The sequence below is a fragment of the Lichenostomus cassidix genome, chromosome 2 (assembly GCF_008360975.1).
Source record: "Lichenostomus cassidix isolate B80296 chromosome 2, HeHo_3.0, whole genome shotgun sequence".
Classification (NCBI taxonomy): domain Eukaryota; kingdom Metazoa; phylum Chordata; class Aves; order Passeriformes; family Meliphagidae; genus Lichenostomus; species Lichenostomus cassidix.
This window is the reverse complement of record NC_139482.1, coordinates 1,885,025-2,015,862: the sequence shown is the minus strand read 5'-3', so window position 1 is coordinate 2,015,862 and position 130,838 is coordinate 1,885,025. Positions and strand designations below refer to the sequence as shown.

General features: G+C 46.8%; 1 protein-coding gene and 1 long non-coding RNA gene across 2 annotated transcripts; one reads left to right on the top strand and one right to left on the bottom strand.

Annotated features, from left to right (window-relative positions):
* Window positions 1–45,271: 45,271 nt before the first annotated feature.
* On the bottom strand, window positions 45,272–90,770 carry WNT3A (Wnt family member 3A). Its single transcript, XM_085050108.1, has 4 exons — window positions 90,613–90,770; window positions 83,573–83,814; window positions 51,812–52,077; window positions 45,272–49,136 (listed from the first exon to the last, which is right to left on the bottom strand). Exons 2-4 carry the CDS (start codon window positions 83,697–83,699, stop codon window positions 48,657–48,659), a joined length of 873 nt encoding a protein of 290 aa, XP_084906234.1. The 5' UTR covers window positions 83,700–83,814; window positions 90,613–90,770; the 3' UTR covers window positions 45,272–48,656.
* Window positions 90,771–96,620: 5,850 nt separating this feature from the next.
* LOC146440691 (uncharacterized) lies at window positions 96,621–100,404 on the top strand. The gene is made up of 3 exons (XR_014849643.1): window positions 96,621–96,893; window positions 97,321–97,496; window positions 100,281–100,404. It is a non-coding gene; the product is annotated as an uncharacterized LOC146440691 (long non-coding RNA).
* Window positions 100,405–130,838: the final 30,434 nt, after the last annotated feature.

Here is a 130,838-nt window from a genome sequence, read left to right as displayed (position 1 = left end):
CTCTGTGTTTGCATTATAAGCATGCCTAGAGGCCTTGCTGTGCTGGGTCCTACACGTCGACCCAAGGAGAGGCCGTTCTGCCTTGAGTACCTGGCAGCCAAACCCGGCGATGGGCACGGAAAATGGGAATGGAGCAAAAAGCAGGGCTCACCTGGCAGTGGCCAGTGGAATCCTGGCCTGCTGGTGACCAGTTAGAAGTCTAGGACTGTTATGTGTCCCAGTTAGGGAAGCCTGATGCTCTTTAATGGAGCTCTTGTGGCTTGGCATTGCGAATTATGAATGGTCAGCACGGACCTTTGTGAATGGTCAGCAGCAAACCTGACCTTGGCAGTGCTGGAAACACCTCAGGGGAGTGAATGCACGGCTTTCTTAATTAGCTAAATAAGGCCCTGGGAGCTGGGTGTTGAAAGCTCTGCTGTTTAATTGCTCTCTCACATCATATCTGTGAGCCCCACCTGCTTTAGTCATCGTGAGCGAAACGGTGAGGATGGACATTTCCCAGTCACCAGTGGGAATGGGGCAGGGAAAAAAAATGGGAACTCCCCAGGGCTGCACCCACATTTCGAGCCCAACCAAGCTGTGGTGACACGGGGTGTGACTTCATGTTGTTGGTTTGGTCTTTTTTCCCGAATAATTGCTCTTTGCTGGGAAATGGAATGGGAGGTGACTGCTGGAGAAAGGGCAGCGGGCTGAAAGTCACACTGGGAGGATGCCGTGGTGCTCCCAGCCTGGCAGAGGAGGAGGCTGAGGGATGGATGGGGAAGATTCCGGCTGGGATGGGAGTCCAGCAGAGGGCACTTGCTGAATGCATCAGCACCCGGCCCTGGGCCACGGTTTAATTACAGAGCTTGGCATTAGAACCATCTCATCCTCCAGAGTCCACGGTTACTCAGTGTATCGGTTTAATAAACTTGCCTGCCTGCCCTCCGTGACTCAGTTAATAATAATTAAATGATTCTTTAACAATGCTGGGGAGATTTCCAGCTATTTTTCAATATGCGTTAATAATGCTTAATGCTGGTGCACTTCCAAAATTCCTGGGGTCTGGGTTGCTGAAATGTACCCACATTGATGGGTCTGATTCTCTGCTCCCTTGGGCAGTCATTTACTGGCATTTAAAATGCAAAGTAGGTGTAAGTGCTGATATTGGGAGTATTTTCTCTTAATGGTGCTCAGGTTTGTGAAGCTGGTCCAACAGCCCTTGGTGCTGCAGGAGCAGAAGGCTTCAGTAGGCTTTGGAGGGCACTGGGCATGGCTGTGCAGGGTGAGAGGCATGGGATGTTATCCAAAACTCCTCCAAAGGCCTCAACTTGCTGACTCTGTGCAATTAGGCAAGTGTGTCCTGGGAACAAACAGGCTTCTCTCGTGCTGTGTCCTGCCATGAGGGAAAATGTTCAGATGCAGAATTTGCTGCAGCAACTGGACCCATTTACCTCCTCTCCTCTCCTCTCCTCTCCTCTCCTCTCCTCTCCTCTCCTCTCCTCTCCTCTCCTCTCCTCTCCTCTCCTCTCCTCTCCTCTCCTCTCCTCTCCTCTCCTCTCCTCTCCTCTCCTCTCCTCTCCTCTCCTCTCCTCTCCAGAACCTAAGAGCATAAATTTGGAGAACAAACTTCATGGGGATTTGTGTTCATGTGATCTTTGCAAATCCAGCCCCACATGGCCATATTTTTTTGGCAATTACATGCTCTGAGCCATAAGATTCAAGACTAGAAAAATTAAAATCTTAAAATCCTAAAACTGGTGGGTAACAACACAGAGGATCTTTCAGTCTGATCCCTGACATCATACAAGACCAACTCCACCCAGTGATTTCAGGGGCAAATTTTAAACACCAATCCAAAACTTCTTTGAGGAGAAAGGGTGGCCTTGGTTTTACAGGGGTGTGCAGTCATAGAACAAAGGGGAACGGCTTCTAACTGAAAGAGAGAAGGTTTAGATGAGATATTAGGAGGATATTTTTGACTCTGAGGGTGGTGAGGCCCTGGCACAGGGTGACCAGAGAAGCTGTGGCTGTCCCTGGATCCCTGGAAGCGTCCAAGGCCAGGCTGGACAGGACTTGGAGCAACCTGGGATAGTGGAAGGTGTCCCTGCCATGGCAGGGATGGAATGAAGTGATCTTTAAAGTCCCTTCAAACCCAAGCCATTCTATGATTTAACGGATTTATCTCATTAACTAGTAAATTAATTCCACTCCAAGTTGAAGGCTGATGCTTTATTTCTAGCCCCAGCTGATCTGGTGACTCATCTGTTTAATTTTAGATATCTGCCTTAGGAAGGAATTTACAGATCTGTGGAAAGTTTGATGGCAACACACAAAATCTGGCTAAACACCTGAAATTAAATTAGTTATCCATCTGTGCCCACCTATGGGCACCAAGGCTCAATTCCTCAAAGGAAAAGGTGCATCCAACTTTTCCACTCACATGGCAACCAGCAGGTATGAGCTGCACCCCACTGCTTTGGGAAACTCCCTGGCAGTCGAAGCCAGCAGGTTTTAGTCCCCTAAACTGGGGCTAAGCCACCTTTGAAGCCCTTATTTGACTCATTTTTTTAAGTGATGAGCAACAGCACCAAGTCTTAAAGGACTTTAAGGACTTGGAAACATATTCTTTGCAAAGGAGTTGCATCCCACATTACGGTGATTAGTGGTTTTGTGATCTGCTTTTTCAGTAAGGATGACTATCAGTTGGGGCAGAAGTGTCTAAGTTTTGGGGCCAACATTGCCTGGAATTATAAATACTCTGGAATTCATGTTTGTTGAGCTTCCTGCAGGATATTTTGCACCTCTAAAGGTTGTCAGATCCTCAGACAGTTGGAATTCAGGATGAGGTTCAGGTTTCATGAGATAAGTTGTACTGATGGCACCATCCAGATCTTCACTCTCAAAGGAGTCCACGAGGACCAGAAAAAAGCCAGAGGGCTTTATTTCATGCTTGCACTTGGCCAGATGATGCCTGTACAATGGCTTCTCCACCTTCTGTATGAAAAGTCTTTTCTAAATTTGTGAATCCTCTATAAAGGCTGAAGTGCTCTTCAGGTGAAAGAATATTCCCCTCCAGTTGCCTTTCTCCTGGGGTGGAAAATACCCAAGACATCATCAGTGGAACAGGATGAAAAATAAAGGTAGCAAGGCATTGAACAACATCTAACTGCTCTCTTCCATACTTTATATCCTAAGTTATTTGGCTCTGGGATGTCACAAATTTGGCTTTTAATTTTCTGTGCCCCAGGCTCTTCAGTACATTTATTTTTTTGATGCCAAGAAGCTGCCTGGTGGCACAAGCAGAGGGTCACTCCTCCTACTTGCCAACTCTTGAAATATATTTTAATAGTGCTTAGTATAAATTTTATGGCCAAATGCTCAGCTGGTGTGGAATGGCAGCTCCTTACAGAAATCAGTGGAAATGGGCTGAGTTATATCAGCTGAATTGGCTGGATTTTAGGTGAATTATCCTCTGTTTTCTCGAGTCAGGAACAGGCTGAAGCAAGTGAATAATTGATATTTGGTTCACAGTGCAGGGAACAACTTTCACCTTGATGTCAGGTTTTTAATACACCCAAACCTTGCCTTTGCAGTGTTACACACTGAAGGTGATCTAAAGGAATCATCCCTCATTATCAGGCTCATCCCATTATTGAAATAGCTCCAGTGGTTCTTGACAATTACAATGCCTAATTTGCCCTCTGAGCAAAAATGATATTAACACCAATGACGTGCTCAGCCCTTTTTCCACCTGCAAATGTTTTGGGTAATCATTGCAGGTGCTTCTTTATAAAGTGAAGCAACTGCCTTTAAATATTTCAATTATTTTTATTAGATTCCACTGTTTTGCAAACCTCATTGGCTGCTAGCCAGTCCTTAACCTATTCCCCTGTCTTTTAGTGGCTTAAAATTGGAGAGGGTTCACCTTGCCCTTGGACTGGATGTGTTTGTACAAGTGAACTGCCTGTTGATAAAAACAGATGTGCAAACCCCAGGTTTCTTGAGTGTTTGATCCACCTGAGTGCCAAAAAAAGACATTTTCTCCCCAGCTGATAGCCTGATATAAGGGTTACTGTGTAGATGTGATGGTATTCAGTGCAGTGAGCTGAATTTAGGTTTAAAGGTGTGTTTAGAATTTGTTCCTGGGGATGTCCTTGGGCTCTCCTGTTTGCTTGGCACTGACTTCATTGAAAGGTGGGATCAGATGGAGCCAGCAGGACCAATCCCAGCAGAGTTTGTAACTCAGGGTTTGTCACCAAGTCTACACCAAAACTGCCACCATCTCCAGTGAGAACCATGTGTGAATCTTTTTTGGATGATTAGACACCAGAAACTACGTTATGGAGTTTCATAACTCTTCCATTTCCCCCTCCTTCCCTGTTTTCTCAGAGAAAAAAGGGAAAATCATCTGGAATATCTTTAACAGAGTTCTATTTCCACGCCCTTTTCCTCACAGCAGCCACACTTTCCCCTTTACAAGTAAGTCATCCCCCCGTTTGTGAAGCAGAGCTGTTGTGAAGCAGACAACAGAGCAGCCAAGAAAGATCTAAAACTACAGCTCTAATTGCCTGTGAAGGAGGTATTTTCCTGATTTGTAGCTGGAGATGGGGTGGGATGGGTTTGGGGCTGGTTTTATGTTTTATGGCCAATTATCACAGATTGTCATAGCTCCGTTTTCCAAGCCAGACCAAATATCTGCTTTGCTGGACTCTGCCAGCAGCTCCCGTTCCCTTTCCGCCACCCAACCCTCTCCAAATGTCACCAGCAGGATGAGATATGGAGCAAGGAAAGCCCTCAGCCTCCCTGGAAGGCTCCAGCAGCCCATGCCAGACTGTCCCCAGCCCTGGCCCATCTGGCCATCCCGGTGAGGTGACACAGCCATCGCCTCCCCTTGTCGTGCCAACACTTCCCCCCTTCACCCAGCTGCTAATTGCACTTCACAAGGAGGTGCTTGTAACACCTTTCACCACCTTTACCTTCTCGCTGGAAAAATGAGGCACTTTATTGGCCCAGGAACAGACAGCCAGACTTCAAAGGAAATCCTGTTTTGTCTTTGGAGGAGGGGAGACCCTGGTTTGGGTTTGGGAAAGTGGGTGCAGCACGTTGCTTGCAGATCCTGCATGGATCCACCAGCATGTGGAGGGACTTCCATCAGCAGGATTGCTCAGTTGTTCCTGGATTTAGCCAAAAGTGGCTCTAATGAGCCTTCAAAGTTAATGGGGGAAAGGAGGGGTGGTTTAAAATGTGGTTTAAAATCCCAGAATCCCTGCTGAGAGCCAACACGTTTGGGTGCATCCTGCCAGAGGTGCAGGATGTATTTGCTCCCACGTCAGGTTTCTCAGCTATTGGTGTTTGTGCTGGGCAGGTGGAGGGTGGTGCACACAACTGCTGGTTTTTTGGTTCACTGGGTTCCCAAATTGCTCAGAGAACCAATAAATGTCAAAACCGTTTTGCCTCGAGATGAGTGGAATGCTGTGCTTGGCTCCAGAATGGCCCATTTTGTGTTGCTTCTAAGCTTTGGGTGATTTTGATTACTTAACATTCGGGTGGTTTTTTACAGACAAGAAACACCTACTGAAAAAAAGAAATAAAAATCAAGGTTTGACTTTTTGAGATGTTCCCCCACCTCCCCAAGAGCCTTTTGCTGAAATCATTGCAAATTCTCCCACAAAACCAGATGAGATGAACCCAAACTGTGGTGGCTCACTGATAATTTCTCACCCTTCACAGATGGGGGAGAGAAGAAGTGGAGGTTTGAGTGGTCATGATATTGAGGTATTGAGCTCTCTGATTTTGCCTGGTTTCCCAGGGAAGTCTCTGAGTCACCATCCACTGAGGGATTTAAAGGACATGTGGATGTGGCACTTGGGGACATGGTGGCCTTGGCAGTGCTGGGTTAAGGTTTGGACTCAAAGATCTGGGAGGTGTTGGTGATTCTGTGGTGAAGGAAAGCAGTAACTCAGCTGTTCTCTGACCCAAATGATGTCCAGGTCTGGATCCAGGTAAGGGAGGTTTCAGCCTCACCTGCTGCTCACTCTGGAGGAGCTTGGAGTGATCATGGAGCAGCTTTTGGGCATCCTGGAGGGCTTTTCCCATCTTAATTATTCCATCATGAGAGGTCACTTTTGGGGATTGATCTCCTAGGAACTGCAGCTCTTGGCTGCTGGATCTTTCTGGATCTAGAACATCCAAACATCACTAAATGAAGAACCCAGATTTTAGGCTCTTCAAACAAACCCTGAAACAGAGCCAGTTTTCCTCCTCCATCACCCCCAACTGCCTGGAATGGTTATATAGCTATTTATTCTGAATTAATAATGAAATTCAGATTTCATTAATTGGGCAGGTGGATAACAGCCACAAGGGTCTTGCCTTGACATCCACTTGCAAACCACCTCATCCAAGCAGTCTGGAGCAGAGACTCCCCACCCTGCAGCCCTTGGATAAGAGTTGCAGACCTTCAGATGAGGCCAGAAAATAATGACAGGTCAAAAACCTGAACTGGCTATTTCCTGGCTCAGCTGCACCTGGAAATGCACTTTTCTGCCCCATTTTGCAGGCACAACTTATGCAATTCACAGTCCAGCCCTAATTTAAACAACAGGGTTTTTGGTTTTTTTTTTTTTTTCTTCTTTCATGCCCATCGAGAATTTCCATTTCAATCTAATCAGTTGCTGCATGGGCCCATCGTTTTTGCTTGGAAATGCACAGGACATGTCCATGCAGCTCTCCAGCACTGCTCCCCTCCCTACACCCTCTCCACCTCCACTTCCCACCTCCCCCCTCCCCAAACTATGACTCATCTTAAGGCAGAAGGTTAATTTAGGTTAATTATCTTCCTGGTTAGCAGTGCATACATGTCCTGAGCAGCAATAAAGGTTTGACACCCCTCCTGCTGCTGCAAATCAATTTTCTTCCTCATTTACTGTAAATGGAAACGAGCCAGGTCCTCTGGCATCAAAGTAAACATTTCTCTGCATGAAACTCAACTTGTGAACCTGGTAATTTCAGATTTGCTTATAGCATGCGCATTTGCCAAGGGAAAAAAAAAAGAAAAGAAAAAAAAAAAGAGAAGTAAAGCAGCTGTTTGATGTCTCCAAAAACTAGAATTAGCCCTGCAGATCAAACATCAGTTCTCCCGCTGCTTTAATAATGGCAGGATCCAGTTGCATTAAGCACGAGGATATCATTACAGCATGCACGGTGCTTACACATAAGCTAACCCCTAATTCCCCTACTTAGCAGCTAATGCATGTTATTATTATTTACTCCTGCAGCGAGAGGCTCAGCCGTGATCCGAGTCCTGCGGGGTGAGGAGCTCCAAAGGAGAGCCCTTGCCCCGGAGAGCTCCGAGCCTAAATAAGACACAGGAGACAACAAAGGAAGTGATGCTGCCCCGGGGCAGGGGAGCGAGAAGGGACATGCAAGTGCCCCAGAGCGAGTTTGCAGCAGAAGCAGGAGTAAGACGCTTGTGGTTGCAGCGCTAATCGAGCCAGCTGCCGCTCCTGAAGGTGTATCTGGGAGGTGGAACTCTGCTCAGCCCCCTGAAAATTAAGTTTTTAGTCTAAACTGCTCATTCCAGCTGTCTCCATGGTCTGTGGAGAGAGGTCAATGCCTTGGGAGTGGTTTGAGGGTTGAGGAAGAAGTTTTTTATCGTGAGGGCTGTGAAACACTGGAGCAGGTTGTCCAGAGAGGTGGTGGATGTCCCATCCCTGGAAATTCTCCAAGTCAGTTTGTACAAAGTCCTGAACAACCTGATGTGTTGGAGGTATCTCTGCCCATGGCAGGGCTTGGTTTAGATGAGTTTAAAAGTCCCTTCCAAGCCAACACATCCTGGGATCGATTCGACAATTCAATCATTCCCTCCATCCTCTGTAGGTAGGATGATTTTCCCACTGACCACAGAGTCTGGAACCGCATTAATTTGCCCCAAATGAGATTTTACAGCCCTCTGAGGTGCCTTGAAGGACACACAACAGGCAGAAATATCAACAGCCATGGCACACACAGCAGAGACTCCAAAAGGATGAATCTGGCAGGTGCCAGGAGGGATCCAAAGGTATCTCCACTGAGCAGAGCCCTGGATGACCAAAAAGAATAAACATTTCAACAGAGGACATGAATCCCAAACCCACTTCCCAATCCTAAAAGTATTTCCCTCAGGGGCAATTCCAGCTTTCCATGAGGTGCAGGTAGAAGGTGATGTGAGGAATTGTGAGAAGAAGTCTTGTTAATTCAGGCTGAAATTGCTCACAGAAGCTCCAAGCATTGTTCAAAGACATTCAGCACCACCTTGGCATCCTCTTTCCTTCTGCACAGAGGGAATGATGATCCCTGCTTCTGCCCCAGATGCTGAGGAAAGCCACAGCTCAGGGCCAACTCTGCCTCTTCTGGCCTCAGCTGTTCTATGAATTTATGGCTGAAAACAGGAGATTTTTGAATATGGCCTGATCCAAAGTGATCCTGGCATTGTGGGACCAGCGCTTGAATTTTATAGCAGACAGGGAAAATTGTTTATTGTGATAAATATTCAGACTTAAGAAGGAGGGACTGAAGCAATGAAAAGGGAAATTTACTTGAAAGGCTTTGAGATAGTTTGATTTGTTTGTAAGTAGTAAATGTAAAAATCACCAAGAAGGGGCATTAAAAATCTGATGGGATTTGGCAGCTTTCTTCAGGAACTGATGCTCCTCTCATTTTGTGTCCCTCCAAGGATGGGATCTTTCCCTCCCACACCTCAGGAGTGCCTCCAAGTAGGTTTTTTATGGAGTTCTGTCTGACCCATGAACAGAGAAATGGGAAATTAAATTATCTCAAAATGTAAAAATGGAAGACAATTATTACTGGAATTTGTTTTTATTGGTTGTCATCCCTCAGACTTTAAAACTAGAACTGCTCCAGGATAGCTGGACAGCTATAACCACAGGATCTTCATTTCATCCCATTTGGAAAGAAAAAACTCATTCTGTAATTTCCTTCATCCCATTTATGACCTTAGTTGAAGGTTCTTGGAGGTTGGATGCAACACTCTCCACTCCAAGGAAGGATGTGATGATTAGACAAAGTGACGTCACAGAAACGGAAACTTTTTGAGAGGCCAATTAATTGCACAAATCTATAATTCATCACAATGAATCATAGTTCCTCTCTGACAGCAAAAAAAAAGAAAAAAATGAAAAAGAAAACCCAACCCTTTTCAGGCTGTATTGCAGAAATGGAATGACTGTGATAAGAACAAGCCAATTAGGGACATCCTTGAAGGGATGTTATATTTAAAATACAGTTAATTTTGCTTAGAACAGAGAGACAGAGCTGATTTCTCCAAGTTCCTCCAAGCAGGAATATCTGTGGCTCTAGAAATGTCCAGAGCTCCAAGAAGAATACCAAAAATAACCCTGTGCTGGGGATTATTCGGGTCAGAATTTTCAATATATTGGATAGGTTCTCAAAATTTTACATGTAGTTGTTTTTCCTTGCTGAGGACAAAGCTGTTGAGTCAATGCTGGAAGAGATTTCCCAGGGAAGTGGTCATGGCACTAAGCCTGACAATTCCAGGAGCATCAGGACATGGTGGGAGTTTTGGAATTGTTCTGAGCAGGGCCAGGAGCTGGATTTAATGACCTTAATGGGTCAGGAAATTCTATGATTCTGTGACACTGCAGCCCATAATGCTGGATATTTTAATGAGATTGCAAATTCAAAGGATCAAAGGTGTTCATTTGACTTGTTGGTTTAGTGAAACAGAGATTGCTTCAGTCAAAGCTGGAAGAGCTTCAAAACTGAGCTGGAAAAGAGCAGCATTTCTGTTTTGTCATAAATCCCATACAAACTGAGACACCCATGAACAACATTATCTCATTTCAGGGCCTTCCTGAGCTTTTCCTTGGCTTTCCAGAAGAGCAAGAATAAATAAACACACAGGCTGAGTTGAGTTACCTCCTTACCTTGACTGATCTTTACAGATGAACTCCTCCTCCCTTTATCCATGGTTTCTCCTGCTCCTGAAACCCCAAAATGAGAAATATTCCTGGCAAATATTGTGATGGTGTTGGAACAAAGGTGACCAGGCAGATGATGGACAAAGATACCAACCTTGGCTAAGAGATCCATGAACCACAGATGACTGGAAACGGAGAGGGAATACATTTATGTTGCCATTTTAAACTTTTCTTTCATAGCAGCATCTCAGTTCTCAATGAAATGAAATCTCCACAGGAGCTTAAATTCTAGTTTTGTGCATGGGCCAAGGGCTGATCTTCAGTCATGTGGACAACTGGCACAGCCTGGCTGGCATCAAAACTCATTTTCCCCTGAAAACTGTGCAGCTGCATACAAAATGCCTTCCTAAGTCTCCTAAACTGTCCAGTCACTGGACAGAGTCCATCAGTGCCAGGGGCCAGGTTAAAAATGCAACCAAATTTGAGTAATTCTGAAATCCATGTGTTTTTTACTGCTGAAGAGGAGCAGTTCTCACCTCAAAGAGTTTGTGACGAAGGTGATGAAGGGGGGAGGAAGGACACAGCATTACCCCTGAGTGCAGCAGGGCCTGGCACAGATGCCCCATGAGTTACCAAGGAATTGTTTTCATTCTCACAAATGGCAGCACTGACCACACCACGCAGGTGGAAATAATGAAAATTGGATAAGAACTGCAGATTTGGAGTGAATTGCACCTTCCTTGGGGGCTCAGAGCTCCAAGAATGACACTGCAGCCAACAAATGGCAGCAGCTTGACTCTTTTTTATGAAGTTTTCATCATCACAGGACTCAGGGAGCTGAGATTTGCTCAAGGAAAACATTCACACAAGTCAAACAGCTCTGCTTCAGTGAAATGGATCCCAAACTTTGTCACTGCATCCCCTGAATGTTACCACCTCTGCCTCTGCATCTCTGGATTTCTGGTCTTCTCTCTCCCCTGCAGTTTAGGGTTTATCTGCTCAACCACCTAGGAGAAATCAGATAAATGATTCCTCCCTGCTGACCCTGGGAGGGTTCTTGTGTGTGCAGCTCACACCTGAGGTGAGCTGAGATGAATCCCAACCCTGCTGCCTGTGCGAGCTTGAATATCAGACTTGTTCAGCTCTGTAGGGTTTCATTATTCCCAGGCACCTGGAATCCACAGATCACCGTCCTAGGAAATGAAATGTATTCCTTAACTCGAGGAATCAGAGTTGGTAGGAGCAGAGCATTGTCCCTTGGGTGGGACAGTGTGGGAGCTGGTGACACCAATGTCCCCTGTGCACGTGCAGCAAACCAGGAGATGCAGCTGAGCAATTTTTCTTCCTTTTTTTTCTTTCTTTTTTTAGCTGAGAAGGCAAGATTTGCTTCAGGATTACTTATGCAAACAGCTCGCTCTCTGCATGGCTATAAACACTAATTTGGAGACCCACAGCAAGCCAAGGAGTTGTTTATGAGATGTTGATGAGGCGGAGGCCAAATCAGTGTTTATGAGGCAGCAGTGGTGCCAAAGCCAAGCAGCACCTCTGAGCCATGACTGGCACAGTCCCATCTCTCCAGGCTCAGCTACACGGGGAGTTTATTGCATTCCCTGGGAATTCTGATGAGGAACTCTTCACAATTAGCCTGATGGGCAAGAACTGAATCCTCCCCGGGGATTGGCAGCTGAGCTAGAGACTCTTTGCAAAGAGGACAGAAAAATCCGTGTGGTGCTGAACTCTATGGGAAATCAGTGTCAGGGGTGTCCTTTCCTCATCCCTCTGTGCAGCCTGAAATCACAGCTTTTTGAGTGTCCTTATAGTTTAAACTCGTGTAGGAACAGCAATGTGGTTTCAGATCTTCCCCCACTGACACATGAGCTCTTCTCCTGCAGTTTGAGGCCTCCTATGCTTCCAACATTTATTTTAAAGTATGACATGGTTTGGGGTTTTTTATCTGTACAGACGTCATGTTCGTGATTGTCCTGTGGAGATCCTACAAAGCTTTTGGACAGGGAAATGTCACCACTGAGAACCATCAAGGGCTTTATGGGAGAAATATTTTTTATCAATAGCTGCCTCTCATCAAAAGTTGAGGTGTTTTAGATGAACACTTGTTCTTAAACCCTCTACTGAGTGAGGGTCTCTGCTTCTAGTTTTCAGCCTCCTCTTTTCCAGTCCAACAAATCCCTTCCAAGCTTCTTTATAGCTATTTATTTTTCTAAGTACCTTAGAATTTTCCTTTTTCTATGATTTTCCAGCTTGTCTGTATCTTTAGATTTTGTGTCCAAAATGAAACCATTAACTCTATTCATTTACACGTTGCTTTATCAAGAAATAATCTTTAAATCAGGAACTTCTCTCTTCTCTAGTTACTCTTGACTCCAGATTTTGTAGCTCCCTGGTGTTTGCATTCCCAGTGAGTGTCTCACAGCACCTCAGAAACTGCTTTAAAGGAGAATCACTTCAAGAGGAGTCTCTGCCCTTCCTTTACAAATCCAAATTCCTTACAAATCCAGTGACTTCCTAGGTTTTGTAGATCAGAGATCTGAGGTCTTTGGGGCCAGGGATGTTCAGTCTGGAAGTCTCCTGATACAAACTGCTCTGCCCAGGATGGAGGTGGAGAACCCACTCGAATATTGGATAAAAATAAGATTTTTTTCTTTAATATAAAAAACACCAATTGGAAAATGAGAACATGGAAGGAGAGATACCGACTGCCTCCCTGCAATAATATTGCAATTGCAACAAGAAACTTCTTTTATAATAACTGAACATGCAAACTTCAGCGGTGTGGCATCACCCCGAGCTGTTTAGATGCTGGATGTTTATTTACACAGCCAAGAGCCACGTGGGAAGGTGTTTTGTCTGCAGTGAGTGAAACCTTGTGGCTTGATTTAGAAGAAAGACCTTTCCAAGATAAACACAGCTGGTGCTGTGGCACGGGAACACGGGATTGGGGAAAAGGAAAAAAACAAAAGCCAAGATGACGAGCCAGCATCTCCTCCACCTTTGGTTAGAGGCTGTTGGAGTCATAATTCACTCAAAGGCACAAGAACAAAACCCTAATCATTCCCTCCCACCACGCTGAGATCTGAAAGCCCAAATATTGTGGTGGACAGGGCAGGAAATGCTCAGTCAGGTGGGGAGATGGGGTTTTTGTGAGAGCTTGGTGTGTCCATCGCTGCCCCCTGAGCTGCTGCTCCTCTGCAATTACAGGCTCCCCGTGCCCTCAATCAAACAGAGGTTGGCTCATTATTCACATAATCACCTGGAAAATGTATTTCTCAGGCTCATTCTTCGCTGTATCAAAGCCTTGTTTCTATATCTCTGCCTTTTGGTCTGTGCCCCCCCTCCCCTCCTTGCCCCTGTGAAGCGACCAGGGATGTCTTGCAGTGGAGCCCTTGCCTGTGATTAACGTGCTGACCTAGCAATTATTCACATCTGGATGGGTCTTTGTTCCACTTTGAAGTCTCTCAATGACTTCTCTTTCCCCTCACCTGTCTTCATTTTCCCCTCTGTGCCCCCATCCCACCTCCCTCCCTCTCCACCTTGTCTGTTAGCCCTCAGAAGTGCCACTGGGCCCAAAATGAAATACAGGAGGGACCAGGAATTCCTCCCTAATGGGCCCAGGTGAGCTTGGAGTGGCAAAGGGAAGGTTCAGGCCTTGAAGATGACCTTTCCAAAGTGCTCAAGTCAATAACAGTGTGCAACCCTCCCCAGCCCCTTGCTTATAATTGACAAGGTGGAGATGGACTGGAGGCTCTTTCTTCTCCCCAAGCATGTGAGATCTTTTAATCTTCACCCAAAAGGGAAAAAAGGGGGAGAGGGAGAGGGAAAAAGGAGCAAAGAGATGGATGATGGCAGAGATAGGGTAATTGGCTCAGCACAGAGGGAGGCTGGGGAGCTGTGGCTCCTCCTGAGGTCCTCCTGGGGTGGGAGAAGAGAAGAGTTGGGCGAGCAGCTCCTCTCACAAATCGTCTTTTGCAGGGCAGGAGAGGAGGAGGGGACACCTCCCTCTGCCACATTCCTCCATCCAGCCACCCAGCCACATCCACCAGAGATGGTTAAGGGGAAAGATTAAGGGCTGTGGGGCTGGGGGGAGTGGGAAGTCCCTGTGCTTTGAGGAGATTAACTTTTTGGAGTAAAACACAGGGTGATAGTCTTTCAAAAATTGCCTTCCAGCGGTGACAGGCAATGCTCAGATTAATTAGATTATGATGCTCTTTTATATCTGGCAGATGGGTTGGGACAAGGTGGGGTGGGGGGCTGGGAGACAAATGTGTAATTTTAATTTTTTTTTATTCCATACTGCTATTTTTTAATGCAGGTTCCCCACCTGCTTCCAAACCCAGTGGTCAGCAAAAGGCCTCCAGGGGTCTGACTGGGCTTTGGAAAATAAACTGCAGCAGGAACTGCTGTAGGAGGGCATGGAGAAAAGATGTCCAGGGTCTCAAAAAAGCAGAAAGAATATATATGATGTGTGGGACATGAAGGTAACATGACCAAAATTAGATTTTTTTAACTTTATGTAGAAGGTGTAGGTGAAATGATTACAGGAAAACACAAATTTTAAGTACCCAAGGAATTGCATCCAAAGGAAGCTGTGCCCATTTCTGGCACAGAGGACTCAAAGAGTTTCACTGAAATGTCAGGCTTAGGTTTACATATTTTTCATCCACCTAACCTCAAGAACTCCTTTTTTCCAAGGATTTCCGAAGTAAGGAGGGGAAATAGTCTGTGCTTTTGTCCTGTGGATGTTGGAAAGGGGACAGAAAAATTCACAGACTGAGGATACACTTAGGACAGAGCAAAAAAAAAGGGGGGTGAAGCCACAAATTAACAAATGTCTTGCAAGGGAGACCTGCTGTTCCAGAAATTTTGCTACAGAATAATTGTAGTTGTCTTTAGATGTCAAAATATTTAATGCCAAACAAGGCTCCTCACTCTCCTTCTATATCAAATTGATAGAAGCAGGCAACTCTAAGGATCCTTCTCTGCCCTTCAAATGGGATTAAATAAATTAATTCTCCTTAATTGAACAAGGCAAATATGGCCAATTGCTGCTATTAAATCCTGAACTACAGCAGAACAACCACAGATTATTTTAATTCATCTCCAACTTCTGACAAACCCGAAGACATTCCCTTCCAAAACATGTGGTCCATGGTTAATTTTCCAAGATGCAAACTGTGCATGGATGGTGCTGTGGAGCTGTGAGGACATGAGGTGATCTCCAGCCTCATCCCATGGAATTCAGCACCAGGATTTGAGTCTCTCTCAAAAATTGTTGGCTCAGAGTTGGTCTCAATCACCCAGGTTGGTCCTTCCAGTGAGAGCAGTCAGGGCTGGAGGATGCAGCAGGAGATAAACTCCCATGGGGATGGAGTTGGATTGAAATGTGGAATAACTCAGCCACGTGGAGAGACAAAAACAACAGCCTGGTGAGAACAGGGAGCTTGAGATCCAAATAGCCCAAAGGAGACCTGAAGTGTTAGAGAATGAGCCTGGAATATTGGTCAAGATGTTTGTGACACTGAACGCAAGTGCATGGCAAGTGGGAGAAGAGCTCGTGTAGCCAAAATAAGGATGTGCAGTTCCATGGAGTAGGGAATGTTCTGTTTTCTGAGGAAGCTGCAGCTTGGAGAACTTGGAGAACAATTATTGGAGGGCTGTGTCCTGCAGCTGGATCTGTGGGGAGACTGAACCACCAGGATGAGTCAACCACGAGGATAACAGGATAAGGTTTTGTGGTTAAAGCCCCATGGAGCTGGACAAACCCTGGGAAAAAAGACACTGATGGAGATACTTGTGCCCCGTGTGGGAATCTCTCTTCTTTCATAGAATTGCTAAGGTTGGAAAAGACCTCTAAGTTCATCGAGTCCAATTGTTAATCCAGCATTGCCAAGGCCACCACTAAACCATGTCCCCAAGTGCCACACCCACATGATTTTTGAACACTTCCAGGATGGTAATTCCACCATTTCCCTATGTGGGAAGTGTGGTCTGTGATTTGATCCCACTCAGGGATCACTGTCCTTCACACAGTGAGGGTTTTATACATTTCTCTGAGCTGGGAGGTTTAGAGAGCTGTGGAAAGAACAGGGAAAGAACATCAAGTAAAATATGAATCTCAAAGGATTTTTATGGTTGGGTAATCCTCCTCTGGCAGGCTCTGGTGGGAATAGCTAATCTGATCAAGCACTTGGCTTTGTCTGAGGCTCAAGGAGCACCTCCCCATCCCACACTGCTGTTCAGTGCCAGACCAAAGGCACAAACTGACCCCAAACACCAATCATTGATCATGGCTGGATAGACTGTGCTGCTTTTTCCCCCCTGATATCTCTGTTCATAATTTTAAACCAGTATCCCATGATGATATCCCACTCTGTTGCCTTTATCTCTCAATTATGCAAGGAATATTGCAGAATTGAAGGTGCATTTATAAGGCTTTCAGGAGGATCCTGTGCTCTGCCACCGGCCATGGAGGTGAACCATTCCAGGGACTTTTATCTCCCTTCCAACCAATGCAAAAATCCTCTTTTCTCTTCACCTTCCAAACCTGCCTGTAAATAACCTGCCTTGAAACAACCCCCTGACCCTCCCTGCTGCCCTCCACACTCCTTCCACTCCGTTTTCTTCCTGTAATAGGTCCAGAAAGGTTGAAAGGTGCTGAACTCTTGTGCTGGGAATTCAGCTTTAAAGACCCTGAACTTTTAGATTCCCTGAGGGGCAGCGAGGAGGGGAGGAGGAGGAAGGGGGGGTGTCTGGTGCTTTAGCACAGTGACCTAAATGATACATCTCATGTACATGTCATGTCAAATGTCATCTCCAGGGCTGGAATTACTCCGAATAACCTGTCTGGTCAGTGGAGGTGACTGAAAATGCTTAGCTGCAAGCCATTGCTTTGAGAAAGTCTTGCCTTTTATACTTCCTTTTTTATTTATTTATGGGTTGGGGATTTTTTTTTTTTCTCCCTGTCCTTGCACAAGACCCACCGAGTGACTTTTGCTCCGACCGATTGTAGATCTGCCTGAGGAGCAGCAAACAGCAGCTGCAAAACAGGAAGGAAACAGGGAATCCCATTAGGAGGTGGTTCCTTTGGGTCAGAAATGATGTTTTTTGGGGCCAGGAATGATGGCTGGAGGCAAAAGTTTGAGCAATTTCACTTGGCTGGGCTCAGCAGGGAGGAGAAAATTCAGCTGGGATCCTCCAGCAGGGCCTTGGACTGCAAAGCCAAGCAATGGTGACAGTGTGTGGTCATTGTCCTTGTGGTCATTCCCCAAACCACCTTCTCTCTCCCATCTTTTTCTGCTCCAGAGCCTCTTCCCACCATCCTTTGGGAAGCACCTGTGGAATTTCCAAAGGATGGTGTGAAAGGTGCCTTGGGCAACAAGCACTGCCTCCTCAATCCCCCAGGAAAACCCCCAAAAACAGGCAGTGGGGGATGAAAATGGATTAAATCACACTAGAAATAAGGCAGAGGTGCTCCAGGGGGAAAAAACAGCTGGGCTTTGTCCCCAGCAGCTTGGGAAAATCTTCTTAGCCAGGATAAATGTCCAAAATTTGAGCAGGTGATGTTTGGGATGCCATTAAACAGGGAGGGAGAAGCTGCTGAAGCAAAGCCTGGGATCATAAGCTGAGCCTTCCTCTGCATCAATGGCAAAATAAATCCATGCAAAGCAAAAATTGGTGTTTGCCTAAGATTTGATATTGGATAGGAGGATCAGGACCACTGAAACAGGAATAAATACAGAGCTGGGTGTTTCAGGTTTAGTGTTGACTTCTGCACTTTTGGAACAGGAGATGCCAGTCTTCATCTCAGCAAAATTATTGGGAATATTCCTTCTACCAGCTCAGCTGAAATTTATTTTTTCTTGGCAGTAAAAGCTTGGAAAACAGCAAAGATTTCCAAGGGAAAATTTTGGGAAATTTTCCAAATTCAGTGCTTCATTTTGCCATTTTACCAGTGGCATACAACTCATATTTGGGGTTTCAAGCAGGCAAGAAAGGTTAGGTTAAGCCTTCCCTACAACTCCTATCAAAATTTGGGTTTTTTTGTTTTTTTTTTTTAACGTAGATCCACATAATGATAGAATTCCTTCAGCTTTTTGATAAATGCTTTGAACTTCCAGCTGCTCTTGTGAAGAGAAGAAACATCAAAGGCATTTCTGCAAAGGCCACTTGTGTACCTGAGCAGCTCAGGGCTCTGCTCTTCCCTTGGGGTGCCTTGAGGAGACTGTGGAGGGACCAAGGGGTGTGAAAGTGGGGCTTCTCTTGGAATTTTGGGAGAATTCCCTGTTTTCTGTGACAGACTGGACTTTTAATCAAGCTTCATTGAAGATCTTTTTCAATCCATCACTGTTCTTCAAGGACCCACAAGATCTCAGTGCCAGCTGCCCCTCAGCCTTGTGCAGAGCTCCTTTTCTAGATCTTTCCACAACAATTTAGAACAATTATGCTTCAAAATACCAAACAGCAACCAATCAATTACTGGGAAAGACAGGTAAAGGATGGCTGGGCTACCTGTGGGTGAGAGAGAGGAGAAGAGGCTGTCATGGCACAGATTTCTTTGGTGAGTGACCCTCAGTTGGTGACTTGGCTATAAAAACTAGATCTGGGGTTGCTCCCTCGGCCCAGAAATATTCCCTGATGCCCTGGTGAGGCTGGAAGGGAGGCTGGAAGGGCTGTAGGGCCTTGGAGGCAGGAAGAATCCCCTCCCTGGGTGGGTTTTTGAGTGAAGGCAGTGTTCCCCCTGCAGGGAGCTCGCTGCAGCTCCAGAGCCTCCTGTGCCTGCAGTTTTGGGGAAGGCAGAGCCATTCAGGGAGCCAGAAAAGCAGAGGTGTGTGATTTATCACGGGAATATCCTGATGCTGCTTCAATAATTGCTGAGGCTGCCGTGGCAGAAGGCAGGAAGGACTTAGGAAGCAGCACCTATTTCTTTTGAAATCAGAGCCTCGCTGGATGCTTCCTGCGTGTTGGGACTGGAGACACGAGCTTCTCTTTGTCATTTCTAGTTCCTTTTATTTTCTCCTTGTTTTGGGTTTTTTTCTCTCTTATTTTCCTGAGAAGAAAGTGTTGCTTGTAGAGAATCTATAGAAACAAACCCAGAGGATTTGAAAGTTAAAGGATCTGATTATGCAGATTGAGTTCTTTCCAGTTCCAGAGCTGAGGTTAACAGGAGAGGGGAAAAGAGGGAAAACATGTTGGGTTTATTGGGAGAAGGAAGATATTTGGGGATTTGGGGAGAGCTTTTAACACTGGGTTGAGACCCTCTACCTAAAAATTTATCCCACAACCACTTTAGTGTCTCCTGCCTCTCTTTCCTGTGCTCTTGTACCAAATTTCAGGGATAAGAGATCTCAGTGGAGCTGCAAATGCACAGACTGGAAGCAGGGGCTGGAGAAAAACTCGGAGTTCAATTATTTTGCCTCCTTTTCATGAGAAATGGGAGATAGAACAATTGGAAATTGTGCGAATACTGGAAAAAGAGGAAGGAAAGGAAAGGAGGAAAGGAAAGGAAAGGAAAGGAAAGGAAAGGAAAGGAAAGGAAAGGAAAGGAAAGGAAAGGAAAGGAAAGGAAAGGAAAGGAAAGGAAAGGAAAGGAAAGGAAAGGAAAGGAAAGGAAAGGAAAGGAAAGGAAAGGAAAGGATGAGATGTGTGGGATTTGGTTTGCTCTATCCCAGGACACAAATCTGGGATGCCACAAGCAGCTGCTGCCCAAACAGCCCCTGCGCGATGCTCGCCGACATCAAAGGCCGAATTACTCGACCTGGAGTGTGACACATCCCCATTTTCCTTGGGAAAACAGCTCCAGCAGCCCCCAGGCCGCGGCGGGGAGGCATAGATATGCAGGAACGCCGTCCCTCTGGGGTGTTCCCGTTATGGCCGGGGGGTTTTGCGGGGCTGGGGGGTGGCAGGGAGCTGATTGCCCCCAGAGCATCCCCCGAGCCTTTTATATGGTCATTAGGGGAGCTGAATGAGGGAGGCTGCGGGGCTTCTCACCCTGCAGCCCATCCAGGCATCACCTCCTCTCTCAAGTACCTGCTAACAGGTCCCAGCCTTTGGTCTCAGCCAGGTCCCAGCGGACACCGAGCACCATTTCCTAAGCTAATAGGTGTGAGGGGAGCCAGGAATGTCGCTCTTTTTTTTCTTTTTTTATTCTTTTTTTTTTTTTTTTTTAGGGCTTTTCAAGGCAGGCTGTAAACCTCTTGTTTTCCTCCTCCTTCGCTGGGTTTGTTGCTCTGCTTTCCTCCCCCTCCCAGGTGGTGTTAAAAGCCAACAAGCTCCTTTATCTCAGGGTTCCCCGGGATGCTGGAGCAAACCCGCATTGCCGGGGAGGTGGCAGTGCCACATCCATTCGCGTTTCCAGGTCCTCCCAGGGGTTTTCCCCGTCTTGGCTGTGGCAGAAGGACTTTTGGCAGAGTCCTTTTTGGGGAAGCTGCAGCCCCGCAGGGCTGGAAATCCTCATTTTCCTTCAGTTTGCAGCGGCGCAGCTCAGGGGATGCTGCAGGACTGGGGTTGGACTTGGTGATCTGGGAGATCTTTATCATAAATCATAATCATAAATCATAAATCGTAAATTTAACGGTTTTATGATGAGCTGCAGCGATGCTGAGGACAGGGGATGGAAGTCAGGGGATGGAAGATGCATTTTCCCTCTTGCCCTGGGTTATCTCTGGGTGGAGAGATCCCACTTTGCCTTTCAGCTCCTGGTTCACCATCCCAGAGCAGCAAATCCAGAGCATTAGGACGAGGCTGATCCTGCTCTTTCACTGCACATTCCCACTGGAATAAAAGACCTCTGAGCTGTTTTCCCAATGCAGCAGGAGCAAGGAGAGATCAGCCCCAAATTTGAGCTGATTCAGTGGGTTTGGCCCAAATCACCAACACTTTCTCTTAGTTCCAATGCCCCAGATCCCAAACATGGTTTTCTCCCCTCTCAGTGTAACACTAGAGTGAATATCCTTTGCTGTCCCCTTTTCCCTGTAGGAATTGCTGGATGGTGTTGAGAAAAATTTGTAATTTCCCAACCAGCTCTGTAAAGATCTCCATCAGAGGAGGTGGATTGGGCTCTGCTGTCTAAAGACACAAAGCTGTGGCTGCTGGAAAAGTAGAAAAATAGTTTCAGGAAAAATCATACAGGAAGGATTGTTTTGGTTTCTCCAACCACTGTAGTAAAAAATGATATTTATGAGCATTTCCTCAGGTCACTGGGGTTTTTTCCATTGCAACTCGACTTCTAACTCTTCCATGTGCTGTTTCTAATGTTGGGATGACATCCAGAGGCATCTCCAACCACCACCTCCAGGACTTTACCAACTCCTCACCTCATCCCTCCTTGACACCATTCACCTCCTTGCCCTGCTGCAGTGACAGCTGAAATGCCAAATCCTCTTTTTTTCCAAGAGGAGAAAATTCCCTGGGTGCTGCTCATAAAACTTCCACCAAAATGTTCTCTTTGGGGACACTGGGAGATACTCCATGGAATCATGGAATCCCAGAATGGTTTGGGTTGGAAGAGGCCTTAAAGATCATCTGCTCCAACCTCCCCACCATGGCCAGAGATGCCACCCATATTTCCAGCAAAAAAGCCTAGATTTTGTAAAAAAGAGGCAATGCAAGAGTGGTAAAAAAACCCTGTTATCACAGAAATTTAAAGGAATGTCCTTCTGACCTGGATAAGGGTTGCCTGGGATCCCCTAAAATCCTGGCGGCGTCATTCCTTCTCCAACTGCACTGGCTTTCCCAGAAGAAAAATTTGGTTTTTGCTGTTGGCTTCCCCTGAATTTTCAGACTGGAAAATACTCCAAATGGATTAGATGGCTCTTGTTGAGGGCAGTGCAAGATTTGTGGGCATGAAGCCTGGTCAAGTCACTTAAAAACCTTGGAAAAATTATGATGGACTCCGGCAGTGCCTCTAAATTTCCACATCCAGAGGGGATGAATGGTTGGATTGTTCTCTCACACATTTCTTGGTCCATGGATTTGGGTTTTGGTCACCACCCTGGAGATGGTGGGGATGGACGTGGACCAGGGGGTTCTTTGGGAAGTGCAGCCCAAAGGGGTGTGGCGTGCTGGGGGTTAATTGTATCAGGATGAATACCTGAGGAGTTAATAATGATTTGCTGCTCACCGGGCAGCCTTCCTCGAGAAATGCGACGCAAGAAAAAACACGTCGGGAAATGTCAGAAAAATGCAGAGAAAAAATGAAATTGTGGGTGTGTGGGGGTGGTGGTGTGAGGAAGCAGCTCAGGACCCCAGTCTGGCTTGGTTTTGGAGTCAAAAAGAGTTTTTTTCCTGCTGGATGAGGCCACCCAGCACCCCAGGGCCTGAATGTGCCCTTTGCTCAACTCCACCAGCCTCCAGGAGACTGAAGGTTTTGGGGGATTTCACACAGGGCACGACCTGTCTTGCTGTGGTGCTGCAGCTCCATAAAAGGAGCTTGGGGAAGGAATCTGCCTGCTCTGGAAGGAGAGGCATGGCTGAGGTATGAAAAGCATTCCTGGAGAGGATGGATCACCTGGGTTGCCGTCAGAGTGGAAATCAGGGATGCAAACCCAGTGCAAAGCATGAGCAGCTGTCAGGTTGTGTCCCTTCTGGGAACTCCTTGCTGTGCCATCATAAAAAGAGAAAGTGGGGGGAAAAATGGAGAAATAAAGTGATTTACAGGAGTAAAAGCATCTGACAGAGTGCTTGGACCTCTGAGAGCTTACAAGTGCTCATGTTCCAGGGAATAAGAAAGTGAAGGAAGAGTTTTTTACAATTAATTTTGCACATCAAGGATAAGTGTGGACATCATGGGAGCATCTCCAAACTCCCAAATTTCCCTGCTGCCACAGGGATGTCCTCAGAGGGATGGTGGCATCTGGGGAGGGGAGCAGGGAGGTGGCTGAGCAGTTTGGAGTGACACAAGCTGATCCACATCCCACAATGGCTCCTTATTCCCTGTCTGGGCACTCATCCAGCTCACCAGGACAAAGCCCTGCCAGGGTGTCACAGGGTGGGGGATTGGGCAACAGGACACATTCCTGCTGGCATCCTGGCTGTCCCATGTCCCCTTCCTTGGGCAGTGAAACCCTTTGGCTCTTATGTCATTCCCACATTGTCTTCCCTGTTGATTCCCAGCGCTGGCTTTGCCCCAGGTGAGCCTGGTGTTAGTTTGGGATCTGCTTGCTCATGGATATTTTGGCAGCAGAAGACAAGAGTTTTGTCATGAACTTCCTGCTGGGCACCAAATTATGGCAGGGATGTCCGGAAATGATGAGATTTGGGGGTTTTTCCTCCCATTTTGGTGTCTTTTGGGATTCCTACCCTAATTATTAGGCAAACTGCTAAAATTATTAGGCACTGCTGCTGTAGGCTCCAGTGCCAGAGAACTGACACAGCTGGTTTTGGGGTCAGGGTGAGTTTTTTGACAACCAAACTAATTTTGTGTCACCTGCAGGGACTGCCTCGTGCCCTGACCCAGAGCCAGCTCGCTGATGGGTTGCTCCTGCTGCTGCCAAGCAGCTGCTGAGCCACTTAGCCACCACTTTCTCTGCCTCTTGCCAGGAATGATTTCAGTCTTGATACTGCAGAGTTGTTGGGAAGTGAAGAATGTCTGATTTTGAGAAGGAATTTGCAACTCTGCTGTGCTCAAAACAACATGACATTAGAAGGAAAATACCTCACTGCTTCCCAGACATCCATTCCATTTTTTCTTGGTGAATATTAGAATTAATTTAATGAAAATCCAAGAACCTTCACCAGCCTTAAAATGCAGAGATTGAATCCTGAATTTTCCTTCGGATATAATCCTTCCTATATGACTTTTCCTGAAACTGCTGTGAGGAAAGCAGGAAAGAAAAAAGGAAAACCAGGACAATTTGTGTCCATTTACAGATCTGTGGTTCAACACCCCAGCTCATTCTCTCCTTTCTAATTGCTGCTTTCTTCTCTTCTCAGGCTCCTTTGTTTCTCTCTGCAAGCAGCCACAGCTTTCAGATGTTTTAGGGTCATTCCTCCATGTGCTGCAATGCTAATTATTTCTTCTGCCCTAATTGGGTTTTCCATATCACTCCCAGCCTCCCAGGCCACGCAGCACACCCAATTCACATGAGAAATCCTCACCACAGCCACACACAGGATGACACAAAAAAAGACACTGGGGAGCAAACCATGGGTTCTGTCATTTCTTAATTGTTCTGTCTTAATTAGGTTTCCAAGTCTGCTGCAGCCATGTACCCAATTTGCCCAATAAACATTTTGGAATGATGAAGATGGCATCGATAATAGCCAAAACTCCCTTTCTTGGTGTTTATTATCTGCAGAATCCAAAATATTCGGAGGGAAAACTACTGCAAACACTTTCCAGTTAATGAATGATTTGGGAAAAACTCTCTCTCCCAGACAATATGAGGATTGGTGCTGATGTCATGGAAGAGGTCCCATTCAGAAAAACTATTGACAAGAGTCCAAATTCCTCCAACTGTTAAATCTCCTTTAATTTCTCCTCTTTGTGTGGATATAAGCTGTGGGGGTTTTGTTTGTTTGTTTATTTCCCCCCTTGCGGAGAGTAAGTTTTAATTTAATTTGCATGTTGGGTTGCTGCTCTTTTTGTGTTGCTTTTAATATATTCAGAGCGTTTGGGGAGCCTGAGGTTTGCAGGCAGAGGAGATGGAGATTGTTTTCATTGATGGATGTGGCTTTGAGAAAAGAAAGCAAAAAATTGGGGAAAATGAATTCCACAAGTGCCAGCACAGGCAAGGAAATGGGGGATTTTTTTTCCATGCATTTTCTTCCCAGGCAAAAAAGGAAAACCCCTCTCTTTCCTCCTTTTTATAAATTATATCTGCTTAATACAAATAATTGCATCAATGGCAAAAAAACCCCCTGAAAACTAACAAACTAGGCAAGGATTAAGGTAGATAAATCCCAGAGAAAGATTAATCAGAAGGATGCATGGAGACACACAACTCCCACCCAAAAATACCCTGGAAAATTAATATAAAGAGGATTATGCAGAGCTTTCCATGGACACTGTAGTGTCCTGTATGTGTGGATGGTGTTTTGCATCCTGTCCATGAGGATGAGGCTGTGTGGGATGGGAATTCGTGGATGCAGAAAGTTTTCTGATGTACAAACTCCTCTTTCCTCCAGATCCCTTCTTTTCCCTCCCCTCCCCACTTCCAACTTTCTCCTTTCCAGAGTGGAATTCCTAATTCCATATTTTAGAGCCTGAAATGAGCAATGTGTTGCCTGGAGGAGTTTTCCTCCAGGCTGAAGGAGGTGACAATACTGAGGACATCTTGCTGTGGACCCTTGTCTGCCTAAAGAAGGATTTAGTATTTAAAAAAACCCCCTCAAACGAGCTCTAGGCAGGTTTGTCAGCGGCAGGAATGGGCTGGGTGATCTAATCAGATTTTGCCACCCTGAACTGCCGAGGTTTGCTGTGGCTAAAACACAGCACTGCAGTCAAACCCTGCAAACTCTGGGGTTTTTGGGTTCATGTGGCCAAATCCAGACTTGCCTGTCAGAATGGAAGAGGAGGGTCACTAAATGGTCCTCGAGGGTGTTTATTTTTCTCTTTTCACTCCCCAAAAATGCGCGTTTTGAAAGTGGATGTGTCGCCCACCCAAGGGATGGGGAGACTGGCCAGAGGTGATGCTGGGACCGGGGTGAGGGAGTGCAGGGCCTGGGGACAGGTGACACTCAGGGGTGCCCAGACGAGGCTCAAACTCCTGCTTTCCCCCCTCGACGCCATCCCTGTCCCGATGTGAATTCCAGGAGACAATGCGAGCTGCCTGAGGCCGATGAAAGGCTCCTGTCCTGCTGGGGCTCGGGGGAGATAACCCCGACAAAACCCCGGCGATTGTCCCCCCGGGGACCCTGCAGGGTTGTGTCCCCGTGCTGGCAACTGGTGTGTGTGGCACCATTAAGAATTGATATGCTCGATATGAATGGCCATACTTCAAAACCCCTGAATAGACCCCGAGCTCCCCCCAACCCCAAATAAAAAAAAAAAAAACCAACCCAACATTGTTGAAAAAAGTCCCCTACTCAGCCTGGGAGGGAAAGTTTGTGTATCAATCTAGTTTTATAATAGTGTAATTTAGTGTCTAGGCCTGGGCTCTGGTGGTGATATTGTACTGCAATGAATGAGACAGAGGGCTCCAGGCTGAGCAAGAGCTCGAGGACCCGGCTGGCTCTATTCAGGCCAAACTAATCGGCTTCAGCTCAGCTCTCCGCCAAAGCTCCCCTCTCAGTAGTGGGTTTTTCTCTGGGTTTTTGTTACTGTTTCTTAAAGAGCTCAGCTGGCTGCTGAGGCTGAAAAGAATCAAATTATTAAAGATTTTGTGGAAAATCCAGTGAGAATGGGCCCATGCAAGAATAATAGCATTGTGCCACCGTGGGCCATTCCCAGCTTCCAGTCGGGAGAAATTGTCAACTCTGTCTTTGTTTTCTTAACCCTTTCAATGGAAACAAAATAATATTTAGCTCAGCACAAAATACCTTCTTTTTAATTTCTAATCCTTTCAGGTTCTTTTTTTTTTTTTCCTCCTTCCCCCCTTCTCCTCCTCCTCTTCCTCCCTCTCTTTCTCTCTCCCCCTCTCCTTCTTTTTGTTGGCTGTCCTCTGAAATACATTTATATCCCTCATACATTCCCCTTTTCCTTGCCAGTTGGCCAGAGGGGCATCTGTTATCAGGAAAGCCCCTTCTTTTTTAAACAGGATGTAAAATGGGTGATTAAATCCTTTATTAACAGTCGCCACCAGAAAAGGGAAGAGGAAAGGGAAACGTTTTCTTTCAAGCTCCTATTTTTAACATTTAGAAGCAGTTAATAAATCATTAGTGTGTTGTTCAACGGGCTGGCTGTAAAATGCGTCATGTTTTTAAACGTCAATGCATTTTAAATTTAGGAAAGTATGTAAATAGCGTATTGTAACTGCATTAAAGATCAGCAAGGAAATGCCTGCCTGTCTGTCTGTCCGTCCTCAACCCATCAGGGAAGATACAGACAAGCAATTTAATCACTCTCCTCTTTTATTTAGGCACTAAGTAGCTTTTCATGTGTGATCCATCTCTTTTCTGGGCTGTTTTTCCTCTACATGCACCAATCCTAAACGCCTTGAGGAGCAGCATTGTCTCGGGAATGGGAGGAAAAGGGATGTAGAATCCAGCTGGTCCCCCAGCTTCCAGAGAAACTGGGTGTGGGGTGTGTGGTGCACCCCAGTTTCCAGGGGGGATGGAAGCCCATGGTCACAACTCCTTTGCTTGGAAGGCAGAGTGGTTGCCACCTTTTCCAGGCTTTCTCAGGAATGGCATGGAAATAGGAAAAGGGGAAAAAAAATTAAATAATCAAAACAAAACCTCTCCACCCCAAGCATCCAGCACCAGGGATGGGGTGACAAAGCACAACGCTGGATCTTCTCCTGGTGTAAACTTGATGGCAGCAGAGTTAAGCTGGACACAAACCAGACAAACCCTAACCACTGAGTGACAATGTCGACAGAAAGCCCAGCATTAGGGGATGGGGGTGAAAATTAAGGGACAAAAGGGTACTCACTGTCCCATTGTGGGAGATCCCTCTAATCAGGATATTCGCCCTCAACTTTGCTCTGCTCTAACCTATTGACAACAGAACTAGGTCACCCCGGTGAATAGGGCAGATTTCGTGCCTCCCCCGTGTCTTTGAGGGTGGAAGGGATTGTGTGGCCAGTGTTACAAACAGACCTTGTGTCTTTCTTTCCCCACCAGCAACAAGGGGAGCTGGAGCAGCCATTTCCCCGTAACAAACGAGGGTCTCATCCAAGCCACCCTCGCCAGTTGGCTTTCAGACAGGGGAAGCTTATTCATGTTGTTAGACCTCAGCCAAGTTCAGTCAGGAAGCCTGAGATGTTTCAAACCGGGGGAAAGGCGCGGGGACACTCCTGTGCCAGCTGGGAGGAGGGAGGCGTTGCATTATCTCGGAGTTTTCTGGAGTTGAGTTTCTTTTGTGTGAGCTCCCAGGGATAGAGTTGTCTCCCCATCCCTGGCACAATGCTGGCTTGGGAGGGAGGTGTGAGAGGATTTTTTCTTGTTCTCCTGGCACTCGTGGAGAGGACAAGCCCACCCCTGCTTGCTTGAATCACCTACAAGGGTGGGAGAAGAACGGAGGATGTGCACTGCTGGTGCTGAGGGATGTCACCAGTGAGTCACCCCAGTGTAGGTGGATATTACACTGCAGTCCAAGACACTGAAGTGTCTAGTGATGAGAAGCTGTTGTTTATCTTCCTCTGGAGAAGGTGTTTATGCCCCATCCCACCCCAGGATGTTTTCTCTTGTCTGCTGCAAGGAAGGAGGGAGCATCATCGTGCTTTCCACCTGAGGTCACGGGGGAATGTCTCAGAAAAACACTCGAACCACCTTTGTGTAATGTTGCTCCTGGCCCTTTTCAAGTGTAAAAACATCCTTGGATCTTTCAGGGCAGATGATAAGAAGATCTTCTTCTAAGGAATCCAATCCTAGATATCCCTCAGACATTAGCTCATGGCCTTACACGCCTTTTCCTCGTTAGTCAAACCTCACCACCATTACTCTGCTGCCCTGGATCCTTCTCTGCCCATTTTCAGGCATCACACTGGAATGTCACCTATCCCTCCTGGAACAGCCACATCCTGTGGATGAGCAGGAGAGAACACCCTGCACTATCCATTGGGTTCTCCATGACTTTCATGCAGTGATTCCCACTCCTGACCCCACAGCTGCTCCCCAAGCACCCTTTGTTGGACACCTGAGCTCAGGATGAAGAAAGTACACCTGGAAGGGGCTAAGGAGGGGTGACTAGGGGTGTTTATTGGGGGAAAACCTTCTCAAGAACATTTCTCATCCTGGTAACACTCAGCTTTCCTCAGCACAAGCTTGGATATCAGATGGGAGCATCACCAGAATCCTTCTCAAAGTGCCCTGTGGTCATCTCTAGCTGCCCCCTCTTGTCTGCTCTTGGAGATGAGTTTGGGAGCTCAGGGGGCTTTTGGTTGACCCATGAGAGGTCTTCTCAAGCTGTAGGATGCTCATGGATCTGTGTCAGCCCACGCTGGAGATCCTGCAGTGCAGGAGACAATGTGTCCCAAACTTGGCTATATGCCTGGGTTGGAAATTAAAGGCAAATAAGGCAACCTAAGCCCTGGAACTGCATCAAAGGCAAAGCCAGGCTAAATGGGAAGGATCCAATTTCACAGTTAGGTTTGTTAAAGAGGTGGGTGGTGGCTGCCGGTGGTGCACACGTCCCTTTATTAACAATTTGGAAATGAAAGGTCCCTGCCTGGAGATAGCTGGAGGATCACAGCTTTGACAGGTTGCTTTGCCACAGGTGATCCTTGCTCTTTCAAGGTTCCTACCAAACCCAGCAGAGCTGCTCCAGGCACAAGGACCATTCTGGATAAACAGAATATAGAGGCAAGGACAGTAAGAAACACTTGGCAGCCCCAGCACAGCAGAAATAATCTGACAAATCTGCCTCTTTCTTTTTCACTTGTGAGTAGTCTGTGAGCAATAAGTCCCAGACAGAAATCATTCATCTATTCATTCACACAAACATGTTTTTTGTTTCGGATAGCTCCTGAATTTCCCTGGAATCAATTTTATTTATTATATTCCCTTTGCACTGAGCCTCTGACTGCTTTCCCTGACTGAGGTACTTAACCCTGGTTAAGGATGAAAATTTGGCAAAGAGAGTTTTCTAGATGGTTTTTTCCCTTGGGTACAAATCTCAATATCATCATTATTGGAAGAGTTGGAGTTAGTAGTGATTTCACTGACAGCATGTTGCAGATTTCTCTGCAATGTAAAATAAGGCTTTGTATAGCCTTAGAAAAAGTTTAATAGTTTCATTCTATGACTCTCACATATGTTTGTTTGCAGTGTTCACTGGACACAAATTATTAAAAGTATCTCCTCTACCTACATCAGCATCAGGATGAACAAACATGATTTGCTTTTATTTTTGTATATATCTTTGTGTGCCCTGTTGAATTATTACTACTTTTTGCCTGAGTTTTATTTTTGCTTATGGCAATTTATGATTAAACAGCAGATTTTTATATGTGGACTTTTCCTCCTGTTTACATTGTCAGCCATAGTGACAAATGAGCTGAAAAGAAACAAAACTTCTTCCCTGGATTTTTAGCGCTTGGAACCAAGCTGGAGAAACATCCCCATGAAGACCCAAAGCTCAGAAAATCAATTGCATGGATCCAGCACGAATTATTTCTGAGATGTCACAATGTTTAAACAGATCTGATCATTTTGGCAGAGGAATGCCTGGAGAGGTTGGGCTGCTTGGCAAGGGCAGTGCTACACGAGACGGTCCTGTAAACAAAAGGAGGTAATTAAAATACGTTTGCCAGAAAAGAGCCCAGATTTCCCATGCAACGTGGAATACTCGACACAGCAGAGCTTTTCCTTTCTGTGCTCCCCTCAGCTCCTTGGTTTTATCATCTCTCAGTCAGAGGCAAGCAGGACAATAGACATTCTTTGAGAAATTCTCTACAGGGGACACGACGCCGAGGTCTGTGATGCCAGTTTTACATCTCCTTAGGACTTGTCTTCATGGCAAATGTGACCAGAATAGCTATTTTGGAATTAGCTCACTATTCCAGAGGAAAGAGATTTTATTCCAGATGAATTACCCCGTTGAGGAAAGCGCTTGCTGTTTTGCAGCTAAAACACGTTGTGTATAGAGCAGCACATGGTAGTGTGCAGAAATATCTGATATTAAGAGGTCAGATGTGATAAGGCCACATTAATGCCATGCTCAGATCATGCTCTTAGCTGCAACATTAAGTGGGAAAAAATAGATCATTCCTCTTTAAAATGCATTAGCCTAAAATACTTTGCCCAGCACGAGCTGCCCACATTGTCCCTATCTCCAGATAACGGGGTGAGAGGATCCTCTAGAAGGATCTCAGCTCTTCCAGGTATCTCTGGGTGAAAGAATTTCTTTGTGTAAAATTTTACCCCTCTTTGATTAGAAAGGAAGCCAAAATTCAGAGCTAAATCTAGACTTACAAGAGTGATGATGAAGGAAATCCTCCTTCAGGTGACCTCTCCTCTCAGGCAGGAGGTGAGACTCATCCTGCCAGCTCAGATTTAGCACAGGTTGTGTTTTCAGGGTGAGCACACCTCAGACAGAAATTGTTGCAGTCCCTGTGATAAAGGTTTAAAATGCCACTGGGTCACCTGAAGACAAAATCTTTGCACCTCAGTTCAGTGGTGTATTTGGGTTTCTTAGAAGTTGCCTAAATTTTCCCATGCCAAGTTTCCTCTTGCCAAACAATGTCTTTTTTGTGGCTCAGCTCCCTCCACCTGCATGTTCTGTGCTGGAGTTAAAATGTTTTTAAGCCTTTTGGCTCCACAGGGCAACTGGCCCTGACTGATTGGCATTGACCTGCCTGCAGAAATATCCATCCTGCCCATGGTGGAGGTGTTGCTTCTGTTTTTTTTTAAACTTGTATGATCCATTGGGAATGATAACAATAAATAACACATGTTCAGGCAGCATCAGAAAGAATCTCTGAGCCACAGAGCCTCCATATCAACTGCCCCAGAGGAGAGATGGGTTCTCCCAGTTTGATGGAAAATAAATAATCTTAACTTTTTGAGGGAGGGAAGAGTGAAGATGTTCCCTCCACTCAAGTATTGTTGGGGAAATTAGTCAAGCCCTCGATCTTGTGGTGAAAGATGCTCCATAAATGAAGGAGGAAAACAACTTTACAATGGATACAGACCACTCAGTGTCTGTGGAGAGGGTGAATATCTGTTATTAGGCCATCTGATATGACCAGAGCAAAGAAATGTGCTTCTGGGTACAAGAGATCTTCTTCTCATCTAGATCAGTAAAAATTAGGAGAGATCAGACAAACGAAGTCAGTAGATTAGATTGTGCCCTGTGGTGCTAAATGGTTTGCAGCCTCCCAGCTGTGACGTAGGCTGAGCCTTATCTCATCAAGTTATTCTCAGAATGAACCTCAGGGGCCTTTTCCTGCTGCAATCATTTGTACAGGTTGGCCTTCTGTGAGAGACAATTCCTAAGGATATGGATGGACAGCTCTGGAGAGCCTGAGCTGCAAGGCCAGCGGGTTGCTGAACCACTTCCCTACCCAATATGTGGATCAAATGTTGGCAAAAAGCATCTTACAAGGGTTGGGTTTGCCCTTGGGATGTGGGGATTCAATCCCTGTGGTGCAAGCAAAACGTTGGGGGAGTTCTTTGCTGTGGGACCCATTGGTTACCAAAAATTAATGTCTAACTCTGCAATTAATTAGAGAGGTCTGGTTGTCTGGAAAGGGATTTATCCCATCCATGTTGGGGTAGAGCAAGACTGTAACTCCTGGTGTGGCACATCAACCTCACTTCAGCAGATTTTGAGGAATGATACTTCTCCATCTGCCTCTCCAGAAGGCAGCAAGAGACTAAACTCCTTAATTTTAGGTGAAACAAATTATCTTTTGGTTTCTTTGTGCTTCTGCTCTTCACTGGTAAAATAAAGACAAGCACTCTCTGCTCCATCACGGAGGAGGTGTGGATAGAGATGTGTTAAAGAACATGAGGTGTGTGATGTGTTCCCTGGACGTGCTCCAGACCAGGTTGGACAGGGCTTGGAGCAACCTGGACTAGTGGAAAATGTCCCTGCCTATGATTGGCTATCACAAGAAGCAGTGGTGGAAAACCATGGAGGACTGCTGTCACTGATGGATGGTTGATGCCCAAAATTGACCTCATGAGCAGGTCTGTCCATCCCTGTGCTGTCACTCTTGGTGTCTGGAACCTGAAATGCTGATCTAAAAATCTTGCCCAGCAAAGGGGAGCAAAGAGTCTGTGTCACCATGGAAGCACTTTTGGTGACGTGCATTTTACAGCCTTCAACAGCATTGAAGACCCAGGCATCCCAGCAAATCCCAGAGAAAAACAGGGATAATGGGAATGCTGCACTTCAGTTCTTAGAGTGCCAGGAACAATGGGAAAACAATGCAATATGGGATGAGAGATACAGGCAGTGAGCCGTTTCCAGTGAAATCCAGCATTTGAGGCATCAAGAAGAGGTCTGTTGGCTCAACAGACACATTTTGACACATTTTTTGTCCCCAAATAACAGATAGAAGGTTTGATATTGAAGTGGGAGATGTGGCAGCACACGATGGTGCTTCAAGTGAACTCATCAGTGTCCTGTCCATTAAGGGACACATTCTCCTTGAGACATCTCCTTCTCCAAAAACACGTCTCCAAAGACACATTTCCTGCAATTTGCTTGCAGGGAATCATTCAGCCACCAGATGTCTCTCCATGCTGCCCTGGTGAACAAGGAGGACAAAAGTGGAAGTCAAGTCGAATGGAAAAATGTGTATTTATGGATTTTCGTTCTTGTCTTTGTTAAACAAGGCAATTGGAATTGTTTTTTCGCCATCTCAATGGCTGCTCTGCTTCAGGGGTGGGTTTTGAGGCATCTCCATGGGTTGGGAAGGCTGGAATAAATTGTCTCTGAAGCTTTTTAAATCCAAGGGTTTTGTTTGTTCTGTGGAAAGATTAGTGCTAAGAAGGTCCCTTTGGAGGTCAGAGGAGACTTATGGAAGAGCTGGTCTTTAATGAAGGGGCTTCAGAGTGAGGAGTGTCCATGATGGAGTAGAGTAGTCAAAGACCATCCAATCATGGATTTAAAACATGGAGAACACACCTACAGAGGAGTCAATTCCCATCTCCACTGTTTCTCCAAAATGCTGATTCCCAACCTTTTCATCCGTCAGATATCCAAGATTCAAACTATGCAGAGTCAGAAGCAACTTTTGCTTTCTCTTTGTTTTGACAAATTTATAAAGACCATTGTGTCATCTTGACACTTTAGACTATTCCAAACAAAATGGGGAATTACATATGGAATTGCACATTTCTAAGAGTTCATGGATCTGAAGTAAGTAAGTGCAAGTTCTTCTGTCCTCACAAATCACGACTGACTTCATTTCCCAATGGGAAAGATAATTTAATTCTGCTTGGTGGTCAGTTTGCAGCAGAAATGAAATGTCCCAAATTCCCTCTCTTTTCCCGTGGAACATCCACATTTTTCTTTAAAAAACACAGGACGAGCTGAGTTTGTGTCACTTGTGGAATCACAGCCCCTTAAATTTACTCATCAAAACCACCTCCCAGTCTGGATTTAGACTCAGCTCCTGAATCCAACAGAAATCCTTGTGGAAGTGAAAGACAACAGCTCTGATGACTTTGGATCTGGAAGAGGATCCACTCACCACCACTGGCACTCTGAGAAAGACTTAGCGAGGTGAGGGCTGAGTTTGAGCTCTTCAAGGTTTGAATCTCCCTTGCAGCCATAGAATCGAAACCCAGCTGACTCAACTCAAACCTTTTGTGCTTCTTCAGCAGCTGAGTAGAGTCTGTTCAGATTAATCCCATTAAGGATTTATTATTTCATGGTCTGGGCAGACACGGAGGCCAGTTTTTGGTCAAAAAATGGAATTTGTTTTGGTGTCTTCAGCTGCATGTTTCTCCCTAGTTAGAAGTGGTCTTTGCAGGTCCTGTGATTTTCAAGAGGTTTTTCTTCTTAGGGAGTGCACTGTAGATTTCTCAGGGAGAACTATTATTGGGCCAGGAGCTGAGGGATTCAAAGGAAATTTTGATACTAAAATTTAATTAACCCAAACAAAACACCTTTGTGTTTACATTTTCTTTCCTATTTAATACCTTCTTTTGGATGCTTTTTCTGTGTTCCACCTCACAATCGAGATTCCTGCAAATTTGAGGTGAGGCATGCAGTTTTGGGAAGGTTTCATCAGCCCTAATTTACACCTCTAAAAGTGAGATGCTCTGGTCCAAGTTAGTCAGCCCAGGCTTGTTTTGTGGTCAGGGGAGAGGAGAGTCACCCCGAGGAGGAGATTCATCTCTTAAAACAGACACCCAGCATTGGTCATGCAAATCACTTGCTGGACATGTCCCACTCTCTTGGCTGTAAACATTTGTCAGGCTTTTAATCTTTTTAAAGTCAGGTGAAATGATCATTGTCTTTATTTTTTTAAGTCAGACTGAGAAAATAAATCACCTTTTTCTGAAAGTCATTCCACCCTGAAGTGTTGAAGGAATATCAGTCTCTCCCAGATTTGTTTCGCGGACATTTACAGCCAATGGATTTATGATATATTTATGGTCTGGATGAGGTTGTGTTGGCCTCATCTCCTGTCTCTGACACTGGCTGAGGGTAGGAGAACAGGACAAACCCAGGGTGACACTTCCACTGGACTCCCAGCACACCCCAGCTGGGATTTCCAGTGTCTGTCAGTGTGAAAACTCCTCACGTGTCTTTCTTTGGTGAATACTGTGCAACTGCTCCTTAAATTCAGGTAAATTTAAATATCTACAGCTCCCTGTGGCAGAGATTTCTACCATCAAACCCCACGAGCAGAAAGCCTCTTTTCTGTTGTTCTCACCCTAATTACAGTGGATGTCTCCTGGGTTTAATATTATGAGAAATGGTGGGTATTTGATCCATATTCACCTCTCAGCACTATTGTGTCCCAAATCCTGGCTGCCTCAAGGATTTCTTTGGTGGATTATGCCAGCTTGCAGCATACAACCTCTGCTTACAGAGCAGTTCCCACCTTCTTCATGCCAGCAAGCTCTAACCACATGCTTGATGAGCTAGCAGAATGTTAAGTTTTTTATTGGCTTGTACTAATTGCAAGCCACAAGTGAAAAAAAGTAATTTCCTTGACATTACACGTGTGATAAATGATGCTGAAAGGTGGACTTGTCTTTTCTCTAGTTAACCAGTCATTGTGCTGTTGATAATCTGATGGTTTTCTGCATTTAGATGATTTGCAAGACATCTGCTTGACAGGTAGAGCTGTGTGACCTCCTTGTTTTCATAGAGGAACTGGCTCAGGCAGCCCACAGCAATGGTTAGGACCTGGTTTTATTCATCAGCATCACTGTGGATGTAAACAGAGAGAGCTGAAATCAGATTGCTGGTTCTGGAAGTTCTTTAGGACAGAGTCCATCACCCTGTGATGTGTTTGGGCATCACCCAGCACAAGGATGGTCTTCAGCAGGGATGAGCCCAGAGGCACCACCACAAGACAAGGATATCATTGTGATCCAGGCTGTGATAACACCAGTGACACCTGAATATCATTGTGCTCCACAGCTATCAAAACATCCTAATTAAAGGGGAGGGAAACTAATCCGTCCAAGTTGCACAGCCAGTCTTTTGGTCACATTTTATTCCATGTTTGGAGTGTCTGCTGCCTTTTAATGTGTAACCTTCCTCTCCCCAGCAGGAACATCTGCTGCCAAGGCAAGGTGTGTCAAGAAGCCCCTGCCAGCCTGGAACAGCAGCTGGGAGCCAGGGAACTTACTCAGAGCTCTTGAGGACCACTCAATTATCATTCATTAACAAGCCCAAAGGTTAGCTCCTTGCCAAACTCCTGCTGTGTGACTGCAGTGCTTGGAGGGTGGTGTTCCCACTCCGTGGCTGAACCAGCAGCAAGTTTCCTTATTGATTTAGCTGTTCATGTCAGCCAGACTCCTGCCCTCACCCACTTGAGGACTATTTGCTTGTCCTGCCCTCTCCACTCCACCGAGACACCACGTTGTCCCATTGGACAGTGCAGAAAGCACGGCAGAGAGAAATCCCCTGCAAAGCCCTGGCACAGCAATGTGGAAGAGGAAACCATCTGCAGGTGTGTGAAGGGGCTGTGTCTCATCACATACTACACTCATGATAATTCTTTCTCAAAAACTCCCCCATCTTCATCCTGACTAGCCAAAATTTCCGTGTGGCCCCTGCTGTGAACTTGGGTCTAAAGAGTGAGCAGGACCCAAGCTGCTTCTTTATTTTCGATAGCCCCTGGAATCTGGGTGTGTTCCTTGTGAAGGAGCAGCTTGAGGAACAGAAATTCCAGAGGAAGCATTTCTCCTGTGGAAAGCAGCAGTTTGCTGAAACCAGAATTCCAGGGGGGTTGCTCAAGAGCAGGCTGGAGCTATCAGTCCCTGGGAGATGCCTGGTGACTCAGTCAGGGCATGGGCTGCAGGTTCAAGTCTCTGTCTGACAGGGAGGGGAGCTTTGTGCCTGGATTTCCATATGCTGCCATAAAGACCTTGGCATTCCCAGGATGAAAGACACTTCCTGCATAAAGCAGCTGCATTGATTAGGACAGAACAAACAGGTTCAAGGCTCTCCCTGGATTCCTGCATGAAAGGAATTCTCAGTGTAGTAAAGCTGGCGCTTCATCACTGCCGCCACTCTTTCCCACACACAGAATTGAGAATTATCTCATATATTCCAGGAAAAAATGTTACAGAGTTATGTTATATGTTATTTCTGAGAGCTCAAGGGCTTGGTGAGATGTAGTCAACACAGCCTTCCTGTGCCTCCTCCCTGACAATAGAGTAGATGAAATTTAGGGTGCTAGGATGTGCCTGAGCCAGGGAGAATGGCACAAGGATTCAGAGAGTCAGGTCCAGACCACAGATCTGTTTTAAATCACTGTTAAAGGGATTTAACCTCTCTGCCCTTGCACGAAACCAACTTGAGAAGCTGAGCTGACCTCACCTTAGCACCACCACCGAGTTCATTAGTTAACACTTCACCTGTTGACACTCGCAGGCAAATCCCAGACCGGATTGTAGCCCTGTGGAATGCAAATCTGGCTATGTGCCTCCAAATGACTGTATGATGGGGGGAAAAAAACCCTCCACACCTGCAAATAAAAGACATCAGTAAGCAAATTCCAAAGCCAGGCTGGGTAGCAATGAGATGGCAAAGCTTTCAGATTTTATTGGGTCACAGTGTGTTTCTTTATGGCCTGGTGAGCTGCTGGTCAGGAGCTGCTTTCAGCTGGATTTCGCAGCTTCAAAGGATGTTGGATTGGACTGATTGCTCAAGCGGGATTCAACTTGCAGATTAAGACATCTTAATTTGGGTGGCAATATGCAAAGTGCTGCCTGCATGTGCTGGAAGGCTCTGAGCTCCTGTTACAGCTGGTGGAGATTGGATTTTCCATGTGCTTGACTGAACACAGGTGTCCAGGACCATCTGTGGTATCTCAGTGTAATTCCTCTGGGTATCCTCCTGCTGATCCAGAAGCATATGGACCTCCTAAAGGGTCTGCATGTGCCAAATCCATATGATTTTCAGATGTCCAAAGGGATACAAGGCAGCACTCAGCCCTTATGGTGAGATGAATCCCTCAATTTATTATGAACAATAACAGGAACTTGAAAGTCAGACCTCAAATTCAGGCAAATTGGGCTCAATCACTTGACTGAAGTGTCTCATGCCTGGTGACATGTCCTGGGGGATCTGAGACATGTCCCCAGAGCTCCCAGACCTGCAGGAGCCCAGAGGAACCTTCTGGAGCAGCACCCAGAGGACAGGCAGGACACCCCAGGTGGAAATGCCCAGAGGGCATCCCTGTGCCTGGCTGTGGTTCTGTGGCCACCTGCACTGGTGTGAGAGAATCCACGAGCTGAATCCCACTCCTTGTGATCCTCAGAGCCTGTGTGGCAAGGCTGTGAGGTCATGGAGGCTTTGGGTGCCTCTCTAACGTTGGGTTTCCACCATACTGGTGCAAAAGGACTCAGATAGAGAACAATTTGCAAGGTTCTGATGGATCTGACACATCCCAGACTGGTTTGAGTTACTGGTTGTGTAGGACTGGGAAGCATGGAAAGGAGTCAGGAGAGGAGATGAAGTGCTACCAGAAGTGTGAACCTGGCCATGGTTTGCTTTGGAGTAGCTCAGTCAGTGCTGAGTGACAGCTGAGAAATCTGGGGCTGTTCAGCCTGGGGAGGAGAAGGTTGTGTGGAGACCTCACAGCACCTTCCAGGAGCTGAAGCAGCTACATGAAAATTGGAGAAGGACTCTTCACCAGGAGCTGTAGTGATAGGAGAATGGGAAATGGATTCAAACTGAAGGAGGGGAAATTTATGTTGGATATACAGAAAGAATTTTTTCCTGTGAGGGTGGGGAGGCCCTGGCACAGATTTTCCAGAGATCCTGTGGCTGCTCCATCCCTGGCAGTGTCCAAGGCCAGGTTGGACAGGGCTTGGAGCATCCTGGGATAGTGGAAGGTGTTCCTGCCCATGGCAGGGGGTGGAAGGAGATGATCTTTAAAGTTCCTTCCAACCCAAACCATTCTGATTCTATGATTTATTTTCTGTAAATCAAACCCAAGTTCAGTACAGTGTTCCTCAAATAAATATGCAGCTCTCATCTCTTCTGACTCTTAGGTAACTGGTTACCTCTCTGCAGCACATCAATACTTAAATTATGCCCAGAAAGGATGTTTGACTCTTGGCTCTGTGTGTCAAATAATTCCCACCTGGTTGTGGAAGAGTTTTGGGTGACTTCTGTGACCTGGGTTGTTGTGAGCAAAAGCCATTGCCATGGCTAAATGTGGCCATCATTTGTCTGCCTTCCCATGGAGGGGGAAATAACTGTTCTACAAAAAAAGGGAGACTTCAAGAGTTTCCCTAATAATGAAAAGTCCAGGTCATGAGGCAGCAATGTTATCAACACCTTTTTTTCCTTCATTCCTAAAAGGATCTGGAGGGGTTAATAACATGTGCAAGCTGAGAGTAACTGAGATGTCCACTCATTTCTTAGTTTTTCCTATTTAAGTTCAAAAAAAAAAAAAAAAGAAAATCTCTCTTGCTCAAACCTGGTGAAGCAGGCAACACAGCTTAACAAATAGGCTTATCTCAAGTGCCCTTTAATAAGAATGTTTATCATTTATTTCTGGAAAATATGCTGAGCCCGGAATGCTGAAAGCTCTCCGTGGTGTTTGACCTGTGTGGTTCAAAGCCAGGCATGGGGGTGTGTTTGGAGGGGGATATTTTGTCTGGGGTGTCCCAGTGTGCTGCCTGCCTCCCTTCCCAGGGAGAAGGCTGGTTTTCATTTATAGATGTGTTCATTTAGACCTTCTGCAGGGAAACAGAATTCTCTGGAAGGTGATTTATGTCATTGCAGGTCTGTGTTTTGAATAACTGGGATAAATCTCCGGATGTTCTCAAATCAGTCACAAAGAAGTCATCAAGAATGGTCTTAGAGGAGGTTCTTGGTCTGTGAGGGACAAAGTTAGGTGGCTTGATGCTCTCCTAAAGTGAAGGCCACAGGAATTCCTGTGGTTTGTGTTTGAGTGGGGAGGGAGGTGAAGAGGCACAGAACCCCTGGAAATGCTGCCCTGTATCCACCACAGCCAACCCAACCCCTCCCCACCCCATCCAGCCAACCCAACCCCTCCCCACCCCATCCAGTCACACTGAAAACCCCAAAGACAAGCTGTGCTGCTTTCTGGATCAATGAACCCCTTGCATGACTCTCCTCTCTGAGGACAGAAAAATGGGAAAGGATGTTACAGGCTTCCTCTTTGGAGAGATTTCTCTGCACACAGCCCACGGAAGGTTCAATGGAAGGCCAGCCATGGTGGTTCCAATTAAAGCAATATGGTTTTTCCTATTTTTCCTATCAACAGTGCATCCCTGCAATCTATTCCCCTTTCTATCATGATTACAACCTTGGAGGATGCAGGAGTGTCCAAAAGGCTCCCAACCTAAAGTACTAACAGAGCAAAAAATGATTGGAATTGGCAAAACCAACACAAAATTTCTTAGGCCCTTCCAGAGACATTGTGAAAAATCATCCCTTTGCCACGGTGGGTATTTATTGCTCTGGAGAAAGAAACTGGGTCCTTGTCCTGGTGATGCTCAGCTGGGAAATGTACTCGTGGCAGTTTAAGTGGATTTGTTTTATTCATATTTGCGTTGTCACCTCCCACAGAAGCTGTGCATGGGTTAAATAGTGACAACACTGGTGACATCTCTTCTTCCAAAGCACACAACTCCCATCCTACAAGAGGAAGGCATATTTATCCCCCATTTCTCCCCAGCTGAATTGCAGCCCTTGATATGAAATACCCTCCAGTCAAAACTGTGGAGCAATCGGAAAAAGCACCCAAACACAGGTTAAAATTAATGCTTTTTTTTTTTTTTTTTTAATTTTCATTATAAAGTTAACACATCTATCAAACTTAACTGGTAACAAAAAACAGTTACAAGACATTGCTAATGTGCTGTCAGTAGAAAATAGGGTAAAAGCCAATGAGGTCACAAGCACAACAGCAGAGCAACAACACTGTCCTGATGAGTTATTTCCGCAAATATATACTCTTACTAATATATACATTTATTCATAAAATAAATAATCATAAAAAAAATCATCAGACTTAACAAAATACTGAGAGGGAAAAAAAAAAAGGTGACAACTCTACTTTGTACAATAGCTTTGGAATTTCAGGTTGTATCATACATGCAATCTGTACACAGGGGTGAGGGCAGGGGTTACAGACAGTGATGGAGCTTTGAAGAAGGCGATGTAATCAGGCAGACAGTCTGTGGGAAGGGAAAGCAACGGTGAAAAAACCCACTCACAAGAAGATACTTGTCCTTGACTGCCGGACAAGCATGTTTTGTACCGTGGGGGAATCCCCTGGGGTGCTACAGGGTTGTGTTTTATGTCTTCCACACTGCTGGTGGGCTTGTCAGAGAGTCCAAAGCTACGACAGCTCTTGTTCGGGCAGGTTTGGTCCTGGGAGGGACAGAAATGATGCCATAAGGGATTAATCCAGTGGGTCCCCACTGGGATGAAGAGGTGAAGGCTGAGCTGGGGACAGGGGCAGTAGGACAGCCAGGACTACACCAGAGACTGAGGAGAATTTTATCTCTACTGAAGGATTTTGGAGTTTTTGGGAGCCTGACTTGAAAAGACTCAGGCTTCTTGTGCTTTCCAAGGGGTCACAGTGTGCTGGGAAGTGTTGGGAAGGAGCTCTGACACGATGGTGACATCCCTCACCACCATGGTGACACCCAGCTGCTTGCTCAGCCCGTGTCTGCAGCAGACCTGCCTTCAGGATTTTTGGTGGAGTGGAATGAATGGAGAGAAATAAATAAATACTAATAAATAATAAGAAGAAACTTGGAAAAGAAAGGGAAACTGGGGAAAGCATGTCCTCACACTTTCCCCACTTCCATGCAGGGCTGTCCAAGACCTCCCTTGGTGTGCAGAATATGTGTAAGAAAAGGTCTACAGAGACAGAGGAGGAGACCTAGTCATATGGAAAAGATCCCTGTGGCTTTAGGAACTCTCTCCATCTGGATGGTGTTCACCTTAGAGCAAGATTTTGCCTGTGGATGACTTGGTGGGATTTGTCCATTTCCATTACATGCATCCCAGCAGGAAGAGCAGAGATGTTCCCTTGGGGTCAAACCCATCACCAACCAGGCCGTAAAGTGAATTCAAATAATTATTTTTAGAGAATAGATCCATCCTCTGCTCCCTTTGGGACACTTGTACCTGATTTATGTCAGTTTAAGTGAGAGGAGAAGTGAGACCATGCACAGTTTTCCATCTTAGAGAATCCAAGGAGAGTTAGGAATCTGGAGTGAGATCCTGCTCATGGATGAAGACTCATGGATGTCCACAAGCCTGGGGGAGTCAGACATCTAAACACCCATCTCTGATGGAGAAGCATCTGCATGGATCTGTCAGATGTGCCCTGAGATTGAAGGGAAGCCCACATTCCTCCAGAGTCGCTTTTAGGAGCCAGTGGGGTACCCTGGAGCATCCCAGATGGCTCTAGACACCCATTTCAATAATTTAGTTCAGCCCCAAATGCTAAGTTTAGGCAAATGGAGCCCATGATTTGGCTTGGATGGGAGTTTAAGCACCCAGCTCACATGTAGATACCTGCCTTGAAGCATCTCACTTAGTATTCCAAATCCCACTCTAGGTACCACTGCCTGGGAAACAACTCCTGGCCTGTGTTTGTGCTTGAGGAAAATCTCCTCCTCCAAGGTGGAGATGCACCAAAGACCCTCTGGAAACTGCAGCAAAGTGGGAGCAGATGACTCACCCAAGCCCATGAAGACATGGAAGGGGCAGGAATGAGGACTAAACACTCTTTTCTTGGAATGGAGGTATAGGAGCCTCCATTTCCCACCAAAGTGAGGAATCTGCAGCCCACAGCTGTTAATGGAGACCTGAGCCAGGGGATGAGGAACTGCAGATCAAGAAGTTTTGTTGGAGCACACACGGGAGGGAGGGAAACATGAGGATGGAAGGGTTAAGCCATGAATAAAACAACGCAGCCAGATCCCACTGCTGCTTTCAGGGAGAGAGGGGAAGTCTGAAAAAAGAGATATTCCCATAATAAGTCCCTACTGAAATAGCCAAGGTTTAGCTTGGAGGGAGGTAGAAAATAGGAAACTATAGGTAAAAGAAGAGATGAGATCTCATCCTGCCCAGCACACCTTCTCTCCCATCATCCAACACTTTCTTACAGCTCCTCATCCCAACTGCTTTTTGAGCACAGGAATGAGAGATCCGAGCAAACATGCCCTTCACTCTGCCACTGCCAGCAGGGTGATCCCTTCCCAGCAGCCTCAGCCCTGGAGCAGATCTCTGGAAGAGCCAGGAGTTGTTTTCCTGTGGGCAGCCTCTTGAACCAGGTGCCATGGCTGATATCTGCAGGGCAGTTGGATTTGGTGCCTTTCACAGCCCTGTTTTCATCTTCCCAAATGGATTTCATTAAAGCATCAAGGGAATTCTGGAGTAATTTCCACAGTGCAGATCCTATGACTGGATTCACAACTCCCAGCTCCTGCAGAGTGCTCATGCTGTAACCCTGAATATCCCTAACAACACCAAACACCAGATTTTCAGCACTGAAACCAATCTTTGAAGATAAAAAGTTTCACAAACCTCAGAGTGTTTCTCCTCTATATGAATTTAAGGATGGGGCCATGACAAGCATATGAACACACATGACAAATGTAACATAATCCACGGACATCTCTGTGCCATTATATCTGAATGCATTGAAAACACCAAAAATATTTGAGATTGAGAGGCAGAAGAAATTATTTTCTGAGGTTTGCTAATAGAGAAATCCTGCAATGCTCAGCTAAGACGACAGCACTGCAGGGCTGATGTTGTCGGTGCTGACTCAGGGGTTTCTGGGCCATGTTGCATGTTGTGGTGTGGTTGTTTCTGCAATGCCCTCCAAAAATTAAATCCTGACTGCCTTAGTTCTGCATGTGAAGCTCCTCCTAGGGAGTGGAAGCAATCCTGGAGACTTCAAAATGCTTTGGAGAAGACTGTCAGTGCTGGGCATGGCACTCAGCTGAGAGATACACTCTGGGGTCAAGCAACAGAAAATGTCATGCATTTCCCTCCCCATATTTGAATTTTCTTTGAGAAAGAGAAGCCCCCAAATTCTACAACTAAACCAAACGAAGGAAAAAAACAAAACCAAACTCCTAAACTTTCCATTTCTTTCATAGAAAGAAAAGAGATGAGGCCAAATTCACCCCTAGCAGGTAACTCCACTGTGTTTAATAGTTTGGATGTGGAACTGATGGGAGCCCTCTGACCCACCTGTTCAGCTAAAGGAGAGGCTGGATAGCAGCATGTGAGAGGATGGAGTTATGTGCCTTTGTTGCTTTTATTTTTTACGTCTGTGTTCCTTGGTTGGCTGACATCTTCTCCCCTTTCCTTGGGACTGCCAGACACACCCGTGGTACAAACCATCTGCCTGAGGACAACCCTCACCAGTGGACACTGAAGGGAAGGACACCAGGGATCATGGAGGTGGAGCTGGCCAGCTCCCATTTGTGGGAAATTAATGATGTTTTCCTTTTGACTCTAGACTGGAGCACGACACTGAGGTGGGGCAGAAGGTTTGACAGAAAACCATTCCCAGAGAAGTGCACAATTCAACTGCCTGCACAAAGACACCTTGGATCATTTTGGACACCCAGCGGTCTCTGATTGCCCATGTTTATGATTTGTGTGGGTCTTAGGTCATTGAAACAACATCTGGATCCTGATGGGATACTGTAGGGAACCTAAAATGTCACCAGATGTTTATATTTTGGAGTGAAATCGCAAGACCGTCCCATAAGGAAGATCCTACTCTTTTCCCAGGAGAACCTGAGGCAGAAGGCAGCTCTGGGTGGTATCTAGACCATCTCCTGGAGGGAGGGATAGCACCTCACTCATCCTTGGCTCAATTTCTCACACCAACACAGAGGAAACCCTGACTGGAGACACCTGGTGTAGGCAGGGCAGTGGGATCTCAGTTTTCCAAAAACACCTCCCAAATTCATGTGTAGCAGTGAGAGATGCCCCAAGCCCCCTCTCCAAAACCATGGGGTCACACACAGGCCCAGCTCCCAGACCCCTCAGAGGCTCTTTTCCCTCCTCAGGGATGGACAGTCAGAGCCAGGACTGGAACCCTCCCGGCACTCGGGGTGATGAACAGAATTCACGCAGGCATTTTTCATTGACTTTAGTAGCAGCTGCTCAGCCCCTTACACTGTATCATCACAGAGGTGATTAATTACATCACAAACCCAAACAAGAACCCATAGGCTTCGTTAAAAACCCCTTGCATGGGGGGAGTCCCCAGCCACTGAGCTGCTTGAAGCCTGACCCCAGCTTGGAGTGATGAGCACAACTTCCAGCCCATCTCAGCTGATCATCAGATTGTAGCTTCACCTCCTTGACTCATGGTGGACTTCACATCATCAGTCTGGACCCATCAAAGAGCTCATCGTCTGCTCTGAGCTCAGCAGCTGAAGTCAGAGATAAACCCAGACGGCACTTAAACAAACATAGCTTAGGTACCATCCTAAGCATAATAAATCACCTTCTGGATTTGTTTCTTGCCACTGATCCCAGCAGAAAATTAGATAAATAGATGAAATAAATCCCACTGTTGCAGTCATATTTGTTCACCTCTAGAGGCAATTGCTCAGCAAATGCCCAGTTCCAATTCTTCTCCCCCTGCTTCCCAAAAAGCTTCACCTGCAGGTGATGCTGGGCTTGTCCTGGTGCAAGAGCAGAAATGGTGGATGTGAACATGCTGTGGATGGGCTGGGGTCAGATTCCAGCTCCCACCCATGGAAGCCAAATCCTTAAACCCCTTTCTTCACTAGTGTGATATAAAATAAGTTTGAAACCACTTTGCTTAGAAATCTTGGGGTAAAATCAGTTGTGGGTGTGACCCTGCTGAAGTCAATGGATTGGAGGGACCTTGGCCTGCAATGATTTGAATTTTTGCTGTCAGGTCACCATTTACTGACAGAAGTTCCTGGTAGGACGTGTCTGACATCTCTCGCTGTGGCTGCTTGCACTGCATCATATTAGGCAAATCAGATGTATCTTCCCTTATCCCATCCTCTCCAATTTATCAATGTCTTCCACCCCATATGTGTTTTTCTGCAGTTTGATTTCTTCACAGATTGTGTTTGAATGTTGGTTATAGGTGCAATCTCCCCCTGGATTGGCTTCCTTCTCTATTTCCCATAATGATTAGGTTTTCCTTTTCTCCAAGACTGAATTATGCAAATCAGTCCTGCATCCATTAATTAATCTTTATTTAAATTTTTGGTGATTTGTTGCCTTCTACCAGCTGGTTTGTGGCCATCCATGGGGTGCAGAGTTTACACAGAAAGATATCACAGATTGGTTTTCTCCCCACATTTTTCTTTGCTTCTCTCGATCTCCTCCTCTCTCCTTCTCTCCCTTCTGTTCCTCTGCTCTCATTTCACTGCAGCTTTTTTTTTATTGCAAAGCACTGAAAGAAGTGCCTCCATCAATAAGCAAATCTTGCTTGTGCCCTCGGGCACAGCCCTGAGACAAATGGGTGATGCATGAACTGCACCAGCCTAGGAATAGTCCCAGGAGACGCTGTGACTCAGAGTCAACCCTTGGAGGCATCATTTCCTCCTGTTTTCTCTCTGATGGGATTAAGCTCTGTTTGTTCCCCTCTTCTTCTTCTGCATACTTCCTCCTTTGGTCCTGGGAAAAGGCTGACACGAAGAGGGGAGCGCTCTGATTTCTCTACACAGATTTCCAAGAGTGAACCAGCCAACAGCCATGATTACACAGCCATGAAATGGGAATTAACTCATGCCCTGTTTCCCTTCCTGTGCTGCAGAGACAGAATAAACACCAATCCATTGTCCTTTATCCAGGGTAGGAACCCAAAAGCAGGGGTAGGGCAAAGAGGACACAGAGCAAGTGCATCTGAGGCTAAAACAGGCTGTGACTCCATGCTTGATTCACCTCCCATTATTAACCAGGAATAACTCAAGCAGGGCTGCAGTGCTGTAAATACCAAGGTGATGGGCTGAGTTCATGCCTGATACCCTGAAGGAAGTCCTGATGGCCACGGAGGAGGTGAGACCTGTTTCTGTAAACTGTGATCCTGATCTGGAATTGGAAGCAGAGCAGCATGCAAAGATGGGGAGTCAGGGGTGAGCAGCTGAGATGGGCCAGCACTGCAAAGCTGGGTTTGGCTCTGTGTCCAAACTTAACCAGACTCCGGGTTGGTTCAGAGCCTGGGTTTTGTCCATTTTATTCTGTGCCACTTTTATAGGTAGGAATGGCTGTAGAAATTAGACGTGGAACAATGTTTGGTTTGAGTCTGAGACTGCTCCAGCTTGTGGGCTGTGGTGGTGACAGTGGGTTGGTTCACCCTCATGTAAATTCAGGGGTGACAATGAGTCCTTCAGATATTCCCACAAACTCCTGGGCTCAGGCTGCTGCCAAACACCCAGGAAGCCTGCAGGAGGTGCAGAAAGTGGATAGACTAAGTGCACTTTCCACTGTTGGCCACGGAATTCTCCAATGAGGTGGGAAGGGTGAACACTTTCCCTTTCCATCCTTCCCCTGGGATGCTGAGGAGATGGATGTCTTGTGCCCAGGAGTGAGTGTCCAGCCCCAGGAGACTCACTGCACCGTGTATTTCACTGGCTGAGCCACGTCCCAGGCTGGAGAGCTGGAGCAGCATTCCCGTTTGTGGGATTGTCTCCTTCTCAATGCACACACTGAGTCCTCTTCACTTCACATACAAGACACTGAACTTTTCCATGCCGTGCACATCACCTGTGTGCCAACAGGGCATTTGCAGGAAGTCATCAGCAGTTTTTTCTCTTTCTCTCCCTCTTCTTCTCCCGCCTTCCCTTTCTACAGATGTGACAGAATCCTGTGCCAAATCTGGCAGAAGCTACTACACTAAAAAGTTCACACCAAGAGCTTGCTCATACTCCAGCTCTATCAGATATTTGTAGGCTTCTCTGGTTCCAGGGCAAAAGCAAAGAAGTAGCCATGTTCTTTATTAAAAAAATCCCTTATTTATCTGCTTTTATTTCTTTTGCTGCTGTTGCTCCTATTACACAGTCTGGCCATTTGGGTTTGCAGAGAGATCTCTCAGAAAGCTCAGTGCTGCTGTCCAACACAGCCTCTGCCTGACTGAGGGAAAAGGAGATGCTTAGGAAGATGCAAGTCTTTCAAAGGACACTTAATCACACGAGTCACTTCAGGTGGGTGAGAGCAGAGCAAATCCATGCTTTTGCTAACACTCTTCTCTCCAGCTTGGTGTTGAGGGCTGGTGGAAAAGCCGCTCTCCTGCTGGAGGCATTGGCGTTGGGGCAGAACTTGTGTGACTGCCAGATGTACCTCGGGATAGCCCAGAAGTCATTAGACCTATTCTATCCAACCAGTTTTAGCCTTTTTTATTTTATATTTTTTTTTGTCCAGTTTTTATTCTTTTAATATCAAAAAAGTAGACTTCTCTCACGTCTGCAACGTCAGAGGAAGTAGGCTCAAGATCCATTTCTCCACTCGGAGCCCGGCGAAGGGTTTTGCCCGCTTTATTTGCACGTGTGGACGTCGTAGACTCGTATGCACTCCTGGCAGCGGACGTAGCAGCACCAGTGGAAGATACAGTGACACTTCTCTTTCCGTTTCTCAGTCCTCGTGTTGTGCCCGCGGCCGCAGCACAGCAGGTCGCAACCGTCAATCCCGTGGGAAGTGACGTTGCAGATCCTGTCGCGGGTCCCAAAGGAGCCTGTCTCAGGGTTGGGCTCGCAAAAGTTCGGTGAGTTCTCGTAGTAAACCAGGTCTTTCTCAGTGGGGGCTTTGAAGAAGTTGTATTTGGGCCGGAGGGTCTCGACCCAGCCGCGGGATTCGCGGTGTTTTTCCACCACCATTTCCGAGGCACTGTCGTATTTGTCCTTGAGGTAATCGCCGATGACCCTAAAGTCTGGCTGGGACCACCAGCAGGTCTTCACTTCGCAGCTGCCCGAGAGCCCGTGGCACTTGCACTTGAGGTGCATGAGCTCGATGATGGACTGTAAAAGAGAAGAAAGGCAAAGGAGAAGGAAGACATTAACCTGTGATCAGAAGGCTCATGATTTTCTAAAGAATTATGGATGTTTTCATTGATGTCTTTACATTCCTGTGAACAAAAATCCCCTCATCCCCCAGTCAATGCCCTGCTCAATGCTAGGTCTAAAAAACTTAAACATAAAACTTCTGTATTTTACTGTTTTCAGTGACTAGTTCTGATTCCAACCTCAAATTTAAGGATCTACCAAAAACTTTCACCAAGGGAGGAAGAGATTTCTGAGCTTATTAACTTCTGTCTTATCAATGTTCATGTGGGAATATTGCAGGTTTGTCACCCAGGATCACAATTCAAACACATCTGGGCAGAGAAGCAAAGAATACAAAAGCTACTCAAACAATGTCTTCATAAATGAAATATGCAGCTTTTCCATTGGAAATTAAAGGAATATGGAATATCCTAGCTATCTAAAATAGAATTCCATCCTTTACTTACGTTTCGTATTTACTTAATCAAATAAGGTTCAAGTCTTGCTCTGGCTACTTTCAGAAACTAGAAAGGGATTTATTTTTATTTTTAAGCCAGCATTACTATTTTTCTAAAATCATTTCAAAGGAAAAAAATAATAAGAGCCCAACTTTTGATTTGAAAGGCTCAGGATTCAACACAAAACACTTTCCTGGGATAAATGGGAGGGTGATTATTGATCCCAGAACTTTGTTATTTGCTTTCACCTATTATGAAATGAGTTTAAACATTTCTAGAGGTGTTGCCCTCCAGTACTCTGAGGTGGGAGACAACCTTATGCAACCGGCTTGATAATCTGCATTTTCAGAGTGATCAGCAAATTTCTGGGTACGTGAACAGACGAGTGCCAGCCTGAGCCCAAGAGATTTGCCATGAATCAGCACCTTGGTGTTCACCAGGTGCTTTCCTGTGTTATTTACGGAGTATCACCCACCGCAAAGGAGGTTGTAATTAGCGATGAGAGAGAACCACAAAAGGTTTGGTTCGTATAACCACGCTGAACTTAATCAAAACTCCTGGCAGAGTGGTAGGGTTGGAGTTCCTATGGGACCTAATGTGGAACATTGCCTATGGCTCAGGTTTAGCTGGGAACACTCGAGTGTGGAGGTGTGGAAGAGCTGCCCCATGAGTGCTTGCAGGGTGAGACTGGAAAACACCATTGCTTTATGAAATAGTGGGATTTCAGGTCACAGTGTGACATCTGCTCTCTAATCTCTGATACCTGTCAAATATCCTAAAAGAACTCTGTGCCAAGGAAAAAGAGTAAAAAGACCTCTGCAGGCCTGTGATCACAGGGCTGTTTGCTCATCTTTTTTCCCAAGGATTCTCACTTTAAAGGAAATCCCTCCTATCCACTCCACACAGCTTCTCCACAGTCCTTTTTGTCCCATTACATATCCCAGTAACTGCCACCAGCAATGCCCCATCCCTGGGGATAGCTGGGATAATTTAGGCCAGAGCTGGAGGAAACCACATTATTGCTTGTGGTCATCCCCATTGCAGACAATTTTGGTTTCTGGTGGTATTTCCCATCCAAAAGCTGTATTGCAACAGCTCTGCTGTGGTGTGAAGTGGGATAACTCCACTGGGAATTCACAGTATCCACTTGAGGAGCTCTCCCCAGCTGAGGAGAGATGTCCCAGCACAGCCACTGTGGTGGCTTTGCCATAGCTCACTGCACAGAGATCCTCCTGAACATCTGCAGGACCTTCTGCTGAGGGGACAAGACCACATCAATCTGTGTTCTGTTATCTTTGTGGTTCAGTTACACAAATTGTTTCCCACAAAGTACATTCTTCTAGAATTTATGGGCTATTCTTGAAATTTAAAAAAAAAAAAAAAAGGAATAGCCTCTTATTGGGATTATTCCACCTAGGGAAAAATTTCACTGTGTATAAGAGAGCCGTTGCAATGGAAAGATTTTGTGCTTTCTTTTCCCCAACACATTTTGTTCCAGGATTGTTTGAAGTAAAAACAGCTCCGGGGCATGGTCCAGGCTTAATCAGGAGGTACCAGAGTAATATTGCCTCTAATTTTGTTTAAATTTTTCCTGGGAAATAGAATGGGGTTGAGAAGTTTGGTGGTGGGAAAAGCTCTCCGGCTCTTCTCCTCCCTCAAGGCTGTAGAAAAGGGGGATGGACAATTGCACTCAAACTTTAAGTGCCCCACAGCCCATGGAAAAGGCAAAATTAGGACATTATTAACTGAGTTAATAACTCAAATCATAGAATCACAGAATTATTTGGGTTGGGAGGCACCTTAAAATTCATTCTATTCCAACCACCCTGGCATGGGCAGGGACACCTTCCACTATCCCAGGCTGCTCCAAGCCAGTAATGGGTTGTCCACAACTTCTGTGGGCTGATGTCCTCATGAGATGGGATGAAATCCCATCCTAGGCCTGTCTTGCTCCATCCTCTATGAAAGAGCTCTGGATTACTGACTCCAAGGCAGACATTTACCTCTGGGTGGGTGAATTTAGCCGGAGCTTTCACAGACCAGGCACATCGATCTAGAGCTGACAGGTATTACCATTTTGTGATGCAAATCTGCCCAGATTTAGGTCTTTCGAGTCCCCTTCATTCCCTCCCACCATTCATTACATCAGGCAAGAAAACAACAACAGGAAAAGTCAAACAAAATTATCCTTACGGTCCTTCCAGCTTCATTGTTGTGCCTGTTCATGGCTGAGCGAGCGTCGGGTCTGTTCTCCCGGGCGTCCGCGAACTCCCGGGACACCATGCTCCCGAACTCCACGTCCTCACTGCAGCCTCCCCACTTCCAGCCCTCCCCAGGAGAGCCCTTGTGGCGCGTGTCACACCCGCAGATGGTGGCCGAGCCCTCGGCGCAGGATCTGGTCACGGCGAAAGCCACCCCGGCGGAGGCAATGGCGTGGACAAAGGCCGACTCCCTGGTGGCTGTGAAAGAGAGAAGGCAGTGAATAACGGCCAGTGAAGGATGGATTTGATCAGTCCTGCGAACATCTTCTCTGCAGGGCATGGCAGAAGGCCAGGAAATCCTCCTCTTCCCTGTGGTCTGGCTTGGATCTACTCCAAAGATGGTTTTTTTTGCTAGGGAATGAGCTTCTGTGCAGACAGGACTGGGCTTGATTCAAGGCCACTGAGGTCATCCAAGAAGTTCTCACTGGGGTCATCCTCAGGTCTTTGGATAGGGCCATGGCACCACAGAGAGCTGTGAAAACCTGAATTTCAGGGGGCATATGAAATATTCTATAAGGCACTTTGCAGGCAGTGCACCACACAGCCATACCAGGAGCTGTGGGCTTGGCCTCAGACATGCAGAATTTGGGTATGTTCCCAAAAAGTGGAAAATAAAGGTCTACAGCCTCATGCTGAGTGGTGGGACCAGCACCAGGTAAAGCTCCTCTTCCTTGCCTGGGAAAGTAGGAAAATGCTGGGATGGTCACATCTTCAATCCCCACTGTGGATACCAAACCTTGTCCCCACCTTCCATCCTTTTTCCCCGAGGCTGTGCTGCTCACTGAGTGCTCAAGGTGCACCTTGCAGCTGCCCAAAGTTTTCCTCACTTCTCTCATTAAAGTCCCCGCCATGGGGACAGGAAATGAGCTTTTCTTTTCTGCCCATTGCCTCAGGCTGGTGGGTGGGATCAGCCAAAAGATGTCATGGTTAAGGACTAAGGAATTTTAGTCTTTGTGAAGACCTTCCGTCAGAGCCTTCCATCCCAGGAAGAGCTGGGCAGGGAAGGGGAGCAGGGAAGGTTTTTATGGATGTTAGTGCATTTTCCACACTGTGCCAAAATTAAAACCAAACTTTTCAAACTGCTTTGCAAGTGGGGCATACCCCAATATATCAATTTTTATTCCCCTTCTCCCTCCCAGTTTTGGTTTCTTCACTCACAAGAAATCACCCTGGAGTTCAACACCACACCTCAGATATCACCACTGCTTTTTGGCTGTAGTAAAATGGGATTTTTACCATGAACAGGGCTCTTCTCAAGCTGTTGAGGCAATTCTAAGCAGACACAACAATTCTGACAACTGACCTCCCTTAACCTCTTGTACTATTCCCCACATCTCATGCTTATGGACCAGTTATCCAAGAAATTTTGTTGTTTCTGACATCTTTCCATGGGGAAATTGAAATATGAATGGATCCATAAAGGCACAAGATCACATTTTCAGTTGATGCAACTTCACCAACTTCTACTGAGCTTTGTATCAGCTGACTTCTCAAAAACCACACAAACCTTCCCTGCACCATATTTTGCTGATCTGAGCTTTCCCTGGGCATTTTGGCTTAATCTGTACCTTCGAGATGCTTCCAGGCTTTACTAATGTGAAGAAAAGTCAACATGTTTTCGGGGAGCAATCAAAATTGCAGAGCAATCCCGGCTGGGTTGGAGGCTTAAGCAAGAACTCAAGCTTTGCTTTGGGAAGTCTACCAACTACAACAATATGCAAATCCAATAACGTGCATGAACTTACAAGCTGAAGGGATGAGCAATGTCCTGGAACATGTTTGTCAGGGCACATGGGGAGGTTAGTAAACCACCGAGGGCTACAACCAAAAAAAAAAAAGAAGGAGGAAAATGCAGGAACCCTCAAGTCCCAAGAGTGATTTTGAAAAGCCCTTGTTCAGCAGCTGTCCAGCCTGGAGGATCCCAGTGTCCTGCAAATGATGACCATGCAGTTCATAGTGGTGAAAGTTCAGCTTTGAGTATGAACAGGAGATTCCCGTTCTAACAGGACTGGGGACTTTGCACCTTGCGCTTGCCTAAGTCCAGGTGGGATCCAAAAACCAAATTTTGGGGGCAGGGAGCTTCTTATGATGTCTCCAAGGAAATTTCTGCCCAGCCCAGGGATCTCTGAAAAACAAAGGCTTCTCACAGAAGCCAGTGAGATGAGGTGGTGGCAGGGAGGTGGAAGATGCAGAGTCTGGCTAGAGAAAACACATCCTCCCAGTGCTGCCCAACTAACCTTGAAACCTTTTCATCAAATCATAGAATGCTTGGATTGGATGGTACCTTAAAGATCATGTAGTTCCACCATTCCCAGTATTTTTGCTCAGGGATGTTTTCACCCCATTCTCCACCCAGCCTGTGTTTGGGATTGGGATTGGCCTGATCCATGTGCAGGACCTTGTTAAACTTCATGAGCTTTGCACAGACACACATCTCCAGCCTACCCAGGTGCCCCTGGATCCATCTCTTCCCTCCAGCCTGTGACTGCATCACAGCCTGGTGTCCCCAGCAAATTTTCTGAGGGTGCCCTGCAAACTTCCAGCAAACTTCACCAGCAAACTTCCTGGTGGTGCCCTGGATCCCACTGCCCATGTCACCAACAAACAGTGCCACTCCCAACACCAGCCTCAAGGTCTCCACCTTGACGTGGAGCTGTTGGCTGCATCACTCTGAGTGTGACCATCCAGCTAATTCCTGATGCACCAGGTGGTCCATCCATCAAATCCAGCTATCTCCAGTTTAGAGACAAGGATGTTGTGCTTTCCTCTATGACTAAAGCACATTCCTTGGGTAGGTCAGATCCCATCTCCCAGGAATCACCATTTCCTCTGCTCAGGAGGGATCTGATCCAGACCTTTGGCTTATTGGTAAGGTGCTGTAGGTGCTGAACTGATGTTTGCAAACCTCGTGGAGACCCCCTGTGTCTTCCCAAGCTTGGACCAAAAAGAAAATGTCTACAGTCATGGTGTTTATGCACAAAACTACTCTGTGTGGGTATGACAGGGGTGGCATTGGCTTAGGAGTCCACAAGTTGTGAATTCCAGCTTGGATTGAGCAGTAGCCATCAGCTCAGTGCATAAAGGTTTCCCTGTGAATTCTCCTCACTGCAAGAAGGACATTGAGGGGCTGGAGGGTGTCCAGGGAAGGGAATGGAGCTGGGGAAGGGATTGAAGCACCAGGAGTGGCTGAAGGAGGTGGGAAAGGAGCTCAGCCTGGAGAAAAGGAGGCTCAGGGGGACCTTGTGGCTCTGCACAGCTGCTGACAGGAGGGGACAGCCAGGGGGTCAGGCTGTGCTCCAGGGAACAGGGACAGGAGGAGAGGGAATGGCCTCAAGCTGCGTAAAGGATTGGATATTAGGAAAATTTGGATATTTGGGTTGGATATCAGGGAAAATTTCTTCACTGAAAGGGTTGTCAGGCATCGGAACAAGCTGCCCAGGGCAGTGGTGGAGTCACCTGGAGGGATTGAAAAGGATTTGGCACTTGGGAACATGGTTTACCAGTGGATGTTGCAGTGCTGGATTAATGTTTTGGCTCAGTGACCTTGTTGGTCTTTTCCAACCTTAGGGATTCTATGATTCCATGATTTTATCCAGCTGCAGAGCTCACCAAACCCCAGTGAGCTTCAGGCAGCACAACCTGGAGAATTCTTATGTTTGCCAGAGCTTGGTTACAGCTGAGAAAGCAGTTCCAGGCAGACAGTTCTGCCTGTAAAGACCAAACCCTAAATCTCAGATCCATCACCTAAACTCTCCGCTGTTTTTTAGCCCCTGTTGAAAGCCAGGGCGGTATTGATGGGATTTGCCTTAAGAAGCACCAATTACACTCAATTCTTCTCTTCCCAGAAAGCTCTCAGTGCCTTTTACAGCCTGGATAGGACGCAATCACTCCCCTGCTTTTGAAATGCAGCCACCACTTAAGAGTACACAACAGGAAGCAAATCGCGTTGTATCTGATCCTAACTACCTGGGGAATGTAGGCAGGCAGGGCAAAGGAGCCGAGATGTGGCCCCGGGGGCACCGAGGTGAGGAGTTTTGCCTCTTGAGAAAGTCGCAGCCCAGATCTCTTAATGACTGCACGGAATTAGGGCACTGGGTTTACATCTCCTGCCCCTAACTTAAGGCACCGGGTTCAATATTGACGCAGATGGAGCTGTGCCATGGGGTGAATCACGTCCTGCCACCTCCCAAGCCATGGGACTGTCCTGCCGGGGCTGAGCAGACCTGACCCTGCCGAGCTCTGCAGAGCTGCCTGGGATGTAGCCGGAGGCGGTGTGGCTGCAGGAATGGAGAAGGAGTGTATGGAGATGGAGATAAGCAGAAGGAAAGCATGCACTTGTAATGGAAATGAGGGGTTATTAAGGTGCCATATAAAAATGCAAGAGATTTAGCGAAGATAGCAGGAAAGTGCCGTATATTTGTCAGGTCGCCTCATTCCTCTCTGGGTGGTTCTGGTAGCAAGAGACGTGCAGCTGGTTAGGGCTTGAGGAGAGCTTCTGGAAAGTCATCTGGCAGGAGGAGGTTAATAGGGACTAATATCTCCTGGGGATGTTGACTGCAGAGCATTTTAACCACCCTCTTTGCAGTGCAGCACGAGGTCACAAAACTCCGGGTTTAGCTTGTTTAATTCCTGCCTGCTCCTGAGTTCCCCTGCAGGGCCCAGAGACTTGGATGTCTGGTGTTTCCACCTTTTCTGGACCCTTTTGTAGGCACTGAATGTCAGTGAAAAAGGTGCTGAGACTTACAGTGGGCCTTCAGGGGTGTCCAAGTCGCTGGTTCCTTCTGGAAAGTGTTTCCTAGGAAGCCCAGCCTGTGACTCTGAGATATTCCCCTGAATATCCCATGCAGAACAACTCTGACCACTCATCCCAGCACCAAACCCATCCTGAGATGCAAAAACACTTGGCTGAGTAGTTTAATTTCGATAATCTAGAGGCCTGAGGATGATGAGACCTAAGATTTGCTGTGCCAGGGCTTTTTTGTGTGACTTTGGGCAAATCTTTTACTCAACTCTGTGCTTCTGCTTCCTTATCTGTACACCTGAGGACAATCCTGCTTATCTCCCCAGGAGTCTGCAATGCTAAACTCAGTGATGTCTTCAGAATTGTAGGCAGGAGGAGTTGGAGCCAACAGAGAGTTCTCAGATTGTGGGATGAAGAAGGCAAATGAATAACTGCATGAATATCTCAGCTGTCCAACACATGCTCTCATGTGTTCTTCTGCCCAGACAGTGACTTATTTTCCCTGAATCTTTCCCTGAATGACCACACAATTAACCCCAGGTCAGGTAGATATCCCAGATATGTGGGAAGATGGACTATTATGATGTAGTAGGATGAATATAATGGTTTATTTTGCTCTTAAAAGTCCCTTTTTACCACATCTGTACCATAACACTGAGCCCTGTTGACCCTATTCCTGACACCCTAAATCTTTCATTTTGGAAACAGAGTCTTTGGGATGAAGCACTGACCTAATGCTTTTTGGGGCTGGATAATGTGTAAACAGCATGGAAAAGAATAGAATTGTCCCAGAAAATGAAGGAAAGAATTCCCAACCATGTTTGCTCTTGAGGAGAGGATCCTGCTCCCTGTTCCATGATAGGAAAGACATCAGAATGTTGTGGCTGTAAGCCCTGAGTTTCTAACATCACAGACTTCTGGAATGCTCTTAGGAGAGGCACATAGCAAAAAAAAAAGAATAAAATAGAGCAAATGGAATATCTGTTTAGTAGGACTGTGGGGAGGAGTTGTGCTGGTTTCTCTGATCTTTGTTTTTCAAAGCTAGAAGTCTACAGAAAGGTGCCTGTTGCTCCATCTTTGAGGGGTGGAAGGTGCAAAAGGCTTTCCAACATTTTTCTGGTAGGGCAGACTCCCATAGCACACGAGGGAGTGTGAGAAAGGGTTTCAATTCCCTCCTTGGCTCGAGGGGGTATAAACCCACAGCTGTCAGTCAGGATTTGCACAATAGTTGACACGACACTGACTCTGGATTAAAAGGGAAAAACCCAACCAAATAAATGAAAGAAAGTTTAGTTTAAGAGAACTAAGAAACTGGAAATAAAACTGGGAAGAACCTGGTGTTTTTGGTATTTGGAACAGCACAACCCTCTCTCTTAAAGTGGGAGTGTCTCCTAACAGCTCGATTTTCCGTGGTTCCTGTGGGCCTTCCAGCACTTTTGAAATCAGCACCTTTGACATCAGGAAATCATGGAAATCACAAGAATCAGCATCTTCCTTTGGTTGGAAGGTGTTGTCCGATAGAAAAAGGGGGTGAGGAATTGGTGAAGAGTTCTGGAAGCCCAGCCTTTGGCTGAGGTGAGGTGAATTTGGGCTTTGACTGCAGGATGAGGATCATCACCCAGCTGCTCTCAGCTCACTGTGGTTTCCTCCTTGAACCCATCAAGGGATTCATCTTCCCTGGATGTGGGAGCAGAGCTGTGCCATTCCCTCATGGGGAAAGTCACCCATGAACATTTCCATGCAGATAAACCAGAAGGGCCTGAATGGAACCTCACGCTGCACCACTTTGGATGAAAAGGAAGAATCCCAGAAAAGATTAATACCAAATGAGTTGTTAAGCATCTCACTTGTTAAGTAGCTGGTGGCTCCTGGGAGAAGGAGTTTCTTTAGGCTCTGAGAGCCTTGCAGGCACAGCTGCTTTCTGAACAGCAGGAGTGAAATCCAACGGGACTGGTGAGTCAGAGGATTTGCAAAAGCACATGGAGACATCACTGCTGGTTTATACCAACACTAATGGCATTGCCTGCTGGCCCTGAAATCCACGTGCAGGAGGAGCAGTGCAGCCCAGCTTTTCCCAGATTCCAGTTTAGCATACTCCAGTCCCTCAGCCCACCTGGGCTCTGCTAAACCAGGAGATCCCTGAAAGCCAAAAACTGAGAGATCAGGGTATGGGGATGATGTCCCCCACCTTACAATGCTCTTTGGGGGCTTCTCAGTAGGGCCTGTGGAGCTAAATTAGGGGCAATGGTTTTAAACTAAAAAATTGTGGATTCAGACATGACACAAGGAAGAAATTTTTTATGATGAGGGTGGTGAAACACTGGAACAGGTTGTCCAAAGAGGTGATGGATGTCCCATCCCTGTAAACAGCCAAGGTGGAGTTAGGTGGGGCTTTGAGCAATCTGATCCATTGGAAGGTGTTCCTGCTCACTGCAGGGCAGTTGGACTAGATGAACTTTAAAAGTCTCTTTCCAACCTAAACCATTCTAAGAAATGAAGGTTCACATTTTCATAGGACGTACTTCTCCCCAGGGAAAGGAGTGAAGGTGGGGGGAAAAAATGTTAATTTTTTTTTTTTGAATGATCAAAAGCATGAAATCATTTGCCAATCAGAACTATTAAATATTGGCCCAGCACCAGGGGCAGGCAGAGAACAGGGAACTCCTTGGCACACACCAGCTGACAGATCCATCCACGCTGCACAGACAGTGCCCAAGTGCTGGAGGGGAACAAGAGTCTTTCCATTGCAGGGGAGGAGGAGGAGGAGGAGGAAGAGGATCACAGAGGTGTCATGGCTGCTGGGAGCCTGACATTGCTCGTGGGGAAAATACTGGGAACATTGGAAACCAAATATTGGCTCTGGCAGCCTCGGAGGCAGGCGAGCTTCAGTTTCCCCACATTCCTGTTGATTGTAGCAAGAGAGGATCCCATCTCAGATAAAGCAACTGAAAGGTTTTACATAAGGCTGGCTCAGCCTCAAGCTCCCTTCAGCTTCCCTCTGGAGATGTCCCTGTTTCCAGTGTCCCTATTTCCCTCGGCCCATCCTCACCATCTGCAGTGGGTTGGAATCCTGCAGCATTTCAGGCCTGGCACATCCTAAATTACCCTTTTACAGTTTCAAAGGGGATCCTTGTCCCTCACTTGCTGTTTGCTTTCAAAAATACACCTTCCACCCATGAGGATGGATGCTATTCTACAGTTCCTCCTGGTTATATTGGAAAATACTTTCCTAAGTGAAAACTTTCTGAAGAGATCCTGAGATTTTGGGATCTTCAAGGCTTTTGTTTCTTTCCTTGGTGTCACTCCCAAGCCTAAACCACCAAGCAGCCAAGTGCCCTGAGTCTGATTTTCTGCTTGACCACAGCAGCATCGGTCAGGAAGAACTTGTGGTTACTCTGAGGAGACTCCAGAGGCTTTGGGAAGATCAGAGCCTGGTGATTGCCTCACCCAGTGGGATACAAGTGCTGCACAAAGGGCCTCTCTGGACACAGGTGACCCCAAAACTCTGCCTCAGTTTCCCCATTTGGAAAGTAATGGGCGGAAAGCTCATCTTACACTCTCCAGGCTGAGCTTTGGGCATCCTTTCAGCCTGCAGCATTCCACAGGAGAGGGGAAATGGAGAGGAGTTTGCTCCCCAGCAGTGCTGCATGGTACCTTATTACCCCAGCAGTGATGCTTGTGTTGCTGCCACTCTTACCCATGAGGCCTTCCAGGAGAATCTCAGCACCTCATGCTGCCTCTGGGCTGAGCTGTGATCACCTCATTGCAAGGGGGTGGGACTGGAGGACCATTAAAGGTGCCTTCCAACCCAAACTATTCCATGATTCCATCACATGGAGACTTTCTAACCAGCACCCCATCTGGGCTTATAATCATTACAGGTCTTGGCAGCAGCTCCAGAACATTCCAGAGCAGCTCTGTGTAGCACAGAGATGTGTCCAGAGTTGTATAAATCCCAGTTAATCTTATCCTGAAGACCTTGATTACTGGGGAACCTTTGAACAGGAGCAGAGCCTAAATGGCTGCCTGGGAACTCCTGGATGCAGAAGGATAACTAATTCCATTCCTTGAAGACCTATTCATAATACTGGAGTCAGAGAATTATAGGATCACAGAATCATGGAATGGTTTGGATGGGAGGAGATCTTAAGATCATCTCATTCCAGAGCCATGGGCAGGGACACCTCCCACCACACCAGGTTACTCAGAGCCCCATCCAGCCCAGCCTTGAACATCTCCAGGGATGGTGAGTCCACAACTGCAGTCTCCATGCAGTTCTACAGACTGACCTGAACGATCTGGAGGCGTTCTCCACCAAAACCCAAGCTGCTGCTGCCCTTGCCTGGTGCACAGGCTTGTCTCAGATCCCCTGCTCTTCAGCAGCATTCCCAAGTGGGTTTATCTCCACATCTAGGGAAGCCCACTCTGCCAGAACAGAAATCCTTGGGGGCTTCAGGTAACCAAGGCTTTCCCTGGAATGGGATGAGGGTTGCTCCAAGAGCAGCTGCAGCTCTGGGAGAAATGCAGCACCCACAGCACAGCAAGTGATGCCAACCAGGAGCTGCCCCGTGGCTCTGTGTGACACCACAGCCTGTCCCCTTCTGCATAGAAAACCCTGTCAGCTCCATGCCCAGCTGATTCTGCACAGTTTCTCATCAAAATCCAGCTCCGGGGTTTGCTTGGCTTTTTTATCTATTAAAAAATCAGGCCCCTAAATGCAAAGATTTATGCAAATGCATAATAACAAGAAGTTAACCACACTTTTGCATATCTTAAAGGAAAGGTTAGGTTTGGGTCCCATCTGTGTTTTGAACGGAGCTCTGATTGAGTTCTTGTTTCCTCTGAACCAGCTGTGCTAGTGTCAACACATCCCTGGGAAGATGAAAGGCCCTAAAAAGACATTTGATCAGATTAGTTGTGATTCAGCTCATTGGAGGGAAATTATTAAATGGGCAATTCCTGCCAGGGAACATGAAGGCGATACAGATAAGAGGGAATGTTGGATTGAAGGAGGTTGGATTAGCACAGCTTGTAAAATCCTGAAGGCCAAGTTTCCCTAAAACATCTGAATAATAGTTTTTTCCTTATTCTTTTTACTTCTTTTCACTTTCCCTCTGTTGGTTGCTGATGGTTATCATTGCACTGTGGTTATTGCTGCACTGGAGCACAGCAGAGCTGCAACCTCCAGTGCAGTGCTAGCACTTCCAAACGTTTTTTGCACTTCCAAACCTCTCAGGCTCTACCTGAAACAGGCAGAGGCAGATTGCCAGACGCCAGAGCAGCCTGGAAGCCCTGAGCCCCTGGAGCCAGCGCTCCCCGCTGCCCTCGGAGCCCCTGTGTGAGCCTGAGCCGAGGCTGGGCTGGAGGCTGGAATGCTCTCGTTAATTAGCCACTGTCAAAACAACCCCAGGTGATCTCGCAGGTAACCAGACCCCTGAGATAGGCAAATCAGCAGGACGGTCTGGTATCAGTAACCCGAGTGTGATACCTGCAAAGCAAACACCCCCTTATCTCTCTCTCTATCGCCCTATCTCCCTGCTGATCTAATCATTACCGTGTATGTCTCCCTGCCTACCCTGCTCAATGTTTTATCTGTCTTTCTCTTGGCTTGGTCATGTGTGAAACAGTCGGGTGGCGACTGATCCCCCCTCCCGCCATCCCATAAATGCCTTCTCCTGAATATTCCATCCTCCAGGAACAGCACGGTGCTCTCAGTCCGCCCCGAATTACCCTCGTCTCCCCAACAGCCCATGTCCCTGGGAGGCTCTGGACAAAAGGAAGCTGTGTGCCAATCCGGGGTGATTAGCAGAGGTACAGGGCGCTCATTGTGGCAGGACAGAGCCCTTAATGAAAGGGGAAGGAGGGAAAGGACAGGGGAAGGACTGGGGTGAAATTCTCCAGGGCACTGCTCCAGGTTAAAGGACTGTTGGGGTCCCTCCTGGCCTAGCAAGAAAAATAAGGCAAGAAAAAGAAGTCAAGCCCCAAAGGCTGCTATGAAAAAGAGCCCCAACGGTCAGTAGGATACAGGGAGGCAAAAAAAAAAAAAAAAAAAGGGAAAAAAAAGGGAATATAATTGTATTCTGTTATCAGAAGCAACATGGTCGAACAAAAGGATCGCCTTCGCCCACCTGAGAATGGAATGTGAGGCTCCATTTCGCTGCTCTGATCGTATTTGACAGCCCCCCTCGAGACTGCCTGGTTGGTATGGCAAATCGTCCTTATTACCTGCTGGGGTGAATGAATCCCCCTTTGTGCTGGCACTGTCACGCCGCATTAGGCTGACAATGGCCCGAGATATTTTATATGAAATTTGCCCTCACTTGTGATTAGCCAGCACCAACTAAGTCATAGCAACCTAGAACTATGCATTGGCCGGGCCCCGTTGTCGGCCGAAAGGGAAATCCCTATTCAAATGGTTTAATAAAACAATCTAAAGGGCGTGTGAATCGTGAAAAGCATTTTCACTTTTCTCTTTAGCTTAATCTCATGGTCGCTGGGATATTGTGCTCCGAGCAGACCCCAGCAGGGTGTGGGCTAAGGTCCCCCATCAACTTCTTTTACAGCCTCCTTTTCTGCGAGTTAATGATATACCGGTGTGATTGCCTCCCGCAGCAAGAAGAAACACGCATTTGATGAAAAGGATGGACCTCCTAACACATCCTAAATGGCAACAATTTCTCATCCAAAGGTCACAGGTCATAACCTGGATTTTGAATCACCACCCAGATCTTTTTCAAAGCCCTGCTAAAGCTGGGGGATTCAGCGAGGCCGTTTTACACTCAGACACACACAGACACCGCGCTATCTCCAGAGGTTCCTGCTCCGCTTGAGTCCTCAGCTTAGCGCTAGGAAACAATTGGATTTTTCCCCTGGTTCTGGGCTACAGTTTGCTGCCTTTCACATCCTCTCAGCCCTCTCAGAGATGTGGGCAATACAGAGCTGTGCAGTGCTGAGGGTCACCCGGAGCTCAGCAGCACCCGGGGTACAAATAACGCCCTTGCCTGAATGAGCAGCTGCCCATTCACCCCAAACCTGCCACACTCCAGCCCCAAACATCACCTCCAGCATGGCTCTGAGGTCTCAAAACTCTCCCCACTCCCCTGAAGGTGTGGAAAAGCTCCCCCAGTGCTGACCCCTCGATACACGAGCTCTCCCATGCCTGGGTCAGACGCAGCCACCGAGATTTGGCAGCAGAGTGCAGTGGGAGGAGGGAGAAGGAGAAGCACAGGCTTCCCCTTCTGCATTTTTGCTCCACTTCCTCACTTGGGCTGGGAGGAAGCAGGGTCTCTGCAAGGCTCATGTTCATCTTAACATCTACCTAAGCAGAGGAAAGCTTTGCCTCTGCAAGACGAGGCTGGAAATCCCCAGGCAAACAAGCTCCCTCATGAACCTCCCGCAGCTGAGGCTCCAAGCACAAACCAAAGGTGAAGGGGAAAGCAGCACAGCAACCTGTTCAGTTTTCCCCACTTCTCCTTCCTCTTCTCTATTCCCCTCACAAAGCCTTGAACCAGCTGGCACATTCATCTCCTGCTTGTACATCAATATTTTGTCAATTTTTCCCCACCAGAGCTCAGCAGGAAGAGTGGGGCTGCACAGGCTCTCGTGAAGGACCCTCTTGGCTTCCAAAATCCACTTTAACCTCTCCTGAAAGGTGCTCATAAGAGCTGTGGTGCATTTCCACTGCAGCTCCCCACATAATTGCAAGATATCTGGGGCAAGGAATGATTCTGTTATTAAGTGCTTGTACACTATTTAGCACAATGGGGCCCTGATCTCTGCTTGGGGCCTCAGAGTCTACTGTAATACAAATAATTAACCATAATAGAGCTGGGAAAATATCTTAATAAAACCATGGAATCAATTTGAGGCAATTAAGCAATTTTTCGGCTTGCAGAAGTTTTTGCTTTGCAGGCTCCATTTGGAGAAGGGAGGGGGTCAGGGTGCTGGAGGAGCTGCTCACCTCCCTGCAGCAGACTTGGGCAATCTGGTTTTTTGGTGGTTTTTTTTTTTTTTTCTGTGGGTTTCAGTTTCACCCGTTTGGGGAAGCAGAAAAATTTGATGTAGTTCCCAAAGAATAAAAGCCTATTTATTTTTATAAATAGCTTGTGAGAGGAAGCACGGTTTGGAGGCTGGATCTGTGGTTCCTAAGGAAAAAAGGGACCAAGTCCTACAAAACATAACTTTCAAAGAGCTCCTTTGCCCTGCTTCTGCCCCAGCTGCCCACCTGTGAGATGAAGAGCCATCCTTATCTTCCCACTTTCCAATCCCAAACACTTGAGGACAGTGCTAGGGAATTTCAGATCTATTTAGACACCGAGGAATAAGGAAATTGCAAAGCCCCAGACACAGGCTGGATGATTTACAAGCCATTATAAGTCAGCAGATAAGCTGTGGATGACAGATATTCTGATTATAGTTGAAGCTCTTGTGTAAATTTCAAGCAGAAAGGGAGTTAATATACTGAACACTTGTCAAGTTGTCTCCAGCTGTGAATGTGTCCATCCCTGGGGGACAGCACTAGAGGACACTGCTGGAGGAGCTCAGCTTCCAGAGATGGGAAAACCAACAAATCTCCTGCCTCAGCCAACCAAAACAGGAACCTCAAGGACAGAACCACTGCACCCTTTCCAAAAGGAAACAGCTCCACCTTCCAGGAACACATCTGCTGGCCGAGGGGATGCAGACCCAGAACTTTGCCAGGAATAGACATTTTATGGGGCTTGGGAGGAACATTTGTCATAGAACCATAGAATCCCAGAGTGGTTTGGGTTGGAAGGAACCTCAAAGATTTGGTTGCAACCCTCCCTGCCTTGGACAGGGACACCTTCCACTATCCCAGGTTGCTCCAAGCCCTGTCCAGCCTGGCCTTGGACACTTCCAGGGATCCAGGAGCAGCCACAGCTTCTCTGGAAAACCTCTGCCAGGCCTCCCCACCCTCACAGGGAGGATTTTTTTCTCAATATCCCATCTAACCCTTCCATCTTCACTTAAAATCCATGCCCCCTTTCCTACCACCACAACCTCTTGCACCTTGACCAACAGTTGTGTTCTGAGACATTCCCTTAAGTCTTTCAACCCTAAGAAGACACAATCAAAATTATCAGAACGGAAAAAGTGGAAAAACTAAATTTCTCCTATACACCATTGCCAATATGGCTGAAAAATATCTAGGAACTGGTGGTCAGCCTGGTGTTGGTCCCCAATATGGAGAAATTACTCCTAGTGCTTAAAAACTGAAGGAAATCTGCATGGCAATTTCAAAGCAGACCTCACCCCCTACTGCATCATGTCCTAATAAGGTTTAATTTCAGCCACCATGAGGAGTCAGCCTGTCCTCCTGTTGGGCTGAAAATGTCATTGGTTGGGTTTAGGAAGATGAGCAAAAACACAGAAAGTGAATCCATGGCTCGGAGACCACCTGGGAATCTGTCAAACCCAGAATAAGACATGGATCTTGTGTTCTTGGTGAATATAAAACCACAGAAATTATACTGGTGGAAGCTCTCCATTGGCTTCACTGTCAAATCATAGGCAGGGCTTAAATAATAATAGTATCAGCACTAAATTAGCCAGAACTTGTATCTGGTTGTGATTTAAAACAGTGAAGCTCCCATCTTGCCCTCACTGATGTGAGTGGGCTAGCTGACCTCAAAAAAAACCCCCAAAATCAAATAACCTGCTGTAGAAGCAGAGGATACCAAACACCTCCAGGTAATTTTCTCAACCAGTCATTTGTATTCACAAGACAAGCCAATTTCATTAATCTGATTGTAAGATTAATTTCATTAATCTCGTTTCACCCAGGTTTCTTAAGCACCAATAATGCCCACATCTAATCAGAGAGATGCTTTGTGCCACACACTCCTCAGCCCTCTTGGCCAGCAGAGCTGGAAGGGCCCAGAAATCCATTCTCACCTGGAAATGATCCTGAACTGCACATGTATTTTGCCCTCTCAGTCAAGGAAAGTGATGAGGACCCTGACTGTGAATAACCTCCAGGAGGGAATTTGAGTCTCTGTGGGAAGAGGAGGGAAGTGCTGTGGGTTTCGATCCAGCTTTGATTTCACTCTCTGGGTTCACCCATTTTAAACCAAATGATAAAAGGTGCTTTGATTAAGCCTTCCCTTCCCCAGACTGTGTGCCATTACTGTATATTTGCTTCTTCCCTTTCACTCTGTGAGGATTTTCCAGAGCTTTGCCAACCTGATTTCAAGAAAACTTGCAATTCCAGCTTTGCCTTCTTATTCTTGCTGCTGTCAATTCACCAAATGCCTGTTTGCTCTTATATCAGCCCTGCCTTCATATTTGAGGACTGGACATGGTGTTATTCCTGATTTGGCACCTGATGTTCTGTTTCATGTTCCTGAAGAGCATCCACAGCCCCCAGCTATGGGCGTGGGCTCTCCAGAGTTGGTGGGAACAGCTCACAGCTCCTTATCCAGAATATTAACTCGGAGGGGAGGAGAGGTGATGACCTGCTGTACTTACACTGATTTTGGTGAGTTTCGTGGGAGGGAAAGGCATTTGCCAAACTGCTGGAGGAGCCCAGCGGGTTGAGGATTTACTGACAGTGCACATCGCTTTCATCCCTGGCCTATCTTAGAGCAACAAAATCAAAGCTCCGCATCCTCAGGTCCCTTGGGATGGGAATTGACGAGGATTCCTCTTGTGCTGGTAAATGTGAGCTCCCTTGGTGGCAACACTGCTGCTGCCCTGTGTAATGAGTGGGGGTAGATGACATGTGAAGTGCAAAAAAAACTTTAAAAAAAAGAACAACCAAGAAGCCTTCGGAAATGTCTATGCAAATCAAGTACTGAATAAATTGAGCCAAGTAAAAATATATATTTTGGCCACCAGAAGAAAAACGCGGGGCCTGATTCTCCTCTTGGCCTGGTGTAAATCAGAATAACTTCTATCTAACTCAGTGGAAGTGGCGGAAAAGTTAAGCCAGTGTAATTAGGGGTGCATCTTGGTATTAAAATACTCTTTTTTTGTTAATGACACCCCTCACTTCTGCTTTTACACAAATATCTGGCTACACTGGCGGGCTCAGCCCGTGTTCCAGGAGCACTTAAAATCCCAGCTATCAGACTTGGACCTCGCAGCCTCCTGCCCAAAGGCACGATCCACTCTGCCTGAACTATCCCTGACAGATGTTTGTCTAACCTGTTCTCCAAAACCTCCCAGGTCGGAGCTCCCACCCCATCCCGGGGCGATCTCTGCTCACGTTTCACTACCCTCACCGTTACTCTGCTCTTCCCAAACTCTGCCCCGGCTGTGACTGAAGTGGACGTGGGGGAGAGTTTGTCCAATTAACCTGGGCAAGCCAAGGGAGGGGGTGGAAGTGAAAGGAAGGGGAAAACGGAGCTGGGGAGTTGCATAACACATCGGAGGCAGAGCTGGGAATAGAGCTCAGGTCCCTGGACTCTGAGAGTTATTCCTGCGTAAGCAAGGGAGTCCTTAATTTCTAATTCCACTGGGAACCTTGCTTCTCTCCTGGCCTTTTTTAATAAGTTCCCTCTCCACGCTTGCTTCCATCTCTCATGCTAATTTCCCTTCCCTCTCAGCATCTCACATGTGCCCTCGGAGGGAGAGGCTTCTGTAACACACGCAGTCCCTGACTGAATCATCCCTTCGCTTCTGCATGACTAACACCCCTGCTATTTGTCTAACTATTTCCATTGATGCACATTTAATATGTAAAAAGTTAATTAAAGCCTTATTCATAAAAAAAATATCTGGGCCAATTTAATATTTTTTTTATAAATACCCCAAGGGAATATTTCAATTAGGGACTAAAAGCCAGAAAACACTGTCAGATTCACACCAACCCCCCCCACCTCCCCATCTCTAATCAAAGCATCAGGTTTTGATATTATAAAGGAAAAGCCACTAAAACCACAACAATATTTAGAGGAATTTGCTCTGCAGGTGCAGAGATCAATCCTGAGAGAAGCTGAGAACTTCTGGCTCTCAGTGGAAAGCAGTGGAAGTTACTCTGAGGAGAAGCCAATTTCGTGCCCAGAGCTCCTTCCCAAGTGGATCTGCGTTCATGCTGGCATTGGAGAGCCTCCTGAATCTTTCTAATCAGTTTGGTCCTGCAACCTTTAATCATGCAAATGGCTCACGTCTTCTCTGCAGCTCCAGACTTGCCAGCATTGAAAGGCTTGCAGGACTGAAATTGGGATTTGTCCTGGCACAGCAAAGCTGCTGCTGGTTACAGGCCGGAAAATGCATCCCCACAAATAGGTGTTTCTCTCAGGTCAGCTGGGAGGAGTGAAAACTCTGGAGCTTGTAACTCACATGGCCCAAACAGTCTTGTTAGTGGACATCATCCAGGACCTCAGTGGACATACTGGTATTTCATGGAATCCCAGAATGATGGAATGGTTTGGCTGGAAAGGAATTTGAAGATCATCTCATTCCAAATGCCTGCCATGGCAGTGACACCTCCCACTGTCCCAGGCTGCTCCAAGCCCTGTCCAACCTGGCCTTGGACACTTCTAGGTATGGGGGCAGCCACAGCTTCTCTGGGCAACCTGTGCCAGGGCCTCACCACCCTCTCAGGGAAGAATTTCTTACCAGTACCACATCTAAACCTATTCCCCTTTAGGTTGAAGCCATTGTTGTTTATCCTGTGAATGTCCTATCCCCTGTCGGTGATCCTAGAACCAGGTGGCAAAGCCACCAATAGAACATGAATTCTAGAGATGTCAGGAAGGAGTTCTTGACTCAGAGGGTGCTGAGGCCCTGGCACAGGGTGCCCAGAGCAGCTGTGGCTGACTCTGGATGCCTGGAAGTGTCCAAGGCCAGGCTGGACAGGGCTTGGAACAGCCTGGGATAGTGGAAGGTGTTCCTGCCCACAGCAGCCAGTTGGAATTGGATGATCTTTAAGGTCCTTTCCAACTCAAACCATTCTGTGATTCTACCGTTCTGTAAAATCCCAAAATCTGCTATGCCAAAAACAAGGCCAATGAAAATACCGTGTGTCACAAGAAAGGATCATCCCCAAACTCCAGCAAAGGGTGACTCATGATCCCCAGAGTCATCCCGAGGAAGATCTCCAAGCCCATTTAACCCACGCCTTCATTTCAGGAATTTTTATGGGGTCATTCCAAAGGCTCCTGCATTTGAGCCTTCAGAGGGAGAGAGCAGGGCACCTGAAACAGCTTCTGGTTTGTGATTTCCCTCCATGGAGCCTTGCAGGCCACACGTAGGAGCTGTTAGAAATGCTAATATGGGAGCACAGGCCTCAACTGGAAATCTTAAGAGGGGATTAGAACAGATGAGTCCTCATTTAGCTTTCCAGAGCAACAGCAGAGATAAATCTGGCTGCTCCTTTGGAGGGTGTTAAGGGAGGATTTCCTGGGAGGTGGATCTCCTCAGTGGAGTATTATTGTACTGCCAGTGGGGCGGGAAGGAATGGATTAAGGAGCTGGAAATGGGATGTGTGGCCTTTGCTTGTGCTGACAATGGATCTAAGCTGGGGAGGGTGGAAAGATGACAGTGGGCTGGAGGAAATCAGGGCTGGTTGTTTCCTGGACACCACACTGCTGCTCTGGAGCTGAGAATTACTCTTCAGAAGTTCAGCAGTGGCTCTGCTGGACCTCCTGGTGTGGGAGGCAGCCAGGCAGGAGTTGGGTCACCCAAACACTGCCCAATCCTGTCCTGAAGTGGAGCAATGCCCATGCTGATGAGAAATGTTATCTGCTGCCCATAAATCACTCCCAGGTCCCATCATCCTCTTGGCTTTCTTGAAGATGCACTACTTTTTGTGCTGTGTTTCTTGGCCATGGTGGAAATTTTGTCATGTTTCCCTCCCAATCTGCAGGTTTGTGGATAAGCACAGGTGCTTTGGGCATCACTGCCAAATTTAGTGCTAATTTTGGGGATTGGTGGAAGCCTACAGAGAGTTCAGGACCTGAGAGCTGAACTGAGCAAAGCAGAGAGTGATTTTGGTGAGGAACTGCAGGTGTTCTTCAAATTTCAGGGCCTGTGTTTGACCTTATTTTGATGCTGAGTGGAACATGTAGCTTGAGAGGCTCAGAGTCCACTTGAATAAATATATTTAACCCAAGAAGCAAAATGCCCACGATCTGCAGATTCCCACAGCCTCACAGAGCTACTTGGAGGTCAAGGAGAGACATAAAGAGCTCCCAGATGGTGAGTTTTACACAGGGAAGACAAATCTTTCACCCAAGCTGGTTGACCTCAGTTGGGTTAAATCAGTTTTTATGGCAGGGCAGTTTTTGTGCTTGCTCAGGTGAAGTTCAAGGCAGGTTTGGGTATTATCTTGGGTGAGGAGCTTAAATTCAAGCTGTGAGGGCTGGAATGACTCCCTGGCAGCTCCTGGATCACTTGTGGCTCTCCATTATCCAGTTTATGGTTTCTGCCCTGGCTGTGGCCTGGGCTGTGCCCAGCGGGGTTGAAGCCCAGCACCAGTGGGTTGGGTCACTCTGGGATGTGGTTTCCTTGCTCAGCCCAGCTCCAGAGGAGTCACCACCATCCTCTGAGGGAGTCCTGGTGCACCACTGCCCTGGGCTTGCTGATGCACATCACCTGTGGTGACAGCAGGAAGAGGATCCACCATCCCACACTGAGGTTCATCCCAAGCTGGCTGATCCCAATCGGGACCACGTTGAGCCCTTTTGTCATTTTAAGCCAGGCTAACCTCCTCACTTGCCCAGTCTGAACTAAGATCCTCCTGGTTCTGGCAGCGTTGGTGGAGCCAAATAAAAGCCTAAAGCACCTTTTGAGGAGTCACAAACCTCACAAAAGAAGGTGCAGTTCTGCATTAATGAACCAGCAGTGAGCTCCAAGCCTCTTAAATATCAGAAAACGCATCCCTACTGAGAAAAGCCCAATATACCTCCAGCTTTTAGCCAACCACATTAGTGGTCAACCCCATAAAATGGGCAAATACATGTAGTGAATTGTCCAGGGTGCTTGACGCAGTGACCTCACTGAGTTGCAACACCAGTGATTACAGGCTCTTTTCCAGGAGAGCTGGAATGCTGATCCATATGGTTTTAAATTGCATCTGCTGCACTCTTCAGGCTTTGAATAACTAGTATTTTCTAGCCAGTGCCAGTGTAAGAGGCTCGTGCTGTGCTGGTGGCTGTTAAAGCAAAGTATAATCTGCTCCTAAAATATCTACATGAAAAATCAGGTTAAATATGGAAATATGTTTGGAATCCCTAAAAATATCAATCCATAAAACAAAAACACCTTTTTCACTTTCTTCTGAAAAAACCACTGGCTTTATGTCAGGTTGATTTAAGGGTTTCAGGGATATCACAGTAGCCAACATGTACTGGAAACATCCAAGGGGAGGTTGGATGGGGATCTGAGCGACCTGGTCCAGTTCAAGGTGTCCCTGCTCATGGCAGGGCTTGGACTAGATGACCATTAAAGGTTCCTTCCAACCCCAAGCATCCCAAAAATTAAAAAAAGTGTTAATGGCTGGTGGGGCAGGAATGTTTTGAATGTCAGTGGTTGGCTTTGCTTCAAGTGAGGAGATTTTAGAGAGAGTTTTTAGCTTTAAATTTGCTATATAATAGCTGGAAACAGATGATCTTTAAGGTCCCTTCCAAGCCAAATTATCCTATGATTCTCTGACTTGATTTTTCTCTCATATTGATTATTTATTACTTGATATAGTTACTGAACCCTTGGGAAAACATTGGAAACACGGAACTGAGAACTGAGATGGTGATTTTGTGCTAGCTGAGAAGTTCAAAAGTTCTGTCCTCTTGAGAACCAACACTGGAAGACAAAATCCACTGTTTTTCTCAATGGAAAAACAATGAGATAGAGAATTTGATGATAAAACATTTCTATCCTCTTCAACTCTTTCCTGATCCATGGAGATCAATGATCAATCAGGGTGTCTTTGGGCAAGGATTATAATTAATAAAGCCATAAACAGAACTTTACAGAACCTAATATTTGCCTTCAGAATCACTAAGTCATCTCTGAAGTGTTCAGGTGCAAGTGATGGACTTTGAATGAGAAGACCCCATGCTCAGGGGAGCAAAATACAGAGAATATTCTTTATTTTAGGTGCTGGGCACAGATTATAACTTAAATATAAACATCCCCAGAGTACCACTGAACATCTCTCATGAAAACTGGGCTCCACAGAGCTCCCATCTACCCCTCTCAGGACTCACTGACATCTTCAAATTAATCTCTCAAGGAATCTGTATCTGAAATCCAATCAGAAAAGCAGACTGAAAATGTAGTATGAACAGAAATGCCTTTCTCCACCAAACACAACTGCACTAAAATAAATTTCCACCTTTTATTTTTTCTCTAAGAAGGGTCTGTGAAATTTCCTGTGGGAGAATCTTCGTGTCAGGACTCAGTGGTTTTCATGGGACAATAAACCACAGGTTTGGGTCTTGTCTCTTACAGCTCTCATTTTGTAGAGCTGTGAGGTTGCTTTATGAATTTAGAGAGGTTTTCAGGTGACCATTGCTCATATTTCATTGTGGATTTAGGCAGCGTCTCAGAATGAAGGAGTTTGGAGATCGTACCATGGCTAAGGTTAGTCATGAGGGCTAAAAAAAATTAACATATTGTAGGAAATTCTGTTTTGCTTTATTTTCAAGAGTGGAAAACCAGATGGACCACATAAGAGTCTGAATTTTTAGGCTGGTGAAGTGTTTTTTCATGTTAATGTCAGATTTTTTTTTTTGTTGTTGTTGTTTGGGAAATTAAAATAATTCAACCTCAATAATATAAAAACCACTCCAATATTCCATAAAAAAATATTAAAGGTACAGCAGTGGGCTTCTATGATGGTTTAATGAATTTCTATCCTAGCATAAGATCACTTTTCAATTAAAAATAAATAAAATGCCTAATTTCCAGTAAGTCAAATGAAACTATCTGAAATGTGCAAAAAAAAAAAAAAAAGCCCTCAGGAAAACCAAAGACCTGCATTTTTTTTTTTCCTGAAAATTTAGTGGAACCAGCAAAAGATCTCCATTTTGGTGCAGCTCCCTTTTCTTACAGCAAGCTGGCTCAGAAGAATAAATAAACACATTTTTGACAAGATATAATATCTCCTAGGCTGAATCCTGTGTGCTTAGCCTAAGGGGTCTCCAACTTTTTCATGGCTCGGGGTGAACAGCAACATCTCCTGGTGTCCTCCCCACCCATTCACACTCCCACAACACCCCTGTGGCAACAGCTTCCCTGGGAAAGCAGCACGATTAGGAGAGGATAAACCATAATTATTAGCTATCATTTAATGTGATTTAGCACCTGGAAATAATGGGGAGGAAGTGGTGCCAGATGCTGAGTCAGCAAACTGCAGCCTAGCAGGAAGTGCTCCACGGAGCGTTGCTGCCCTGTCGATCACTGTGGGGAGAAACGCTCATGAGGAGGCCAATAAAAGTACCTGAACTGTGTTGCAAGAGCTGCAGGGCCCTAGGAGTGACCTACTTTGAGATATCCAGTTGGTCCTGTGGTGGCTCCATGGGAATGGAGAGGAAGAGGAAGGAGGATCTGCTCTGCAGGATCCAGAACCAGAACCAGAACTTCTCTGCCTTGTTCCCCATCACTGGTCCAGGCTGGGTCATGTGTGTTTTGTGAACTGCTTTTCTTCTGTGGGAAGGGTGAGATGAGTCAAGGCGAAATAAAAAGTGAAAAACACTTTTTGTCCCTTCAGTCAGGACGTGTTCCTGGGGTTTGAGGACAGCTCTGCATTTCCCAGGATCTGGTGGCTTTCTGGACTTCTCTTTGTGTTTTCATGGAATCATACAAAGGTTTGGGTTGGAAGGGACATTAAAGACTATCTTGTGCCACCCCCTGCCATGGGCAGGGACACCTCTCACTATCCCACTGCTCCAAGCCCTGTCCAGCCTGGCCTTGGACACTTCCAGGGGTCCAGGGGAAGCCACAGCTTCTCTGGGCACCCTGTGCCAGGGCCTCAGCACCCTCTGAGTAAAGAACTTCCTAACATCTATAGAATTCATTTTCTATAGATGGCTTTGCCATCAGATTTTAGGGTCACCTCCAACCAAAGCTCCAGAGCTTCCCTGAGGTTCACCATGTCACCTTCCACCTCCTTAAAAAGCAAAGCAAAGCAAAGCAAAGCAAAGCAAACCAAACCAAACCAAACCAAACCAAAGCAAAGCAAAGCAAACCAAACCAAACCAAACCAATCCCACAAGGATTTCCTTCAAGCCCTTCCCTGGAGCATACCCCGACTGTGACATGTCCACCTCCATCTATTCTGGGCCCACCTTACAGTGGTCTGCTGTGGGCAGCACTGTCCAGCAGCATCTCTGTGACCCCTGGGAGCACAGTGAAGGTGGGCAGGAGAAAGAGCACCACACACTTCCCTGCTTGATGCCTTGGGGTTAATGTCACACCATCCTCAGCTGCCTCAGCCTCACCCATCTCATGCTGTTTTCCAAAAAATGCCACTTCTGTGCATCTCCTCTCTCTGTCCTGGCACAGGAGAAGTCACCCCCTACATCAGCTGGGTGCTGCTTCCCTGACCCCCTGACTTTGCATCCCCCAAGATTTTTGGAGCTCCCCAAAACCTCCTTTCGTCTGCTTTGTCCTCATTGCTCAATCAGTTGTGCCCCAGTCATTCCCAGGAGCACATCAATCACATGCACAACAGAAATCCAATCCAGAAATCCAGGATCCAGTCAATCCTTTGGAGCCATTCCCTGTCCTGGTGACTGATCCTTGCCTCTTGCTTAACCCTGTGGGTCTTCTTAGATGGACAAGCCCTTCCTTTGGAAGAGATGCTCCCAGAAAGATGGAGCTGAGGAAACCAGGAATGAGAGAGGCTCATCCATCCAAGCACACAATTCCTCCTGCACCAGAGCTTAGCAGGGAATGTGCTAAGCAATATCCTGCTGGAAAATGCCATGGTTCTCTGCAGGAGACACCCCCATTCCCCTGCCAGGCAGGTCCATTGCAGAACAAAACCATGCAGGGCACCTTTGCACACCCTGGTGTTCCTTTGGCAGCCCTGTCATATTAGCTCAATGAGGGAGAGGAGGAAAATCTCTGCTTGTTATACAGGAATCCAACCAGATGATCCCACAGCCCCTCCTGGCCTTAAAATCCCCTCCTCTATTCAGCACTGCCAGCTCCTGATGCATCACCAGGGGAAGAAAAGCCACATTCACAGGCTTGGATCCCTCTTTGTCAGGAAACTCCACTCCTTTCGGCTCTTTGGGACATAGAAGACACGTTTATCTCCTCAACCAGCAAAACCCACCCAGGGCACGGTGCTCCCCAGTTCCGGAGCCATCCCAAAACAAACCCCACGGCATCCCCCTTCCCCCCAGCACCCGGATGAAGGCGATGAAGCCTCGGCTGTGGCTGCTTCCCTCCTTGGCTGCTGTCCATGTGTGTGTTTGTGCCTCCCGTGGAGCGCCAAGGGCCCATTTGGGGTTGGGATTCTCCCGGGACAAAGGGATGCTAATCAGCTCCCTCTGCTGTTCCCTTTTGTCCGGGCCTAGCTCCCACGCTTGGACTTGGCACTCTCGGGATGGCGGCAGAGGGAGCTCCTTGTTGCAACCAACCTGGGCCCAGTTTGGGGAATGCAATGTACCCAGCAGGGAAAGGGGAAGAAGGGGAGGGGAAGGGGGGAAGGAGATAAATCCATAACTCCACGCAGGCTGCTCCCTGCCAGCCCGGCGCATTGTGAGCGCAGCCCGAGGCAGAAGTTTCCAGTGCCTCCCGCCGCCGGGAGAGACGCCACCGGTTTTGTAGCCACGGGCTGTCTTGTTCCTTCTCCCCTCCCTGATCCCCTGTCTCATGTTTAAGTCGCCAGGAAAAAGAAAAAAACCCACAATAAAAAAACCCCCCCTGCATGTCAGGGTTGACAGATGAGGGTTGGTGCAGTGGGAGGTGGAGGGAGCGCGGAAAGCAAACGGGAAATGCACGGAAAGCAAAATTCCGGGATCGGCTTCTGGAATTGCTGCCATTTCCTTTTCCCCATCCCTGCTCTGGCGGGTTTTCTGCCTGCGCCTGGGTGTTGGCTGTTTACAGCTGTTTACATGGGCTGTCTCATCTCCAGATGCACGGCAGCCAGATCTTTATCCTGGGATCACTGTGCAGGTAGGGAGGTGATGAGGTCAGAGCCTCTAAGAAACCCCAAAAACACTTGAGTCCACGAAACCCAGGGCATGGAGAGGCAGATGCAGCCAGGTGTGATGTTAACCACAGTCTTCTGGGTGCCATCCCTGCCCAGGGTTGTTCTTGGACGCCTCTGAAGTCACAAGAGGATGGAGTGGCCCCTCTGATGGTCCTACCTGGCTCCAGCAGTAAGAGAAGGAGCTCCTCAACCACGTCACTGGTCTCCTTCTCCCAAAGGCTGAGGGAAAACACCTTGGCACATTCCCTCAGCATCTCTGTTTGCTGCCCTTGCTACCTGCAGCTCTTGCCAAGGCTCAGGGGAAGCTGCAAATCACCCAGGACCCTGTGGGCTGCAAACCAGGGACATGACTACAGCTCATCCAGACCTCCCCAAATGCTCATCACCTCCAAGGCGCTGCCTGTACCAAGTTAGCTACCCAAAACCCAGGCAGGAATGCTGCAGCCAGGAATATGGGCTGGAATGGGCTCAGGTAGTGCAGCATTCCCTCACCCCATGCAGTAATCCCCACTCCAAACTCCATTTACACGGACACTAAACCTGACTGGTGCTCCTATCCTGAGCCAGGATGTGCCAGCCTTGTTCCCAGCAGCACCAGCAAACCTCTGGCCCGCGGGATTTATGCATCCTGATGGCTGAGCGGAGCTTGCACAGTCACATTTCCAATCCTGATCCTTCCAGTTTCCTTCCCCATAGTTACAGGGTAGAGTTTGTAGATCTCCGTTGTTGATACCAGGGCAGCTGCCCAAATTGCCATTAGCGGAGAGGTAGACGGGGTGGGGCTGGAAATCAGATCCTCTTGGGAAGAGTTTCATGAGAGAGCGGAGAGTACCTCCTACATGTAACAAACCTCCTGGATGGATCAGTATCTTGTGGCTTTCTGCTCATGCCTTACTTTATTGCAGAAGTGGAGAAGGCTGATCCAGAGCAGGGAAAAGGGAGGGGAAAGCGTTTGGCTCGGAGACAACCGAGATGCCAGAATGCCATCAGGAAAATATGATGAGATCTGCTCAACATATTAATTTTAAATCATTATGAGATGTTATTACACTTTAAATAGTGAGGGACTGCCTGTGTTCAGTGGTCCAGGAGATCCTTTCCAGTGCCATGTTGTTCCATCAGGAAAATGGTCTCTCCAGCCGAGGCTGGCTGTCAGGATTGCTTTCTAACAGGAGAAATATGAGGGGTGGGAACTATGTGCCCCCAAACTGGGCCTCTAAGAAGCACCCGTGGAAGTCTGAGGCTGTAGCCCTAGGCTCCCTCTATAGTCAATGGAGAGAAATAAACATCTTGCTGTGATTCATGTTATCCTGAGATAGGTGTCTGAGATAGGTCAGATGGATTGCTCCCCGGAGATGCCGATTGCTCTCCACTGACTACAAAGGGAGCCTGGGGTGACTCGCTCAGACTTTGACATCTAACTTTGGGAGATGAGATCAGGCCTATCAGAGAGCCTGGGGAATGATGCTGTTATGACACAGCAAGAAAAAAACATGGAGGAGACTCCTGTCTCTGAGGGGTTATAACTGAGTTTAACAGTCTTGTTCCATTCTTGCCTAATTTGGGGAAAAACTCACATGGATTTCACCGGACACAAGATGATCTTTCTGCAGTGGTAAAGAGTCAACCCTTGAACACAGCTTTGGGTTTTCTTGAGAGAAAGAATACATGGGGCTGATCCCCAAAAAGTCTGGAGTCCAAAATAAGCCTAACTTCAAAAATAAGCCTAGTCCAAAATGAGCCTGGCTACAAAGGTACCAGTATCCAGCATTCCACAAGAATCTGGATTAATTTGAATCCCACATCTCTCAGGGGTTTGACAGATGCCTGCTCTGCCCTTCATGTAGTCCCTGGGAGCAAGAGTCTTCTCATCCAGAGCCAGTCTCCCTGGATTCCCTCCGTGATTGATGGAGAGATGTAGAAACTTCAGGGTGTGAATAATTTAATCCTAACTGTCTGGAACACATCAGATGATTCATGCCCTGGAGGACCCCAGCAACAACTGGAACTACCTCGACCTGTCTCGCTGTCTGGCATAAAGGACCCAAACTTTTGCTGACCCACTGCTCTTCTCCAGGCCTCAATTTTAACTTTTTAGGAAGTCAAACTGGCAAAGAAAATGGTTAGAGCTAGAAGAGAAAATAGAGTATCTGGTTGTCAACACCAGAGCAGTGGAGGCGATTTGTAAAGAGGAGGCTGTCTATCTCCTGGTGATATGTCAAGGCAAAAATGTCCTTTGGGAAGAGATGTTGTAGTCAAATTCAGATTTTGGTTTCATTCCAGAAGTCTCGAGGGGAAATTCTCCAGTCTAGATCAAGCAAGAAACCTGCTTGGATAATCTGACAGCCCCGTCAGGCCCTGAACATGCATTGTGTGCTCTGCTGTGGGAAGGAATGAGGCATCTGGAGATCCAGGGATCTCAGATCTGTGCCAATTATAGACAGATCTGTGAGTGCTGTCCCTCTCCATTTCCAAGGGACCTGCAAAGGGATTGTTTGGTGTCACTGCCTGCAGGACACTCCTGCACTGTCTGTAAGACAGTGTCATCTGCAAGAACATGGTGAGGGAAGATAATAGGAATTTTCTAGGCTTTGTGGTCAGTCTGGCTAAGATGACAGCAAGATCCCAGCCCATCCCATCCCACCTTGATTTGAGATGGAAGTGCTGGATGGCAAGACACATTCCCAGTTTAATAACGAAGCAATCGAGTGGTCTTGACTTCTCCATATTTCATTCCATGGTCACCCAGGAGGCTCCCCAGACAGGAGCTGCACCACCAAGGACATGGCTTTGCTGGACACACCCAGGATTAACCCCGAGGGACACGAGCAGTGGGTCACACTCTCGACATTTGCCTTCCAGCGGGGTCGGCGGCCAAGCGTTATTTCCGGAATGAATTTACGCCTCCGAGGCCCTGCGTCACCCATCAGGCTCTCATTTGTCCAGGGGGGAGTTTGATGTATGTCCTGGGAGGGCACATCCGATGGGTGCAGACACTCGACAGAGCCAGGGACACCCCCTCCCCGGCTCCTTCCAACCCCCTTGGACAAAAAAGGGCCTGAGAGGCTTCCCAAGGCTGCACACGAGTGTTAAAGTCTAATAAACAAGCCCTGCCGGCCGAAGCTGAAAGAATCCGAGCCCTCCCCAACAAAGCATTTAATCCAGTTTGGCGTAACCTTTGACATTATTAGGGATCGCAGTGACCCTAATCCAATCAGATTGATTAACTAAAGCGGAGACCCCATAAGCTGACCCCCCTCTGGCCTCTGCTATTTAGTCCTGACCAAACAGTGGGAGAGACGTGCCGTATTTACACCACAATGGGTCGGCGCTGAGAACCTGTTTCATTACAGAGAGACTTAAACTCCCATTACTCCATCAATGTATCATTCTTCAATAGTTCATTAAAAGCTGCTCCTCCACAATAACTATTAACCATTTCTCAGCCCAGCTGGCAGGTTTAAAGCCCCGGCCAGTCTTTAGCAGAAGGAGGTGGGAGTGAGTGAAAGAAATAGATAGACAAGGGCTCCCTTTTTAAATTTAAACGAACTGGGGGCTTAAATAGTTGGAGGTAATTTACTTTTATTGAATGGGGGGAGGAGAGAGAGGAAACTTTTATTTTGACTTAATTATGTGCTGAGGTCCTTTAAAGAGACAGGGCCATGATAAGCTTTCATGGTATTACTTCTCTGGAGATTGGTTCATATTTCTGCCCAGAGGAGTTTCAAAGAGAGCTCACGCAGCATTGAGAGACTCTAAAATCACAACTTAAGCATGAACAACCTCTTCAGTTCACAAAAGCTAAAATAAATGCCAGAGGCACAATTCCCAATAAGCTGGAGATGGGAAATTCCTGTCAGGTCGCACTGTTCACTTTCTGCTGTCAGTGATGGCTTGTCCTTCTCCTACATCCTCCAAAGTTTAATCCTGTGTATTTTTAGAGGAAACTCAAAAATCTTCCCTTCTCCTAGGTAAAGTGGAAGATGCAACAATTGCATTAAGAACTGCCAGACATCTCAGGTAAGTGGCTGAGCAGGAAGTGTGGCTCAGGTGGTCATTTCAGATCATGTGGCCATGGTTTTCTTCACTGCATACAATACAGGTGAAGAAAAAAAATAACATTATTTTTCCTTTAGATATTATTGTTGGACAAGTTCAAGTGAGGGATTCTTTCTACTGACCAGCAGTTCAGATTTGAGCTTCTAGGAGACTAGAAATGAGTTGTATATTAGTTGTATATTAGAGCTGATAAGCAGATTAGGTTTAGGTAGAGAGAAAGACATCAAGTTCAATTTTTGCCCTGTACAGGAATCCTGTTCCTTGCATTCCAACTAGTCTAGGCTGACCAGAACTCCCATTTTCTGGGGATTTTCAAGGAAAACCCAGCAGTGGCACCTGTCTAAATGCTTCTCCATAAAGCTGCACAGCTGCCCACACACTCCCAACACCACAAAGGAGGAGAAAAACCCCATCCCACAGCCCTGACCTTAAAGCTCATCCAATTCCACCCCTGCCATGAGTGGAATTCCACTCTCCCAGGTTGCTCCAAGCCCCATCCAGCCTGGCCTTGGACACTTCCAGGGACAGGGAGTCCACACCTCTCCAGACAACGGGATAGGGAAGTTTTATTCCACAACCAAGGACCTGCAAACTAGAGTAGTCAAATAGGGTGGGAGGGGGGATTTCTGCCCTTCCCCTGTCCTGGGTGACACAGAAAGAGCAAGAAGGATTTAGGGTCAAGCCTGTCAAGGGTTGCCTTCAATAGCAGCTGGTCAGGATCCCCTGGACATCATTCCCTGGCAGCCGAGCTCATCAATGCCATTCCTGTTTAATGTGTGATTCATTATAGGATCCCAGAATTGTCAGGGTTGGAAGGGATCTCTAGAGATTAGGCCTGGCTAAAAAAAAAAAATATACATAAATATGGTCTCAGCTAAAACACGTGGGATCTTTTTCCATGAAAAGGCTGATGGGTAAAACAAATCTGGTTTTGGATGAGATATCAGAACATGGCTGTTAACAGGACCAGAGCCTGGTGACAGTTTGGCACTGCTGAATCACAGCTCACGCCTAGCCCTGAATGAGCAATGAGGTTCCACAGCAGCAAGGGCAGCCCAGCCAGCCAGGCAGCCTCGGCGAGATTTGGGCCTGGAAAGGATTTCCTGAAGGCATTAAAATCGGTCCTTTTCAGTGAAAGAAGTGCTCATAGTCTGTGAGGCAAAGGGAGATGCTTTAGGAGCTGCTCTGGTTTGTGCTGAGGGAGGATGGGGTCCCCACTGACTCACACGAGAGCTGCACTCAGATCCTGGGGGACTTAAAATCCAAGGTGCAAACCAGATTTTTGCTTCCTTGCTTTCTCTCTCTCCTCTTCCCCTTCTCTCTTTCTGGGTAGGAGCTCAAGTATGTTCCTACCCTGGGGGATCTGCCGCACAAGAATGCGACTGAGCTGTTTTTTTTCCTCCCCCCCTCCTGCTGTAGGTGAAGCAAAACTGAAGGGTGGTTTGATTCTCCCTCAAGGAACAACATTCTTCAGTTATGAAATCGTCCCAGTCTCCTCTCCCTCCCTGAGCCTGGCTACTGCAAGCCTCCAGTCTGGAGCAGGGACAGACCCTTCATGCCAGCACTGCTGGGAGATAAGAGGGTTTGGCAGATTGTGGGATTGGGGTTCCTTCTGTCAGCAGGGAGCTGAGGAGCAGTTTATCCACAAGGAGAAATGTGGGGTATCTAATCCCAATCTCTCTGGGTGCATGTTGCCCAGAGAGGTCATGGACTCCCCATCCCTGGAAGTCATCAAGGCCAAGTAGGACAGGGCTTGGAGCAACCTGGTCTGGTAGAAGAAAATGCCCAATTCTATTCCGAGTAATGCAGCAGGGGAAAAACTAAAAAAACCAGATGGGAAGCACTGGAAGAGCACAACCTGAGGTGGATATAGATCAGTTATATACACCAGATTCCCTGAAACTGTTCCAGATGCTCCCTCCTCTTTCATATGAGGGAAGGAAGGAAGGAAGGAAGGAAGGAAGGAAGGAAGGAAGGAAGGAAGGAAGGAAGGAAGGAAGGAAGGAAGGAAAAATGACCCCCTTTTTGCTAAAGAGAAAGGCAAATCTTGACCCAGATGTAGTGAGACCAGCAGGACCAGGCTGGACTTTAAAAAACACACAACAAGGGCAAAGAAGGCTCCTACCTGCTTATAAGGGAAAGGACCTGATACTCAGGCTTAGCCTAGGGCTTAAATCTCACAGCATTCAACAACTTAGGGTAAAGCATTTCTAAGAGTTCCCACTTCTATCAAGGGGTGCAGAAATAGTTGCCTTGAATTTGCACCCTCTCCTGATTTGCTGTGTTCATAACCAAGGAAAGCAGAAGCATTAATTGATGGTGATTTCCCCAGGCCTTTGTTCTTCACTGTTTCATGACAATATCAAAACTGATGCTATCTGGTAAGTCCAGTCCCTAGGAACTATCCCCAACAGCCCATCATTTCCCCTCTGCCATCATCCAGAGAGCTGGAATTCCAGCACGGGGTCAGAAAAGCAGCCAGGTCCAGCCTGACCACTGCAAACACAATTATCCTTTGTGTTCCTTCCCAGTGGTGTAGGACCATAGGATAATTCATGCTGAAAGGGACTCAGGGAGGTCTCCCGTCCAACCTCCTGCTCCAAGCTGGAACAGAGATGATCCCACTCCTTCATCAAGCTCGAAAATGTCATTTTACAGGCCATTTTCTCAGAAGGCAATGAGTTCACAGGAGGTTTCCCAAGATCTCTGCTGCCACTCCACCATGGACATCGTTCTTCCCAAACCCACAGCCCCTCACTCACCTTTATCCAGCACAGGACCAAAGATGGCTAAGCTGTCGTTGACGGTCGTGCAGTTCCACCTTCTCCCTCGAAACTGGTGTTGGCATTCCTGGATCCCAATCTTCACCCCTTCTGCCACGCTGGGCATGATCTCCACGTAGTTCCGACAGAAGCGCAGCTGCTTGGGCACCAGCCCTGGGATGCTCCCGCAGAGGATGGGCTGAGTGCCCAGGGAGGAGTACTGGTGACCAATTGCCAAGGACCTGGGCAAAAAAAAAAACAGGTGAAAAGAGATGCTGTCAGGCTGGATTTCACCTTTGTTCTTGGTCCACAAGAATGGGGGCGGAAAATTGACATCCCTCACCAGAAAACAGCATTTTCACTGTCGTCCCTCCCCAAAACAACATCTCTCTCCTGAAGTTCCCTGCAGGCCCAGCAAGGCAAGAAACTCTACTTTTAAAATCTTCCTTCCCTTTTCTTTGTCCTCTCAAAGCCTTAATCCATCACTGTGCTGCGTCTTCCCAAAGATGCTCAGCTCATACAGATAATTTCCCTGTCAGCCAGGGAGTCAAACATGTATTTCTTTCTTTGGGAGACAAACACATCTCTACAAAATGTTTTCTAGAAAATTTAGCAGCTGAGGAAACCCAGTCAAATGCACTCTCAGGGCTACCCAAAGTAATAACTCCAGCAGTAGAAGCTATCAAGCTCCAAGTCTTTGGAAGGGGAACACCAAGAATTCAGGAAGGGGAACAACATCATTCTGTGGTACTTTGGTTAAAGTGAGGGGAGTGAAATTTAAGCCAAACCAAACCAAAACACCCCAATTAAACTTGAGTGCAAACTCTGTGCTCAGCCCAGTGGAAGTCTTGAAAGGAGTGTCCATGAACCTTTAGGTTGGTGAAGCCTTGGAGACAAACAAGTCAGCTCTGCAGGGAGATCAGCAGATATGCAGCTAATTAGATAGATTTTTAAAGTGTTTTTACTGGTGCTTCTAATAATAACCTTGATTACCAAAACTGAAGGGATTTTTAGAGTATAATTTCCTTTTCTTCTAATTAAATCTCTTGATTGTCTTTTCTGCCCTGAATTAATGACAAAGAGAAACCTGCCTGGGCAGTGTGTATTTCTGTTTACATTCATTTTTGCTGTGTGGTTTTCATTTGGGAACAGCCTGGTGTGTTTGAATTATCAACAGGGCCGTCAGGGAATAAAGCCTTCACTCTCTTTTGCTCTGACTTAAAAAAATTACACCAGAATTCTATCATTGCTGAAGCCCAGATGAAAATCAGCTTGATTTTAGCAGTTCTCTAGGCTAGGATAAAAATTATTTTAAAGTGACTGTTTTAAAGAGAAGGGTCCTTGCGACCAATTAATTGCTTTCCTGGAGGGAAGTAATTTTCACTTCTGTCCCCTGGTCAAGAGGGGACAGAAGTGGAAAGGAGGTGGACATTCACGTGGTCAGGTGCCACATCTCAAGGGCTTGGCTAACTGCAGACTAAGCTTTACAAACCAGTCCTTTCTAGGCAAATGAGACATAAGAGACACATCCATTTCTGGATCCCAAATGACTTCAGGATAATCAGCTCAGCCAAAAATGTGCCCTCCAGTGAATGAGCTTTAGATGGACAAGGTGGAAGGTGTGTGGAAAAGCAAGGGATTTCCAGCTGATTTCCTAAACTGAGATACGTCTTTCCACCTCTGCTGAACTTCTGGGAGATGATTAATTTCAACATTAGAGGATAAATTCATCCTCCCCCAGGGAGGGTAGCTGAGACAAATGGCATGAACTCTCCTCCAGAAGTTCCCCTTTTTTCCACTGCATTAAAGGGAGGGAGGCAGCTCACCCTGACCAGAAACAGTGTCCATGTCACCCACATTCCGATGCTCGTGACAGAGCTCTCTCCAGCCAATCTGCTCACCCCAGGCTGCTTTTGTAATCAGTCAGCAGAGAGATGCAGACACTTCCACGGCACGATTCCCCTGCCCAGCTGAGGTGTGTGCTTTGGGCTGGGGTGAATCATGGCTGTGCCCCTGCTGGTGGTGCTGGCGAGACTGTCAGTCCCCCAGGTGACTGGTGCATGGGGCATGTCTGCACCGTGGAAGCCTCCAGGTGAATCATGCCATGATCCCTGACAACGAGGATGGAAAAGTGCCTTCAAACAGTCCCACCCAGGAAAGTTCAGCCCCGTGTTGAGGGCCATGCAGAGAGCTCAGCTGGAGGAAGGAGACAAGTTCTTGCAGGAGCCTGCAGGAACCCACAGGAGAAAACCAAGGAAAGGACCCATTCAACTTATTTTCCTTATCTCAGTGGCTAAATATGGGGGGTTTTGTTTGATTTTTGGGGTCTTTTTTTCAGCTTTAGATTAATCCAGGGTACACAATTGGCAGAAAACTGTGAAATGGAGTTCATGCCAAGTGCACATTTCTGTTTCACTGTTAAATATTATCTAAAACACTGGTTCACAATTTCCAGACTAAAGACACCTTCTAAAACACCATTTCAGGCTTCAGAGGACTCGATGAGTGTGTTGTCCCTGTGGCCTTGTTGGGAATGGAGTTTTAGGATGTCACATTTCCAAATCTCAATCCCATGATCTCCCCCAAGATTGGGACTTAAGAGGAATTCACAACTTTAGGATTGGGAGGTAGGTGGTCCTATCCCTGTAAACCACGTGGAGAGATACCTTCATTGAATCTCCAGGGAGGAACATGAATTTAGTTGCTCTGATTCATCCTCCAGCCATTGGCTACAGAGAGTCCAAAATGTGAATGTTTTCCAGTGTCTGAAGTTAACTTTGGTGGGAACATTTGTAGAGTTTTTTTCCACATTAACTGCAGTCACCAACATAATTCCCAACGCTTTCCAAAGTCTCTTGCCCAGTTCCCAACAAAGATAAAACATCCACTGGGTTACCATCAACCTCTTGTAGGCTCCATCCACCATGCTGTGAAGCCAGGGAGACTTTTTTGAGCTATTTCAGTAGGACCTGGATGAAGTTTAGGATTTCAGTCTCATAAACTTTAATCACGTGAACATGCTTGTCTCTGGGTATTTTTTTTTTGGTGGTTACTACAGTGGTAGAATGAAAATACCAGTCATAGGAAGAGGAGTTTATAGGTTGGTGCCCTCAACTATTCGTTTCCGTTGCTGGGAAGATCATCTAAGATTAAAAAAAAAAACCCAAAACATGTAGAAATACCTCTAATTGCTTTTTCACACTGCTCCCTTCTCAATACAGCAGGAAAACAGTCACACCTCTCTTTGATCTGCAGGCATTACAGTCTGGAAAGTTTAATCTGCAAAAGACAATCTCCAGCAACAGCCTTTTTCTCAAAGTGTCATCAGGCCTTGAGACTGTGCAACGCAAATTCGGCGTTTCATGGGGCAGTGTGGAGTCACTCGACCTCCAGCTGAAGGTGCAGGGTGGAATCCCAGAACATCTCTCCATGAGTTGTGGCTCTGGTGCTTAGCAGAGCTGAGCAAAGTCCTCCTCCTCCTCCTCCTGGCTCACAGCAGCCTCTGGAGTGTGATAACATCTCCCTGAGCACCCTCTTTTGGTTTCTACTTCGCTTCCAGGTGTAAACACTTTCTCCCTCTCTAAAGTCAATTTATCTTTAGGAGAACCCAGTTCTTTCAGCTCCCTGTCATTATTATTGATCATCAGGTGGGAACCTTATGAACCTTCCAGCCTTCTCCTCCACCCAGAAAAACCCAACAACAACCCAACAACCAAACCTTTAGAAAAGATTGGGAAAGTCTATAAAGATCAGAATCTCATTTCAGTGTTGCTCAACTCTCTAGTAGCTCCCATCATTCATTTTTTTCTCACTATTTCCAATGATCAAGCCTGGCGTTTGCATTTTTCCACTCTCCTGAATTCTCCTCCCAAACAATCTCCTTCATGTGGGTAATTTTGAAAATGTGGTGTTGAGAAATGGGCCAAGTGTTGTCTCCTGTGGTCTAACCAGGCATCAACTTCAAACTTCTGAAGCACCAGCACTTCCTGGATGCATTGACCCCAACCTCTCCTTTTCCACTGGAGAATTCCTGAAGCCCTCAATTTTACAAACACACTCATCCCCAGAACAGCCTCTGCTCAAGTCTGAACTGAGCAAAAGGGTCAAAGAGCTGCTCCTTTCAAACCAATCAGGCTTTTCTTCCCATTAACACAGGAGGAGCCATGAAAACACTGCTCTGTATGTCCACAGCCAAAGTTCCTGGCTTATCTTTAAGCCTTGCATGCCCTGAAGTGTTTAATTCAACCTCCAGTGAGCATTTTTCTTTGCCAACACACCTAGAGAGCTCTTCATTTCCCTTATCTCAATCTATCTGCTCCTTCAGCAGAGTCGTTGTAAATAACTACCTGGCCACCTTCTTAATAAATTACATGTACCCTCCCTCTTGGAATGGACACCCCAGCCAGGTTAGGAGGGAGAAATATGCAGGAAATACCTGCTCAGAGCTTTTTTCAGGAAAAGAGAAGGCTTCAGCTCTGGATGACCTTGCTGTACAGCACCACTCTGCTGATTTTTCAAGGTCACCACCTTCTCAGCATGTCAAAAGTCCTTGACACATCAGGAGCAGCATGTGGAGATTCCCACACCTGCTGGCTTCTCTCTGGATTCTGGTATTCCTGAGCTCTGCTTTGAGTGACTTTGCTCCTTTAGTCCAGTCCTGCTGAAGAAGTTAAATCAAAGGATGTCCATCTGCCCATAACACAGGGGATTTATTCTCTCGTAGATGCCTTAAGTGCTCCTCCCTTTGCATGGCAAGATGCCACACCTCCTCCAAAAATCTGTTCTTATGATCCATCCAGCTTTCCAGAGGTTCAGCTCGGCCCCTGATCCTTTCTCACTCATTTTGGCTGCCCCTCTGTGGTGCCACATGCCTTGGAAGATGAATCTAAGCCTCATGATGAAGGAGGGGGCAAATTGTGCAAAGCAGTTTGTCTAAAAATGTGCATTTTCACAACGCATGTGTGGTATTATGATCCCAAAGTATCGAAATTGAGAAGGTGGCTGGAGAAGTGTCCGTGGATTCTGAAAAGCTGTAAGGAAAACCCCTCAAGGGTTGTCTCACATCTGGTCCTAGGCCAGAGGAGCTCACAGGGAAGCTGGTGATGAGTGGGCAGTTCCTGCTCCATCCTACAACATCCCAAACAGATTCTCTCTGGTCTCTCACCATAATTCTTGGAGGCAAACCAGCATGAAATCCTTGTATCTGAGGCTGCCTAAATACACATTTTTTTTGAGAAATGAGCAGCTGGAAGGCTGTGAAGATTCCAAAAAAATGGAGGCTGCCACGAGTGGTCAATGGCACTGAATGCCAAGAGGCTCTGGGGGTAGGATGTGTCAGTCAGGTCCCACAAACCCTCACCCCACAGGGCTGACACACACAGATGAATTGTGGTGCCCACCTGACATGGACAGCTGGAAGCTGGGAAGAATATCCCAGAGGGAGAGACCAGGAACAGGAGACGGAGTAGAGCCTGCTGTGTGTTCTCCATTCTGGTGGCACACATCAAGTGTCCATGAAACTCTGTAGAGACACAGGAAGGACATGGACCTGCTGGAGCCAGCCCAGAGAAGGGACATTAAATTGATTAGAGGGATGGAGCATCTTTCCTTTAAGGAAAGTGAGAGAATTTGGTTTGTTCATCCTGGAAAAGAGAAGATTTCCAGAGTGATGTCACTGTGGCCTTCAAGGATCTGAAGGGAGCTACAAGAAAGATGGAGAGAGACTGTTTACAAGAGCCTGGAGTGACAGGACAAGGGTGAATGGCTTCCCACTGCCAGAGGGCAGGGATGGATGGGGTATTGGGAAGGAATTGTTCCCTGGGAGGGTGGGGAGGCCCTGGCACAGGCTGCCCAGAGAAGCTGTGGCTGCTCCTGGATCCCTGGAAGTGTCCAAGGCCAGGTTGGACAGGGCTTGGAGCAACCTGGGACAGTGTAAGGTGTCCCTGCCCATGGCAGTGGTGGGACTGGATGGGATTTAAGGTCTCTCCAATCCAAACCATTCTGTGGTTTTTATAATTCTGTGGTTTGAACCACCAGCCCAGAGGCTGGATGAGTGGACAGGCAGAAAAAAAATTCCAATTCTACATTCACTGAATGGCTTTCTTTTTTACAGAAAATACCAATATTCTGGCACATGCTGTGATTATTTCTATTTTACTATGAAAACAAAACCAAGAGAAATTTTAGAGTGAAAAGAAAGGAAATGGAACTTGTCACATTCTACTATTTTTAATGAAAAAGGAAATAATTCTGCTCACTAATGCCCATCCTGCATGGAAGCGATTTTTTTCCATGACATTTAAACTATCCCAAACCTAAGCAATTACAAAATGTGGACAATAGCAAACATTTTAATGGATGTTTTAGTTGAAAACTTGAAAACCACCTTAACACAGATCAGCAAAATGATAGGTTTGGCTCCAGAAGACATGAATCAAGTAACTGATTCTGATGAAAGATATTTTTTCAGTTTGGGGGTTGTTTTTTTGTTTTGCATGGAGCAGTAACAACCAAATTTAGGCCTAGGCAATCTAATTACAGAAGTGCCATATTTTAATTCAGAGAATGTGAGGGTCTGCAATATTTATTGCAGTGGGGTCTTCAACATTTGGCTCTGGGCATCTCACTATCAAGACGAAGACACTCCAAAGAGGTTCACAAAAAGAAATCTAAGCCAGCTAGACAGCTCAAATTCACTCTGCAGGTATCTGTCCTTCTGGATTTTTTTCTTCCAGCCTGGAAAAGAAAAAGACTGCAGCCTACTGGATTAACTGTTCTTGTTGGACACCTTTCTGTTCATCTCAAAGTACAGCACCAGGGCTATATTTAAATCTTTTCTCTCCTCTAACCCTGAAAGTATGCACGTCATTTTGTGGCTGAGTGCAATCCTGCAAACACACAGGCATGGAGGTGACTTTTCTCCCACAATAATTCCCTCACCCTTGCCCTGTATTAATAACAACCACGGTGCTGCTGATGATGCAGCAGCATTGTGTTTCTCCAGCACCTTTCATCAGAGGATCTCTGAGCGTGAGACTCACCTCACCCGACTTTGACCATTGAAAAATTTGGAATCTCGGCCAAGCTCGCTGTCTACTGGAGTCCGTGGAGCAAGATCAGCATCTCCAGAGGGCAACTGAGCCCATGCTGAGAGAGAGATGCCCCAGATAGGTGGGCTGAGTCACTGGAGATGCCCAGGAGGCACCACTGGCTGTGGAAAAAATGAGGAGCATAAACTGGACACCTTTTTAGACAAGCTAAAAGTAGGAACTGGGAATTTAATCCTTTTTTTTTTCTAAATCTCAGGAATCTCTGGGGAGCTGCAAGAGGTGGCCAAGAAAGATCTTTGCTGTCTCTAATGTGGACCACGACAGCTTATTTAGAGTAGTTTGAGGCTGGATTTGAAATATAACAAACTCCCAGTGAGTGCTAAGAAAGCAAAATTCCCTGAGCTGAGGTTTGGCCAGGACAGTGAATTCCCACAGGAACTAAGGCACACCACAACACTCAGCACCTTCCACCCTCAGTGCAAGAGATGTTGCTCTGACTTTGTCTTCCCTTAGGATCTACAGAACAGAGGAGGAGAGAATACAAGTATTAACAACCCGATTCCTTGGAAAAACTCTTTGGAACTCTTTAATTACCCAAGGCAATTATCTCCTTTGCTGTACATGTCATCTGAAAAACAACCCAGCCAGCGGAATAATGGCCCCTCAAACCATGTTTTCAAGGCTGGACTCAGGCCCCAGTGACCCTGGTGTTGCTTCCACACCACATCCTACATCTGGGGCTTCTCCCTGGAGGTCTCCCTGGCTAAGACCTCCCTCCATCCAGCTCCATTTAGCTCATAAAATGTGCCAGGATGGCAGTGCAGGGTTTTAGAGATGTATAAGCCTTAACATTTTAATCTGCCACCTACACTGCAGTTTATGAGTGCTGTAAATCTCGTGGTTATAATGAACTCATCTAATGATATTGCTGATGGATAAATTTACCTGGGACGAGGAACAACAGTTACTTGCAAATGAAAGGGGAGCAATTTAAAGTTTCATGTAAACACCTTTGCTGCCTTACTTCTGACTTCTCCCAGCCTAACCCCTCTCAGGGTTTCATGACAAATGGAAAGAATGTGTGTTTGTGAGGCAATGACTGGCTGGCCTGGAAAAGAACCTGCCTCCTTCTCCCCAGCACGATGCTTATATAACTTGGGCACTGGAATGAAGTTTTAGGTGAAAATAGCTCTAATTTTCTGGGTCAGGTGTGCTAAATTAGGGGAATGGAGGGAAAGCATAAAGCAACGTATTGGGCAATGAAAAATGCCTACACAATGTAAAGATATTTAGATTCCTGCTCTGAATTTCAATAATAATTAGGGCTGTGGCTAGTCCTAATGCTCCTAGTTCCCCCCACCCCTAAAGCATCCCAGCTTGAACCCCTTTTTAAATGATCAGCAATATAAAGTACATCTTGTGGTTTCAAACCTCTCATTAAGGCTCATCCCCCTGCGCTGTGGTTTGGTCTGGGCTATGTCAGTGCTAAATACCTCGGAGGACTGGGCTCAAAGACCTCAGATCCCTGCAAAGATTGGATTTGGACTTCTAAATTGCTTAAGTGCTTAAGTGCTTGGGGGAATTTTATCCTGAAACTCCTCCGTGGTGAAGCCAATTTTGAACCGAGAACCGCGGATGGAAAGCGCCGTCATCTCGGGGTTTGGGTAAGAGCAGCAGGATTTTCACTGCCCACTGCTCTAATAAAGCAAATCACTCACGTTTCTCACCCTTTCCTTCAAGAAGGGGCTGTGAATATGCATTGGGTTGTGCCAAACACACTCAGCCCCTCACTCCGCGGTGCACAAACACACACAGGTCTGCGAATTCCTCCCCTGGCTTTCACTGAGTCATCAGGCTCACCAAATGTGTGAACTCACGCTATAATGTTCTCCCAGAAAAATAACAAATTGATTTCATTTTTACAGGCTACAGCATGCTATATAATTGGAGACACTGCCTTGTCAACTCAGACCGGTCTGACCCGACCAGAGACATTGCTTACAGCTGTTTACGGAGCCATAAAGTTTCCTCCTCTTTGTTTTTCCTTCCTTTTGCACTCTCTCTCTCTCCTTTTTTTTTTTTTTCTTTCTTTTCCCTCTAATGAATCCTACAACTACTTTTTGTTCTGGTCATAAAATACTCTTAGGGAAAATGCAGGAAGCCTTGTTTTAGAGGAACACTTCAGTCACTGCTTCATGTTAACACTGGAATCAATGGGGCTTGAGCACATATTTAAAACTGAGCATGTGTTTAAGGGCTTTTATTGCACCCAGGCAGTCAATAAGGAACTTGTTGTCACACTTGTATGTGCTTTTTTTAAATTTAATTATCGATACCAAATTAGAAGTTTGGATTGGGCAACCTCAGGGGTTGTTTCCTTTGCAGACCCACAGCACAGCTTCAGTTGCATTGGGAATTTTGCCATTTCTCGTTGTCACTGTGTCCAAACCCTGAACATCTGAGGAAGGGCAAACTCCTACTCCACTTTATCAACTCTACTGAAACTGCCAGCTAGGACTGGGCACAATTTTTTTGTATTGCAAAAAAATGCCCATCCTGAAATCTTCTGAGTTTGCTACATTTGCCAAGCATTCAGAATAAACTTAATTTCTCTAACCAATGTAAAAATAACAGTTTTGTCGAGGAGGGATTGTAAACAATTTTACTCTGTGCAACAATCTTTCCTGTTTATCTTAAAATACTCAGAACCTCAAAACTTGAGTGAGATATTTTCATTTTTGCGGGAAAAGATTTCTGATCTTATACTCGATTTTGCCACCAGGAAAGAGTTGTTTCACTTTGAACTAATGAACTGGGAAAAAAAAAAATCCTGAACCCAAAAGGGCTTTTCATCTACTTGCACTATCCATCAAAATACCTTCTAAGTACTTTGCAATAAATTATGGTTGTGCTTCCTTTCATATCATTCATTCATCATGGAATCTGCTCCTCCTTTGGTCTGAAATGTCACAATGCTCTTCTCATTCAATGCCTCAGAACCACTCAAGGACTGATCAATGTGGAATCAGCTGTTCCAGAGTCATAAATAGATATAAACACATCTTACACCCTCTCTGAGGAACATTTCTGCACACAGGGTGGACTAAGGGGAATATTTATCTGGATCTTGGTCCTGCTGTGTGGGAAAGGAAGGTGAGAGTGGTCAGGGAAGCCAAACTTTCCTCCAAAAATACACTGAAGGTTTTCAGGACAGTATTTCAGCTTTTAGAAAAATGTGGAAAGCAGCAGAAGGCAGAGAACTCCTTATCCTCTCCTCCTCTCCTTCCCTCTCTTTGGGAAGGGCTGCAGCAGAAGATAACCTGGCGTTAGACAGCAAAAAATCCACATGGAGGATGGACATGAACAGCACCACAGCTCAAAGGGAAATCAACTCTTATTTAGCACTAAAACAGCAGCAAGTCTGCCACGAGACCAAAGCTCAATCTTTTTTTGCTGCTTATAAAACAATTTTTTCTCAAATGAAACTGCAATTTCTGCTGCAACAGAACAACTGGATTTTTTTTTTTTTTTGCAAAGAAACTGCTTTGCATGGGAAAAAATCCTCATGGCTCCTTGACATGTTTCAGCTAGATCTCAGTAAAATTAAGGAGGTACAGACTGATGAGTCGCTCAGAGGTACAGGAAAAATGCCAGTGGATGTCCTGGCATTTGTATACACCTTGGGAGAGAGAAAAATTCTCTCCCAGAGATCATCTCTCACAACAGAAAGAATAACAACCGCAATAAAACCTGATGCAGGGAAAGAAGGGAAAGGTTTAATTTGCTTTACAGCACTGACTTTTACCACTGTCTAGAGACACCTCCTGTTTACTGAAATGGATGTAGTGGGTCTCCCTCAGCCCAAAATTCATCCTGCTGGAAGGGAACAGGCAGGGATGTTTCAGCCACAAGGCAGCCTAATTTTCTTGGGTTCCTAAGCAAAATCCCTCCATTTGGCAATCCCTCCACAATGGCAATGACCTAAAGTTAAGTCAAGGCTTTGTAATCTGTTTGGGAGATAGGAAGACATATACTGGTATTTACATATATTTAGATTAGGTATCAAGAAGAAATTCCTTCCTGTGAGGGTGGTGAGGCACTGGCACAGAGAAGCTGTGGCTGCCCCTGGATCCCTGGCAGTGTCCAAGGCCAGGTTGGACAGGGCTTGGAGCAACCTGGGACAGTGGAAGGTGTCCCTGGGACAGTGGAAGATGTCCCTGCCATGGCAGGGGTGGCACTGGATGGGCTTCAAGGTCTCTCCAACCCAAACCATTCCATGATTTTGTAACTCTCAAGTAAGAGGTCACCCACTCTCCGAATCTCTTGGGTTGAAAAAAAAGTAGTTTATATGAAAGGTTCTTCCAGCCTTTTGGGTGATCAAGCAACAGACTTGGTCTAAATTCCAGCACAGCTGGGAATTATGGCACCACATGTGGAGCACCAGACAGCACAGAGAAGGATCAAGCTTTTTTCTCCAGGCTCCTGTCCCAAAATCTGTCTGGTGTTCTCCCACCAGGAGCCACAGCTTCAAGACTTCCTTCTCCAAATGGCTCAGTAGATGTGGTGCCTTGATGTTCCTCAGAGGAACAGAGCTGCTCTCCAGGGTGGAAACTTCTTGACTGGAGAGGCAGTGCCTGGCTGAAAAACATCTGGAGGGGGTCAGGCTGATGAATGAGAAAGAAACTGGGGTGAGAGGAAGAATTCTGCAACCACGGAAACACAGGATGGCCTGGGTTGGAAGGGACATTAAAGTACATCTACTTCCAGCCCTCTGCCATGGCAGGGACACCTCCCACTGTCCCAGGCTGCTCCAAGCCCTATCCAGCCTGGCCTTGCACACTGCCAGGGATCCAGGGGCAGCCACAGCTTCTCTGGGAAATCTGTGCTAGGGCCTCACCCCCCTTACAGGGAGAAATTTCTTCTTGATACCTAATCCAACCCTACTCTCTGTCAGTTTGAAGCCATTCCTTTTGTCCTGGCACTCCAGACTCTTGTAAATAATCTCTCTCCTTCTTTCTTGGAGCTCCATTCAGTCCTTGGCCACCACGAGGTCACCCTGAACCCTTCTCTTTCCCAGGCTGAACCATCCCCACTGCAGGTAGGAGGGGAAAGATTTTGAGGAAAGAAAGTGGGTAGGGAGTTGTCCTTGGAGCAGCAGAAACGAACCCAAACCTCTCACTTGGGGGCTGAAATAAGCTTGTGGGTGAAGAGCAAAGCCCTGGGCGCTGGGGACAGCGAGTCTCTCCGGGTGGCAGGAGCAGCACCTGCACATCTCCCGTGCAGCATCCCAGCCCTAATGATTTCTTTGTGAGAGAGGCTGGGGAGTGCAGACAGGCTGCCAGATAGTGATCAGCTCGTGGAGGGGTGATCACTATTAGGCAAAGATACCAGCTTTGACATGCAGCGAGGGAAGCGGCCAAGAATTTGGGAAAGCAATCCCAGCTTTCTGCTGCACGTTCCCCTGCCAAGATGCCTCCTGTGTTTACTTTAGAAACCAGAGACGAGCCCTCCTCTTCATAACAATAATAATAAAAATAAAGCTGCAGGGTCACTCAGCTTAGCAGATGGATTCCTTCCAGCTTGGATTTCTCTGCGTTCCCTGCAGAGCTGGAGCACTGATGGATCTGGGGGATTATGCAATGTTCAGAATTGGGTTTCACGAGAGATCTGAACGGTGACAAAGCCAGGCTGTGGGAAGGGAGCTCCACTGGAGGCAATCAAACCAACCCATGGATCTCACGTGGTCTTTGCTGGTCTGAGGAGCCTGAGTGGCTGCAGGGACAATGCAGAGCTGCAGAAGCAGCTCTGTCTCACCAAAGAACTGCAGGAGCAATCAAAGAGGCTGCTCACTCCCTGGTTTTCAGCTTTCCCATGCTCCTAGACCCTAAATATGGAATTAGAGAATCATGGAATGGCTTCTGTCAGAATTTTTGTCTGTGAGCTTTAACTACTCCAACCCTTTCATCACAATCAGGAATGTCTTGAACCAAAATCAGGTTGCTCAGAGCCCCATCTAACCCGACCACCGATTTTTCCAGGGATGGGACATCCACCACCTCTCCAGGCAACTTATGCCAGTGAAAATGCATCAGAATGTGGAAAAGTAGGAATCTATAGGAGATATTTTCACTGGCCAGAAATATTTAACTGAACAAATCACTCAGGAGTTTAGCAACTTTTTTTAAAATTAAGAAATAGAAGAATTTCCAGCTGTCCATACTGCCTGGAAAGTTCAGTTTTCAAGGAATTTTACTGGAATAACACATTAAATGGTATACAGGTGCTATAACTACTGTCTTAGAAGGCCCTGCCCAGCTCTGGGGTTTATTTTAATGCTGAATTAATTAATTAATGGAACTTAGCTTCACAAATTATCATCAAGTCAGAGGAATAGAAGGGGATTTAGGAGGAATAAGAAGGAATCAGCTATTTTACACAAAGCAGGAACACCTGAGGATTTAACAGCACAACGATGCCAGGGGTTAAAGGTCTCTAAGCTCTTCACCTACAGGACATCACCCATTTATACCCAACCAGGAAGGCAGAGAGGACGCTTTCTTTGGAAGGAATTGCTCAACTGCAAGGCTGAAAATGGCAGTGGAAGCAAAGCCATGAACATGAGAACATGTTTACCCCTGATGCCACCATCAGATGTTCTCTGCCTTCTGTTCCCTTCCCTTCCCGCTTGTACCCACGCAGGGACACACCTACTGACACATCCCTGCTTTCGGAGCCTTGACTGAACATTTCTCCACTCTGGTGCACCAAAGGATCAACCAGAAACATCCAGGGTGCCCTCAAGGAACTCTTTCTTACACCTCCTTTTCCTACTAACACTGACTAACAACGTTTGGAAATCAGAAGCTCGGAACGAGGTGGGTTAAGTCTCCAAAAGCTGGTGAGGTATCTTGGGACATGGGAGGGTTTTTGGTTGAGTGCACAGGGACATCTCACGCCCTTCCAGCTACACCTGGGGACCAAACCTGGCTGCCAGCCATCCCACATGTCCCATGTGTCCAGTGGGAAGAACTGGACACAGCTGGGACACAAGGAATTTGGCCTAGTCAAAGTTTCAATTAGAAGTTAAGTCATGGAGATAAGTCCAGTTAAGTGCTGGACTTCCCTGGCCATGGAAGAGTAATACTACCTGTGCATCCCTGGGAGTGTCCAAGGCCAGGCTGGACAGGGCTTGGAGCAGCCTGGGACAGTGGAAGGTGTCCCTGCCCACGGCAGGGGTGGAACTGGATGATTTTTAAAGTCTCTCCCAACCCAAACCTGTGATTCTGGGATATCTCAAGTGTGAGTTACTGGCAGTGCAGGTGTCCAGTGGGGTGAATCCCACCCTGACCTCAGCATTAATTTGTCAGGTGATAAACAAGAGGTTTGTGTTCACCTGTACCAAACCCTTTGGGCAAAGATCTGCTTCTGAGCTCCAGAAAGACTTGCTGAGAGAAGAGGGTGCAGTGGAGTAGAAACCCCTTCTGTGGGAATTATAACAAATACAGGAGCAAAGACCCAAACCCAGCAATTCCCACTGTAGGCCAAGCCAAGTCAGGGATGTTCTCACTGGAACACAAAATTCTGGATGAAGGTTCAGCACTGCTCCACTCACTCACCTCATTGTGAGATGGTTTTCCTCAGCTGGGGCAGGGGAACTGGTGAGAGGCAATCACAAAAGCTTAGGAGTTCTGCCGAGCTCCTTTCCAACAACACTGTAATCTTATGGATTCATCAATGTATATAATTACCAACCATATATATAATAGACCACCCATTAGCTCATCTCCTCTACACCACTGGCCATTGCTGAATCACCTCCTCCAAAAGGTGCCCACTCTTGATCCAGAGATATCCAGAGATGGGGAATCTACCAGTTCCCCCAGGGATGTGCCAAACCATCTTCCCTGCAAGAGCTGCTGGTGCTGCTGGAGCCAATCTCTCGTGGCAGTGGTGGCAAGAGGTTTGTACAGAAGGACTGTGGCTTTCCACACATGGGCCTTGCAGGTGCTAATTTTAACTCTGCCAAAATCACTGAGATCTCAATCCTGTCTGCAACAGGAAGCAAGGAGAGGAAGACAATCAGTCCCCCATAATTTTTAACCTGGGTTTGGTTTACATCCTTAAAAACAATAATTAGAGGCTTCACCCACTCCCTACGAGAGATCATTTATTCCTTCTGCTGCAAAAATGAGTTTGTGTGGAAATACATTGGATCTCTCCTGGAAGTGCTGTAATGGGGGTGACCTCACCAAGGAACAGGGAGCTGGTGGTGGGGAGGAGGGCAAGTTTTGGGGTTTTTAAGGAGGCTCCTGGGGGAGGATGAGGACCTACCTGCCCTCCACCCCACGCTGCTTTCCCCTCTCTCCCCACCACGCTCACCTCCTTTTCCTTTCCGAGCAGCAAACTGCTGCTGGTGTTATTGACACATATTTCAAACAAGCCCGTGCAAGGGACTCGAGACACATTACATTGCACATGGTGCCCCGGGCCACACATTTGCCTCCTTACACCGACAGCACGTTTTGCTTCATAAAGAATGTGCAGGCCTTCACCTGGAGCTATTTATCTGCTGTGCTCTGAAGAAAGGAGACAGGGAGAAAGCCCCACATGCCCACGTTGGTTTTTAACCCCAAGCTCCAAACCCAGTAAGTGGCCAAACATTGACCTCTCTGGCCATGAGGCCTGAGCCACTGTCTGCTGATGGACCTGGACAGATGCCTGCAGTCCATTTCCCATCTTCCTGAGCACCTGCATTTAGGAAAACCCCTTTTTGCAACCTCTCTGACCCACTCAAAGAGCTCCCAGCACATGCTCCACCAGGGAGCACAACCAGAGCTCCCAGACTCCTGTATCACCCCACCCTGGAAGAGGAAGCCTATCTGGTGATTAAAAGTTGCTGATCCACACCTCTTTCCAGGATCAGGCTAATCTTCCCTTGCTGTTAGCAACATTTTTTTTCCCCCTGCTCTCTCTAAATCTTTCCATCATTGTTATTACAACGATAACAACAATAATTATTACTATTATGCCTTGAACCTGAGTCTGAGATTAGGGCTCCCATTGTGTTAAGAGCTCGGTGGAGAAGCGTCAGGGAGATGATTCCTGCTGCAGAAAGCTCATTTTCTGCGCTCAGGCAGGACGTGAAGGGGTGAAAGAAACAGAGAGAAGGGGCCAGGAATGAGGTAGGATGGGAGGCAGCAGTAAGTAGAAAATGAAGAGCAGTTAGCAGAATAGCAGGAGTCAGCACTGGTGCTTTGCCTAAGCAAACCCCGCTCCTTGTCTGTGTCCACACATGTCAAATCTCGACGGGGAGAAGGGGAATGCTCCCTTGAATTTCCCAGCTGCAGAAATGTGGATTCTATTTTTTTTTTGTTTTTTCTGACACAGCAGCTGCTCACAGCCATTGTCTCTCCTCTGATAGACCCCTGCTTCAAATGTGTCACATTCCCAGGCAAAAAAACCCTTCCTCAGTGGAAAAATCAGGGTGGAGAACTTTCCACCACAAAACCCCCTGTGCTACTCTTAGCTTGAAAAGAAATACCTGCACTCCTGTCCTTTTGGGGGCTGGAAAGCTGCCAGGGATCCGGGGTAAGGAGTTGCTAACATCATGCCATACTAATAATTCTTCATTTCACCCACCTTTTTTTCTGTCTCTTTAGATTAGATTTGAAGTGCTGCAGGGCAGGGACTGTCTCTTGCTATGTGCACACACGGTGCTCAGGACAAGGAACCTTTCCACTTCCTTGGAACTGGCAACTGCTAAGGCATAATAATAAATAATTGGGAAAATCTTGAAAGGCGAGGTGCAAAATGACAGCAGGATGACAGGAGGGCTGTGGAAATTTTTTTGGAAGTTTTTTTGGTTTGGTAAATGATTTAAAAAAGCACATATTTCCTGATTCTAAGGAATCCATGCTTCTATCTGGACTGTGCTACAGGAGCACTGCACTACAGTGGGAAGGTAAAAGAAAAGTTGTCCAGGTAGAGCATGAGAAGTTTAAGTAAAGTGAATGTGATTCCCCTAAATGATCACCTTTGCTCTTACCAAAAAAAAAAAAAAAAAGTAGGTGAAAATCCCATGGGGTGGTTTAAAAGTCATCTATCAGCTCCCAGCACTGCTCACAAATCTCAGACTCACTCCATCCCTAGGTGCCTTCAAAGACAAGGTGAGAAGAGTGGGAAATTGTGAATACAAATTAAGACACAATAAGGCAGAGAAGTGATAAGGAAAGATCAAGCCCTCAGTGGATAATGCATGGTTAGTGGTGCTAACAACACGAGGGTGACCAATAAATAATTGCTTAATGTGTTGTTGGAGAACCCACAGAGATATTCACACACACTTTTGTAGTCCCTAATAATATATTAACCTCCTGCAGATAAACAAGGAGATAAAGGAGGAAGGGAATCTCGGGTATTTCTGGATAACTACTGTTAACATTTGTAATAAATCTGCAGGTGATGATGGAAAACAAGAGAACGCCAAATAGGTTAGGAATCCACTGTGTTGTTAAAGAGCAAATGGATAACTGTAAATCTGTTATCTGGCCCAAAAGGGAAATGGAAGATACAAGACTGAACCCACAGAGGATGGAAAAGTTGTCATATAATTAGTGGTAGTAACCACAGTTCTATGAAAAACTAATTTCATGTAATTTTTAAATGGGATTGTTAAACAGAGGTGATAAAAGTGATGTTGGTGCAGCATTTTTTGGTCAGAATATAAAGAAAAAGAGTGAATAAACAATTCAAAGGGGTCATATTTAGGATCAGCACAGCACACTAGAAATAAATGCATAGCTGACAATTCTCCAGTTTCAGTCTGCCAAGCAACCCCCATCAAATGAGGCTGCTTTTAACTGAAACTCCCTGAGATCATCTCAGTGCTATTCAACTTTCTTACCAACAGCCCAAAAAACTCCACCACATCATTATTAAAAAGCCTGAAGGACATGGAAACACTGGAGGAGTCCAAGGGAAGGACATGGATGGGGCAGCAGCACAGAGAGAGGGTGAGGATGTCACCACCTAAAGCCACCTCCATGCCCCAGGTGCCAAGCCAGGCTTGTGAGAGTGACAGAAGCCACATCAAGGCTCCAAGAAGATGTGGGGATTTGGGAAATGACCCCCAAAATGGGAATTCTGAGCACAGCAGGGCTGGAGGGGAGGAGGGAATAACCCCAGCACCCAGCACTGGGGAGGACAGGACCCAAAATGTCACATCCAGATGCACTGAAAAGCTGGAGCAGGCCTGGAAAAGCAGAAGGACATCCAAATCTGAGAGCAATGACTGATTCATACCATCTGCTACACATCATCCTTTTGTTCCTAGATGGGGATATTGGATGTGGGATTGATGAAAATGACATACTGAGATGCTTTGAATATCACCAAACTTCTCTCTGGTGCTCAGAACTGGAGTTTTAACCTGAGTTATTAATGAGTCTTTTGATCTATGTTAAAACAAATTCCTCCAATAAATTCATCTAAGGTTCAAGAGCAGTGGTCTGAATGTGAGCTACAGGAATTTTAGGAAATGCCACCTGGAGCAGCTTCCTGAATACTCTAACTCAACCACAGGTTGTTAGACCTGACAAAGGAGCGACCAGGTGTAGCTCTCATGGTCCTAATGGTCCTGAAGATACAGAGTCATACCGAGATTTCCTTGCAGGTTTCCCACCCAAGTGACTCAAGGCCCTCATTGTTTCCAGGAAGGAATCTGACACGATCAGGCCCGAGATGATCCACAACTTCAGGCCATAAAGTCCCTGATATCACCGAGTGCTGTAAAATCCTCTGATCAGAGGAGCATTCCCCACAAGGGCTGAGCACCAAGTTCTGCCTCAGACAATGGGATGTAATATATCTACAACCATATAAATAGCGAGCTGGATGAGACTGGGATAAGATCATGGCTTTACAATGCAGCCCCTCCTGCTTTTAACCCATCCCAGCGTTGGCTGAAACTGGGATGTGGCAAGCCTCAAAGGGATTTATGCCTTGGAATTACCAGCCTTCTCCAGCCTTACGGGAATAAGGATGTTATTTCTCACCAGCAAATTGCTCCCACTCAGCACCGACTTTCCTCCTTGATCCTTTTAGCACCACCTTTCAGTTGAGAGCATCTAATCACTTATCAGCAAGGGTCTTCCACTGAAAACACAGTTTGGGAACACCTCAGTGGCCCTTTCATTCCATTGTCCGGCAGCATCCTGCTCAAAAAAAGGTTTTTTCACCCAAAACTTTCCTGTGGGACTCAGAATCACTTTGGGTCATCGTTGTGAAAGACACCCTATGCCAGCAGCACGAGGGGAGGAATTGCCTTGCTGCAATTCCGATGCTGCTTGCTGTGACAGGACAGAAATGTCTCTTGGGTACCCAGAATTTGGTTGGCGCCAGAGCTCTGGGAACAGACTGAAAGGCGTGGGTTGTTTTTGGATGAATCATGTTTTTAATCATCAAACACTGCCAATCAGAACTGCAGCAGATTTTTCCCCAGAATTTTTTGTATGTCTGTGTGTTTTACCTTAAATGTGATAATTTCAGGCTCACAACTCTGGATTAAGCAGATATAGGAATCTCATGAGCACTGACCAACAAAAATTCCCAACCCTTCAGCTGGAGATGGAGAACCTTCAGCACTGACAGATTGGGTGGGTTATGAAACTGTCCCAACATTAGATTTGAGATAATAATCCTTCCAGCGTGCACACAGATCAATTCTATCAGTAAATTACTTTAATTAGGAGAGAAGGTGATGCAGTTATTAAGGTGTGAGCATGGGACTGTGGACTTGGGGCATTTTGGTTTGCCTCAATTTCCCACCTGTGAAATGGGAATAATATCACCATACACATCCATGGAAACAGCCATTCCATTAGGGAATTCAGGACAAAGCTGTTGACACTTAGATGATGGATTATTAATAAATGAGCTGTATTTCAGTGATAAATTGCTGATTGATCACTGGGTGTATATTCATTAGAAGAGCTGCAAAGGTGTATATCTTGTCTCTGCCTCTAACCAGATATTTGTCAGTGGTTATGAAAACCTGACTTCCCAGTCACTGTGCCACCTATAAACATTATTTTGGGTGAGGGAGGCTTCACTTCTATTTCTATTTAGGAACTTCATCCATAAATTTTCTCCTTTTAATCTTTGGAACAGCACCAAGCGCTGCTCTTTTCTGCATTTCCACTCAAGTCTTGTCTGATCACTGTGATTTTTTTAGGTTTTCAACCTTTCAACTCACTCTACTAAATAGGGCAGGTGGTGAGAAGCTGGAGATTTCCTTTTCTCCATCCTGGGTTAATTCCATTTATTCCTGATCTGCCCAATGCCCCAGCTGAGCGCTGGATCAATGAGACACAAGCAAGAATGTAAGGACAGGATGTCCCACGTGCTTAAACATGTGGTTAAGTGTTTGGCTCAAGCAAAGTTTTCATAAGGATTAGTTTTAATGTAAGGAAAATGAGTAATCCCACGCATGACCCAGGTTTCCCTGTGCTAGATGCTGTAATACTGGACCCTACTCTGAAGAAATTGCTGCCCAAAGTGTTTTAAGACTTCCACAATTTAAAAACATGAAAATCTCCAAGAATTCTTATAAATAAACAAATAAATAAATAATTACAAACCAAAACCAGCAAAACCCCTCTCAGGTAAAACTTCCATTAAATCTGTGTTTAATTGAACTTTACCAACCATAACTATCCACTGAGGGATTTAATCCAAAACTTATTTACTGAGGGTATTATTTATTCATATCAATTGCTAAATTGAAAAAGATCTGTAGGGATGCTTTAGCAGTAGTGGACAAAATTAGGCATGCAGAAGGAGGGCTTGATCCAATCTATTCCAGAATAGGAGATCTCCAATAAAGAGACCTCCAGGAAACCTCTGCCTCTGCAGCTGGATGGATCTGACTCAAAGGGGAGCGCAAAGAGAAGGATAAAACCATTTCCTGAGTTAGGAAATGAGAGCAGGGAGGTGACACAGTTGTGTCTTTGCACAATATCTGTATTTAACATGCTTTCACCCATTCTTTCTATATCAGCATCTTCTTAAATGATGGCCAACAGGAAAAATCCAAGAGAAAGCATGAGCAGGAAGCTCAGATGAACCCAGGGAAGACTCAGCCCGTGGCTGTTTAAGATTTGGTGCTCACAGAGCTGAAGACAAAAGTCCTGAGCACATTGGCCTTCAAGAGAATCACACAGACCTGACCCAGATTAGATCCCTGAGCCCTCACACTCCATTTAAACTTCTGCATTCAACCACTCTTGCATGTGGTTTGTACATTATTAGTGTCTACTTTTATCAGCTCCCCTTTGAAACCACTTGGGAGCTTCTGTTTGTGGAGTTATTTTTAGGATGTGTGGAAAGAAACCACTGGGGCACCAAGTCAAACCTCCAATTCTTGAGAATATCAGTCTCCAGGTTGCCCTTTTTGCTATTTCTCCTCTCTTTCACAGAGACAGGTAAGGAATCATGTGGTCAGGCTGCTCCTGGGGAGATCAGGCTGTCCTCACCTGGAGCTCAGCTCCTGAAGATTGCAAATCAAAGGGCATTTTGCATGTTCCCTTCATTGCCATGTGCGTCACTTCGATGTGCTTTGAGTGAAATCAGTGTTTCCTGGAAAGAGCTGGCTTTAGAGGGCTTTGGATAAAGTAAATCAGGATGCTGGTCATGTTTGTACACCCTGAGCCCCGTGCAGAGCTGCTGGCAGCTCTTGGGTACCCAGAGTACTGATCAACTTAGTGCGCAACCGAGATTTGGGATTTGATCAAAGTGAGGAGATAAGAATCACAAAGGTGAACTTTATGGCTCTGTCACTGATAAGGTGGCAGAGCAGGGACTAATCTAGATACCAGAATAATTGATAATAACCTTGGAGCTTCTTGGAACTGTTTAATGACCCAGGAATCTGAGGAATGCTGCCGCATGGCAGAATTCCTGCCATGTGCCTGACACAGTTCCAACCTGGGGCTGTGAGAGGAGATATTGGGTCAATACAGAGCAGAAGGATTGCTTCAGCCCCAAACCTTGCGTGCCTGAGATCTTAGCTCCTTCTACACCCCCAATCCGGGGACACCACACCATGAAGGTGAAGAAAAATGTGCATCTTGGATAATTCAGCACCTGGGAGACAATCCAAATCCACCGGGCAAACTCCCGTCGAGGAGCTAGGAGGCTGCGTGTCACACCTCAGCCTGGAATCAGATTTCAGTAGCTATGGGAAAACATGCAAACAGTGACTTCCAGCTGAGACAAGTTCAGCACAGCTCGGCCAACGGGGTGGAGGCTCCATTTTTTGACTCACCTAATGGAGTTACTGCCTAAGGACCACGAGGGTCTCTGTGCAATGAGCCATGAAGTCCAGCCAGGGCTGGGAGAAGGAGGGGAGAGGATCTCTGGGTGGATTTGGCTGCCAGCTGGATGGGAAGGGTGAGATTCTGCTCCCGAGCTTGTCTCAGCTGGAAGGAACTCACCACAGAGATAATTCATCCCTGTTCTGTCCTTTCTGTACAAATCTAATCCCAAGGCGTTTTGGAGCAGCACAAAACACACCATGACAATGCTGCTGGAATCCAGGGATCTCTATCAGCACCCAGGGAAGACAGGCCCTCGGGTGGGGTCAAACTGCAGCACCCCTGGACTCTCAGAAAAGCAGGACTCAGGTCCTTAACAGCATTTAGCAGCCAGTCTGTCCCTAAAGATAGCAACCCCACCTTGGCTGTGATGACAAAGCCCTCCCTCCTTCCCCCCAGCTGCATTTTCACAGGGATCTGATGGCAACTCCACAGCCAAGAGCACACTGGGATTCCATCACACTCCTGAAAACCCCAAAAATTAGTTTACAAGTTCCATATGCCGTCCTATCAGTATCTTGTCAAGTCAATCAAAAAACCCTGACCTTTTGCCCATATATGTGCATTTTTTGGCCATTTCTCATGTTCTCTGAGGAGCCTCTTGAACAGCAAATCTTTGATTAAGGACCATGCTGGTTGCTTATCAGCAAGGTGCTAAAGGGAGAAGTGGCAAAGTCCTTAAATAGTGCTGATCCTGGGAGTCTTTTACATCTGTTGTAGGTACAGCCCTTTCACAACCTTTAATAATGGGGAGTTGAGAAATGACCACCTCACACACTGAGGGTGTGTCCAAAGGAGCAGAATATCTGTGTCCTACCCCTCTAAGTGGCACGAGATCAATTCTTCATCTTCACTTAGGAAAACCTAAAGAAAAGCATTGACCTGAGATCAGGGCCTCTGAGAAATATTTATCTGTTGTGCACTCAGGAGCTTCTCAAAAGCTCGTTTGCAGCTCAGGTAGGACCCATCTCGCTGACCAGAAACCACCTAAAATGTAGTTACCTGAATGGGGTCTATTCATCCTAGATTTGATGAAAGAAAAGGTTCTTTCAGGCAGCAACTCAGCCGTGTCTCAGTTATGACAACCTAAGTGAAAAATTTCAATTTGTGGAAGCAAAGACCAGTTTGGGTTTCAAGGGGGCTTTAGTGCCAGTGTCTGGCCAGACTCATCACAAAAAATTGATTCCTCATATCCAATCTGAATCAACCCTCTCTCAGTTTAAAACCAACCCTCTCTCAGTTTAAAATCCTGCCCCTTGTCCTATCACACCAGGTCCTGTTAAAAAGTTTGTCCCCATCTTTCTTGCTAACCCCTTTAGGCCCTGGAAGGAGCTCTAAGGTCTCCCCAGAGCCTTCTCCTCTCCAGGCTGAGCAATCCCAGCTCTCCCAGCCTGGCTCCAGCCCTCTCAGCATTTCTGTGGCCTCCTCTGGCCCTGCTCCTGTGCTGAGAGTCCAGAGCTGGATGCAGCATTCCAGGTGGGAAAGGCAGAGCAGAGTGGAAGCATCACCTCCCTCACCTGTGGGGATGCAGCCCTGGGTTTCTGGGCTGCGAGTACATGTGGTCAGGGAATGTCCAGCCTGTCACCTACCAGTGCCCCAAGTCCATCTCCCCAGAGCTTCTCTCAATCCCTTCAGCCTGTGCTGATCCCGGGGTTTGCCGGGCTCTAGGAACTTGCTCTGGCCTTCTTGGACCTCACGAGGTTCCCATGGGTCACCTCTGGAGCTTGTCCAGGTCCCTGTGGATGTCACCCCTTCTCTCCATCATCCACCTGCACCACTCAGCTTGTCTGCAGAGAGTCCCCTTGATCCCATGCCTGTGATAAAGGAATTAAACAGCACTGAACACCACCCAGACCCCTGAGGGACCCCGAGGGTCACCCATCTCCAGATGGACATGGAGCCACTGACCACCACCCTCTGGGTGTGACCATCCAACCAGCTCCTCAATGCTAAACACCATCCATCAAACCCATACCTCTGCGATTTAGAGGGAGAGGATGTTGTGGGTGCTGAATGCAGTGACTGATCAGCTTAGAAGAGAAGTTTCATGATGATCAATGTGAAGGAACTCACATTGTGAGCAACAGCAAATTATTGAAGCCAGAGGGAAGTTTTAATTTTACAATTTGCTGTACCTGGTACTCAAAGTCATGAATTGGCAAATTTACCATTTTGTATCTAAATAAGTGAACATCCAATTCCTGAGGCTGAAGCACAGATAGAGAGTCCTAGAGAGTCCATACAGTCACACCCTGAATTCCAACCCTTCCCTTGCTTCTTGCATGTCTTTGGATTCCACAACAACCTCACCAAAGTCAAGGTACCCCTGGAGATTCATACCAGATGCAGATAACCCTTCACTGAATTTCAGTAAAATATCACTCATTTGGTTCCACCCAGCCATAAAGTAGAAACCTCCATCACACATTCCCATGGTCTTTCCTGGGATTGTGTTGAATAAATCAAATGATGATACTTCCATCATTTTAACATTACTGACATTCTGGAGCATCCAGGCACGTTGTTTTCACTGATATTTAACTGAGGTCGCCCTTCCTTTCCTTCTCCTAGTACCTGTGGAGTTATCCCTCCTTGCTTTCCTTTACTACACACACCTGACAAATGTCTGAGAGCTATTATCCCATCATTCCTTGGCCCAGATTAGCACTTAGAGCTAATCTTTGCTCATCAGCATCAGTCCTTCCAGCCCTCTGGCTCTTTGAATACCCTCCAGTTTGTCAATACCTTCCTGGCACGAGCAAGGGACGGAGCCCAGCAGCCCAGGTGTGCTCTCTCCGGAGCCATATCACCCCATCATCCATCCCGGGGCTCGGAGCTCTGGCTGCTGTGGGTTCTGCTCGCCTGTCACCTCTCATTTCACACTCAGGCTGAGGGGTGCATGCCCGTGCAGAGCCGATCCCCTCCCGTGCATCCGCGAGGAGTTGTGCGCGTCGGCAAGGCAACGCTTCTCACAAACGTGGAGGCCGCGGCTCTGCCTCCCTCTGTTTACTCACCAAGGTGACGAGAAGCAAGGTGTTGGCACACAATGAATGAGATCAAGTAATTCACAAGTCGCTGCCTGCCAGCAGAGCTGCTGCAACTGTCCATGCGTGTGCTGCGAGCCTCCACCAAGACAGGGAGGCTTAAATCTCTTCCTTTGCCCTTGACATTGGATTAAGCTGAGGTCATGCACAGGTGTTGCAGTGCTGCTGAGGACGTGTCAGGCTGCAGCAGCTCTGCTGCAATCAGTCATCTGAAGACGGTGCATTTTTTTATCACAGAGGAAGTTCAGTGCTTTGATAACCCGCCTGTCTTTAGTGCAGCTGCTTCTGGTAGTAAATTGAAGATTATCCCGTGTAATTCCACAGCTTATCCTTCTAGGTAAGAAAAACATCTTAATTTTCATCTCCAAGAATAATCAGACCCAGATAGAAATCAGTACTACTCGATTACTCTTGTGAGTGAAAACTACTTAAAGCCAGTTTAGAATCAGTGACTGGTAGGAGGTTACCAGTGTCTGGAAACTGTGGTCTTCCTTCACCTCCACACATCAAAGTGAACTTCCACCTCCCTGAACATTGGCTCCACCTGATCCAAATTAGCTGAACCAAAGCACAGCAGGATGGTTCATTCTTTCCTTTCATATTTTCACGTTGCCCAGGGAAGTTGTGGATGCTCCAGCCCTGGAAGTTCTCAAGGTTGGGTTGGAAAGGCCTTGAGCAACCTGGCCTAGTGGGAGGTGTCCCTGCCGATGGTGGGGGGAACTGGGACTGGAGGATAATCCTTTAGGTCCATTCTAACCCCCTGACATGGTAGAATTCTCTAATTCTGTATTTCATCCCACTGTCTCCATGATCAACCACTCCCTGTGATGGTCAAGAGTTCTACAGCCAGGCTAGCCAAGCTCTCAACCACCACCCCCATTATTCCCAGGATAAATCTTCACTGCTGCACATAATTTAGCTGACCTTACTTTACATAACACCACTTTTACTCAGGAAGCAGACATTCCAAAGCAAACCTCCCAACAGCTGCCTTTTGGGAGAAATTGTATGTGCCTGCTTGAGATTCTCTGGATATTTTTCCCCCCCTGAGTTTATCACATGTTGAATTCTCAGGCTGGAATTCGACTGCTTGAGCACAGGTGTGTTGAGTACCATTTGAGGTGCTTTCCAGCATCCCCCTGGCTCCAGCCTGCCTCCCTAAAGCATGTGGATTCCTCAGGTGACACAAAACATCCCTTTGGTTGACCCCACACCCTCCTACATACACAGCTACAGGGAACCTTAAATCTCCACTGGCTTGGATCACTCTGTAGGCACTGATAGCACAGAAAACCAAATGAAAATATCTGAATCTGAAGCCCAGGAATCAATTCAATTACTGAAATATTTCCTGAATATTTCCATGTAAAAAAACTTATATGACATACTTACACAAGACAATATAATGTGGGATCTATGGGAAAGCTGTATCCTTCAGATGGATTCCAGGGAAATCTCAAATGGCTTCAATCACCTATGTTTAGCCAAATCTATCAAACTCCCACTGTTCCATTTGGAAATTCACTATTTCCACAGGACTGAAGTCCTCCTTCTTTCCCCTGTTTAGGATTGTACAAGAAATTAAGAATCCCAAAAGTGAGATTATGGAAAGGGCTATCTGTGATAGGGAAAGGAAACTTGTAGCTTTGTACAGGCTATTGAAAGATACTGATTTAAAAGTAAATAAATGCTTGGGTCATTGTTTCTACAGCTTAAAGCCTCTTCATTCATCTCCTGTGCACTCAATACCTTGGAACTTGACCAGTTCTATGATTTTGGCTCACATGAAGGCAGGAATTGCACCCTGCAGAGAATTTCCAATCCTCTGAGTCATCATAAACACCTATAAAACGTATAGAAATCACTAATGATTTACCTACATGGGACATCATCACAGAGCAACCAGGAGTGGAAGCAAATTCCTACCTATTCCTCACAAACCCTGAAATACAGCCAGCAGCATTTGAATGATCTACATCAAATGTCTCAAAGTAACTCGTTCTTTTTTGAAAGATGCTCCATATTTAGGCCACAGATTCTGAGATCTGTAGGATTGGCAGGTCTGACACGGGATCTCTGGGAGATCTGTGCCCTTTTGAGAGGCAGGTGGAGGATCCTTGAATGGCATGAGGTCCTCATCATCTGACAAAACTGTAATGGGATGTAGGATCAATTTGTCCAGCTGATGACCTCTAGTAGGCATGGAGCAGTGTCCATCTGAGTGAGTCATTCAGCTTTCCCTCTAAGCAATTAAGAGAATTGAGAAACACCATTTGAGGGCACAGTTCAGTGTGTTTTCACTCAAGTTTTTTTTAACATCCTCAGGATGAGAATCATGTCTCTCTGTAATCACCCATTTCTCCTCCTTATCGACCACGGAGGAGACAGGAAAAGATGTCTCTGTTGCAGATGTCTGAAGGTGGATGTCCTGGAGCACATCCTGAAGGAATCAGTGCTCAGACACCACCTCACCATCAATCCCCGTCTCCACTTAGGGCTCAACCTCATGGTCAAGCAAGTGGAGCTCAAATTACTGCCTAGTTGACCCACAGCAATCCTACATATGTGAATCCCTAGCCTACAGCAAACGCTGGCGAATGTGATTTAAATTAACCCTTTTTTATTGTGGGTAAGCAAAGTCTAATTACCCGACTTGCTGCAGGCGAGCCGTGAGCGCACAGACAGGTACCAAGGGTCAGCTGATGTGTGGTAACTTGTTGCACCGCAGAAACTCGATCAGGAGTTTAATTTGCTAGGACTTCCACACACAGGCAAACCCTTAGACCTGGATTCTAATTTCTCCCCAAGCCTCGGGCGGTAAATTGGCTAAAAGTTGTGTTAAGGAGAGGGAGAGGTCACAGCGATGTCCCTCCGTGCTGGGAGGTGCCACGACATGGTGGACATCAGTACTGCTCCAAACTCCTCCATTTTGTACAAATATAACCGTGGTAACAGCAAAACAGCCCCTAAATTCCCTGATCTTTCTCCAGCTTAAATCATTAAGAGCTGCTTGTATCAAGAGCTTCAAATCTGTTTCACCAGAGGCAGCCAGCATCCCTTGTAACAGAGTTGTGCTGAATAGGAAACAATAAAAAGCACTGATTTCTCAAAAATAAATCACTTTTTAGGTAGGTAATAACAGGACTTTTGCTTCTGAGGCAGGAAACAACACATGAATGTCACCGAAGGTCCTCAGTCTTAGGTACCACGACAGTCCAGTCAGGTCTAAGCCACAAACTCGACCTCTTTGTTGTTAGAAGAGACAACTTTCAAGAGAGACACTGAGAATTTCACTCTCCCATCCCAACTCTGTTGTCTGCTACCAAGAGAGATGAATATGTTATGACCATGAATAAAGTCCTTCTCACCTCACCAGCCTGGGACAGAGCACAGGAACACTTTGTTCCCAGACCTCCAGGGATCCATAGGGTCCATAGGACACCCTGGAAATTATTTACTCCAAGTACTTTTGAAATTACAAACTCCCAACCAAATACTTGGATTATATGAAAGCGTTTTTCTGAGATGGAAACTAAATGGGAACCAGTGATGGTTCACTGAAACCAGCTAAACTCAGCTCAGGAGTAGATCTGCAGTATGGTGAAGTTGATGAATCTCCAGTTGGCCAAATCCATCAAGAGGAAGGATGGATTCTCCCACCCTGTTGACAGCTTCAAGATCTCAGCTCAAAGCTCTTCCCCCAAAAATGCATTTAAGCCAATTTTTTTTGGGGTGAGTAAGGGAAAATGTAGCAGAATCCTCATTGCAATCCTAAAAAAAATGAGCCTACAGACCTTTATATCCCAGACCCACTTTCAAATGGGTCAAAATATCAATCACTAATGCTGGAACTTCCTGGGATGGGACTCAGTTCACAATCTGAGACATAAATACACAAAAATGTCCATCAGGGCTAATTCTCCCTTTCCTGAATCCACTGTACACAGAATATTTGGCAATTCAACCTTACATATCCAGGACTGCAGGGGACCCCAGATACCTCTGAGATCAAGCTCTCAGTATTTATAAGAAAGCCCTGGAAATATGGACCTGTGTTATGGGAAAGAGCTGAGCTTGCTACTCCCACCATTCCTTCTAAATAAGGCACAGATTGCACTGCACCAACAAATGAAGGAGTTTATTAAATCCTGGGAGAAACACGATGCAAAGAACAGGAAAGCAAAGGGAAAGGTGTTCAGACATCGTGGTGTTAAAGGAAAATAGGTGAATGTTTCAATTAGAGACAAACGAGGTCAATTCTGTTTAAATATTGCAGAGCTGAAACTTTGCATTAACTGAGAAACTCAATTGTAATCACTTTTGCCATAACGGTGAGAATGGAATAATCATCATGAAAATAAATTGCCATGGAGCTCTGGAGGTCACTGGAGACCAGACCCACACCCTGCAAAGCCACATGAGTTGTGATGACATCCCCCAGATGTTTCTGGGGTTTCCAGGTTGCCTCCTCTGAACACACATCCACAAGAGCCTAATGAAATAGCAAGGTTTGCTCTTATGAAATCAGTCTGGAGACAGAAGGTTTCTCACTGGAGAGGTTTGCAGCAGGGCACAGCAAGAAGGAAGCTTCCAGAGCGTGGTTAGAAAGTTCCCTGCAGTCAGGGTTGCTGCAGGATTAGCACAATGAGGTTTTGGGAGGACATGTAGGTACTAGCAAACTTCTCAAGCCATGACTCTGTGCTAGCAGCTCCTGCAGTTTCCTCAGCCACAGCGAGCTCAGGGCTCACCTCTGCACTGTAATATCATTAGTGTGACATTTGTCACCTGCTGTCTCCATCCTGCAGGCTATGGAGCTGTGCCTGTTCACACCATTCCAGCCTTAAACAGGTTCTCAGGGCTGCAGGACTTCAATAGACTTGCAAAAAAACCCCTCTGGATTCATCAGGACTGGAATTTCACACATGCTCAATGGCAGAAACCAATGCTCAATGGAGTACATCTAATCTCTCTGGAACACCTAGAAGTTAGGAATTCAGTTAATGACATCACCCAAACCCTCTCTGACCTCCAAACAGAATCATCAGGGCCGCAGAAGAACAACTTTCTCTGTCCTAAGATAGATGTCTAGAATAGGTGGGGTTGAATTGCCCTCGGGGGGAGTTAGTCCCTAAAAAAGGGTTCTACATGGGAGCTATAAACTGAATATTTAATTTTGGATGACAAAAGCTTGCTATGATGAATCTTATCCTTCTCCTGAGCCATGGACACACACAAAAAGCATCCCACAGTGAGTTCAGAGGGAGGGGTTTTTAAATTGCCTCTCAGCATGGTTTTAAACTAAAAGAGAAGATATTCGGATTAGATATTGGGAAGAAATTCTTGGCTGTGAGGGTGGTGAGGCACTGGCACAGGGTGCCCAGAGAAGCTGTGGCTGCCCCTGGATCCCTGGAAGTGTCCAAAGCCAGGTTGGACAGGGCTTGGAGCACCCTGGGACAGTGGAAAGTGTCCCTGAAATGGCAGGGGTGGAATGAGATGATCTTTAAGGTCCCTTCCAATTAAACCCATTCCATGATTCTATTATTCCTATGATTCTCAAGTTAACAAACCCTGTTGGCAGCTCAGCATTTCTCCAAAGCACTGTCAAAGTGCTACCAAGCCATTGGCCAGTCACAAACCCTGAGCTGCCCTCTGAAGGGTGCAGTAATGAAAAATTGCTTCTATTTTCTGTACAAAGTCTTGATTGTCCCCATCACAGCCATACATGGGTTATACCAGGGTGGTAACACTGCTCCAGTCCTATAGAAAAATGTGAATTAGCAGACCTGAGGTCAGCAACCCTTTCCTAGAGTGGTCAGAACCAGCTGCTCCAGAAAAAATCTAGAAGTTCCCTGCACAGGATGTTTGTGGAACGTAATTTCCTTGCATGAATCTTATTCTGGTCTTTATTAGCCAGATGCCACTTTAAGCCCAGAAATAAAAGCCTCAAAATAGTTTGTTATTAAACCATGACAATCCCAAATACTTGTAATAACTCTGCAAATGTTGCCTGGAAAAATTCTATTGAAAAATATTTTGTTTAAATTGGAAATTTTGTTGGTTGCACCAGAGAAGATTTGGGTCTTTTACCTCTTTTCTCCAGGCAAAACCAAGAAGGAAGGTCAAGGGCCTGACAAACACTTCAGGTTTCTCATCAGCCTCTCTTAAAATAGGGATAAAAACCTCCCAGACACCCACTGGCATCACATCAATGACATTTGTGGGGTGTTCAGGCACCCAGTCATCCCTCCCAACTCTACCTGTCTAAAAGGGAGGTGTTTAGGCTGTTTCTAGAGTGGATGGAGAAAGATAGGCAACTCCAGACAGTGATTCATCACATCCACTAGAAAGATCCCAATCTCAGGAAGGATGAATCGCCCTCAAAAGGTGCCCAACTTTCTAAGATGGTTGGCTCAGATAGTTGAGAGTTACACGGCTGAAATGGAGTGAATTCAGTCCAGAGCTCTCTCAGGAGAGGTTCTGTCACCCACCAGAGCACAGATACAGCTCCTGGTGTGCTTGGAGACTGAAGGTGTGCTCAGACATTCCGAGAAAACCCTGCTTTCCAAACAGAGCTGTCCCCAGTTGGTGGAACGCTTCCTCGAGGATGAATTGAATCTTCCCCATCTCACATGAGAAGAGATGCCTCAGATAACTTGAGTCAGCCTTTGGGATCATCATGAGACAAAGTCCCAGCCCATAAGCAAGTGGGTTGTTAGTTTTCTGGGTATTTTTTTTTTTTTTTGGCTGGAACATTCAGTCCAGTTCTTGGAATATTTTAAAGTCATTTTCCCTTGCTCTGTCCTCGGGCTCAAGCACAGTTATGCTCAGCCTGCCCTGGGCAAGGTTTCTATCTCTGCACCCCTGGAAGACTCACAGACCACTACTCCAAGAAATGAAATCAAGGTCTTTCCTTCAGAAAATCAAGGTCTTTCCTTCAGAACACTTCATTGTCATTTCCCAGGTCCATGAAAAGCGCTTGGAAAAGCACCTGGTGACCTCAAGGCAACCTGAGAGCACTGCTCATCCCACAACCACACCACCCTTCCTCCACTGGCTAAAGAGCGTTTTCTGTGCCTGACTTCATATCTCCACATGTTTAAATCTCTTCAGGGCTCGGGAGCTGGCTGTGAGAAATTATTATTATATATATTAATATTCTGTCAGTGCCCAGAAGGTCTCTGACTATGAGGCAAGCAAGGCTTGTGTGGTGTCTGTAGATTATCTGCCCTTGTTAGCTGATCCTGACCACCAGGACCTCAAGGACCTCAAGTCCTCTGCCAAAACAGTGCAGTGGAGTCAATCTCAGCAAATCCTTCCTGGCAAACTGAAGATGAGCTGAAATAATTGCCATTTGGAATGGAGAAATGGCAAAACTGTGGTTTATGTAAAGCAGAGGAGTTTGATTTTTATTTTTCAGGATGGCTTTTCAAGGGTACTGAGGTTAGAGGCACTGGCCCAAGTTACTGGGAGTCAAACCAGGGTGTGAGCCATGTGAACACCCATGTGAACGTTCTTACCCCCTGGTAAATATGAACCATCTCGTGTTTATTGCAGGGAAAGAGCATTCACACGGCCAGTTACCACAGAAAAACTGGCATCTGATGAGTTCACACCCTAACTTACCTCGTGGTAATTTGTTCAGGTGCCCAAGCCCCTAAGGTGCCATTCCCAAAGAGAAGTCAGAGGACACAATGTCCCCTTTTATCCTCCGAGTCAGCAACCCGGTGGTTATGGCAGCTACCCATGGGATGGGAAAAGGAGCTTCACTGGTTTCCTCTGCTCCTTTCAGAGGAGGGTTTTGAACCCAAGTTTCCCAAATCTCAGCAGCACGCCCTCGCCAAGGAATTACGCCGTTCCACAGAGCTACCAAATCAATTATTCACATTGATTGAGGCTTGGCCAGCTGTGGGGATTCAGCCAGGAACCTCTGGAGCTCGGAGCTCTCAACACCCATGATACCTGAGAGCTGGGTGCAGATCAGGATACACAGTGCATGGATGGGTTTTGGGAATTCTGAAGGATACACACCAGAGTTCTGCAATTCTGCCTTTGCATGCCCCAAAACCCCACGCAGCTCCAAGCCAAGTTTTGCTGCACGTTGTCAGATATGTACAAGCCTTAACCAGGCTCCTTCTCTCTCCTGCGATGGGATAGGGGAGATGGGACTGAGATATGCCTGTAATTTCCATACATTATTACTGTGTGTCCCTGATAGCATGGATAATAACGTGCTGTGCATCAGCCCAGCACAGGAAAGACTCTCCCTGCTCCCAGGCTTGATCTCAACCCGTGCGACCCAGAAAATGAGCAGAGCTGCCCCGGTGTTTGAGGATAAACACAAAGCAAACACGGCACTTTCCTGGCCCTGAGTCAAAGTGTGAAGCAACTGGAAGGATCAAGACCTAAAGGAGCTCGGAGTCTTAAGACGTGAGACAAAGGAATTGCTCCAAAGCAGCACTTTCCTGGCCCAGAATCAAGGTGTGAAGCAACTTGTGGGTTTCTGAAGGATCTCAGAGTCCAGGGCACAAGACAAATAGGTTGTCCCAAAGTTTGTTACAGTCAAAGGAGGATTTTCTGTGAGTTCCAGCTGTCTTTGGAGCAGCCAAAGCTAGGAAGAGGGATGTGGGATCTACCTATCTATCCATATACATACAGGAGTATATATTATATATGTATTTAACTACCTTCCTGCATAATAAATACTTCTTCTCTCCATAGAATCCTCAAAGAGAGTGTTCATTGGGCTTTTCTAGGACACATCACTGGGAGCTGCCAGCACCAATCCACTGGGGAGGTGGGTGACATGCAGCTGTGACAGGGAACCTTGGACCTCCAGTGGAGTCCATTCTCCCTAGACCTAACGAGGAGGTTCCTTCACTTCAACCCTTCCTCAGCCACACAGAGCAATGAAGAGATTCCTGGCATGGCCCATGCTCTCCTTCCTCCCATAAATCACATCTCAGAATGAGAAGGAATAGGGAAGAAACCCTCTGATGATCAGAGGGCTGGAGAGACCAACTACAAAGATGGCCTGAAAGAGCTGGAATTGTTCAGCCTGGAGAACCAGGACCTCATTGTGGCCTTTCAGCAATAAAAGGGGCTTCCAAAAAAACAGGGATAGGAATTTTTTACATGGACAGATAAGGGAAACAGTTTTAAGTTTTACATAAGACAAGGGAAACAGTTTTAACTAGATGAGGAGAGATTTAAAGGAGATGTCAAGAGGAAATTCTTTACTCAGAAGGTGGTGAAGCACTGGATCAGCCTGTGGATGTCCCATCCCTGGAAGTGTCCAAGGCCAGGCTGGATGAGTCCTGAGACACCTGAAGCAGTGAATGACATCCTTGCCCATCACAGGGGTTTGGAACAGGATGACCCTTCCAACCCAAACCATTCTGCACTCTATAATTCCATAAAACAGAAGATGAATTGAAGAAAGCAAAGAACAAGGAGTTACTCTGTGGGCACTGGAACTGGTGAGCACTGACTCTTCTGTCTGCATTTAGGATGTCCAGGGAACATGGATGAACACACATGAGCTCACACCAGTCCCTGGGAGGACACATTTCTACCCCATTTCACTGCCCATTTTTGGGAGAACTGTGGATTTCTAATATTTTTCAGAACCTCTGCCAAAAGAAGCTCACTGGGCCAAGAGGTTTAAATGTCATTACAGGGACAAACAGGCAGCAGGATTGCTTAAGCCTTGGATCATGTGGAAACAAGTTCTGAGAGATGGATTAGAGCAGGAATGGCTCTGAGAGCTTTTCCGTGAGCCCCCAGCCTGGGTCACCCTCTGGGACCTGAAGGACATCAGTCCCTTCACACCAGCAACTACAGGTCTGCATAAAACCACTTTGGAAAGGCCTGAATTTCTGAGGAAAAGGGTCAAGGTGGCTGAAAATTACACAAATTACACCTGAGGTCTCTCCATCTATTCTTTCCTAAGATTAATGATAAAGTCTAACTTAGCACAGTAGTGCCCAAGGCTAAGTTCATGCCTAACTTAGCACACAGACAGTTTTAATAGCAAAACCCATGTAGAGAACTGAAATACAGTCAGTTTAGAGTTCACATCACTTCCCTCCCTCTTCCACTATATTGATGCCACTATATTCCTCTGGCATCAAAGAAAATCTGAAGCACCTTTCCTGACATCTCCAAGATCAAGGAAATTTAAGATAAACCCAACTCTTCCTCATTCACAGCAACAGAAACAGTCTGGGAATTTGAGGACCAGACAGCACAAGCTGTATGAATAAATTTGTACAGATCTTATCAGCAAGGTCAGCAGAACCATGAAAACGTGGAGCTCAGAAGACAACAGGAGCTGGTGGGTCCTGCTGCAGTGATTTCAGAATCATGATTTCAGAGCCATGACTGGCCTTCAGGGTGGTCTCTGCCAAGGTGCCTCCACTTGGCAGCTCACTGTTGGTTACAAATAATCAGCCCAAATGTCTAAATCTTGGACAAATTATGCCTTTGCAAGAGCACTTTTCTTGACTCAGCCTTTGCACTGAAACACCACAGAACCAAAAAGGGAGAGACTTCTACAGAAACACAAATTCCTTGGGAATTCCCACAGTCCATGGGAGCTGAGGGCAGGATGAGCATAAATATTTGGGCACGATGGAATTAAATCATCTGACCTAACCTTGTTCATGCACGAGTCAGGCTCCCAGCTGATCATCTTGGTTCTACAGAGAGAGAGAGAGAAATCCTTTCCTCCAGAGACTGACGTTGATAGGGCTGATGAATCACAGCCAGGAAGTGTCATCCCTCCCTCATGGGCTGCCAAGGGAGCTTGGATGACTCCCTCAGATGGGATATGCAGCTCTGGGGTGGAGGGAGATGAGCCCAGCTCAGCAGGGTTGCTGTGTGTCAGCACTGTGTGTGCTCAGCTCTAAAACAGAGAGAACAGCCCTAACTCCTCACTCATGGTCTCTGCCATGCTGACTCACATGTGTCCAGCTGCCCTGGCTCTTATCCTCACCCCAAAATTGTTGGGTTTTTTTAAACAGTGGGTCAGAGGCAACTCTGGCCCAGCTTCTCCTCCTGGCTCAGCTCAGTGACCCCACACTGTCCCTTGCAATGGGATGTGGGCAGCTGCCTCTGCCAGAGACTAAAAAACTCATTTTCCAGCTTTCTGGTTCTCCTCTGCCCAGGTCCCCAAGCTGGTTTTTTAGGTTGTGAAGGGCAGAGAAGAAATATGGCCAGAGGTCCCATGTCCCAAGGATGTATTTAACTCCTGAATTATCTTTTCCCCCTGGTTAATCACAAAGCCTGCAATTCATTAGATAGTCCAGTTTTTGCACATTGCACTGCCCCTCTGGTACCAGAGCTGCCAAAACTGGGCTCTTGCATGCAAGAATCCAACAAGAGCCTGTTCTCCCCTCTTCCTGGAGGAGTCCTCAATTTATTCTGGGTGCTACTGTCAGGGGCAACAGGAGCCACCAGTGCTTTCCCTGCTGCTGGCAGACACCACCAAGGGATCCATGGCTGTGAATTTAGGCCAGTTTGTGCAAATCCTGAATTAGTTTCCCTGTTAGAAGCGGAGACTCTACTGGTCAACAGGACAGCTGCAATTTTAGTAGAAGCTGTGCTGGGAACACCCTGCCTTTCTTTGGGCTGAGCTTGACCCTTTCCTTCACCAGGAGACTGAGACTCCACACTGAGTCAGCAGGACAAATGGACTCAGTGTTCCTCTGCATCACAGACTTCCCACATGCCCGTGGGCAAGTTGCACCGAGGGTTTCAGTGGCCACTGAATTAGCATCGCCCTGTCTGATCCCCAATCTTCTGCTAATGTGTCTTATCTATTCCCTTTCAACTCTTGTTTGCTCCATCTGTCTGGGCCCTGTACTCTCCCAGGCAAAACCCACTGTGCCCTGAGTCTTCTGTTGCAAGTGACTTTGAGGTTTTGCAATCAATCCACTAATATCCATGACCCATCCTGCTAGGAAAAGGCTGTGATCCAGTAAGCTCCTTCCTCCTGCAGATGATATTCCTGTTAGCAGTGACTCAGTGTTAACTCCTGCTTATATCCATGACTTCTTCACAATTCTGACTGAGGCAGATTTAATCCAGCCTGGAGCACGTGAGGATGGATGAGGTGGTTTCTGGATTTAATGGTGGTAGAAGATGTTACAGCTATTTTTGCAAACCCACGGCGGGATGGATCTCAGTTAACCCAAGGTGAACAAGAGTCAGGCAGCTAAATCTGTGCTGCCTAAAGTCTGTTCTCTCTGCAGTGAGAGAGGAAATAAGCACTTCAGAAACAGTAACAGAGCCAATCCACTTTTCCTCACACTCAGAATGAGCTGAGGGTATTCATGGACAAATCACTGCAAGCCATAGACAAGGGCAGCTCAACAAAATCAGCTCATTGATCACTGCAGCAACACCATCAATTTCTGAGGCATAAAGCACAGATTTTGCATCTAAGTAGCCCTGCACTTCCCTCCTGTCCTTCCCCACTCAGCCTCTTGTTTTGCTGAGCAAAATCAGCAAATATTTCCAGGTGAAAATCTTTCCAACCACAGCCCTGCTAGTGCTGCAGCAGAGCAGCTCTCAGGGCCTGCAGATCAGGCTGCCAGTTCCTTTCTCTGTAGATTTAAAAAAATCAGCACACTTTGTTCCAGCCAGCTGGGGAAGGGGATAGGCTGGGCTGAGCTTCCCAGTCCCTGAATCCTTCACTGGAGCAAAATAATAGAATATATCAAAAGGTTGGATGGACAGGGGAAGATAGTGGAAGTGTCCCTGACCATGGCATGGGGTGGAACTGGATGGGCTCTGAGGTCCCTTCCAACCCCAACCATTCTGGGATTCTGGGACTGTGTGATCCACAGAAGGACACTGCCCTCAGAGCCTTCAGGATGGCTCTTCACCCTCATCCCAAACCCAGCCACAAGGAGAGGCAGCATTCCTGGGACACAGAGGATCACTGTGGTACCCAGCTCTGCTGGTCTGGATCACTAAGGCAACTTATCCCACATCAAATTCACCTCAATGGCCGTTCCCAGAACATGCAAGAAATTTCTATTTCACAAGAATTCCCCTCAAACACCCTTCTGAGAGATGGAATTTTCACTCAGTTCTTCTACACCTGTGGAAAGCAACAGCAGGACTTCAAGTGAAGGGTTTGTTAAAGGTAATTTGATCATCAAAGATGCCAATGGAAGGGTATTCCATTGGAAATACCCTCTTTCAGCACTCCACGTGTCTGTGTAGATTATAAAACACCCAGCAGGGGCATAAAATGCTTAAAAGTGTATTCAAATCCAAAATTGCCCTGTCTGAAGGGAGGTATCTTTGCCCCACTCATCCAGGATCCACTTCCAGGCAATGGCTGGGAAACTGGCACAGCTGGGATGGGATTCACCTCATCCCAGAGGAAATGTCTGGCAGACAAATGTCAGATGAGCTGCATCTCATCTCTCACCCCTCACTCTAAAGGAAACTTGGCTATAAAAGGTTCAGGAAGATTCTCCCCCCAGGAGGGATAGAAACCAATTGTGGATCTCCCAAAAAAACAGCATTAACCAGATTTCTGTGTCTCTGAAGGAACTGTGGGTCTCCCAGTAAATTCTCCAAATCTGACCCTCTGCCCAGTGGTATTTCCCTGAGTTTCACCTGTCCAGAGTGTCCCATTTCTTCCCAGCCACTGTAAGCTCATAAAAAAGTGGGAATTCTCCCTTAAGTGTGTCCCTCAGGCTGCCGAGGATTTAGAGTTGTTTTGTTTTGTGCCACACAACACTGTCTAGCAACAGCCCTATTGTTGTCCTTGTGGGGCAGAGGGACAAACTGAATGGAAAGTTTGGCAAGAGTTCAAGGAGTTTCATTCCCGCCTTCCCACCCCGCAGGAAATATCTCTATTAGACAAGGTGCTCCCTCTGGAAGCACGAGGAGCTCCTGTGAGGAGTTTGGATTTCTTTCACAGGCTCAGAGGCAGCAGATGAGCTCTGCCTTTTCTCCCTGCTCCCTCCCACAGTGTGAATTCTGCTGGATGACAGGGATTTCCCTGAAAACCTGAGTGTGAGTAACTTTTGCTATAAAACTGCTTAATCCAGCAGAGATGTAGAGGAAATACAAAGCTGGAAAGTGAAATTAAGAGGCATAGACTGGGGAGAGGGTTTGATTTCAGACAACTGAAAGCAAAACAAAGTCAGAAGAATTCTTGAAATGCAGAAATATCTGTGACTGTGTCCCTCTGCCAAGATAACTGTGAGGACAAGGAAATCACTTCATATCTCTCTTCAAGAAGTTTGGAGATAAAGTTCTATCACAATCTCGAGGTAATGACTTGTGGATGTGGTTGGAGGATGGTGGGAGACTCTGGATGTGCCTAAGAGCACGAGGGAGATGCATTTGTTCTCTGGATTAAAGGCAGGATTAAATACTTTACAGAGGAAGCTGCAAAACACCCAAACTGCTGAGGCTTTCAGCAGCTGGGCTGAGACAGGACAAAATATGAATTTGCTGAGGAGAGGGGTGGCCTAGAGGTTTTTAGAACCAGCCTGGATGTCATGAATATTCCTGCAAGAGCAGCACCATGGCTGCACACATTCCACTGCACCTGGGAGCACTGGGCACTAAAGAGCTTATAAAATGCAGGGAAATTGTGGATAAAAAGCCTGTGGCTTGATTTGAGCCACATGAGATTATGCCAGGCAATGGGAATTATGGATTTTAACAGCTAGGAAATAGGCAAGAGAACAAAGATTTTTGTGTTGGGTATAATCTGAATAAACCTGAATGACACTGGTGGAGATTGCTCTGATCTGGTGTCCTCAACTCCTGCACTGGCACAGAGGATGTCACCAGCCAAACTCCTGAGCTGCACCATGAGAAAGTGCCTACTTCTCCTCAAAAAAAGGAGCCAAGAGCCCCTGGCTTGGTGGAGACACAGAAATAGCAGACAGGCAATGGGTAAAGTGAATTCCACCCCGGGGCTTTGCTCAGTTGCCCACAGATGGACAGGGAGTGATGCTGAGATGCTCTGGGGTTTTCCTGACCTGTTCCTGAGGAAGGGCAGGTCACCAGTGGATTGTGCACAGTCCCTGCCAGCCCTCTGAGGACAACCAGGATGTCACCAAGCACCCTAACCTGTGCCTGGACTCCTGATGGGAACCTGGGCATCTTCATTGGTGGGCTAGATGTCATTCCAGGAAGGCATATTTAAACTAGGAATACTGGGAATGGTGCATGGCAATGAGGAAAGCTCCCAAAACCTGTGATGAACATGAGGCCAGGCTGGAAATGAGAGGGTCTGCCATGCCCTGAGGCACTCTCTGAGCTTTCTCCAACCCACTTTGAGCTACAGAAGCCCACGGGAGAGGAGAAATGTCCATCCCAGACACCTGGAATCCCTTGCAGAGCTGGTGACAGGAGAAGGGAACCTCTGACATGACCTTGGTGAAGCCTGAGAGCACAAAGATGCAACAGGAGGAAAGCATTTCACACCAGGAGTGCAAAGGAATATCCACCTTGGGAAAGAGCAGCAGCATCCCTGCTAATAATTATCATAATTATCACACCAAGCATAACTGGCTGGTTTAACACCAGGACAGAAGCCGTGGCGAGGAGGAAACCAAAGGCACCTGGAGCTCCTTTGATGGCCCAGTCTCTACAAATGCAAAGCTCCCTCTGGGCAGCAGCAACACCCAGATGGGAAGGGGGCTGTGAATATGCAGGTGACAAACCGGCAAGAGGGACAAACAACACCTTTGTGATGCAGAACGCTCTCCCCTGGCTCCCAGGCTGCTTTCAAAAGCCGTGCCCTATGTTAGGAGTTCAGAACGAGGGAGTTAATGCATCAGTTCTCCTCCCCTCCCCGTGTTTTTTGCAAGTTCCTGTAGAATTTGAACTTAGGAAGTGATGATTTTTTACAGGCTGTGCTAAGATGACAACAGGACTGAAATCCTTCCACTTCTGAAGGGACAGAAGGGGAGAAAAGCATCAGGAGAGGCACAGGGTAGATGGAAACAGTTGGCATGGACAGCTTCAGGTGTGACTTTTCTGCAAGGCCAACCCTAGGCCTGATCCAGCAAAGTCCTGATGGACACACTGTGGGAATTCTCCTGCCTGAGTGTTCCTCTCCTTTCAGAATTAAACCCACTGAACCATCTTGGCTCTGGGTTTCTGTCTCTCGGTGGTGCCAGCAAAGCAGAGATGGGTTTAGAGAGACCTTTCAGGCTGGGGACACTCCTGCTGCAGCCCTGGGGCTTGGCTGAGCACCTGGACAAGACATTTGTTCTCCTCCCTCCTGCCATTTCCCCTTCCTTTCCCCCATTTTTCAGTGGGTTTAACTGGAAATTCCATCCCTGTGCCAACCAACACCCGCCTGGGCAGCAATCACCAAGCTCCACATCACTTTTTGGAACCTCCTCCTTCCCAGCCAGGACCTCCAGGCCTCCCTCATGCTGCTCCCTCGCTCTTTCCAGCCACACTCTTCATCCCCACAGGGTTTTTTTTGGGAACAGGGCACGAGCATGAGTCCAGCCCTGCTCTGGAAGGGAATTTCATCACCGATATTGGTGGGACCAGTGGCAGGGGATGAGATTGTCCCACCCAGCCGCCGGGAACAGCTCAGCTGTCCAACCCCAAAGGGAACATCCCGAGCCAGGATTCCTCTCCGGACACCCTTGTGGCCACTCAGCGCTGTCATTCAGCCCGATGAAGCCCTTTGAAATGCGGCGGAGCTCTTTGAATCGCTTGCTCGAGGAACGCCGAGCGATGAGCATCACCCAGCCCTGCTCGTCCCCTTGGGATTCTCCTGCTCTCCCGGGCGTGCAAAGGAAAAATATTTGCTCCTCGCTGAGGTGTAACACGGAATAATCTGAATAATCTCCTCACCCTGCTGTTTTGCACCAATGATGGAGGAATTGGAAAAGCAGCAGAGCTGCAGCAGGGCTGGAGCTGAGCTGGGAGGAAGGAGGAAAGGAATCCCACAGGTTTGGGATGGAGACATCCGGGAGCCAGCCTGATTTCCCCTGGTGCAATCAGCAATCCTTGACTTTCTTTTCTAAGACACACCACTGCAGTAAAAATCAAGGCTCCTCCAGCCTGAACCTTCAGAGGGAATGGTCAAAAAGTGGTTTTTGACCAGCAGAAAGTGATGCAATTCCTGTTCCTCAATTCCACCTACTCTATGTTCCTGCTCATTGCAGGATTAGATGACCTTCAAAAGGTTCCTTCCAACCCAAACTGTTCAAAGTGCCCAAAACCTTTCCAGAGAGAATTCTTAGAGGTGTTCAAATGTCTGTAAAGAACAGGTTTCACCTCCAGGGTTACCTGGAAACAACTGGGGAGAAAAATTATTCACTTTGCCTAATCCTAGTTAGGAAAGGCTTTTTGTTGGATGCAATTCCTTCAGCCAGTGCTTGGAACATCAAGTTGCTGATTTTCAGGTTAATTTATCTAATAAAGTCCTCTTAAAAAGGGAAGGAGAAATCAATTAATAGGTAGGGGAACAACACAATTTAATATCATGAGTCTGAAATCTGAGTAGATGAGGGATTTGGGATTTTCTGTAGCACACACTGGGCTCTCTGGGAAAGTCCCAGCCCTCCCTGTGTTAGAAACAGGGACTTTTTGTTCAGACCTTGCTAAATTTTCAGTTCCTGTTGAGAAAAAAACCTCCTGGTGTGACCTTGGTCATTAAATGTCACCAGAGCAGGTGCTCCATAGATGGATTGTACCAGGAGCAGCACAAACCCCACCAGTCTGTTCCTTCAGTCCCACCAAAAAGATGGAGATGGGAAATGATTCCCCTTCCCCTTTGCACACAGCAGCCTCTGCATGGAACGGGGTTTTCACCACTTAGATCTACCCAGAAAGATCCTTTTGACCCTTTTCACTCATCCCACATCCAGAGAATCCAAACTGGGGGGAGAGTTGATATCTGAGAGCAGCCTAAGCCATCACTCCGTGATTATATCCTGCCTGGAAAAACAGGGCTGGGTCAGCTCCTGCTGCAGCACAGAGTACAGAAAAGCAATTCCCAGGCCTTGGGACAAGGGTGACACAGGGATGGATGCAGAGGGATCACACCAGGAGGGCAGGGGATGAATTCCAGCCCCTGGGAAATGCCAAACCCCTCAAGCCCAGCCAGGCGAGCAGAGGAGACGCAATTCGTACTTGCGAGCTCCAGAGATTGCTTCAGGAGCTCTGGTGCCACACACAGGGCTCAGGCTGTCCCTCAGGTGACCTCCCAGGGCTCTGCCTCCCTCCTGGCTCCTCTCTCTGTGCCCAACCGAGCTCTGCTCTCCCAGGAGTGCAGCCTGATGGGTTGGGTTGGTTCTGCAGGATTTGGTTTTTATCGGGGTGCAGAACCTGGCCTGGCTTTCACTCCCTTTAAAATGGGGTTATTCCATCCATGCTGAGGGGAATAGATCCCTTCAGGAGAGGCTGGAGCAGAGCACAAGGCAGGAGCTCATCCCTGCACTGCTCCTGCCCTGTGCTGAACAGAACAGGGACAGAATGTGGTGCTGCACCTGAGCATCACTGGAGGAACAACCCAGTGCTGGCAGGGCTCCCCCCACCTCTCTCCTGGGCACTGAGACTGCCTGAATTGCCAAAAATACTCATGGAAAGGTCTGTTAGATCCTTTTCCCCTCGTGGGAAAAGGGGATCCTGCAGGACACCACAGCTTTGCTAGATTCATCCTCCCTGGATGAGTGAATTGATGAAGCTGCTGTGGCTGGGGAATGAGCAAAGCTAGGGAATTATCTCCACACATCCTCACATCCTTCCCATCTCCTTCCAAAGAGCAGCCTGGCCTTTCCAGGAGCACTGTTCACTCTGATATTGGTGATTCCAGCTGCTCTCCTCACCCAGTTTTTAGGGCTGGTGCCACCCATCCCACCCCGCTCTGGGTGTGACACAGGCGCTGTGACAGAAGCAGAGGTGACAGCAGCTCCACCGCGAGCAGCAGGACAGGGGAAGGGACAGACATTGCTGCCCAGAGCGATGCCACCCCTTCAAATCCCAGCCAATCCCTGTTATTCCATCAGACATCCTCTTCCAGTCCCACTCCAAGCATGAAATTTAACCACACACATCCCAAACTGCCTCACAGCCAGGGAAAAATGACTTTGGACTTGATTTTTCTCACAGCAAAAGGGTCTCCCTGTGCTTCCAATTCAGCCCAGGGAACCTCTCCTGGGATCATCTCCCCCAGGAGAAACATCCTGGGCTGCAGGAGGTTAGGATTCCCAGCATGGAAGCTCTGTGTTAATTTTTATTGCTGTTTTCTTTTCCTCCTGAATCCAACCCTTCTCCCTTCTGAATCATTTCTGCCCACTGGCTGTGTTCAGACCAAGTCAGGCTGCTTAGCACTGATTAAAAAATAAAATAAATAAAATTAAATACTCTTTTTGCATGCTATGTGGAGTTGGTCAATGCAGTGCAAGCCAGCTGGAAAAAAGTTTTAATTTTGTTCATGCTGCTCTGTGACTCCACACAGACCCCAGACTCCCACTGGACAGGGAACAGGTTACATTTAATCCTCCTTTAGCCATGAATTCCACTTCAGAATTGCCTCAGTCTCCCTTTGCTCATTCCAATCTCTCTTTTAATTTTTTTTTAAACAAACCAAAAAATGAACAGCACTAACATTAAAAAAAAAAAAAGCAAACCCCAAAAAATAGCTGATTTTTTTTCTGTTAATCTGTCCCCCAGGGTGTGGAAGAGCTCTTGCTGCTACCAGGAGCTGCTTTAGGCTGAACAGCTCAGTGCTGCTCTGCACTGGAGGTCCTGTGGCACAATAAATCCCACCAGCACATCCCTAAAACTCACCTCATCCATCCCAAGGGGATCCAGTCCCTCCTCTTTCATGATTTTTAAACCATTCTTTCCAAAGCCTCTTTTATCCCAGCCTGTAAATGCATTATTTGCTGGTTTTACAAAACTCACAGAGCCTCCCTCCCACCATCATCGTGGGCAGAGCACAGGAGCATCACTGCTCCAGGGGATCTTTTCCCTTTTCCTCCACTCAACTTTTCCCAAAGGTCCCAGGAAGCTGGGAATCTGTTTGGTCTGATTTAAACAGGTGCCTCTATGCCATTTTACAGCGATTTTAACAGCTCAGCCAAAAAAAGAAGCCTTGAGAGGCAGAGAGAACTCACAGCAACACACACAATGCTCCCCCTGACAGACACACAGTTTGTATTTCCACCAGTTTTGGGACAATACTTAACCAAAGCCTACAGGAAAATAGAATTTCTCAGCTCCTGCTCTTTGCACAGATTTTCTCAAAGTGCAAATCCCCGCGGCCCTGTGTGCTTTGGGATGAGTTGATGCTTTAATTAGAAACGATTAGTGGGGAGGGGACACAATCTGGGGGTGGGAAATCACAGATTTTCTGCTGTAAACACCCAAATCACCACGAGCTGATACACGAGAGGTGGTTGGGGTTTGGAGGTTTGCTGCTTGCATGACCAGACTGAAAAATTCCTGGTCCTCTCTTCCAAAAAGAAGAAGAAGAAGAACAAAAGAAAGAACAGAACCAAATTAAATTAAAATCGAAACAAAGCAGCGCGATGGATGTGCTAAATTTGGGAGCAGCTGTGGTGGCCTAGGAGGAGAGGAACTTTCCTCCCGTTTTTGGGATGTGCATCCCCTGTGCCACTCTGCAGGCCCCGATTCCCACATTTCCAGCCGCGGGGGTGGCCGTGGGGTTATATCTCGCTCGGGGATAGATAAAGAGGGAAAGGTTGGGGATAACTAAAGAGGGAAAGGGGTGGGAGGGCTCGGGGGGGATTTAGGCAGCCGATGTAACACCTCCCGGCCTCTCCTGCGACTCCCCCACCCCAACCGAACCCTCCTTTGCATTTCCATGGCCTCAGGGGGGTTTTCTCTCCGCGAGAAAAAAAAAAAAAGTCTGAAAGCTCAGCTCGGCACCGGGGAGGGACAGGGAGAAAAGCCACCCCGCAGCCCGAAGTGTCGCCGCTGCCACCCCACCGCACACACCTGATGCCCTGGCTTGGAAAGAGACCTCCTGCCCCTCTTTCCAGCTCCTTTTTCCCAGCTTTTCCCCCTCGGACAGCCGCGTTTCCCGCAGTTCCGGGAGCGGACAGGGGACAGAGGGGACAGGGGGGACAGAGCCGCGCTCCCCTCGCCGGGTGACAAGCGAATATTTATGTCGGTATCACAGGAATGCGCTTCCTTCTCCAATCAGGAATGCGAGCAGAGTTCCTAATTATAAGTTAGACGGTGGCTGGGAATAAAAGATTGCTTTTTAATGACTCCCCGTCCAGGTGCTCTCGCCGCCTGCCTTTCCCGAGAACGCATTTGCATTTTATTGCTCTTTTTTTTTTTTTCTCCCATCCCAACGAATTCCCTGCTTTCAGACATACCTGAAATAGTTGGAGAGGCTGCCGCCTTCAACAGCCTCACCTCGGCACCGCCGGGCAGGGCAGCCGCGGGTCCCGCGGGGGGGAGCAGCGGGCATTGAACGCGCTTTAAAAATTAATTAATGAGCGGGACGGCGATGGTTTTTTGGCTTTTTTTTTTTTTTTTTTTGGGGGCGGGGGGTGTTTGGGAGCTGCCGGCCGCTCGGAAGCCCTGGGGACCCCCCGGCTGAGCCCCGCGGAGCAGCAGCCTGGCTGCGCTCGGGCTTCCCTGGGCGCAATTAAGCTGCGCGGGGTAATTAGAGCAGATCGTGCAGTTACATGCCTTGCCCAGCACCATTTGCTTTTCGTGGGGGAGAGAAAAGGCTCTTAAAGGCGTAGGGTGCAGGGCGAGGAAAGGGGGGGGAAACCCGGCGGCTGCCACCCCCCAAGAAAGTGTCCCGAAGCGGCGG

Bases quoted from the DNA above. Each gene is read 5' to 3' on its own strand.
- WNT3A (XM_085050108.1), bottom strand. From the start codon at position 83,699: ATGCCCAGCGTGGCAGAAGGGGTGAAGATTGGGATCCAGGAATGCCAA. The intron at 52,078-83,572 runs GTGAGTGAGGGG...TCTCTTTCACAG, and splicing joins TGGTCCTGTGCTGGATAAAG to CCACCAGGGAGTCGGCCTTT. The intron at 49,137-51,811 runs GTAAGGATAATT...TCTCTTTTACAG, and splicing joins ACAATGAAGCTGGAAGGACC to TCCATCATCGAGCTCATGCA.